General features: G+C 41.4%; 2 protein-coding genes across 2 annotated transcripts; one reads left to right on the forward strand and one right to left on the reverse strand.

The window, feature by feature from the left end:
* The first annotated feature begins 12,142 nt into the window (after positions 1–12,142).
* Positions 12,143–31,505, forward strand: MPHOSPH6 (M-phase phosphoprotein 6). The gene is made up of 5 exons (XM_070397997.1): positions 12,143–12,218; positions 17,008–17,120; positions 23,634–23,724; positions 30,078–30,172; positions 30,795–31,505. Exons 1-5 carry the CDS (start codon positions 12,168–12,170, stop codon positions 30,925–30,927), a joined length of 483 nt encoding a protein of 160 aa, XP_070254098.1. The 5' UTR covers positions 12,143–12,167; the 3' UTR covers positions 30,928–31,505.
* A 30,887-nt stretch (positions 31,506–62,392) lies between these two features.
* On the reverse strand, positions 62,393–119,954 carry HSD17B2 (hydroxysteroid 17-beta dehydrogenase 2). The gene is made up of 5 exons (XM_070398506.1): positions 119,636–119,954; positions 86,855–87,067; positions 79,269–79,454; positions 69,988–70,125; positions 62,393–62,836 (listed from the first exon to the last, which is right to left on the reverse strand). Exons 1-5 carry the CDS (start codon positions 119,895–119,897, stop codon positions 62,475–62,477), a joined length of 1,161 nt encoding a protein of 386 aa, XP_070254607.1. The 5' UTR covers positions 119,898–119,954; the 3' UTR covers positions 62,393–62,474.
* Positions 119,955–121,896: the final 1,942 nt, after the last annotated feature.

Below are 121,896 nucleotides of genomic sequence, written 5' to 3' on the forward strand. Positions count from 1 at the left end.
TCTCTGATCATCTGAGCTGGGTGCTCTAGGATTATCCCTTGTACACATTATGAGGGCCCTCCTATTGTAATTGAATCTTGATTGCTATTAGCTCATTCATGCATGGGATCAACCCTCAGGCTGGCTGACAATGAGGCTCAACCCCTGTCAGGATGCAAGATGCTATGCAGGGGCTGTTCACACGAAGCGGAATTCACCTCACTAGGGTTTGGTGCCTGCGATATTTCCCTGTGGATATACTGCTTGTGAAGCTTATTGGATCTTGTTCTGTTGTCTGAAGCTGGCCACTGTGTTTATTGGTTTGGGGCCTCTTCTAAGGGTCTCTGATGTAGGCCAATGTCATACACTGTCTGTGACAGGCCCTGGGCAACCTATTTGGAGCTATCAGTGATCCATAGCTTGTGGCTCCCTCTGTTGGCCCTGGATGCATGTAGAACGGCAAGAGCTATACATTTGCAGAAGAATTAATATTAAATGTATTTCTCCAACTCTGTGAACTACCCATTAGAGTGACCTACCATTCAGCTTGTCTGAAGGGCAAAATTTTAAATCTAAATCATTTAAGTTTCAAGTCTTATTTTAATAATATAAGAACTGGACAGTATCTTCCTGTGGTCTATAAAGTAGTTTGTAACTTGCTGTACTTTTTCACTGTGCCTAAATGGTCTAAGTTCTGGAAGACTGTCTCATCAGCAGTATTTTCTCAGGCCAATCTGTAAATCTCCTATGACCCCCTGATGGGATAGCTAGAGCAAAGGAGTACAAAGGATAGAAAACTTCAAACCACTCATCTTCTTCAATAATCACTTGAATAATTTCAGCAAATTTTTGTAAGGATTGATTTTCCTTTGGCTTAGACACAGTTTTCCTTTAGGTACACAGTAATATCTCACTTATCTCCAGTAGTTAACAAGTATAATAATGTTTTAAATAAAAATAATTTATCTGGGGCTGGATGAAAGGGTTAACACACACACACACACACACACACACACACACACTCACACACAAGCTCATACACACAGACAACAGTATGGTGATTACCAGAGGGAAAGGGGAAAGAGGCTTAGGGGGAGGTAGAAGAGAGTGTAGGGGGGTAAATAGTAATGGAAGGAAACTTGACTTGGGGTGGTGAGCACACAATACAATGTCTAGATAATGTATTGGAGAATTGTGCACCTGAAACCTATATATTTTTATTAACCAATGTCAACACAATAAATTGAATAAATTTATGCATCATATTATAGTATTTATAGATATTGTATATGTAGGTATGCTGTTTTATAGACTAATTTCCTTTCCCATTGTATTCTTTTTAATGCTAAATAATAAATTAAATTTGTTACTCCTGAACTAAAAAATGATTTTAAAAAGTACATATAAATTTGCTACAGTATACAAGAACTAATCCATAACAACTTTTTTTAAAAGTTAGTTATAGTTTGTTTATATCTACAATTTCAAATGTATTCCATATACTTGTAATTTTGCTGTTCTATATTTATGGGATAAATTCAGACCTTCATGACATTTTGCACCAAGAAAGAATGGTTAGATAATTGGAGAACTATAGAGAAAGCCCCTAATAACAAGAACCATCTACCTATTTTTAAATGTTTCTCAAATCAGAAAAACATGAAGTTCTTTAGAAGTTATTTCTCCCCTTAGTTTTTCACTCCAGTCAGATTTCTAGGGGAAAATGAGAAAAATTACTACTCTATCTTGCCTATCCCATTGAGTTTATAGTAAAGTAAAATAGTTAAGAGTAATATGGAATTAATCAACAGCAGAGTCAAGCAAATATGAACTGAAATAACAAAATTCATTCTGTAACAGTGAGATCTTCAGAACCAAGGGAAGTGAAATCATCAATGAAGTGATTAAAGCCTGGGCACAGGAGTCTCAGCACCTGTTCCAAGCCTGGTCAGCTTCTTCCAAACCTCTGGCAATCTATCTACTCTAGATCATGTTTCTTCTCCTGTAAAAGGTGAATACCTACCTCAAAGGGTTATGGTAAGAAATAAGTAATCTGATTGAGAGCACTTGTCAAAGTGCCTAGCACATACATAATCCGCACTCTATGCATGCTAGCCGCTACTCTAACAGAGGAATAATATTGTCCAACTGAGAATGTCCTTCCTTTCACATATTGACATAATTTATTTAAGTTCTTCCTTTCATGAATTCTTTTTTGAAAATTTAATTCCAAATATGTATATATTTTTTAAATAAAAAATACTGAATAATAGAGCAAAAGTCATAGTCCTTTCCCCATCCCCATTACCAACTACAGTGGGGCCTTGCCTTACGAGTTTTTCAAGATATGAGCCATCTCTCAGCCAATTTTTTGCTTTGAGTTGCGAGCTAAAAGTTGGGTTATGAGCCAGCTTCAGATACCCCACTGCTAGTTGGCACAGCAAACATCACAGTGAACGCCACAACATCAGCCCAGCATTCAATTCATTGTAATGGTGAAAACTGATTTGACATACGAGTAATTTGAGTTACGAGCTCTGTCACAGAACGAATTAAACTCGTAAGTCAAGGCCTCACTGTATGATTATTCTTACTTTAAAAGTAACAACTGTTCTTGTTTTGGAATATATGTTTCTAATCCTTTTGCATGTTTAAACAAAAATAGACGTAGTTATTTATAATTTTTAAAATAGAAATTGAGCCATGTTATAAAAATTATTATATTACTTGCTCTTTCACTTAACAACATATCCCGGATATCTTTCAGTTTGTGTTAGTATATGTAGATTTATACAATTGGCATACATTTATTGTTAAACTTTAAATAAAAAGACAAATAAGTTAAAGGATAAAAATAAGGACATAAAGTGTTCTTTCATTGTTTAACTCTTGTTGTTGTTAATCCTCACCTGAGGATATTTTGGTTTTTAGAGAGAATGGAAGGGAGGAGAGGAGAGAGAGAGAAACATCAATGTGAGAGAGACACATCAACTGGTTGCCCCTCACATGCCCCCAAGCAGGGCTGGGATCGATCTTGCCAACAGAGGTACATGCCCTTGACCGAATCAAACCCAGGACCCTTCAGTCTGCAGACTGACACTCTATCCACTGAGCCAAACTGGTCAGGGCTCATTGTTTCACTTTTAAATGTGATGAAAGTATTGTGATTATGTTTTTTTTTTAACTCCTTACCATTTAGAGATATCTACTGAAATACAAATAAATTATATGATGACTATGACTGGCTTCAAAATATTGGAAGAAGGATGGAGAGAAGAAAAATGTAGGGAGAGAGGGGACATAAATAAAATAAGATTCGCCATAAATTGATAATTAAGCTAGTTGATGAATACATGGGTGATACTTAAAATATCCTCTATTTTTGAAATTTTCTGTAATAAACAAATGTTTCCTAGTCTTAAAATTTATCTACTAAATATCAAACAGCTATACATTTAAATTACAGCAATTAATTTCTGATTAGATAATTTAATCAATGACACTATCATTCCTAACACCTATCCCCTAGTTAGCACAAACAAACAAAAACCTTGGCTCCCTTGCAGTTTGAATGTTGTCATAAAAGTCCAAATAAAATAACCAGCCTGGAGAAGCAATGCTCACTAATATTATAAGAGGTATTCATCAGCCACTATAAATTATAAACTATTATAATTGTTGCTTTTTAGAGTTAATGAAGAAGTGTTTTCCTTGTCTTCTTATATTAGAATTATTGCAGCTGGATGATAAAAGAAAAAGTTTTTAGCCTATGTACTGTCAAGAAATCAAGAGTATGTGCTCTGTTCAACCAGAAAAAAGGACACACACAATCTGGGGTACACTCACCAAAACTCTGCCTTGCTGAAGCTAAGAAAAGGCTTTTGTTATGCTACTGGAGCAGAATAATATTCTGTCTTTAGTCTTTGTTTTGCTCTATGCACTCCTCAATAGTTCCAATAAGGCAGCCAATATTCTAATATTCTATAAGACATTGAGCAGAAGCTGCTTGGATTCTACAGGTCTTCCTGACTCTTGTTAAAATCTATACTTACTAAAGAGCAATATCCATGTGGACTGGAGGCAAATGGGAAAGCTAGAGTACCTTTTAGGGCAGCACAAGGGAAGAAGAAACATTTCCTCAATATTGGGAAGAGGTCAGAATTCAGAAAATCTTATGAGACACAGAATCTTGCAAAACAAGGGACAGTCTGTGCAGTGCACCTGAAGAGGTTGAACACTTGGCCCCAATCCTTTCAAAGATTCCTGAAGAGCAAGCATGGACTAGAAGTTTGGAGGAGCAGAATATAAAAGAATCAACCTGGCTCTACAAAGGCCATCTCCATATTACCCAGTGAGATCCAATGATCAATGACTAGAGGGACCTTTACTTATGCTTCGCACCAGTTAGAATCCTGAATCTTGGCACAACATTTGGGACAAGAGAACACTAATAAATATTTAGATTTAATTCCTGCCAGCCCAGAAGTATGATGAGATCTTAGATTTGGATTTAAGTGGGTTTAAAGAAAATACAGATGTGCAATTGTTTTTGCAGATCTGGGGGTATATTAATTCACATAGACTACTCCATTTTAAAAAGCCACCATGCTGATAAAAGTGGCTATAAAAGCAACCTGCAACCATGCTGTAATAATAACCATTCTTTCATATCTGCACAGTTTTATACATTTGGTAAAGTATTTTTACATACATTATTTCATTTGATCCTTACAGTGTTAAAAGGGTTCAGTGGCTCTCTCTCTGTCTCTCTCTCTCTCTCTTTCTTGTTAGAAACAAGAGGAAAAATTTATTCAACACTTCATTTAAAAACTTCTATGCAAAGTTGTAATTTTTAAGATGAATTTCACAGAACGCAATGCCAACAATAAGTTAACTTCTTAAGGGATTGCAATTTAGGCTGCCACCCAATCTTGGTAGTAAGTCATGGACAAATCTCATGAAATACAGAAAAACAATAAATCAAAAAAACACCTGTAGAAATGTTTAAGAAAAGAAATTATCACACTTTGCAATGCCTTTTTACTGTTAGAAAGTTACCTTTCTTAAAACAACAACATATATAAAGTTTATTTAAAGAGTATTCTTTTAGCGCTTTTAAAACCAAAGGATTTCAGAGGTTGCCCTCTGAGGAATGGGAGTTGGAATGAAGTAGGTGAGACTTTCATTTTCTACTTTGTACATTTCTATATTTTTGTATTGGTTACAATGATTGGAAAAGTTAATCATTTTTAATCAAAGGAATCTAATTAGATTCTTTTCCTTTTTATCACAAAACATCATTACTAGTTGCCTTGTTTTATACCTTACAGGGATTCAAAAAGAGAACTTCATTTCTTTCCTATAGTTGTTCACTTTTGTCATGAAAATCCCTGTCCTGGGTTGTCCATGCCCTCTAGACCAGAAATTTCCAAGTATGGCAAGAACACCAGACAAGGATTCAGAACCAGCATCAGAATTAAGAATTCACTCTCAATCAACCTATACCCCCTGGCAAGAGGGCTGAATGCACCCATTGATTTTTCAGTATATTCACAGCAAACAAGTAGTTATTTAGAGCAGGATTTTGTTACTGTTTTAAAGTTATAACAGAAAAAATTTCTCCAAAAGGCAAAAGCATTTTGATGTCTGCAAAACTTACTACAAATTATAAATAACAGAAGAATAACAATTAACTGTCCTATTAAAAAAATAATGGGACCTGGCCAGAGTGGCTCAGTTGGTTAGGCATAGTCCAGTGCACCACAAGGTTTTGGGTAGATCCCTGGTAGGGGGCATGCAGGAGGCAGCAACTGATTGATGTTCTACTCTCACATTGATGTTTCTCTCTCACTCCCTCATCCTTCCTCTTTCTCTCTAAAAAAAAATGTCAATAAAAAATTTTTTTTAAATAATTGGCTTTTTCTTTTTATACTGGTGTGACTCGTATTCTTAGAGTAGTAGAAGAATATACAACAGGAAGAGCCACTAATCTGGCTTGGTTCAAAGTCCCACAGCCCCCTTTTTACTACTAGCTTTGACTTCTACAACCTGACCTCTTCTTTTTTATAAGTAAGAACTTGTGGTAGGAAAGAGAAGACTGTTTAGTCTCTTCCAGCCCTCTGATTTATGACTTTCTCCCTGCTTTGTTTTGTTTTTCCTTCCTCCATTTCCCTATTTCACCTTCAGCCAAAGTGATCTCAAAGAAGACACAATTCTAATTGTACAATTGTTAAATGATGTCATTTTCTACTCAACGTAGTTCAATAGTTTCACAGAAATTTTCAAAATCTTACCAACTTTAAGATCTGGCCCTACCTTGCCTCTCCAAATTTTTCACTTACACAATAGGCATTATTCAAACTCCTTTCCATCTGACTGAAACACTCCTTCATTCCTCTTGCCCCTTTCCCTTTTTGGTCTGGAATACTCTTAAGTATCTTGCCAACTCTGTTTAGATGTCACTTCCCCAAGAAAGGCTCTCCAATCTTCTCAAATCCAGATTAGGAGCTATATCCTTGTGACATACAGGGAGGGTGGGGAGTAGTAGTTTCCCCAATACCTATTAAGGATTGGGAACATGAGATTATCAAAAATATGTGTTAAAGAATGAAAAAGGCAGGAGACATAAAAAATAGGAATCTATGGAAGTCAGACAGTCATAAAATAGTAAGATTTAGCCATTAAATTCAGGAATAGGCTCATGACAATGGAAAAGAATGAATGAGTGGGACACAATAAATATGAATTCTGAGTTGATGTAATTTGATATACTATATAATTAGGAGATTCATCTAGCTCAGTAGTTTTCTAATTGTGGCTGACCCTCAAAATCATCCAGAAATCAGAAATTTTTTTTAAGTGTTCTAATTTCCTCTGGTCATAGCCACTGACTGATGTTCAGGAATTACCTGGATGTTCTATAAAGGCCACTTCCCAGCACTAATGCTCAATTTAAGATAGCCACAAGATAACCACAAACAAATAGTTGATAAGCAACTAAAGGTACAAGCAGAAAGGATGTATTACACTAGATTTTTAAGCTAACTGACCTAGAGTCCCAATTTACACATAACAGGCAACCAATAAGTACTCGTTTATTAAATGAAAATAGGGGAGCCTGACCAGCATGGTTCAGTGGTTGAGCCAGTCAGGGCTCATGCCCAGGTTGTGGGTTCAATCCCCAGTGTGGGGCATGCAGGAGGCAGCTGATCAATGATTTCCTCTCATCATTGATGTTTCTATTTCTCTCTCCCTCTCCCTTCCTCTTTGAAATCAATAATAATATTTTTTAAAAAAAAATAAAATGAAATAGGGATCAAGAGGAGGGAGAACATTTTTATGAGAAAGGGTAGACTGGATGTTGGATATGAGTTTTTCAACTGACATTCTACCATTTGTCCTTCAAGGCTATGTCAACATAATGTTCTACTTTCCTGCCTTAGATATTTGTCCTTGGCATTGCTGTTTTGGCTATAAGGATTATAGCCAATTTCTCCTTAAAAAATTACCTTCTCTTATTTTGTATACTCCTACAGGGACTATAAATCAGATCTTGTCCTCTCTTAACTAACGCTCTATGAGACTCTCTTCTAGATTTTGAAAACTTGAGTAGAATGTCCCCAAAACAGAGAAATCAGTTCGTGTTCTTCATTCTTGCAGTGGCACTAAATTCCTGCTTCCTAGATTCCTGGGCTACTCTAGTTTCTGTCCTATTAACTTGGCTTTATTCTTAGACCAGCATTACTTCCATAAACTACCCAGCATCCTTCTAATAAATCTCCATTATGTTTAATAACTCTTTATCAATTTCTGGTATTTGCCAAACAAACAAAATAACAGAAACTTATACAGATGGTAGGGGAAGGAGGGACGAAGGGAGGGAAATACAAGACAGATATGTAATTTTAAATTTTCTAGCAGCCTCATTAAAAAAAAACTGATAGAATTAATTTTTAAATATATTTTTATTGATTTCAGGGAGGAAGGGAGAGAGAAATAAAACATCAATGATGAAAGAGAATCATTGACTGGCTGCCTCCTACACGCCTCACACTGGGGATAGAGCCTGCAACCAGGGCATATCCAGACCAGGAATGAAACCGTGACCTCCAGTTCCATACGTCAATGCTCAACCACTGAGCCATGCTGGCCACACTGATGGAATTAATTTTAATGCTAGGTTTTATTTAAGCCAATACACACAAACTATAACATGTACTCAATATAAAAAAATTAAGATATTTTACTTCGCCCTGTTTTGGCTCAGTGGATACAGTGTCAGCCTAGGGACTGAAGGGTCCAGCGTTTGATTCCGATCAAGGGCACATGCCCTGGGTTGTGGGCCCAATCCCTAATAGGGGGTGTGCAGGAGGCAGCCGATCAATGATTCTCTCTCATCAATGTTTCTCTCTCTCTTTCTCTCTCTCTCCCTCCCTCCCTTCCTCTCTGAAATCAATAAAAATACATTTTAAAAATATATATTTCAATTTTATTTTTGTTCCAAATCTTTGAAATGTGATATGTATTTTACACTTATAGCCCTTCTCAACTCAAATGCTAAATTTTCAGTTTTAAGTAAAATGTAGTCCTTCCAAAATAATAAAATGTACATAAGAGGAAAATATTTTACATTGCTAAGGTTTAAATTTAACTAAAATTAAACATTCAGTTCCTCAGTTACATTGGCCACATTTCAAGTACTTGGTAGCAACATGTGACTACTGTAATCAGGTGCATATGGTGGGGAAAATATAATTAACTAATAATAATACAAGAGTAAACTTTTGCAACTCACAATTGTAAATCTACTTTTGCTCTACCCCGTATAATTGGCTATACTAGTAAGAGTGAAGAGACTCAGGAGCCCTTTTCTTGATAGATCTAGTATTTGGAAGGAATTAGAGGTTTTCACACTTCTAATAAATTTCATTATGAAAAGATTCAGAATTATATGAAGACCTATAGAAATATCTCTCCCCCAAAATAATGTTTCCTTGCCTGTGTAACTAAAACAGGTTAACACATTATTGAGTTTGAGATCTATCCTCTATATCCTAAAATTTAGTGATATAGAGATCAGAGTTATCTTCCCTGTCAGGGAATTTAATGTACAGTTAAAAAAAACTTCTCATTTATTATATTTAGATGGGTGGGAAGAGATTTTGAAGATTAGCTTTACTTATAAATAGTTCCACTGTCAAATAAAAATGTAGAATTTTGAGTGGCAGGTTGAAGAATTTGACCTTCATACCTCAGATAATAAGTTATCGTACATTTTGGAGTAGAAGAGTACATAATGAAGTCTATGCTTCCAGAAAGCAAATCAGAATCCATTGTTTAAGTAGACTGGTAACAACAGAGGTCTGTAGAGAAAATGTGGAGCTTCTAGCATCCTTAGCTGGTACATACTCTTATTTCTGTCAGGAATTATTTTCCTCTTACATTGACAAGACAGGAGCTTACCCTTCAAAATCTAGTTCAAAGTCAGCTGTTTCCTGGAAGCAGTTGTCAGACTGAGTCACTTCACCTCTGATCCCACAGAACTTCTTTCCAAATCCTAAACACAAGTCAAATCATAGAGAAACTAGAGTAGTGGTTGTAGTGGAGGAGGGGATGGAGAATTATTGTTTAATTGGTGCATTTTCCATTTTACAAGATGAAGAGTTCCGTGGATGCATGGAGTGATGGTAGCACAGAACTAAATGATTAAAGTGCCTTTCCCCAGCCTAACTCTTTCCCTTTCAGGTCACAACTTAGATGTCCTTCCCTTTTCCAGGCCAAAAGGGTTTAGGTACATTTGCTATACCCTCTTATGAACTCCATACTTTTCTGATAGGGCTTTCATTCCAATTACAATCTATAGCAAATTATGTGGTATATTAGTTTGCTAGGGCTTCCATAACAAAATGGTACAGACTGGGTAGCTTAAACAACAAAACTTTATTTTTTCACAGTTCTGGAGGCTGGAAGTTCAAGATCAAGGTATAGGCAGGTTTAGTTTCTCCTGAGGCTTCTCCTTGGCTTTCAGAAGGCTGCCTTCTTCCTGTGTCCTCACATGGCCATTCCTCCGCGCATGTGCATTCCTGATGTCACCCTGTGTGTCCAAATTTCCTCTTCATATAAAGACACCAGTCAGACTGAATTAGGACCTACCATAAAGGTCTCATTTTAACTTATCACCACTTTAAAGGCCCCATTTCCAAATACAGTCATATTCTGAGACGAAATTCTTTTTTTTTTTTATTGCTTAAAGTATTACAAAGGGTATTACATGTGTCCTTTTTTTTTTCCCCGCCCTTGACAATCCCCTGGCCTCCCCTACCCCCCAGTGTCTTATGTCCATTGGTTATGCTTATATGCATGCATACAAGTCCTTCGGTTGATCTCTTACCCCCCTCCCTCCTGCCCCCCAACCCTCCCCGGCCTTCCCGCTGCAGTTTGACAATCTGTTTGAGGCAGCTCTGCTTCTGTATCTATTATTGTTCATAAGTTTATAATGGTCTTTATTATCCATGAATGAGTGAGATCATGTGGTATTTTTCCTTCATTGACTGGCTTATTTCACTTAGCATAATGCTCTCCAGTTCCATCCATGCCGTTGCAAATGGTAGAAATTCTAATGAACTTTGGAGGAACACATTTTAACCCTCTTACCTCTGTTGTTCCCACTTGATAAACTGACATCTCTTTTCTTGTTCTCATTTCAGGATATCTGGAGTTGCTATTCCCTCTTTTTAGAATACTCTACTTCCAATTTTTCATACAACAGGTTTTACTCAACTTTCCAGCCTGAGCACTATCATCTGGCAAGAACCATCCCAGACCACCTTATTTAAATTAACCCTAAAAGTCCCTCTCTCACGTCACTTTTTTTTCTTCCATGGCACTCACCAGAATGCCAGCTCCGGGAAAAGGAGGTTATGTGTTTTTCTCAAACTATTGTAGCCCAGATATCAGCCCAGTGTCTTGTGACACTGGACTAATGAACTCATGGGCCAATGAATTTTATAACCACTTACCACAGTATAATGACTTTATTTAATCCACTGAGAAAACCTGCCCAGGAGGGGTCACATTTTTATGAAACTTTTTGAATCTCAGCTCCAACACTTACTAACCGTGAGATCTCTGGCAAGTCACTTAACCTCTGTGGGCCTCAGGTTCCCCAACTGTACGACAATTCCTTCTTCAGAGTTCTTCTGAAGATTAAATAACATAAGGCACGTATGCTACCCAGCACAAGACTTTGGCCTATCGCACACACTATCAATTGAAATGCTAATGGGCTGGATGTTTTCCAAAGTGCGGCACCTGTGGATAGTGTGAAACTGTCTTTAGGGGGCACAGACCGTTGAAGCTATTATCGTTTCAATTCTTTGGATTAAAATAAGGCCTTCTTTCCTCATATGTCTTTACTATCTCCTGCTTTTCTTTTTAACGGAAATAGCATGTAGGTTCAAGGACACACAACAGTTAATACGTGAATTCAACATTGTTTTCTATTGCATTTCTGAAGCCAGGCTGCCCGGGTTTACACCCACCTCCCTCAGTCTGACTTCGGCCCAGTTAAGGAACCTCTCTATTCCTCAACTTACTCCAATGCAACGCGGGGACAAGGACAGTACCACCTCCACAGGGTGTCGTGAATATAAAATGAACTATTACGCGTAAAGCGGTGCAGGACATAGGAAGCCCGCCATCCACGTTAGAAACATGTGAAAGAAACGGTCCAGGCGGGAAGGTTTGGCAACAGTCTCAAAGGTCTCACCAGGACAACTGAGTCAGCGACGCGCGGCAGGACCGGGCCTGTGAGGCGGGGCGGCACTCGCCACCGCCAGACCTGCGGCTCGGCCGGGCGCGGGGTCTGAGGGGCCGGCCGAAGCCCCCGAGGGACCAGAGCTCGGGCCTCCTCCGGCTTCGGCCTCTTTGGGTCTCCCTCCCGTTGTTGAGAGACTCGTCCCTGCGTGGGCGGTCGCGCCCTTACCCTGAGTTTCCTCCACAGGTAAGCTCTCCCCCGAGGCGGACGTGAAGAGCCCGGGAGTGTTCCGGCGCGAGAAACAGGGGCGGGGCCCCGGGGCGGGGCCCCGGGGCGGGGCTGCGCACGCTACGTAAGACGCCGCCGTTGTGCGTCGTAGTGCGCATGCGCGGTGGGCTGCGTAGCGGAGATCCGGACCCTGGCGGGAGCCAGCATGGCGTCTGAGCGTAAAACTAAGTTGTCCAAGAATTTGCTGCGCATGAAGGTACGGGGCGCGGGGGAGCCAGTTTGGGAGGGCAGGGCCACCGGGGCCTCCTGGCCTGGCCGAGGCCGGGGCAAAGGGCGTACAGGGGCCCCAGAGGGCCTCCAGCTCTCGCGTTCATTCATTCACTTAGCGCCTGCTGTGTTAGGCCCTGGGAACTGGATTAGAAATCCGGCTGGTTCTCTCCTAAAGCCAGCTGTTGAATAGGAGAGACAGAGACGTAAAAGTGGACACAGCGTAATAAGAGCAGTGATGCCGGGAGCGCCGGCCAGGAACTTCGGGCTTCTTCGGGCAGCGGTGCTTTAGTAGAGACTGAGGGGTAGGTGGGAGGGTAGGGGCATAGCAACATAAACTGAGGCAAGAGAGCGTTCAGAAGTCTGAGAGGCAAAACCCAAAAATTCTATGCTGCGTTTGAAGAACTAAAGATAATTCTGTATGTCTGGAAGGCAAGTAGCAAGAAATGGGCCTGAAAAAGTAGGCAGGTCACAGCAGGGAATTTTAGGCCAGGCTAAGGATATTTTTCTTTATCTTGTGAGCATTGGGAAGCTGTTGAGTTCAGGGAACAGTATCATTAGCTGTGCCTCTTATTCTGTCCTATGGGTAATATTTAGTGAAAGAAAGGCCCAACGGGGTCCAAAATTGCAGTCAGAAAGACCACCCATAAGTTCTGATGATCTGGGTGAGTGTTGCAGTGGTGGTGCTATGGAATTATAACAGTTGAGGTGAAAGTGAGTTATGTCAAGCAAAATTTACTTTTATATTTCAGATTTAACCAAATAAGATAAAAATGGACAAAAACAAGGGTAGTTAAAATGAATACAGGAATTAAAACGGGAAACAACCAATCCTTAAAACTTAAATAATAATAGCAAACATTTTAGTTCTTGCTATGTGCCAGACACTGTTCTAAGTGCTTTGTATATAGGAACCCAATAATTCCACATAATCCCTTGAGGTGGGTTAGTATCCCTCTCTAACAGTGGAGGCAACTGAAACGGAGAAGTAAGTAACTTGCCCAAAGTTACTTACTGCTAATAAACAGTGTAGACAAGACTCAAATTCAGAATTCTGTCCCTAGACCCCATTTGCTATCAATTACTACTGGTTGCTGAACACTTACAGATGTAAACTGTTAAATGTTATGATTAGAGGGGTGCGAAATTTTCAGGAAGAGGAAGCAAGGCGTAAATAACGTTCTGAAAGATTGAAGAGTAAATATTGCATGTGCAAAATGTGAATTGAATTGAGCTAGGGTGTAACTAGGGATGAATAGAGTGATTGAAAGTGAAGGGTAAGTCAGCATAATTTATAGTTTCTAAAGCATTTCTTCCATGCATATTAGCAAAATTTGAATCTTTACTGAACAGAGTTTTCTCTTGGTTTATGATTTTCAATCATGTAGATTTCAAGGAAGTGGAGTGGATTGACAAAGCAAGCACTGAAAAGATTTTAGAAGTTTAACTCTTGGAATAAGTCAAATGAAGATGTGCTGGGTAATTAAGGACCAGACCAAAGATCTGACTTGAAAGTTAGGAATGAAGAAATTAACTCTAAAAAATCATCTACCCTTTACCTGAGTGGTTGAGAGAGACTCAACTAGACATTGGAAGCAAAGAAGAGGTTCTCTATTTGGGTTCCAACTTCTGTCATTGTTAAGAAAGAACTCATTGGCAGGATAGCAGAAGACACTATATATACAGATAGAGTGGAATGTCTTATGAGAAGGACTGAAGCAGCTGCCTGAGGTTATTGTATTCAGTGTAGCTGTTCATCAAGAGCTAAATATAGAGCAAGAATGACAGGGTAGAGAATTTAACAGAGACTCATTTATTTTCCATTGTACTTGAAGTCTGACTTGGGTCATCTATTGGGAACTGGAGGTCGATCCTGATGGGAAGTAGAAAGTGAAGGATGTAGGTAGAAGGTCTGTGACTATGATGGAAATATAGAGAAGGTACTTACTTGTGATAACTCTTTTGGACTCAAGACAGGAGTTAGTGAACTTTTTCTGTAAATGAATAGGTAAATACTTGAAGTTTGTGGGCCAGTCTGTCTAACCAACTTGGCCCTTGTACCTCAGAACCAAATGAGTATGGCTTTGCTCCAGTAAAACTTTATTTACAAAAACAGAAGTTTAGCCTAAGGATGATATTTTGTGATACCTGTTCCAAGCCCTTGTTGTGAGTAAAACTAAATCAGTAGCTTTAGAGTATGTTCTTAGGTGCTGTGGAGAAAGAATTGAACTGCTGCCTAAGTCTGGAGTTGCTTCATTCATACTCACAGGGTTTTCTATCCTTTCCATATGTATGGAAAAATGTGTGTGTGTGTTTTGGTACATATGAATATGGCTATTTCTATACCATAAAGAATATCTACTTAAAAATAGGAAGTAAAAGGGCAGTTGGACAGGATTTGTGAGTTTTACCATGAATATGAGTAATGGGATAAGACATCTATGTTTAAAGAGAACCAACTAAGAAAGGAAATCTGGAAAAATAAGACAAGTCTAGAATCAGTTCCATTCAGAAAACCTTTATTGAACTCTTTTCTGTGTACCAGTTGCAGCCTACGTACCAATAATGCAAAATGAACAAGAGATGTGGTCTGCATTCACAATCTTAATCTTTCAGGAGACATCTATCTATATATATAAAAGTCTAAGCAACCATTTGGTAGCTGTGACACGCATTGACCACCAGGGGGCAGATGCTCAACACACAAGCATGGAAACATGGAACAGACTGATGAATCTCCGAGGGAAGGGCCGAGGAAGGGTAGTAAGAGATTAACCAAGATCTTATATGCATACTAGAGGCCTGGTGCATGGATTTGTGCACCAGTGGGGTCCCTCGGCCTGGCCTGCGGGGATCAAGCCAAAACCGGCAGTCCGACATCCCCCCAAGGGTCCCGGATTGCTAGAGGGTGCAGGCCAGGCCGAGGGACCACACTGGGCCTCTAATGAACAATAAGCCAGTATTTATAAAGCTGTATTAGAAGCAAGGAATGTTTATCAAAGGACACGTGCTCTGGACCTTCACAAGTAAGTATGTTGCCAGGCAGAAGATAGAAGCATAATGTTGAATAGCAAAGGCAGAAGAACTGGGAAGTACAGGGTTTGCTTCCCAGAAACTGCTGGTTCTTTCCTGGAATGAGGCTATAAGCACAGGTAAAAGGATGAGGACAGATGAACGAACAGTGCAAAGCCAGGACATTGATGGTGGTACAATCCACACAGTTTACCCAGATTTCACCATTTTACTTGCACTCAAGTGTGTGTGTGTGTGTGTGTGTGTGTGTGTGTGTGTGTGAACTTTCCATACAATTTATTGTATGTAGATTTATCTAACTGCCATCACATTTAAGATACAAAGCTTTTCCATCATCACCTTTGTGTCATCCCTAACCCCTGGCCATCATTAATCTATTATTCATTATTATTATTTTGTTATTTCAAGGATGTTATATAAATGGAATTATACAATATATAATCTTTGAGATTGGCCTTTTTCACTCAGCATAATTCACTTGAGACCCAGTTAAGTTGTTGAGTGTTATGAATAGTTCCTTCCTTTTTATTGCTAAGTCGAATTCCATGTTGTGGATGTCGTATGGTTTATTTTAGCCATTCACCTATTGAAGAGTATTTTGATTGTTTACAGTTCTTGGCTAGTACAAATAGAGCTACTGTGATTATTTATGTGTAAGTTTTTTGAGTAAACTAAGTTTTCATTTCTCTGGGATAAATGTCCAAGAAGACAATTACTGGGTCATATGGTAAATTCATGTTTAGTTGGATAAGGAACTATGTATTTTCCACAGAGGAGGTAATTTTCTCACATCCTCATCAGAATTTGCTGTTATTTATTTGTGGATGTTTTTCAAGTCATTTCATTTAGTAGTCATTGGTAAAGCCCTGATGCCTAAAAATGTTTATGTGTTTGAAAGAGCTGGAGTTGAGGGAAGCACAATATAGGATAAAGGAAAGAAATAGAGCCTGGATAAAGGAAAGAAATAGGGGTAATGGAAATCAGTATAATCCTAGACCTAACTGCTGGATGATTTCTAAATTTATTTTTTCCTGTTATTAATATTTCATCATTTTGCTGTGATTAACTTCTTGGTTTGCCTATCCCCTGGAAATAGCGCTATTGTTTGTACTAGGGAGAGACTAGAGCAGGACTGCTATTTTCTCTACTGGCCTATTTTGAGTTGAGCTTCTACAGATCTATCTTCTATCTATATAAATAAAAGCCTAAGCCACTGGTCGACCAGTCGCTATGATGTACACTAACCACCAAGTGGCAGATACTCAAGGCAGGAGCTGCTCCCTTGTGGTCAGTGCGCTCCCACAGCAGGAGCACCGCTCAGCTGACCGAGGGGTGCCATTCACAGGGCTCACTGCTGGCCACCACAGCCTGGAGACTGCAGTGGAGCGCCAGTGAGCCTACCAAGCAGTGTCAGGCACAGTGGGGCCAGGATGAGCAGGAGCAGCTGGTGGCGTTGTACTGCCAATTTCGGCTTGATCCCCGCAGGCCATACCAAGAGACCCCACCAGTGCATGAATCGGTGCACTGGGCCTCCTGTTGTAAAATAAAGAGCAGCCATATAGTTGATCAGCATTTCAGAGGATAGATACAAGTGAAGAGCAGGTTTTATGGAGTCCTCAATCATGAGGTGGGATTTCTGCAGAAATGGGGAAGAACAAGTGAAAGAATAAAGTTATTTGAGGTTTTTTTTTAACTCTAAGTTGGGAACATTAGTTGCTGGCACTGATTTTGTTTTGACTTGACAGTTCATGCAAAGGGGATTGGACTCGGAAACTAAGAAACAACTAGAAGAGCAAGAAAAGAAAATCATTAGTGAAGAGCATTGGTACTTGGATTTACCAGAGCTTAAAGAGAAAGAGTAAGTTTTATTAGAAATTACATTAATGGCACTTTGGGCATTCAGAGTGAAATCTCTATAAATGTAACTCATCATTCCAGTGACACAAAGCCCATGAAATAGCATCAATTCAGTTTCTTGAAATAGCCTTACAAGTAATTTTCTAAAATCGTTAAACCTATAAGAGGTCTACTTGAATTTTTATACATTTTGACTGACCCTTGGCTATCACTTATAATATTATCCTTTTTTTTTAGCATTGCATGAAGGAATCTAGTCCATATCTCTGATAGTAACTGGGGACCTTTTATGGGATTCTATAATGTACTTGCTACATATTAAGTTCCAAAGATTAGGTGTGTACTTCTGGGCTCTCTAGTTTTATTTCAGTTTAACAGAATTTTTCATTAGACTGAGCTTCTTAAACACAGGTCAAGACATTTTTGTTTTGTTTCTTTTCTCTTTTTAAAAAAAAATAGTTTTTATGTATTTCAGAGAGAGGAAGGGAGAGAGAAAGATAGAAACATCAATGATGAGAGAGAATCATGAGTCACCTGCCTCCTATACACTCCTTACTGAAGTTTGATGAACCTGCAACTCGGGTATGAGTCCTGACCAGGAATTGAACTGTAACCTCCTGGTTCATAGGTCAATGCTCAACCACTGACCCACACTGGCTGGGCTTTTAAAAAATATTTTACTATTAATACCAATTATCTTAACATTCATTGAGTCTGTAATGTGTGCTAGGAACAGGGCTAAGCACTTTACATCTCTTTTTTTTGTTTTGTTTTGTATTTTTGTGGGTTTGTGGGGGTTTTTTTTAATCCTCACCCAAGGCTATTTTTCCCATTGATTTTTAGAAAGAGGAAGGGAGGGTGAGAGAGAAAAAGTTAAAAACATCGATGTGAGAGAGATGCATCAATCAGTTACCTCCCCCACGTGCCCCAACCTGGGCTGGGTATTGAACCTGCAACCCAAGTACATGCCCTTGATCAGGAATCAAGCCTGAGAGAGACCCTTCAGTGTTCGGGCTGGTGCTGTAACCATTGAGCCATACACATCTTTTAATTATTTAATCCTCATAGCAACTTGAGAGCTGGCTACTATATTTTATCCATTTTATAGTTGAGGAAACTGAAGCTTAAGAGAAAATAACTTGCTCAGTGTCACCAAGCTAGTCATTGCTAAAGCTGAGATAACACACTAGACCAGTGGTCGGCAAACTCATTAGTCAACAGAGACAAATATCAACAGAAAAACGATTGAAATTTCTTTTGAGAGCCAAATTTTTTAAACTTAAACTATATAGGTAGGTAACATTGTTATTAACTTAATTAGGGTACTCCTAAGCTGGCCTTTGCTAAAAACATCTTCAGTCTGAGGGGTCGCGACCTCAACAAACGTACCCCCACTTCTTCAAAATAGACTCGCCCAGGCCGAAAACCGACTTCTGCGCATGGGCCACGAAGTTTCGATCGCACGTGGTATTTTGTGGAAGAGCCACACTCAAGGGGCCAAAGAGCCGCATGTGGCTCGAGAGCCTCAGTTTGCCGACCGCTGCACTAGACCATTGGTCTTCCACTGTAAACTTGTTTGGTGATTGATAAATAATTTTGAATGAAGGAGTGATGGATCCACATTATCCATTAATTTATGTAAATTTTTCTGGAAGCTACTTATCATTTCTTCTTGATGCTTATCTTACCTTAATAAGCTCTGTGCTAAGATGGTTTTACTTAAACTTTGTGAAAGAACTAAAGATACTGCTTATTATCTTCAGGCATGTTTATGTTTTTCCTTTTTGTACCTTATTCTTTGTTTTTAACATGTTACACTCCCTTGTTCATTTGGGTGATTGTCTCTGGATCTTTTAGAAGGTTAGATGCTCCTCTCTCCAAAGATAAAAAGTATGTCCGACCAGGAGGGATCGGAGAAAGCTACTTTGTTTTCTCTGCTTGCTTCTCTGTGTACTTGCTTTTTTTTTTTATTATTGCTTATCAGAGGAAGGAAGATGTTAAGGAGGTAGGGGAAGATAATGCCAGAGATGGTATGGATTTAGAAGCAGGGAGTGTAGAAAAGGGCCTTTACTGACTGGTAAGGAGCTATAATTTCATTTTATGCCTTGACTACACTTGCACAAAGTATCCCAGATATCCCAGGAGGATTTCCATCTTGTTTTCAGTATCCCCTGCCTCAACACAGTATATTATTCCCAGAAAAATGACCTTTAGATTTCTTTCCTAGGAGTTAAATGTCTCAGTTCATTTGAGCTACTGTAACAAAATACTACAGGTTGGGTAGCTTATACATAACAGAAATTTATTTCTTACAGTTTTAGAGGCTAGAGATCAAGATCAGGAGAATGTGTGCCTAAATTTAGATTCCCTCAGGGAGAGGCGGTCCTGCAGGAAGTGAGGTGCTAACTGGACTATAATGGTGGAACCTAAAGAACAGTGGTTCTCAATGTTTTGGACTCAAGGTTTATTTACATTTTTAAAAAATTATTTAGAACCCATAAAAAACTTCTTAAAGACAGGTCAAGACAACTAGAAGAGGAAGAAAAGAAAATCATTAGTGAAGAGCACTGGTACTCTTCATGTTCATATTTATATAAGAAATTAAAACATTTTTAAAATATTTATTTAAAAAACAAATGCATTACATGTTAACATAAATAACACATTTTTGCATGCAAAAGAACTTTTCCAAGACAAAAAAAAATATTAGGGAGAAAAATGGCATTGTTTTACGTTTTTGCAAATCTCTTTAATGTCCAGCATTATAGAAGACAGCTGGATTCTTCTCTAACTCCTGCATTCAGCTTGTTATTGGATGTTGTTTTGATTGAAGTACATAAAGAAAGTCCACCCCGTACTTGATGATGTAGTTAAGGATAGAGGGGTGTTGTAATACCTTTTTCAGATAATTCTTTGATACTACTCCAAAACTCAATAAGTAGTAGTTTCTTAGATATTAACTGCAGTGAGGAACCTGAAAACATCTTTGTCATAATCATTGGTCTATCTTATATTTTTAATAGATCTTTTGTCAATGCATAATTTCATAACATCATGCATTTCTCATTTGGAATATATTAGCTTAATGAATTATATAGATTTTTCCAAATAACTCATTTCATTGTACAGTATCAAAAATTACATCATTAATATTACTGTGGGATTCATCAGAAAAGGCTTTTTAAGTATTGGGCAGTAGCATAACTTTGGAAGTGTTCCTCCTCTTCTCATTTCTTAGTTTGTGTAAAATTGATATTATTTCTCCCTTAAGTGTTTGATAACATTCACCAGTGAAGCCATTTGGACCTGGAGTTTTCTCTTTGAGAATATTTTTTAATATGAAATCATTTTCTTTAATAGGTATAGGACTATCCTGATTTTTCACTTTAGTTTTTTTTGTGTGTGTTTTTTTTCTAAAATTTTTATTTGGTAATGTTTTCATTTCCATTTTTTAATTCACATTATTTGTATCTTTCTTCCATTCATATTTCCCTTTAAATTCTTGACCATATTTATAATAGCTATTTTAATGTTTTTTTATTAATTCAATCATTTTTCTTTTTTTATTGACTTGTTTTCTGTTAATGGGTCAAATTTTTCTGCTTCCTTACATGTCTAGTGCTTTTTTTTTTTAGTCCTCACTCAACGATATTTTTTTTCATTCGTTTTTAAAGAGAGGAAGGGCTGGGGGGAGATTGATTGATGTTAGAGAGAAACATCAGTCAGTTGCCTCCCATATGAGCCCCAACTGGGAATCGGACCCACAGCCTTTTGGTGTATGGGACAGTGCTCCAACCAAATGAGCCACCCAGCCAGGGCTCTAGTAATTTTTGTGGGCTATACATTATGTTATATTGCTGAGTACCCATCCTTAATAAAGGGTTGAAATTTGTTACATTAGGCAGTTAATTTACATACTGACCAGCTTGATCCCTGTTTTTGTTAGAGTAGGTTTTATAGCCTTTACTCTAGGGCTAGCTTAGTAGTACTCTAAGGTGTGACCTTTCTATTCATTGTCACAGGGTATTCAACTTGGTCTCTTCATTTTTGGTACAAAAGTCAAACATTTCCATCCTCTGTGCCAAGTCTCATATTTGTTCAACATACAATTCCAGGGTAAATTTTCTTTCCCAGGTGTGGTAAACTGAAAAATGGTCTCTCAGATAATATCCAGGCCTTCATCCCTGGAACCTGTATTACCTTATATCCCCAAATTGACTTTACTAATGTGATTAAGTTAAAGATCTTTAGATGGGGAGATTATTGTGGATTATCTTGGTGAGATCTAAATGCAGTTAATTATATCCTTATAAAAGGGAGACAGAGAGATTTCATACACACAGAGGAGAAGACATTGTGACCATGGAGGCACAGAGTGAAGTGATGCAATCACAAATCAATGAATACTGGATGCCAACATAAGCTGGAAAGGCAAGGAATGAGTTCTTTTCTCCCTCCCTTTAGAACAGGGAAGGGGTATGTCCAGCCAAGGCCGTATAAGGCCCACAAAATCATTTGGTCTGGCCCTGCCAAGGCATTAGGAGTGAGTTAATTAAATGTTTGACCAAATATAGCAGGCTGACTTTTAAGTTGATAATTGTGTATGGCCCATGAATCCTCCTATATAATAAAAGTCTAATATGCAAATTGTCCCCTCTACCGGAGTTTGACCAGGGGGTGGGGCCAGCCGGCCTACTTCCTGCAGCCCCTCCCCCTGGCCAGCCTTGCCCTCCCCACCCCAATTGGGGGTGGGCCGGCCCACCAACCTCCACGGTCCGTCCCCCCAGCCGGCCACAGCCCTTCCCCTCAGGTGGCCCAGCCCAGCCTGATTGGGGCAGGTGGGCCAGACCCCAACCATGCACGAATTTGTGCACCAGGCCTCTAGTAATGTTATAAATATCCAAATGGCCCTTGGCAGAAAAAGTTCCCCACCCCTGCTCTAGAGGGAGGGCAGCCCTGCTGACACCTTGGTTTTAGTCCAATGAAATTGATTTCAGACTTCCAGCATTATAAGAGCATAAATTCCTATTGCTTTAACCCACCAATTAATTTGTTACAGCAGCCCTAGGAAACTAATGCACAGGTAATTGTTCTCCTGGAAATCGTTATTTTTCCCTTGACACTGTGGACTCACCCTGCACATGTGCAGCCTGGTATTCAGCCAAAGATTCAAGGTGACCCAATATGTAGGTCCTGAATTCCTTTGTGTATCTCCCTTGCTTTGGTGTCTTGACCCATGAATTTTAGCCACCTCTGGAACCCAAACTTTTAAATTGTCTCTTCAGTGCATTGAGACTGGGTGCTCTTAGAGATTCCTCCAGTCAGAAGATGGGCATTCGTGGAGCTCACTTCATTTGGTTTTCTTTTCTCATGCATCACATCCCTGTGCTTTGACTTGTTCACTGTTTCCTATTTTGTCCCATTTTAAAGTTGCCTGCAGTAGGAGGGCTAGTTAGGTACCAGTTACTCCCTTATGTTCAGGAGTGGAATAACCTGCTCCCTTTTTATCCAATATATACTATTAATCCTTTATTATCTGGCACCACTCTAGAATGTAACGTCCATGAGAGCAGAGGCTCTCTTCTTCATGGCTATCTCCCCAGCTTCTAGAACTGCCTGACACACAATTTGGTGTAATAAGTGTTTGCCAATTGAGTGAATGAATGAATGAATGAATGTTGACAAGAAGCAGGGCTGACTTTCCACCAAAGAAGCCATAAAGGCCAGGTATTTGTTTTACTAGCATGCTTTATGGTGGACATCAGAACTATAGTCAGATATGCTCACCTAGGATTGGGATCATGAACTGGTGACTCAGGAGAATACATTTTGGAGACTGAAACATCCACACCTGCACCCTGTTACCAGGGCAGTGGCCTGTCTGGTGCCCTCTGTAGTGTCAAGTACTATTTAGCCCTCTGAGCAGCAGCGTCATTTTTATTAGGATAGTTTTGTAGCGTGATTTTGGTTTTAGGTCAACTACCTATCTACCCTTGTTTCTGCCCATTTTCTAGTTCTCATCCAGCTTTCCCAGTGATTCTGTGAGATACCCAGTATTTTTACAGTAAATTCCTTCTATGCTTAAATCATCCAACGTTAGTCATGTTTGTAGCTAAGAGTTCTGACTAATAAACTCTTTTAAAACTGCCCAGGAATCTGATTTCACAGTATTTAATAAGAACTAGCTGAGTGGTGTAAACATCAAGGATATTTTGCTTTAAGTATGGAAAATCCATGTTTATTATAATAGGTCTCTACCTTGTGCATTTATGTAAATCAGATGTAGTGTTCAAAAGAGGCTATGACTCCAGCCAGCAGTTCCTGCCTCCTAATGTGTTTGCCGGACACATTCATCAGTTTTTATTTCTAACCCTAGATTAGAAATCTTATTGTATTTTTATTTGATTCTACTGAGAACTGTAAGATTGATTTTTCACTTGAAATCTTGACTTATATTTGCTTTGCTTTGTTATAAGTAGACATGCTATTAATACAGGTTTATTTTCCCGTTTAGGAGTTTCATAATAGAAGAGCAGAGTTTCTTGCTATGTGAAGATCTTCTCTATGGAAGAATGTCATTCAGAGGATTTAATCCTGAGGTTGAGGTATTAATATAATTACTTTAAATTTAAAATTTTTCCAATTGAATTCTTTCTGCTAATAATTGGGTTTAGGTTTTCCCCCCCAGGTACCATTTCTCCTTATTATATGGAAAATAACAAATCTTGAAATACTGCCATAGCTATTTAAAGAAATTGCAGGCATTGCAGTCTAGTTTTATGGTGGAATTGAGTAGATAATTTAATATAGCAGTATAAGTTCTTAACAGTGCCACTGTAAGTGCTAGAATTTCAGCTCAGGTCTTTTATAGTAACATCAGGATTTTATTCATATGATGCTATTATTAAAAATTATTCTCTGGCATCTATAAATGAATCTTTGCTACTGGAAAAAAGTGTTACTTAAAAATTGAGTAATTTGACTTTTTAATGGACAGGTTTTGATCCAAACTTGTAAATAGATTTTTAAAAGAATCCTTTGGTAAGTTGGTTTGAAAAGTAAAATAGTCGCCTTATAACTGCTCTGTTCATTTGAATTTTCCTGCCTCGGGTTTTTAAAGAAGCACAGGCCTTCACTTAACAAATATCAGAATTCTGGTTGTATATTAAAAGCCATCCTATCAGATACTTGACCAACCAAATGAAGGTCTGTGATATAAAGCTTTAGTTTTATGACACTTAAAGCCAGGGTTTCTCAGCCCTGGCACTGTATGATGTATTGAGCCAGATTGTTCTTTGTGGTGGGGACTGTCCTGTGCATTGTAGGATGTTTAACAGCATCCCTGGTCTGTATTCTCCACTCCCTAGACGCCAGTAGTGTACACACACACACCAATTGTAACAACCAAAAATGTCTCCAGACATTGCCAGAGGTCCCCTGGCGAGCAGAGTCTCCCTGGTTGAAAACCACTTCCCTAAGGATGCCTATAGACAACCACAGCTAACCAAGTTAATTGCCAAAGTTTATTTTTAAAGATTCTAGTTTAATTTTCTCCCCCTCCTCTTCCTTTTTAAAGGGTATGATAATTAAGCTGTTAAATTTACTTTATACAAAATCAACACTAAAAGTGTTTGTTTTTCCTATATGCTTTCCTTGCTTTGGCCTGCTTACAGCTTTAGATTGGGAAAAGAAAATGGGCAGTGGAACAAAGGAGGGGGAAAAGCAGATAATGAGTGTGTTAAACTCAAAGACTGGGGCTGTGGGTGGACAGGCACTCCAAAGTATGTCTGGTATGTGGGAAAAGGAGTTGATTCGGCCTCAGAATTTAATGGGACTCTGTACCATTGGGTACATTCTCTCTGGGGGAAAGTTTTGAACTGTTTGGTTTGTACATCTGAGCTGTCATAAAATGTGAGAAAAGTTTGATATACTTGTTTATGAAAAGAATGATACCAACTTGAGAGCACTTTATTATAAGCAGGATGTATTTAGAACACGTGTTTAATATTGTATGTGTTTCTAGTAACACCTGCCATAGAGTTTATTTTGTCAGTACTTATTTATTCTGTGCCTGTGGTGCATCAGCCCTCTAGAAGCACTGGAAATGCAGCAGGGAACCCAAGTGTATGCCCTCACAGAGTTTGTATTCCCAAAATTATTTTATGTTTAGTCCTTTCAATGTTGGAAAAGCTAATTGAGACTAGTTTCTCGTCTGCTTTCCCTTCCTTGTTCTACCTTTGCTATAAAGAAAGTATTATACAGTAAAAATAAAATCTTTCAGAGGGTAACTGTCAAGTAATGGTTAATGTGAGATAAAAAGATGGAGAGAGGCCCATGACACATGGACATCATAGGGGATACATTATCCACCTTCGTGTTTGGAGGTGAGGAAGGTCCTCCCCATTATACCAAGGCCCACTATCCAGTTCTTCCATCCAGCAATTTGCTGCCCCACAACCACCACCACCATTTAAAAAAAAAAAAAGCATTTAAAATTACTCTTGACTATAATACTTATTACATTTGGCTCAAAGGTGGGCATTTTGGAGGAAATCTGAAAGTTTACTTTTTCTTTCCCCTCCTCACTAGAATGTGTTAGCAGTGTGTCTGTTTTAATTTTAATTTTAATTTTTAATTACAATTGACATACAATATTATATTAGTTTCACGTGTCCACCCCCATGATTAGATATTTATATAACTATGAAGTGATCACCTCAATAAATCTAGTAACCATCTGACACCATACATAGTTATTAGAATACTAGAGGCCCAGTGCACAAAATTTGTGCACAGGTGTGATCCCTAGGCCTGGCCAGTGATCAAAGTATGAGCATCTGGCATGGAAGGGCAGATCCCAGCTGACCTCTGGGCCTTGGGCAGCACCTGGCGCCCCCCCCGCCCGGGCCCCCACCCAGCTTCCTTAGTGCCTGGGAGCCAGGCGGCCCCTGCCTCCTGCCACCACTGCTGGTCATCATTTGCAGGGCGATCAGCGGGGTGATTGGGCCCTGCTCCCACCCACCTTGGCCTGGCATCACCCACTCACCTGCTCTACCATCCTGCCATGGTCCCACTCTTGTCGGGGCCCATTGGGGCCGGCAGTGCCTCCATTGCCACCCGCTGCCAGCACCACATCGCTGATGCCTGCCATGTTCCACGCTGCCACCTGATGGTCAGTGCACATCATAGCAAACGGTCGAACTCCTGGTCAAGGGGACAATTTGCATATTAGGGTTTTATTATATAGGATTATTGACTACATTCCCTGTGCAGTATTTTACATCCCCATGATTATTCTGTAACTACCAATTTGTCCTTCTTAATCTCTTCACCTTTTTCACCTATCTCCCCAACCACCCTCCCATCTGCCAGTGGTCAGAATGTTTTCTACATCTATGCATCTATTTCTGTTATGCTTGTTTGTTTATTTTGTGTTTTAGATTCCACATATAAGTGAAGTCATCTGACATTTGTTTTTCTATCTGACTTTATTTTTGTCTTTCTGTCTCTAGGTCCATCTATGTTTTTATAGATGGCAAGGTTTTATTCTTTTTTTTATGGTTCAGTCATATTCCATTATATATATGCACCACTTCTTTATCCATTCATCTATTGATAGACACTTAGGTTGCTGCCATATCTTGGCTATTTATATATATATAAAACCCTAATATGCAAATAGACCAAATGGCAGAACAACCAAACATCCAGTCACTGATGTGCGCTGACCATCAGGGGGCGCGGGCAGAACATGGTGGGTGTCAGCAGTAGGCAGCAGAGCGTGGAACATGGTGGGCATCGGCCATGGCGGGATGGTAGAGCAGGTGAGCAGGGGCGCCAGACCAAGGCAGGACTCCAGTCGCTGTCATTGGGTCATGTCTCTGCTGGTTACTGAAAATTCTTTGTTCCCGCACGCCACGGTCCCTCCCAGCACTTGCACCTGCTGCCGGCGCCGCCCCTGTCACACCCACTGCCGACACTGAAGCCGCCACCCATAACCACTGCTGGCGCTGGCCCCACTCACACCGCTGCTTGCACCATCAGCATGTGGAAGTGGTGGCGGCTGGAGCGGGACTGCCAGGGGACTGGGGGCTGCAACGGAAGGGGCTGGGTGGGGACGCAAAGGATGGGCCGAGACCCACCCCTGTGCCCACCTCAGCGCCCACCTCAGCCTTCCTTTCAAGGTGCACAAATTTGTGCACTGGGCCCCTAGTTGTAAATAATGCTGCAGTGAACATGGATATATATGTCTTTTCAATTTAGTGTTTTCAGTTTCTTCATATAAATACCCAGAAGTGGAATTGCTGGTCTTCCTTTGTCTCTTATTATAACCTTTGTTTTAAAGTCTATTTTGCTGGTATAAGTATTGCTTCTCCAGATTTTTTGTTTGTTTCCATTTTCATAAACTATCTTTTTCTATCCCTTTTAGTTTGTGTGTGTCTTTTGGTCTGAAGTTAGTCTCTTATAGACAGCATATGTAACAGTCTTGTTTTCTTATTTATTCAGCCACCTTATATCTTTTGATTGGAGGATTTAAACCATTTGCATTTAGTGTAATTATTGATCGATATGTAGTATTTATTGCCATTTTATTTATATTTTTATCTTTTGTCTTCTTTTTCTTATAATACTGTTTTGGTAGTGACAAACTTTTTTAGCTTTTGTCTAGGAAGCTCTTTACCTGTCCTTTAATTCTAAATGATAGCTTTTCTGGGTAGAGTAATTTTGGTTGTAGGTCCTTGGTTTTCATCACTTTGAATATTTTGTGGCAGTCCCTTCTGGCCTGCACAGTTTCTGTTGAGAAATCAGCTGACTGTCTTATGGGAGCTTTCTTGTAGGTAACTAACTGCTTTTCTCTGGCTGCTTTTAAGATTCTCTCTTTGTCTTTAACCTTTGACATTTTAATTATGGTGTGTCTTGGTTTGGGCCTCTTTGGGTTCATATTGTTTGGGACTTCCCATGCTTCCTGGACTTGTATGTCTGACACCAGGTGAGGGAAGTTTTCTGTCATTATTTTTTTCAAATAGGTTTTCAATTCCTTGCTTGCTTCTCCTTCTGGCACCCCCATGATGTGAATGTTGGTACATTTCAAGTTATCCCCGAGGCTCCTTATACTATCCTCATTTTTTTGTATTCTTTTTGCTGTTCTGATGTCTGTTTTCTGCTTCCTTAACTTCCAAATAGCTGATTTGATCCTCTACTTCATCTCCTCTACTGTTGATTCCCTATAATGCATTCTTCATTTTAGTTATTGTACTCTTCATTTCTGACTGGTTCTTTTTTGTTTTCTTTCTCCATTTTTATGTGTCCTATCTCTTTGTTGAAGTTGTCACTAAGTTCATCTACTCTTCCCAAAGTTCATTGATTATCCTTATAACCAGTGTTTTAAACTCTGCATCTGGTAAATTGCTTGACTCCATTTTGTGTAGTTCTGTTTCTGGAGTTTTGTTCTGTTCTTTTATTAGGGACATGGTTCTTTGTCTCCTAATTTTATCTGTATCCCTGTGTTTGTTTCTATGTATTAGGTAGATCTGCTACATCTCCCAGTCTTGATAGCCTTATGTAGTGGGTGTCCTCTAGGGCCCAGTGGTGTAGCCTCCCCAATCACCTGAGCTGGGCACTCCAACTGTGCCCCCTATGTGGGCTATGTGAACCCTGTTGTAGTTGAACATTGACTGCTATTGGCATGTCAATGGTAGGAGTTTACCCCCAGGTCAGTCATCTTCGAGGACTGGCCGAGACCAGCATGGAGGATCTGCTATATAGGGATTGACCCCACAAAGCAGGTCTTGCTTCAGCGGGTCTCTGGTGCCCACTGAGTTCGCCTCTTGAGTGTGTTACTCATGGAGGTGGTTGGGTTGTAAACTGGCATGGTCTGAAAGCTGTCCAGTGGGTGTGCTGGCTCTGCGGCCTCTCAGGAAGTACAGGCCAAGGCTAGCAACTGCCTGTGTCCTGCCTTGGACCACAGTATGAACTGCAGAACAATTTGCAGATGGCTGCTACATGTGTGGGCTTGGAGGAGCCCAGGAGGGGCCAAGCTTCGAGCCTAGGCTGGCTGCTACTAGTGCTGGGCCTGGGGCCACTTAGCAAGAAATACAGATGCTACTTGTTTCAGAGATTTTAAGAAAGTCCACAGCATGAGCCAAGACAGGCTATTTGTATGGAAAAGCTGCTGGAAATGGCTTGTGTGGGCCCACAAGTTGGATGAGGCAGGGAGAACAGTGTTTTAGCCAGGTTGATGTGAAGACTCAGATACTGTGCCCACTTGCCAGCTTTGTTGAGGGGAGGGCTCAGCAAAGGAACAGTGGCCTCTGCCAGCACTCCGGTCTGGGAGAAAGCTCTTACGCTGATGCCAGACATTCATTTTCTCCCTGTATGTCCCTGGAGCTTTTCAAGTTGCTGCCCTAGAGCTGGAGCTCAGGGCAAGTGAGTCTGAGTAAGTCCATGTGCAGGCCCTTTAAGGAGAACACCTGGAACTCTAGTGGCCTCTGTGTCATCAGCCACAATTTCCCCTGGTTTTTACAGCCAGAAGTTATGAGGACTACTTTTCCGAGCACTGGAACCCTGGGGCTGGCAGGACTGGTGTGAGGCTGGGGCCCTTTGCTCATCAGGTGGGACCTCTGCAGCTGAGATATCTCTCCCCATTTTTTTAACCACCACACATTGGTGTAGCAGTGTGTCTGCTATAGATATGAGTAACTAATAATAAGATTTATGATCTAAAATACAATTTAATTAACAAGTCTAATCTAGTGGGGCTTTCTCTTACTGTTCTTAATTCAGAGCAGACTTGTGTTAGTACAGTGTGGAATAAAGTAGTAGAGAAAACTGCTTATGAATTTTTGTTAGTCCTGTAGAGTCTGACCTCTGCTTCTCTACCTTCAAATAAATACATTGGACACAAGTTCCTTTCACAAGCCTTTTTCAGCCCTGTTGGCCATGTTGGTGTATTTTTCAGAAATTAATGCTTCAGATGAATGCTAAGAACAAAGCAGAAGAAGTTGAAGATGAAACAGTGGAGCTTGATGTGTCAGATGAAGAAATGGCTAGAAGGTAACCATTACCTTGGGACAACTTTGTGACCTGTGCCCAGCATTCACTGGCTCTCACATGTGTACTTCTCTTACCCCAGCAGGAAAATGACTGTTTCTACTTTCTCTGACATGACCTGAGGTGGATTCATACTGTCACAGGCTGGCAGTTGAGGGCTCATTTCCAGTGCTGTTTCCAATGCATATTTGAATATACATCTCAATTTACTTAGGATAATACAAAAAGAAAAAATAGGGGAGAATTTAATCATTCTTAGAGAAGTTTATACGTTTTTAAATCAGGTGGTTTATTTTAATCATAGTTTTGATTTTTCTTATTCTTTGTTGCATTTTATTTTCTTTTTTTATTGATATTTAGAGGAAAGGAGAGAGATAGAGAAATAGAAACATCAATAATGACAGAAAAACACTGATTGGCTGCCTACTATACCCTTCCCCCCTACTGGGGATGCAACCCATGCTTGTGCCCTGACCAGGAATCGATCCGATGGCCTCTTGGTTCAAGGGTCGACACTCAACCACTGTGAGCCACACCTGCCAGGCCTTTGTTGCATTCTTGATAAGACTTGATTCCTGCCTTTTTTTATTTGGAATTAAATTTGTGCTATTTATCATCTTCACAGATATGAGACCTTGGTGGGGACAATTGGAAAAAAGTTTGCCAAGAAAAGAGACCGTGCCAATTATGAAGAAGATGAAAATGGAGACATAAAACCAATTAAAGCAAAGAAGATGTTCTTAAAGCCCCAAGATTAAAATGTATGCCTTAAGATATGGCTCAGAGATGCCTTGTGAGAGTTAACATATTTTGGAACTGATTTCATTGGTTTCTCTATAGTTATTAATATTGTAATGTTTATTTGTAAAGAAATGTATAATTTTGGAAACATGCTGTTTTTGAAACAGATGTATGATGGATGTTATACATCCTTTGCTTAATATGGTATTCATCAAGAGTGGATTTTTAGCCCTTGATCTTCAAATGTACAAAGGCAATGTTTGCTTCCTAAAATTTTTTTTACCCCAGATTATTTTTAAATATATCTTTTCAATTGCTGACCTTAAATTGACACAGAACTTAATAATCGTGTTTAAATTGTCCTTGTGTTTGCATTTTACTTTAAATTATTAATGTTAAGTCATTTCATACATTTTGGAATCAAATGTCGTGCGAATTTATTCTACGTAAATTCATCAAGAACAAGCATGCCTCTCTAGCCTAAAATATTTGCATGCAACCAAATCAGTCAGTTTGTGGAATTAAGCGGTTTTGTTTAAAGTTTTTAATTAATAAGAAAAAATAATGTTCTGTAATAAACATCTGTTTTCATATATTTTTCTGTTATCTTATACTTTCAAATAATAATTTTAATTAAATTCAGTATTGGAACTTTAAAAAAACGAGCCACTAATTTAGAAGATGGTGGTATAATTAGATTGAACTGTAGAAATTTACTTCTATGAGTCAAAACCATCAATTTTTTATAATATAGCTCAGTAGAATTTGCCACCCCCCAGATTATCTCCTAGTCTGAACCTTATTCTCAGTAGTAAGTAGAGAAGCCCATGGAATTTAGTGTATGTATGTGTGTGTCTCTGTCTGCCTGGAGATATGTATGTAGGACTTCATTTCATTTTTTCCCTAGCAATACACCTTCCAGCTCTCTTCATCCTGGGGCAGAAACCAGAAGTTCTCGGTGCTTTGCCAGCACCACAATCCATTAACTTATGGAATGTCTTATTCACCCTTGTTCTGTACAGCATTACTTTTGATAACTGAACCCATTTCATAAAAAATTAGTGGGGCAATGGGTTTGTGCCTCTGGAATTCACTGCTCTTTGCCCATACCCCACATACAGGAGCAGCAGGTATAATAGAATGGTGGAATGGTCTACTTAAGACTCAGTTATGGCCCAAAGTGGGACACAAAACTCCATCTTACAAATTCCGTGCTTTGAATCAGTGACCACTTAATGGGGCTGTTGATCTCATTAGAATAAATGGTCTGGAATTAAGCAGAGGTAGAGAAAGTGGCACCTCTCACTGTTCCTCCCAGTAACACATTCACAAATGTTTTGCTTCCTATCTCCTCAGTGTTGAGTTCTGGAGGTCTGAGTTTGCAAGGGAGAAGTGCTCCCACCAGGGAACACGAGTATTCAGACAGAAATTGAAACAATCTGGTCATTTTGCCACTAAACCAGTAGGCAAAGGCGTTTCCTCTCCTGGCTGGTACAGGAGAACAAGGGCATTTGTGCTGTTTCTACATGGTAGGTGACGGAGAATGACACGTGGAACCCAGGGGCATCTTGTAGCACTTCAATGTCCACTGACAAACTTGAATGGAAAACAACCACCTCAGAGGCAGGAATGATGTAGACCCTTTAGACAATGAAGTCTTGGGTTACCTTATGAGGTATTAACCCAACAGATCCTGGCTGAGGGGAGAGGAAAATGAATATGAAGAGGGAGAATGAAGATTATTAACTACAGCCTTGTGATGAATTCATTATAAGTTACTGAGCAGTTATGCATATTTTTTTCCTTGCTATGTGTGTACTAATTTTTTCTCACTTCTCTTACCATATATGGGATTTAGAGGGTTAACTTTGCTAATAAAGAGTTGTTTTTCTTGTAGGAAGTTTAATCATGTTTAGAAGTGCATGCATGTGGATGTAGAAAAGCCCAAGGAGACAGACTATAGTAGACATTAACTTGTTTCTCAGACTCAAGCTCACCCTTCTATATAGCTTTTGGTGCTGGTCTGGGACACTCAGCAAACCCCATTTCTTCTTTGCCAGCTGGCTGGCTTCTTATTGGATGAGTCAATGGAAGCCCAGAGGGAGATGACAAGTCTAGAGGAGGAAGGAGGAGCATAATCCTTTCTGTCTGCTTCTTCCTCTGCTTTCCCCTAAACACCTCTTCCCTCCAGCGGAGGCTGGTGTTTCAGTTACAGTCATTGATACCAACTACTCAGCGCTTAGATTTCTGCCCAGTACTCTGGCCCATAGGACACCTCCATTCAACTCAGACACGTGTTAATCTTACCAGGGGTGTTGAGCTTCAACTCTAGGGTATCTTCGGGCTTCTAAAATTGAGCAATTTCAGCCCCTTTCCTAAGAGTGACAGCTTCCTGCATGATACCTTAAATGTCCTCTTTTTCCTTTTTTTAGATCTTTAATACCCAATTAACAATTCTTTACATTGAATTTCCTCTGTTGAAATAAGGGTGGCTTTTATCTCCTGACTAGATTTTTTCCAAAGCTGTGAAATCATGGGTTTAATAGTCTTGAAATACTTCTTTTTTTAATCTGTATTCAAGTTTACAGCTATGAAAGTAAAAATGTTCAGCTACTTACAACTGCCTGGAAGTGTTCTCATGTGACCTGTAGTTAGTTTACCACATTTGGTAAACACTGCCCCAGCACAATAACATCCATTGACTTGGTTGTTGTTTCATTCATGTTCATCTCCTTAGTTGTCAAGCTACTACTGTTCTCTGAGGTAGAGACTGTATCTTTTTTATTTGCTCCTGTACCTAGCAAGGAATGTGACCCATATTAATGCTTTTAGTAAATGTTTCTTCAGTGAATGAATAAAGGAATGAATGACAGATGGTTTGGAAATCACCTAGCCTACAAAGCCTATTTGAACCACAGTGCTGCCCAACAGGCGAGGCTCAGCTGTTGAGCATCAACCTATGAACCAGGAGGTCACGGTTGGTCAAGGCACATGCCCAGGTTGTGGGCTCAATCCCCAGTAGAGGGCATGCAGGAGGCAGCAATCAATGATTCTTATCATTTATGTTTCTATCCCTCTCCCTTCCTCTCTGAAATCAAAAATATATTAAAAAAATAAAAAACACAGTACTGTGGAAATAAAGACTAACCAAATGGGAAAAAAAAAAGAAAAGAATATTAAGTACATGCTACAGAGCAGGGGACTCAGCCACCATCATTTGTGTTTTGGCAGATTCAAAATCAGGCAGAGGAATGGGAAAGCCTTATTGTGGGGGAAAGAAAAGGGGAAGGCTTCAGGTTTGCCTTGATTGGAGGCTGTTGGCATGACGAAGCTGTAGGTGGCTAATAGAAGCAGGATATGCTAAGTGATTGGTTAGATATGCATATTTGACTTTCTGGTTGGTCCTAAGTTAGAAATGGGGACAAAAATTAGGGAACTTATCAGTTATTAATAAATCTTTATCTTTTGGAGCTGATTGTTATAGAAGTTATTGTTTAGCATCGTAGATTGTCACTAGAGATATACCATCTGGCTTTCTGCAAGGCTGGAGTTTAGATAAGGGGTTGGTTTCTTGGGCAGGTTGCTGCAGGTTATGGGTCAAAGTTCTATTTTTATAGATAGCCTAGCCATTGTCCATTTGTATATTCAGTCTCTCGGTGCTTAAGTTTATTTCTAATCATACTATAAAATACAACTGTTTGATCATGATTCTGTGGAAATACGCACTCAATTTAAGAAGTGCCACCAGTGGAATTAGGGATGTTTGTGGCTCTAACCATTGGCAGAGTTGTCTATGCTGGAGGCAGACACTTCAGCATTTAGTGCCCCAGGAACGATGTCACCAAATCAGGCAACTGAAAACTTTTGTTATTCCAGATCTTTTGGAGGAAAACTTAGCCAATACCATTGACTGATGGATATAGAATTCAATTCAAAAGATAATCATTTCACTTAACGATTCGCTAGAATTCATGTAAGTTGATTAACTTTATCAAAGAGAAGATGTAGCTATAATAGTAGTCTCAAGAAAATCCCTAGAGAACTTTCACTTTGTAATATGTATTTTATGAAGATATCCATTTCCCCTGAAACAGTTGCCTAATGAAATGTGTTGTCAAATGAAACACATTTTCCCAATCCCGGCCTCAGAGAACACACAGGCACCATGTCATTTAGTCCAAGGTATGTTGGAGCTTCTAAAAGAGTCTGTGGCCTGACATGCCTTCTTCCTGTAGGAATATCCTTACATGAGTACTTTATTAATAAAGTATTTGGTGGTTCTGTAAGTGCTTGTAAACTATAAGCATCTCACTACACATAAGTTCTCATTTTAATTTTAATCATCATGAAATCATTAATCCATAAATGTACGTACCTGTTTAGCTCTGTTTGGACAAAGAAATCATTTGCACAGAAAGGATACCACTTTCCAAACCAACACCTCAATTTTATATCCTAGAGTTTCCTCAACATATTTTGCTTGTTTTCTGTCTGAAGCTGTATTTTCACTTGCCCCAAGAAAAAAATATGCCCTGGGTTTCAGATACTCATTTTACAGCAAGAGCCCTGGACTTGTTTGTACAGTCACACTGTTCTCCGTACAGTATATTTATTCTGGATGGTATCGCTTGCTAAAATCTCTTCCATCAGCATTGGGTGTGAGAAAACCCTGCCTTCTCATGATTAGCAGGGGCAATCCTATGCTATTGCAAAATTGCAACAGGATCAAACAAGACCATTCAGATAACGAAGATGACAATCTGACAAATATTGGCAGGCCATGATTTCCAATGACTTCTCTCCCACGCACAGCAGGCTCTCACACCCACGTCCCTTTCTCTGACCTCTGCCCTGATCATTGTCCCAGAGTCTCCTCCCTCATACAACACCCGTGTCAAATGGATTCCATCCTTGACCCTGACACTTCTCTGTTCCCATCTTGGATTCTCATTTGACCTCAAGGGGATGTCACAGTCGAAAAGGAGGATAACATAGGATCAAGTCTGCAGTTCAAATCATAGACCAGATTCTAGTCAACAGTAACAGAAAACCTAGATCAGGAGTGTGCAGCACAAACCTACACTTAACCCTCAGAGATTCTATCAGGTATTTATTCAAGAAGGGAGCTGATAAAGATGGGACTAAGATGTTAGCTGGAGAAAAATAAAACAAGGTGGAAGCAGCTGCTCTGCTAGATAATTCCCCAAAAGAGTAACTACTGTGATATGTGAAGGACATCTGTCTTTTTGTTTTGTTTTTGTTTTTGTTTAGGGGAGAGAGAGAGAGAAACGTTGATTTGTTGTTCCACTTATTTATGTATTCATTGGTTGATTCTTGTATGTACACTGATGGGGGATTGAACCCACAACCTTGGCATATTGAGAGGATGCTCTAACCAACTGAGCTACCAGGCCAGGGCCAAGGAGATCTATCATTAAATGTCAGCCATGTACTGGGAAGATTGCTGACATTATTCATTTGACTCTGCCAGGCACTGAATTATGGGCTGGAGGTGTAAAGTATTCTATTTACCCACGAAGAAACTGAGGCACAGAGTCATTCAATAACTTGCCTAATGCCAAAACCAGTTTGGCTCAGTGGATAGAGCGTCGGACTGCGGACTGAAAGGTCCCAGGTTCGATTCCGGTCAAGGGCATGTACCTGGGTTGCAGGCACATCCCCAGTAGGAGATGTGCAGGAGGCAGCTGATCGATGTTTCTAACTCTCTATCTCTCTCCCTTCCTCTCTGTAAAAAATCAATAAAATATATTTAAAAAAATAAAAATAAAAAAAAATAACTTGCCTAATGTCACATAGCTGTTAAGTGATGGAGCCAGGATCTGAACCCAGATTCACTGACCTCAAGTCACATGCCCTTTCTCTTATATCACACTGTAGAGAGAAGCAAAAGAATAGAATTGGGAAACAGGAATAAAATAGCGTAGGTCCATAAGATTCTAATATGTTCCAAACAGAATCTTTCAAAATCATATTGTATTGCCTGACATTTTTAATATGCCTTTTTTATAGATTGGCTTCTTACAGATGAAATGAATTAAATTCACATTAGCAATCACTTTTTGACAAATGGTTAACATTATAAATAGGATATTCTCAATATTAATGATTCCATATTAAGAAAGATTATACACGCAAATCTATGGTAACAAAAAACATTGGGAAAACAATTATTTGATGAGTGCTCACTCATCACAAATTCATTTAGGTCATGTTCTATAAAATATCCAATATGAAAGCAAGGATAATGCCTCAGTCTTTTTTTTTTCTTTTTTTCTTTTTTTTTTTTGGCTGGTTCCAACCCAAGTTCCTCATTTAGAGCACTATAAAAAGAAGATGCTTAAAATAATAATGAATAGAATGAAAATTATTTTCCTATTTACCCAACCTCACATAAATGTTTTTTGTGACTCTCTTCTGTGAATTTGTTTAATAAATATTGGACTTCTTAAAGAGTTGGCATACGTCACTATTTCCCAAGATAATTTTATCTGTGAGCATGTATTCACAAACTCAAAATCTTCAGTTGTTCAAAGCTCAAGAGTAAGGAGTACAATATTAGTATTTTCTCCAGGAAGTCAGAATTATGAAATCCTTAGTCTGGGGTGTACTTCTTCCTTCTGATTTAACCCAGGCACCCAAGTGGAAGATGCAAAGCATTTAAGGCTAGTTCTTCCAGGAAATTACCTCAGGACCTGCTGTATCTGGTAAAACTGTCTGGAAACTATCCAAGCAGAACATTAAAAGAGACAAATGACTTCTGGCTGTCTATGGTAAAATACAAACCAGATATAGAGACATACTACTGAAAGAACAACTTTGTTTTGTAGCAGAATTGTGAGGGCCCAGCATGGTCTTTATGGCAAGCAAAGAGTTCTCAAAGTAAAAAAATGCAAAGATCAAGTCTGAAAAGTTACTAATAAAATTTGGTCTCAGGTTTCAAGGTAAATCCTCCACGTCTGGGATGCAGCTCTAAAATCATTTTCCCATTTTGAGATGTCAGAAAGACATCTTTGTTATAAGAGATCCTCTATACCCTCTTTGTAATATAGGAGTCCAAGAATCTGAAGGGCACTGTCATTGAGTTTGGGGATGTTTTTTATGCAGCAAAATATAATGAAATACCAACTTGAAACATTTGTCAATCCTACGCGTACAAATTGTGGCATCTCCATGTTTCTTTCATTTGCATTTTTCTGGCTAATAGTGAGTTTGAGAAGCTCTTTTTGAGCCCTTGTGAGTCCCCTGTAAATTGGATGACACAGTTTGGAAGGGGGAAAAGATTTCTCTGAATTAGCCAGAGAAATCAGCTATATGAGATAAACTACAGTGCAGATATTGCTGGAGAGAAATTTCCAGGGTAGAAAATAATCCCAAAATGCTCGTTTGGTGAACTAGTAATGGGGTACAATATCAATACCCCATTGAACAAGTAATGGGGTACAATATTAATACCCCATTCAGGAGATTTATTCAACAGATTATGGCCTCTATCCCCTTGAATTCAGGAATATTGGCATCTGGATTTTTAGAAATTACAATCCAAATGGCCAAATGTACCATTGGGATTGCTTCTACCATCTGTAGCAAAAGTGGCAAAGCTGTTATAGCCTTCAGCAGGAATTGAGCAGGAAACCACTGGGTCAGAAGTCTCGCTGGTTAAAAGAAAGTGAAGCTGAAACTGCTCATGTTGAGGCAGAGACAGCTGGATGATGAGAGAGGGTTTCAAAACACCCTCCAGCTCCCATGGATTGGCAGTTAGCAATTTTCAAATCAGGGATTGGATGTTTCCAATGTTTACTAGTATACCTGGGAGAGAAGAAGAAAACAAAGAAATACCTGAAGACTCTCTAAGTTTCCTTCTCAAAAATGGAGAGATGACAAAAAAAAACAAGGCCACTAAATACATGCCACTGAGTTCAAAAGTGTGAGGAAGCTAAGAAAAGCACTCTCATGAATGTGAATTATGCACATTGCAAGCTGACTGGCTTTAATACATAAAGTGTTAGAATTAGTACCATCTTGTTCCAAAATTTATAATTCATATTAAATCAACTCAATATAAAAATTCTAATATAAGCTCACTCTTCACTTCCGTGATGAAGAATAAATACTTACATTTTTTAAAAGAGAAAGGCATAGGGGAGGAAAAATGGAAAACTCTTTTTTCACTTAACTTCCCTGAAAAGGGGCCAAGGAAGAGATTAGCTTCAAATTGAAGGTTTAAAAAGTAACCCCTTTAAAAGGTCAGGACCGCCCTGGCCAGTGTGGTTTAGTTGGTTGGAACATCACCCTCGTGTAATAAAGGGTCAGCGGTTCGATTCCTTCAGGGCACATGCCCAGGTTGTGGGTTTGAGCCTTGACCAATTTCTCTCTCTCTCTCTCTCTCTCTCTCACTCTCTCTCTCTCTCTCTCTCATTACTGAAAAACATATTCTCAGGTGAGGATTAAAATCTATAATAATAAAAGCATAATATGCTAATTAGACCGGACGTGCTTCCACACGACCTTCTGGACAAAGCCACAGAAATGGGGCGGGGGGGGGGGGGGATAGAAGAGGGGCAGGTACCGAGCCCCTTGCACGAATTTCATGCATCCGGCCTCTAGTAAATAAATAAGTAAATAAAAGGTTGGGACCAAATCTTCACCACATAGGTCTCTCTCTTTTATTTTGACACTGTCAACTGGAAAATGAATTGTTGTTAGTCAGTATTGAGGTATAATTTACGTGTGATAAAATGCACCCATTTGAAGTCTACAGTTTGAATTTTGACAAATGTATTCACCTGGGTAACCATTACTACAATCCAGACATGGAATCCATCTATCCTAGAAATTCCCTCCTGCCTCTCTATACTCAATTCCAACCCCGTCTAAGGCAATCACATTACACTAGTTTGGCCTGTTCTACAATTTAATATAAATGGCATCTTACAGTATTATATTTTGTCCCCAGCTTCTTTTGCACAATATAATGTTTTGAGACTTATCCATGTTGTTGCATGTTTTAGTAGTTTGATTCTTTTGATTGTTGGCTAGTTCTCCATTCTGTGAATATACTAAAAATTTTTTTATTCATTCATCTGTTGATAATCTGTGGCTATCTCCAAATTTATTCTATTATAAATAAAGGTGTTGTAAATATTTGTGTATAAGTGTTTGTGAAAATACATTTTCATTTATCTTGGATTAATACCCAGAAGTGCAATTGCTGGATCCTATGGTGTGTGCTTCTTTTTATAAGAAACAAACTGTTTTTCCAAAGGGAGAGACCATTTTACACTCCCATCTTCAACATATGAGTAAGTCAGTGAGTGAGATACAAGACGCTTTAATAAGCCAATTAATTAGGAGTCGTTTATTGCTCGCGGCCCAGAGGGAGGTGTCTCTTCCAAATCTCTGAGCCCCACATACAGGAAGCTTTTCATATTTATACCTTTCGGGCTTCTTTGTCTGCAGATTTTACAAAGGGCTCTCTGTGAGTTATTGTTACAGACAGTTTGTAATCTTTGATACATAAAGAACAAACATTTGGCATAAGAATATGGGAATTATTATCAGCATTAGTCCATTACGTTAGATGGCTAGCTTGCAAGATCAGACAGTTAAGTTTTTATCTTTTTCTATTATTCAAACTAAAATAGTTATTTCATAGAATAAGAGACTGTCTAAAAATGACAGTTTACAGAACAAGGGACTATCTAACAATAGCAAAGAATTCAAACAGCAGTTTTATACAAGATGGAGGTTATTATGCTTCAAGAGTTCTGTTTGCTCCTCATCCTTATCAGCACCTGGTATTGTCCATCATCCTGATGTCAGCTATTTTTTTGTTGTTGTGTTTTTTCCCATATGATGCAAATGGAAGATGTGTGTTTTTATGTAACTCATTCTGTGGTGCTCTTTGATTTTTTAAAATTAAATCTCGAATTTAATTTTAAAATTAAAAGAGGCTGGACAGCCCACCAAGGAACAAGTACAAAGCATTATGCACAATGATAAACTTGGTCAGCAGAGGTGATGGCAAAGGATTTCAAGTGGGGCTTCTCAGGGAATCAAAATGCATGTTTGTGCTTGAATTTGAAGATCCATAACTAGATGAGAGGGAAAGTTGCCTTAGAAGGGTGGCTAGGAAGTAGGAGCAGGTGGCTCTGGGGTGAAAGGCTTTGGCTTTTTCAGGAGAGCGGAAACCAAACTACATGAAGGCTGCCCTGAAACTGGGATTAGCCAACTCAGCAGGCCAGGGAGAGTCCCAAGGGAGTGGTAGGGAGTGTGGCAAAGCAGAGAGAAGCAACCTCTATGTAGCTTCACCAGGGGGCAGAACAGACTCAGGTGAGTTTTTGAAAGAAACTCCAAATCTAAAACATAAGTGCAATTTTCCGCTGTTTTAAATGTTGGCAAGTAATTCTACATGCCTCAAACACTGGATAGAGCCAAGCCTGCTGACCTCTGTTTTCAACTTTTGCCCTAAACAGACCTGGTTTGGCAAAACAGTCACAGGACATGTTCCCCTTTTCCTGAGGGCGCCCAGAATCACCCTCCCCACCTTGTCAGGGCCAGACCTGCCCTGCTTTGCAACCCATGTCCCCTTCTGACAAACAAAAACCCCTTATAAGCTCCTGCACATCCACGCCCCTGAGTTAAGAATCATCGTATCTTCTGAATGTTGCCAAAGCCAAGATTTGTTGAACTTTGCTTCCTGAAGTCTGTCTGATAAAAATGTTTGTTTTGTGCTGGTTTGTCAAACAGGAAATGGTCATTTTAAAATCTGCATGCATCTCAGATGGCTTTACTCTTGGCCTTGTGTTTGAGGTGTGCTCTGTCCCCGCCCCCATGGGGATCAGGGCTGAGATTCCAACCAAATCCAGGCATCCTGGCTGACACGCCTGCACCCCCATCGCAGCCCCCTCCAGGGGTCCCTGCACTCATTCCCTGGGGCGGCCAAAACAAAGCACCCACATATCCATTTCCAATCCATCTGTCTTTCCTTCTCTTGCCATATTAACACTTGTTAGGACTTCCAGTTCAAGGTTAAATGCGAGTGGTGAGAGTGAACATCCTTGCTTTATATTCAGTCTTATAGACATTTCTTCTGAAATAGCCAGGACATATCAGCAATGAGGAATAAACCAGAGAACAAGTCTTTTCAGAAAGAAATTTCAAGGGGGGGAAAAAGGTCATCCCAGAATGCTGGGTTGGTTGCTACACCATTCCTGCCCAGGATTGTGTTTGTGTTGTGCAGGATATCCAAAGAGGAGTTCACCAATAGAGTATGGCCTTTTCCCCTTGATTCTGGGGAAGTTGATTCTAGGGTTTTTAGAAATTATCATCCAAAGTTGCCAAATTTACAAGTCTGAGGTTGCTTCTAGTGTGACCTGAGCACCAACGGTCTCCAGCACAGAAATCAGAAACCTATTTGGTTAAAAGTAAGACTGAAAACTTCTCTCCTGGTGGTAGAGGCAGAAACACCTGGGTGTTAACAGTGGAGATAACAGAGGGCTTGAAAAACACCCTCCAGCCATCCATTGACTGGCAGACAGCAACTTGGAAATCAGAAATTGAATAATTTCCAAGTTTTATACATCGCAGCTGGAGAGCAAAATTGAGGGAAAACATGAAGTCTTTTTCTTTTCTTTTTTTCCCTAATCCTCACTGGAAGATATTTTTTCCATTGATTTTTAGCAAGGGAGGCAGGGAGGAAAAAGGGGGACGGGGGGGTAGGGGGGGAGGAGAGAGAGAGAGAAGACACATTGATCATTTGCCTCTCGCACATGACCTGACTGGGGTAAGGGATTGAACCTGCAACCCAGGTATGTGCCCTTGATCGGGATTTGAACCCTGACAGTTCAGTGTGCAGGCCAACTTTCTAACCACTGAGTCACACTGGCCAAAGCTGAAATTTCTTTTTTCATTTTTATTTTTTGAATATATTTTTATTGATTCAGAGAGAAAGAGAGAGGAGAGATAAAAACATCAATGATGAGAGAGAATCATTGATCGGCTGCCTCCTGCACACCCCTCACTGGGGATCGAGCCCACAATCTGGGCATGTGCCCTGACCAGGGATTAAAATGTGATCTCCTGGTTCATAGATTGACGCTCAACCACTGAGCTGCACCAGCTGAGCTGAAGTCTCGTTTTTTTTAGTCATAAGATCTTTACTAATTGAAATATTTTTATCAAAGGTGCATGATATTTTGGTATATAGTTTACCAAAATATTATAATTTCATTAGATATGATACAGACATAGATGAGGATAGATACATTTCAGACATAACCTAACATTGATATATTTAGTGACCCAGGAACTCTTTTAGAATGAAAAGTATATCTTTGAAGCCAATAAGATAAATACAATTCACTCAGTCACAGATATTTCAATATATAATATTTCTGGGTACAAGTATGTAATATTTCAGGGTCAAGTAGTTTCCCAAACATTGCCTTTTAATAAGTTTGAAAATAAAAGAAAATAAAAAGAAAGGAAAAGAAAGATTTGTTGGATATTTCCCAGACCATTCAGGGCTGAAAACATTACCACATAATTCTCTAGGAACTTCTAGACTGAGGATGGGATGATGGAGAGAATGTGAGTGGCTTGTAATACTAGTGCCTTCAAGTATATCACACAGAGAGGCCTGCCGAATGTGACAGCTCAGCAGAAAGCTATGGCCCTAGATCATATATACAAAGTTTTTCAATAGCATCCTTGTGCAAACATATCACATTTGTCAGTGGAATTCCTAGAACAGGAATGTGCTTATTTTTATAAAGCTTTTGAATGATGTTACCAAATTGACATCCATAATGTTTTTATCAGTATACTTCAAGTCTACCGTATGAATGTTTGATTTTACTTACAAAAAAAGAATCACTATTGCCTTCTTTTTTTTTTTTTTAAGTTTCAAAGGGCATTGTTACTTTGTTTGCTGTAGGAATTGTGAATGGCTCTGAAATCACCCATGAAATGGTTACTTGTTGAGCCCATGTGTAAAACTTTCACATTAAACAAAGTATAGAAGTCTTTTTAACTTCTCCTCATAAATAATCAGAGATCCAGAGGTCTGTTTTTTAAAAACATTAAATAGATTCCAGTGGTTTCAAATACAAAAGGAAGCAATAATCAGAAAGAAAAAAAAAACTTTCTTTGAGTATGAATTATCTAGGTTGGAACATATTGATTTAAAATTTAAAGAGTGAGAATTTGTACTGTATTCAAAAATTCTAATTTATTCTAAATTATTCTCAGTTCAAAGAATCTAATGTAGTCTAGCTTACTCTATTTTATTGCTGAAAAATAAACAAAAAATGAAGAAAGGAAAATGTAGGGAGGAAGGCAGGAAGAAAGGGTAAAGGAAGACAGGGAGAGAATAAGGGAGGGAAAGAAGTGGAGAGGAGGGAAGGAGTAAATAAGGGGAGAAAAAGGAGGAAAGGGAATAGGGAGCCATCAAGAGAAAAAAGAGGTCTCGTTCCTTCTATTCTCTCTCTGACCCACAGAATCACAAGAACTACTACGAGGTTGTACGCTCTAAGGTTTGGGGCAGTTTGTTGTCTGGGAGAGTAGCAGAACTGAGAAATGAGCTCACAGGGTCTCTATGCTCCTAATTACTCCAACTAGGCTGCTTCAAGATCCTATGGATTTCGTCTTGAAAAGAACATCGGGTTGTTCTGGAAACTGGGCCCAGGACCTGAGAATAACATAGATAAGCTTGACTCACCACCTCAGTAAATCTCCTATAACAAAGTTGGACCCTGGTCAGGAGGGAGTGGAAAGGGGACATCTGGGTGTGTAACCGGACAACTAAGGGATCTGGGCTGCCTTATGAAGGAGCAGCAGGTCATCCACAAAAGTCTGCTCTGCAGCCCACCATAAGCCAGCTGCTTGTACTGGGTAGACGGACAAGATGACGTGGGAAAGTAGGAATTCCAGGTATGGGAAAGTGGGCATGGAATAATCATTACAGGTTACAAGTCATTCGGGCTGTGGGGGAGTCACAGAGCAGGTGCCTCCAGGTGCCCTGGGCGCCAGAATACAGGTAAGATAGGGGCTGAGGGTTGTAAAGAGCAGGTGCCTCCAGGACTAGAGGCCACAAGGTTGTAAATCTTTTCGTAATGATAGGCAGTTCTCAGAAGGAGGATGGGCTGCATTCCAATGTTAGCTCCCATGTCCCAACGCGTATGTATCTCTCCCAGGAAGGTTAGATTGTGCTTTCTCTAATCAGAACAGGACCATCATGGTTAACAGAGCATGTCTAATATGTCTTCAAATTGTAGCTGGTCCCCAATGGTATATTTCTGCCCCTAACAGATGTACTTGAGAACACGCTGATTTTCGACTTAAAATGTTAGAATTTATGCTGTCTTTATTTAGACTTGATTTATGCTAAATCACTCTTAGTTCAAAGAAACTAATGTAGCCTAGCTCACTCTTTATTTTCTTGTTAAAGAATAAACTGAGCCCTAACTGGTTTGGCTCTGTGGATAGAGTGTCAGCCTGTGGACTAAAGGATCCCGGGTTTGATTCCGTTCGGTCAAGGGCATGTACCTTGGTTGCGGGCTCAATCCCCGATAGGGGTTGTGCAAGAGGCAGCTGATTGATGATTCTCTCTCATTGATGTTTCTAACTCTCTATCCCTCTCCCTTCCTCTCTGTAAAAAAACAATAAAAATATATATTTTTAAAAAAGAATAAACTGAAAAATAAAGAAAGGAGGACAGGAAATGGTGCCCCTGGCTCCTTTGAACCTGCAGAACTTATCTATTCATGTTTACTAAAAACCATCTTTGTCTAGACTCTTTCCCTGCCCTATCCTTACTTCTTCACACTCCTACAGGCTTCCCTTGCGAGCATCCCTAAATAAATCACTTGCACAGGAATCCCATCTCAGGCTTGGCTTTTACAGAAACTAATGCTCACGGATCCAGGAATGAAGAGGTCAAAGAAGGAAAGGGGAGCACCCTCACTTCTAAAGACCCACTTGGAGTATGTGTGCTTCCTGTCCTTCAACTTCCGGCTTTCTTGGTCTAGAAGTTCTGGTTCCCAGATAGAAGACTTCTACTAGGGATCACAGTAAGTTTCCACTAAACCTAGAGTTACAGCTGCTGATCTTTTCAAGCTCATCTTTTCAAGCTCATCCTGCCTCTGGAGCAGAAGGCAAAGGAAAGAGTTACTGTACCAGCATGAGAAATCCACACGGATAATGCCATGAGAAGATAAGGCTGCTGCTGCAGAACAAGGGCAGGGAGGAGTATGTATGGCACTCTGGGAATTCGCTGGGGCTCCTCCTGGTACCTCCATGTCCAGGGAAAATAATAAATGGTGTCTTGCATGAACCACCGCCTAACAAGGGCTTGGTAACAAGAGTCTCACAATGTTCAGAGATGAAGCTCTGAGTTACTTCACTGGATAATCAACCTAGACAACCAGAAGTGCTGCCAAGTAAAGGGGAGTCTAGAATTGGTGTGAGAAAAGAGAAATAATGCATATTCATTGAATAATCGGACCCCAGTGCAGCAGCAGGGTCTTTAACTTGTCTCACTAATCCTACTACTATAAGTTTTCATTTTTGACATTGTGACTGGCCGCCACCTTGAAGAAGTACTGACAGGTAGTCTGAGTAGTGTAAAGGGCAGATTATAGTACATGCTATTGGTGCCCTGCCCATTTCCCTTAAGTCTTACCAGTCAGTAAGACCAACTCCCAACTACATCTCTATGCCAAAGCATCTTTCCAAATGTGTGGGTGAGCATTCTGACTGGGCACAGCACACTGGAAGTGCCAGGGACTTAACTTCTTCTGGGAGCAGCCCTCAATCAATCAGTGATCAGAATGGATATCAAAACACCCCATCACCACTCAGGAGTGACTATTTGGAGTTGTGTGACACTATTTTGCAGAATTTTGCAGAAATTTAGCTCCAGTTGCCCTCAGTGCTGACTTGCTGGATAAGGCAGCTTCTTGGTGGCTTTCCTTTCTCTTTATTATCCTCCAAGTTTTTCCTGCACCTCCAAAATAATCTGCTTGCACATGGATCCTCAAATCATGCTTCCGGGGAACTCAAATTCAGATAGAAACTTGGATGCAGGCATTTAAACAATGTTTATTGATAATGTAAGAACAGATAGACAGGCAGACAGATAAAAGATAGATGATTGATAGATAGATAGATAGATAGATAGATAGATAGATAGATAGATAGTTAGATAGAATCATGGATGGATGGATGGATGGATAGATGGATAGTTAATACATAAAATCAAGAAAAGACTTATTGGAAAGGAGAAGAATGACAGACATTTTATCTGGAAAGTTTGTATTTATTAAATTTTCTTTCCGAATGTTTAAAACTTACAAATCGCTTTAATTTCTTTCAAAGATTTTTAATGTGAAAAATTTTAAACCTATACAAAAGTAGATAGAATAGTATCAGAAATTCCTATGTAGCCATTTTCCATCCTCCATCAATTATTTATTTATAGCCATATTGTTACATTTGTACTTTCACCCATTTGCCTCATTTTATATTATTTTTAATCAAATCCCATATATCATACCACTTGATCTGGAATATTTTAGTGTATATGTCTAAAAGATAAGGGTTTTTAAAATAACTATTACCACATGTAAAGTAATTAACAATTTCTTAAATCATGAAATATTCAATCAGTATTAAATTTTCCAATTATCTAACAAATTTCATATTTATTTTATAGTTTGTGGATTTAATTGAGATTCAAATAAGGTCTCTACATTGTGATTAGTTGATATTTAAATTCCTTTTAATCTATAGGTTCCCTACTCCATCTCCCTCTTTTTCTTGCAATGCATTTGTTTAATAATTACTTAATATATTTTAATTTAACAAAACATAGCTAAATCTAAGGAAAATTATATTTTTGTTTCCTATGAGTCATGCAATTTATAACCCATGGTTAAGCCAGTGCATTGACAAGATTTCTTCTTTTCTTCAGACTACTGTTGGAAACTTTTATTTATAACTAGAGGCCCGGTGCATGGATTCGTGCACCAGTGGGGTCCCTTGGCCTGGCCTGTGGGAATTGGGCCAAAACCAGCTCTTTGACATCCCCTGAGGACTGTTCTTGGGTTATGCACCCCGGAATCGGGCTCCTCCTCTTTGGTTCTGGGTGTGTCACCAAAGAACCACAGCTGCCAAGTCACTGCAGCTTGGCAGCTCCTGCATTGAGCATCTGCCCCCTGGTGGTCAGTGCTCATCATAGCTACTGGCCAGTCGGCCGGTCAGCTAGTCACTTAGGCTTTTATATATATAGACTAGAGGCCCAGTGCACAAAAATTTGTGTACTCGGGGGGGTGGGGGGTGGGGAGTGGGGAGGGGGGTCCCCCAGCCCGGCCTGTGCCCTCTCGCAGTCTGGGACCCCTCAGGAGATAACGCCCTGCTGGCTTAGGCCTGCTCCCGGGTGGCAGAGGGCAGGCTCAATCCCTAAGTGCAGCCCCTGGTCAGGCTCAGAGCAGGGCCAATTGGGGAGTTGGGGCGCCACCCCGTCATGCACAAAGCAGGGTGGATCAGGAGGTTGCGATGCCACCCTCAGTCACGCTCAGGGTAGGGCCAATAGGGGGGTTGGGGCACCGCCCCGTCACACACAGAGCAGGGCGGATCGGGGGTTGGGGCGCTGCACCCTGCCACACTCAGGGCAGGGCCAATGGGGAGGTTATGGCTCTACCCTGTCACACACAGAGCAAGGCCCGTGGAGGGGGGTTGGGGCGCTGCCCCCTGTCACTCACAGAGCAGGGCCCATCAGGGGGGTTGGGGCTCCGTACCCTGTCACACACAGAGCAGGGTTGATCAGGGGGTTGAGGAGCTCCCCACTGTCACACACAGAGCAGGGCCGATAGGGGAGTTGGGGCACCGCCCCCTGTCACACACAGAGCAGGGCAGATCAGGGGGTTGGGGCACTGTACCCTGTCACACTCAGGGCAGGGCCGATGGGGAGGTTATGGCTCTACCCTATCACATACAGAGCAATGCCCATGGAGGGGGGTTGGGGCACCACCCTCTATCACCCACAGAGCAGGGCCGATCAGGGGGTTGGGGCGCTGCCACTGTCACACTCGGGGCAGGGCCGATGGAGAGGTTATGGCTCTACCCTGTCACACACAGAGCAGGGCCTATGTGGGGGCGGGGGTTGGTGCGCCGCACCGTCACACACAGAGCTGCAGGGCAATCAGGGGATTGGGGAGCTCCCCCCTATCAGGCACAGAGCAGGGCTGATCAGGGGGTTGGGGCACCTTCCCCTGTCATGAACAGAGCAGGGTGGATAGGGAGGTTGTGGCCCCGCCCCCTGTCACTCACAGAGCTGCAGGGCGATCAGGGGGTTTGGGCGCTGCCCCCTGTCACTCTGATCCCGGTGCCGGGAGCCTCACTGCTCCACTGATCCCAGTGCTGGGAGGCATATTACCCTTTTACTATATAGAATAGAGGCTTGGTGCATGGGTAGGGGCTGGCTGGTTTGCCCTGAAGGGTGTCCTGGATCAGGGTGGAGGTCCCCACTGGGGTGCCTGGCCAGTCTGGGTGAGGGGCTGAGGGCTGTTTTCTGGAAGCGGGTGACTGAAGCTCCCAACCGCTCCTTGTTTTCTTTTTTTTTTTTTTTTATTCTGGGCCAGCTTTAGCTCTGAGGTCTCGGCTGCTGAAAACATCGATACAATGTTGCTTTTCAGTCCGGCTGGTTTCTGGGGTTTTGTTTAGCTTCTTATTTGCAACATAGTATATAGTTGCTTAGACTTGCAGCTGAGAGGCCAGCAAGTTAGGCGGGGAACGTTGGAGTCCGCAGTCACTGAAGCAAGCAAGCCTCCCTGTTCACTTCAGTGCATGGCTGCTGGACACCATCTTGGCTGACAGTTACTTTGTATAAGGATATGCTGATTAGCCAATGGGAAGGGTAGCGGTCGTACGCCAATTACCATGTTTTTCTTTTATTAGTGTAGATGTGGGAAGCATTCTCAAAATGTAAATGCTTGAGGCTGTGGAAATAGACATATGTATATGAAAGTAAAATCAGGGGCTCTCAGAAGCCAGATAACTAAAGAGAATGGGAAAACCAGCAATAAATGCCAAACTACTTTGCAAATCTGGAAATTGATCATGTCACTTCATTTAAAATGTTTGTATGGTTTTCCATTTTATTGAGAATAAACTCCAAATTCTTATCCTGGTCCCATGTGATTTGGACTTGACTTTGCATCTTACCTTATGAGCTCTCCCAATTCCTTAAGACACTACAATCACAGGGCCTTCTCTCCAAAACTTTCACCACAGTAGGTTTATACATGTGTTGTTTTTGCAACCTGGGTAGTGCTGTTCCTGAATCTAAATGTGTCTGCTCAAGATCGAGGACTAACACAGATGCAGACTACTCCCCAAGTTTAAAAACATATAGCCAAAGCTAAAAACAAGAAACAAAATGTCCCAGCAGCCACCAGGGGAACTTAGCCACAGTAATACACAGAAATCAAAACTGTGGCCTGGAAACATAAATGGTACAGCCACTTTGGCAGTTTCTTATGAAATTAAACATACTTTTCTCATGTGATCCACCAACCACACTCCTTAGTATTTACCCAAAGGAGTTGAAAACTTATGTTCACATAAAATCCTGCACATGGATGTTTACAGCAGCTTTATTCATAATTGCCAAAACTTGGAAGCAAGCAAGATGTTCTTCAGTAGGTGAATGGATAAACTGTGGTACATTCAGACAGTGGAATATTATTCAGCACTAAATCAAATGAGCTATCACGCTTTGAAAAGACATGGAAGAAACCTAAATGCATATTACTAAGTGAAAGAAGCCAATATGAAAAGGCTACATATTATGTGAGTCCAATTATATGACATTCTGGAAAAGATAACACGATGGAGACAGTAAATAGATCAGTGGTTTCCAGGGGTTGTGGGGCAGGGGATTGGAGAAGAAGGAAGACTAGATGGAACACAGGGGATTTTTAGGGCAGTGAAAATACTCTGTATGAACTGCAATGATGGCATTATACATTTGTCCAAACCCATAGAATATATAAAACCGAGAGTGAACACTAAAGTAACCTATGGACTTTGGGTGATGTGCCAATGTAAGTTCATCAATTGTACCAAACCTATTGCCATGGTGTGGAATGTTAATAGCTGGGTAGATTGTATGCTTATGGGGACAAAAGGTATATGGGAAATCTCTATACTTTCCTCCCAATTTTGCTGTGAACCTAAAGCTTCTATTAAAAAAAGTCGTAAAAAAAAAAACCTGTGTGGTGCACGTGTGACTCTAGACAAGATAAATCTTTTGAGAACTAGATCTTGAACTCATGTTTAGAAATGGAATCACACTTGATGATAAATAGTTCATTTGAGTATAGAATTTTAGATTGAAATTTGTTTGCACAAACCCAGAGATCAAGAGTTATTATTGCTCCTAGAAAGAAGTACTAACTTAGAAAAATAAAGACAATATTGTGTCATAAGATGAGAATTAGTGAGGTCAGAAATCAGCAAAAATTGGTTGGAAAATCTAAACATGAATTGATTGTACATTGTGTAGTTATTTAGAAATTTTAAATATTCATTTATTATAAATAGTCTGTCAAGTTTTAAAATAATACAAGAAAAAAGAACATGGAAGATGGGAAGGAAGCATTTTGCGGGAAGTTAAATTGTGCTAAGGTCCTCATCTTATTCAAGAGGAGACTAGAAATACAAATTTATATAGATAATATTACTTAAAATATAACATTAAGTGCACATGTTAAAAATTTGAGTAACCATCAAAGGAACTGAAATAGAATATGGCCAAGTTAAAACTAGGAAGTAAAACAAACAAATAAACTTAAGTCGTCCAATAAGAGACAGAAAAAGAGAAATAAACAAGAAGCATATGGCATTGACATAACATAGACAGATAGATACATGGAATAGAAGACTGTCCAAAAATAGACCCATACCTATATAGTCAATAATTTTTTAAAGACATTTTTATTGATTTCAGACAGGAAGGGAGAGGGAGAGAGAGATAAAAACATCAATGATGAGAGAGAATCATTGATCGCTGCCTCCTGCATGCCCCACACTAGGGACTGAGCCCACAACCCAGGTATGTGCCCTGACCAGGAATCAAGCTGTGACCTCTTGGTTCATAGACTGATGCTCAACCACTGAGCCACACCAGCCAGCAGGGGGGAAAACTTAGTCTGGGGAAGACAACTTAGCCTGGGGAAGACAGGAAGGGATACTGGCTTTGGCTGGATTCAGAATTCCTACAGCATTCAGGACTTTGAGGTCCTGGAAGGCAAAGGCAAAGTGGCCCTGTTTTACAGGCTTCTCTGAGTAGGTCTGAAAAAAAGGCAGCTTAAGGACATGAGCCAATTTTCAATGAGGTCAGTTATCAATGATCAGTGAGCTAAATGTTTTATGAAAATCATCCATAGCCCTGCCCGGCAAGTTGCATCCATTCATTCAGCTTGGACCAGAGATGCCCTCACTCCCTCTCAGGTCTATGCCACCTGGCCTGTGCCCAGGTGTTTCAAAACTAATGACCAGCTCTAGCTGGTTTTGTTCAGTGGATAGAGCAGCGGCCCGCGGACTGAAGGGTACTGTATTCGATTCTGGTTAAGGGCACATACCTCAGTTGCAGGCTCAATCTCTGGCCCTGGTTGGGACATGTCCAGGAGGCAAGCAATTGATGTTTCTCTCTCTATGTATCTCCTTTTCCCTTCTACTCTCTTTAAAAATCAATGGAAAGCCCTAGCTGGTTTTGCTCAGTGGATAGAGCATCACCCTGCAGACTGAAGGAGCCTGGGTTCAATTCCGGTCAAGGGCACATGCCTGGGTTGCAGGCTCGATCACCAGTAGCATGAGGTAGCTGATCAATGATTCTCTCTCATCATTGATGTTTCTCTCTCTCTCTCCCTCACCCTTCCTCTCTGAAATCAATAAAAATATATTTAAAAAATAAAATTAAAATTAAAATCAATGAAAAAATATCCTCAGGTGAAGATTAACAAAAACAAGCAGATTTAAAAAGAAGAAAAAAAACACACCCAATGACCAGATTAAACAAATTCTGCAGTTTGTCAGCTCAGACCAAAACACAAATTCCTTTTGTGATCCAGGGCCTGTGGACCTGGGTGCTGTGCCCCTACATTGGGGCTGACTTTCTGATCAGGCCAGGGAGAACCATGCACTCCTATACATATTAGATGGGGATTGAAGTTGCTTCTGAATAGTCTAGGAAGAGTTAGAGCCCGTTGAACACCCTGGAATGTCAAGCAATTATTCGCCTTCTTACACTGCCAGGTCATAAGGGTTTCTTCCCTTACTGGGTTCTTTTAGAACAGTGGTTCTCAACCTTCTGGCCCTTTAAATACAGTTCCTCATGTTGTGACCCAACCATAAAATTATTTTCGTTGCTACTTCATAACTGTAATGTTGCTACTGTTATGAATCGTAATGTAAATATCTGATACGCAGGATGGTCTTAGGCGACCCCTGTGAAAGGGTCGTTTGACCACCAAAAGGGTCAAACCGCTGTTGAGAACCGCTGTTTTAGAAGAACCAGTGCTGGTTGGCTTAGTAGTTGGAGCCCTAATGAAACAGCTAACATCAGGAACCCCTTGGATAGGTGTACTAATATAAAGAGCTCTCTGTACACTCAGACTTAATAGCACTGATCATGTTTATATCAAACAACTTTATTTAGTTAGTTGATGCCTGTTAATCTTCCCCATTATGCTGTCAATTCCCAGGAGAGCAGGGATCCATTGGTTTTGTCCCCTTATGTACCCCTAATATCTAGCACTATGTCTGGTGCAAAAACCTGTTGAGTGGGAGAAAGAGTTGGAGAAATGAAAGAGAAAACCTGAGGTTTGGTGTTGAAATACGGCTCCTTTGAACAGTGTGACTGGGCGGGCAAAGTAGCCAGCCATGACCTGGCTTAGCATTTATACCTTCAGAGCAGATCAGAGAAGGCACAGTGGCCAGGAATCATAGAGCAAAAACATTCAGGCTCCAGTCCAGTTGTGCAGGATATATAATATATGAATTGCTTCCTCTCTTAAACTCTACTTTGTTGCTATACCAACTTATGTTTGGCTTGTACTTGCATGGTATATCTTTTTTGTCTTGTTTCCTTCAATCTTGGGGTGTTTCTCTTGTTGACACTCTCTCATAATGTCTTCGTAGAGACTGACCCTCAGAAGTCTGAGGTAAGGCTTGGAATATTCCCGCCACTACACAGTAACTCATTTCACTCTTATGTAACAATGAAGCAGAAGTCACAGGACACCAAGACACATGTCACATATCCTACTTTCCTTTTGCTGCATACAAATCACAATGCCAGGTGTTACCGGCTCAGTTTATAGCCTCTGCCTCCTTGTGCTTTCCTTATGCTTTTCCTCAATTGTCTATTCACAGCTGTCCTGACAGGGAAAATGTTCTGTCCCTTCTTATCATTTCACATAGGACAGAAATGAAGACCCATGATGACACTGAATTAGCGTTCTTCTACCTTATTTGAAATATTGGTGAGCTATCTTTTCCCCAATTTTGCATAGAAATATAAATGTCTAGTGTAATTTTCAAGGAGGAAATTCTGTTGACAATCTGAAAGCTGTGTAATTATGAGAAATAACATTTCAACAAAGGGCATTGGCACACTGCCTAAGTCTTCTCTCTCACTACAGATAGACATGCCTTTATGTGAAGAGGCACATAGGGCTTAGTATAGCTCACTTAAGAAACTGGTATGGAGTAGTATACCACAAGGCCAGGCCCCATGATCCTTCTAAGAGAGAGGTTCTCCGATGATTTCCAAAAGACTTTGATAAAGCTTGGCACATAATGGATGCCTGGAAATGAATGAAAGATGATTGCTTCTACTCCTGGGTTCTAATCTTCCAGTTTCTCTTGATTCCAACAGGTCCATGTACTGGATGGAGGGACCATACACTCTATAAGGTCACTAAAAGCACCCAACATAACTAAGAACAAATCTCTCATCCCCTTGCAAGCTCCTCACCCATTTAACATACAACTCTCTACATCCTATACAATCAAAACAACCCACTGGAGTAAGCTAAAGGGCTCTGTCCAATCCTGACTTGGGAAAAACAAGCGAACATCCACCTAGAATGAAAAATAGAGCTTTTCTTCCCACTTTCTTTGGCCTTTTACTTTCCTTCCATGAGAGATGTCTTTCCTCATGGCTAAGCCAGAGCTTTGGCTGAGTCATTGCAATAGCCTCAGCCAGTCATGGGAGAAGCAATCTAGAACAGCGGTTCTCAACCTGTGGGTCGAGACCCCTTTGGGGGTCGAACAGCCCTTTCACAGGGGTCGCCTAAGACCATCGGAAAACACATATATAATTACATATTGTTTTTGTGATTAATTACTATGCTTTAATTATGTTCAATTTGTAACAATGAAAACACATCCTGCATATCAGATATTTACATTACAATTCTTAACAGTAGCAAAATTACAGTTATGAAGTAGCAACAAAAATAATTTTATGGTTGGGGGTCACCACAACATGAGGAACTGTATTAAAGGGTCACGGCATTAGAAAGGTTGAGAACCACTGTTCTAGAACTTCTAAACCAAGCCACGGTCATCATTGAGGGCTGGATGACTAATCACTTTCCACCCTTGCATCAGTTCTCATTAATTGGCATTGGCTATGTGGAGCACAGTGCAGAAAAATCATCTGAGGCCTTTTCTAGGTTTGATAGAAAAAGATTTCTGATTGCTTAGAAATTTGTACCTTGGTTTTTGTTATGAAAACATCATCTAAAACTTGGAAATAAGGCAAAAAAAATGCCTGTAGTCTTTTTAGTATCCAGAGCACTGTCTAAAAGACTACCTCAGGACTACTTAACTCTAAGGAAATGGGACTTTGTTCAACTTACAACTTAAAAGGACCCAGTAGATATTAATTTGGAGAAAATGTATAAGGTTCAAGTGATTTTTATCAATTCTGATCAGTAGAGAATAGAGACCCAAAGAATACAGAGTATTGCTTTGTAGAACCTTGACCAGTTTTGTACCTAATTTTAGCCTTCTTTTATTATAAGAGCACTGTATTTTCCATATCAGTTTCTATATCCTCTCTGAAGCCAGCTTTGCCATCTCAATGAGTTAAAGAAAACTTTGATGCATGCTCATTTTGTATTTGCATGCCATTTCAGTATCTTCTGAAAATTATTCCTTGACATGTGAAAGGAGAGGTAAGTGAAGTGAAAGTCATGTGATTTAGGTTCCAGGCCTAGAGTCCAGAGGACGAGAGGGGTTTGAGGATGTTGTCTACACAGGCTTACATTCTGCAGCTCATCCCAGGCTCTTCATCTACCAGGGAGCCAGCTCTGTCAGTAGAGATGTTCATATGTGTTATTAGTAGCCTGCGGGGCCACCCAGTTCTCTAGTGATGAGAAAGGTCATGCTGCCTTTCAACACCAGAGGAAATTTTAGTGATCTAATGAAATCCCACCAACATTATGTAAAGAAGTGATATATCACTTCAAGTCCAACGCAAAGAAGTCAGCTTGAATAAAACGTTATGTAGTCCCAAACCCTCCACATCCCAACATCTTTCCTAATGCCCTGTTCTAGCTCCTGTCCCATCATTTCCACAGCACCCTATAATTATCAATATGGAACAATAATAACCAATGCTTATTGTGTGCCTACTACTTACCAGGTGAGTTCTAAGTACTTAATATAGCGTAAGTTATTTAATATGATAACCACTCTAGGAAAGAGGCACCATTAATTACCATCTTTTCCATTTACAGATGAAGGTGCCGAGGCACTAGGCGTAAGTAACTTCCCCAGCTCTCATATCTCATCAATGGCAGAACTGAGATTTCAACTCTGGAAGAATTCATGCTCTTAACCACTGCACAATTGCTCCTTTCATGAATTAGAAGTTAAACTCAGCTTAAAAAGCTCAATTCTTGGGATGATGGAAAAGTTCTGGAAATGGAGAGTGGTGATGGTTGTACAACTTTGTGAATGTACGTAATGCTACTGACTTGTACCCTTAAAAATGGGCAAAATAGTAAATTTGATGTTATGTATATTTGAACCCAATAAAAAAAAATAACTTTGTTCTACTACCTACTAGCTATGCAACTTCGGGTAAGTCAACTGCTAAGCCTGATTTCTAATCTAAAAATGGAGATGATGAGCCCCGGCCAGGCAGCTCAGTTGGTTAGAGCATTGTCCCCAATACGCCAAGATTGCAGGTTTAACCCCTTGGTCAGGGCACATAAAAGAATCAACCAATGAATGCATAAACAAGTAGAACAACAAATTGATGTTACTCTTTCTCTCTCTCCCTAAAATAAATTTTTAAAAAATTTTTAAAATATATTTCATTGATTTTTTTACAGAGAGGAAGGTAGAGGGATAGAGAGTTAGAAACATTGATGAGAGAGAAACATTGATCAGCTGCCTCCTGCACACCTCCCACTGGGGATGTGCCCGCAACCAAGGTACATGCCCTGGACTGGAATCGAACCTGGGACCCTTCAGTCCACAGGCCGACGCTCTATCCACTGAGCCAAACCGGTTAGGGCTAAAAAGTATTTTTAGTAAAACAAAATTAAAATGGAGATGATGATAGTACCTATGCATGAGGTTGCTGTAAGGCTTGAATTGGTTAATCCAAGTAAATTGCTCAGCAGAGTTTCTGGCGGCACATAGGAAGCCATAAATTATTGTTAGATTAAATAAAAGGCAATGGAAATCATTATCAGGAAAAGTAAGAGGTACAAACTTTATTGTTTGCCCGTGAAAGACTCCCTGTGCTCTCATAGGAGGGAGGGGCATTAGGCAATCAGCAGTGGTAGTCTCCACTTGGGTCAGAGTGTTCTGTAAGTCCTGGCTGCAAAGATTTAGGGCCATGTTGGCCTTCCCACCATTGGAACTCAACCTAGAAAGGACATACCAAAGTGACCTCGTTTCCACAGAAAGTGTGCTCAAATACAAAAAAAAGAAAACAATGATCATTCCAACATATATGGGTCCCTAGTTCAATGCCAGGCATTATTACTAAACTCTTTGCATTACTATCCCATCTTGTCCTCACAACTTTATGAGATTAGCATGACCATTGCCCCTGTTTTTAGAGTAGAAAGGAAAAAAAAACCCTTAAGATGCAGAGAAGTTAAAAATCTTGCTTATGGTCACCCAATTGTTGAACAGCAGACTCAGGATTTGAACCTAAGGCTACACATCTTAGTCAGTTCCAGCTAGAATAACGAAATACTTTAGACTGGATGGTTTAAACAGTAAACATTTATTTCTCACAGTGCTTGAGTTTTGGAAGTCCAAGATCAAGGTCCTGGCAGATCTGGTGTCTGGTGAGGGGCTGTTTCCTGGTTTGCAGGTGGCCATCTTCTTGTATCCTCACATGGCAGAGAGAAAAGCATTCTCTCTCTCCTTTTGCTTCTTGTAGGGGCTCTAATCTCATCACAAGGGCTCCACTCTCATGACCTAATCACTTCCTGAAGGTGCCACCTCCTAATACCATCACACTGAGGGTTAAAATTTCAACATATGAATTTTGGGGGACACATTCAGTTCATAACACTGTGTAATTCCAAAAATGCCCATATTATACCACCTTGCTGCCCTGCCACCAGGAGTGTGACATTTTTGGAGCAATATTAGCCAGAATTCCAAACACAAAACAAAACACTATGCAGGCGAGGGGAGAGCAATCCTTTGGTCTTAAAGCAGGAAGAGACTAGTAGAGTCCACCCAGTTCTTTTTATAGCCCTCTCTGAAAAGTGTTTCCTTACATGACTTTTTCTCTTTCATTTCTCTTAATCCCTCCAGGTCAAATCTTAGTCTCATCCTTTGAATGATAGCCCACAGCCTTCACTCTGGGGGAGGCCATTTCAGGATCTGGGATTATGAAGATGTTTTTCAGTGGAAACCAAAAAGAAGAGATGGACATCCAGGACCTGCCTGGGGCCCCATCCTACTGTGTCCCTATAGGTGGGGCAGAGTCCTAGACAGAGCAAAGAGGAGGAGAGAGCTACTGGGATGGTGCAGAGGGGAAGTGTACACAGCATCCCTCTCTGTAGAGGGTGCATCCTTCTTGGAGCCATTTACACTAAGGACCCATGAATATGTGGGGATGTGTTTCAGGAGTGGGTTTGTGTGTTGTGGTAATGATGATGATATAAATTAGAATGTTGTGGTTGCAAGCAACAGAAACTGAGTTCTGGCTGTCTTTGAACAAAATGTGAGTTATTCGAATATACATATAATATTTATATTAGAGGCCCGATGCACGAAATTCATGCAAGGGGCTTGACCCTAGCAGCCCCGGCTGCCTCGTGACCCAGGCCCTACCCCGCCCCCCTCCACTGGTCGTTCCAGAAAGTCGTTCCAGAAGGTCATTCCGCCATCTGGTGTGATTACATATTAACTCTTTATTATATAGGATATATGATTCACATAATCAAGGCAAGGCTACAAGATCAGGCTTGAAAAATTGGGTTGTTGGGACCAAGTGTCTCCAAGAAAGAGGAAATACAACAACTACTATTCTATTCATGGGAGACTGCCACCAGTATTCTTCATATCCTTCAGTTGACATTCCATATCCTAGGAAGGTCATACATTTGTTTGTGATGCCCAAATTCTAGAGACTAAAATACTGAAAGAGGCAGGATTTAGACCTCTGGCTTCTGTAGTTAGAGGAAAAGCACTGCTTTCCACCAAGATCTCTCACACTCTGGGGAATGACTTCCACATAGGAAGGTAAGTGGATACTGAACACAGCCCCCCAAACCTGCCTACCAAACCCAGCATTACAATGCCAGTGCCATGTATTGGCCTACCCCTCTTCTGATTTTTCATTTCTGTTTTGCTATTCCCCATGGGTACTCGAGATAAAATTGTGAGTTTTGTGTTCCTCAATGACAATTTCTTGCACAAATATTTGTCTTGCCTAAAAATCATACCTAAATTAAAAAAAAAAATGGCACGTTTCGAGTTAATACCTTCTCTATGTAGAATCAGTTCATCTTGGGTGATCAGGAGAGAGAGCACAGGGCAATGCGAAAGACAGAGGTTCCATTACATCCAGCAGTGAATAATTACCTATTGTCAAAATAGGAGGAAGAACAGAAAGTGAAGCTAAACAAAACTATCTCTGTGGTAAAATCCCCTGGGCAATTACCTGCTGACCAGAATACGCTCACACAGATAGAATAACCTGAGAAGAACAAATAGCTTAGGATAAAGCCTTCAATTTGCTTATTGATCTTCCTGTTTTTCATGGCTGGGATTCTCTCTTTAGTCATTTCCATGTTTTGCAATGTGGTAGAAGTTTTTTTGATGATTCAAGACTAAGTATTTTATCATGCTTCAGCCGTGGGCAAACTACAGCCCGCGGGCCGGATCCGGCCCGTTTGAAATGAATAAAACTAAAAAAAAAAAAAAAAAAGACCGTACCCTTTTATGTAATGATGTTTACTTTGAATTTATATTAGTTCACACAAACACTCCATCCATGCTTTTGTTCCGGCCCTCTGGTCCAGTTAAGAACCCATTGTGGCCCTCGAGTCAAAAAGTTTGCCCACCCCTGTAGATGATATTCTCGCCAAGCATGATTCCAAAAATCTAGAATTGCCAGAGATCAGCTGAAATATTTGGTTTCCACCCTGAGCTCATTAAGGATTTTGTTTCACCTTGTTTCAGAAGAGCCATGCTTACAGGCTTTGGAGATAAAGTCCCCAAAGAAATTGCAATTGAAAAAAAAATGTTTTTCTATAAAAGAGGGTTAGTGAATAATAACATCACCCACCTTCCCACCTTAATATCCTTTTTTCCTTTGGTCTCTTACTTTCTCCCCTAGGACATTGCTGTCTTGCCTATTTTTTTTTCTGTCAAGCATTTATTTTATTCCTTATTCTTCATTGAACCCTTCCCTAGAGTGTGTATTTTTCAGGAATTAACTCTATTGCAAAAGATTGAAGCCCAATTTAAAATAGTTTAAAGAAAAGGTATTGGCTCACACAGTAAAAGGGATTTTGCTGATGTGATTAAATTAAAGATTTTAAGATGGGGAAATTATCCTGATTACCTGGATAATTTAAATAAACCCTAAATGCTCTCTTATATCCATTTTAAGAGTAGAATTGGCGCTTTCCGCTATTACCTGAGTCCTGATCTATCACCCCAGGGAGAGCTTGCCAATCCTGCACTTTCCCGGGGTAGAAAGGCTGCAGTGGGGTTAAGGATAAGGCTCCTTGGGCCTACCTTCTCCCATGCCTCTACATTTATGTTTCCGGCACCTTTCCTTCCTCAGAAAAGCATGGACATACTTCTTGTATAAAACATTCCGTCTGACTGGGAGTAACCTTAACTCCTCTGCTAGCAAGCATATGTGTTAAAAGATCAATACAGAGTCTTTTTTCTTTAGACTCAGTATGGCACATCTTCTCAATCTAAGTTCTGTACTATCCACCTTCTTACCCTACTTATCCTCTATAGGGGGGTCTGCAGCATCCTGGTGGAGTCCTATCCATCCTGAGTGTGGGGGTTCTCAATGGGGAGAGGGGCTTACCTAGGGGAACCCTGTTCGGCCTATTCGGGCGTCAGATGCCTGGCTGAGGCCACAGAGAAAGATCCATATGCTGGGGTCCAGCCCCAGCGGGCGAGGGGTTCCCAAAGGTGTGGATGGAGTCGGCGAAGAATGTTTACACGGAGACAGCGTTCAGATGATCAGCATAGCTCTCTTTAGTCTCGGTGGATCATCCCTGTGCCAGGCTGAGGCCACAGAGCAAGATCCAGAGGCAAGCTGAGCCTTTATTTTATAGTCAGAGGTAAACAAGGTAGTGGTTACCATAGTTACACTGTTCTTGTGAGTTTCACTTGTTTTGACCATAGTTACACTGTTCTTGTGAGTTTCACGTGTTTGGGCCACTTCCTGCACCTCTGTGAGCCCATTAGCTTCCCAAATAAGATCTAGGGAGCCTCATAAGGGCAAGACTAATTATGCTAAGAGGACTGTGCCCTCTAAGCTGGGACTTGTTTGTGACTTTGCCAACAGGTCAGTCGGAGGCTTAACCCTATAGCCACGCCCCACACCCGCCCCCTTTTTAAAAAAATCATCATGTCTCTTCACTTCCTTCTCTTCTGGCAGACTGTGTAGTCCAATCTGGATTTCAATTCTAGCTCTGCCTTTTGATAGCTGTATGACAATGAACTAGGAACTTAACCTTCCTGATCCTTAATTTTCTTACCCATTACATAGGGGTGAAGATACCTACCTCGGTTCTCTGATGAGAACTAGATGAGAGAATATCTGGAATGTATCTGGTGCAGAGTTGGCACTCAATCAGTACTCTTCATGGTGGTCCTTTCTACCCTCCAGCCTTCTCACCAGTACATTGGTCCCATTCACCCAACAGAGTTCACAGGAAATGCAAGATAGGAAACCACAACTTTAATGGGAAACTCTGGCTTCTCTTTCACTCCAGGATGACAACATTTTTCACATATTTGCCTACATGGCCTTATTCTTCCAGTTAGGCATGCTTAGTATTCTAGGTGTACCATTATTCAAGTAATTAAATTTTTTGTTAAAATAATCAAATATGCCAGTGGGGCTAAAAGAAACTAAGCATAACCACAAGTAAGCCCCTGACCCCGGTGTGTAAAAGGTGAAGGGGCTCTTAGCAGAGATGGCGTGCTGGATGTCCTGGAGCACAGGGGACACGTCAGAGCTGGCGTAAGTAGAGACTGCGTTGAAAACATTCTTTTGCGCAAGGATATAGTCCTGGCCGTATTCCTCCCGCACGTCAGGGGTGAGGTGGTCCAGGATGTCTTTCTCCAGCTTGATCTGCATTTCACTCGTGCCTGTGATATCTGAGATGCCAGAGGAAAGGGAGGCTCAGATGCTGCAGGACTAGAACAGGTATGGCCCCTAAGGGCAAGCGGGCCCTTGTGAATTGGCTTCTGTTGAGAAGGACCAGCATTCCCAAACACCTTTTCAAATATGTAATTTATAATATTTATTATATAATTTTTTTACAGAAAACTGCACAGATGACAGGGTTTTCACAAACTGAATAGCCTGTATAACCAGCAACCAGATCAAGTAAAGGACAAACCGCCCTATCTGGTTTGGCTGAAGAGTCCCGTATCCAATTCCAGTCAAGGGCACATGCCTGGGTTTCGGGCTCCATCCCCGTAGGAGGCATGCAGGAGGCAGCCAATCAATGATTCTCTCTCATCATTGATGTTTCAATCTCTCTCTCCCTCTCTCTTTCTCTCTCTGAAATAAATAAATATATTAATAAAAAAGAGAAAAGGACAAACCACCCTCAAGCCCCCACTCTTAGCCCTCTTCCCAAGAGCCACTGTCCCAATGAACAGAATAGAGTGCCTGGCTTTGGACATTATATAAGTGGAATCAATTATATAAGGAGAGGTTCATCCATGATACTATGTGGTCATTCTCATAGCTGCATAATTTTCCATTGTATATACATGCCATAAATTGCTTATATCCATTATATTGTGATGGGTATCTGAGCTGTTTTCAATTTGAAGCGCTTAGAAATTGTGCTGTCACAAACAGTTCAGTACATACCTTTTCCTGAGTATTATATACAACCTACACTATAATGTACAGACCTGGCCGGTTAGCTAAGTGGTTAGAGCATCAGCTTGCAGACCAAATGGTCTCAGGTTCGATTCCCGGGGCAATTACCTCTATTGCAGGTTCCCCAGCCCTGGCAGGGACCCATTGGGGAGGCAACCAATCAATTTGTTTCTCTCTCTCTCTCCCCCCCCCTCCTCCCTCTCTTTTATCCGCTCTTCCACTCTCTCTAGAAATCAATGGAAAAAATTTCAAGTGAGGATTTTTTTTTTAAAAGAAAAAATATATAATGTACACACTATAGTATGTATTACATATAAAATGTGTATATAGCTCTGGCCAGTTTGACTCAGTGGTTGGAGCACTGGCCGGTGGACTTAAGGGTTGCAGGTTCAATTCCTGGCCAAGGGCAGGTACCTCATTTGCAGGTTTGATCCCTGGCCCCTGTCAGGGCTCATGTGGGAGGCAACCAATTGATGTGTCTCTCTCATGGGGATGTTTCTCTTTCTCTCCCTAAGGGTCAATGGAAAAAATAGCCTTGGGTAAGGAGGTTTATATACATGCTTATAAAGTTAAACTCCTGAGGCAACCTATAATTTTTGTGTATCTTTCTACATTTCCCCCTTGTTCATACAAACATCTTCTATACTAATAAAAGGGTAGTATGCTAATTAGACCGGATGTATTCCGGGTGACCGTCCGGAAGTCCTTCCGGACAAAGCGGGTCAGGGAAGAAGTGCCCGGTGGCCCTGGGCGAAGCCTCCACCATGGACCTGTCCCGGGACCTGCCCGAGCAGAGCGCTTGCTGGCTGCCTGTAGGTGAGGGGCCGCCGTGCCAGCCAGAAGGGGCAGGCGGGCGGGCTGGTGGCGGCCTGGAGGCCGCTGCACCTGAGGTTCGGCGGGAGGAGAGGGCAGGCAAGCGCGCTGGCCTCGAGCCCGGCCCCCGGTGTGGGCACTGCATCCCCGGAGCCCTGGGCCATGTTCGCTGCTTAGGAAGAAAGGGCTCTGCTCCAGGTGCGGCCCAGACCGCGGGCGAAGAAGCCACTCGGCTGATCAGCCTCCGCCATGGACCTGTTCGGGGACCTGCAGGAGCCGCGCCCTCGCCGGCTGCCGGTAAGTGAGGGGCCGCCCTGCCAGCGAGGAGAAGGGGGAAGGCGGGCGGCCTGGAGGGAGGCCGCGGGCCTGAGGTGGTCGGCGGCGGGAGGAGAGGGCGGCAAGGGCGCTGGCCTCGCCCGGCCCCACCGTGCGCACTGCAGCCCCGGAGCCCTGGAGCGCTCCGCCATGTCCGCTGTGCAGGAAGAAAGGGCTCTGCTCGAGGCGCGGCCTTTGCGTGCGGCCCCCACGCCCGCAGCCCAGCTTCGGGCCGCTCCGCGTCAGCCGGGCGCAGAGCCTGAGCAGGTGGTGCGGCCTCGGGGCCTGAGCCCGCAGCCCTCCGGCCTGAGTCTGAATCGCTCTTCCCTGGAGCGACGTTTTTTCCCCCGCGTGTGTGTACAAGTCAGGGTTTTGTTTTGGTTTGTTTTTACCCCAGAGACTGAAGGAATCGCCAGCGTTATCTTTCGTGTTTTTGAATCATCTTCTGTGCTTCTCTGATCTTTTGGTTGATAGTAGTTTCCCGAGTCCCGGGAAGTCTCCCTCTCCCCAGAGTCAGGAGCACCACCCCAGGTCCACCCGTGCCTTTGTTATTGCTGTGTGTCCGGGTTTTAATTGGACAAATACCCAGTGGTCCCGGGCGCCGGCTTAGCAAAATCTTGCAGGAGGAGAATTCTGTCTGGGTTTCCCCAAATTCCCTCAGCCCCTACTCACCCCTCTGTAAAGGCGCAGAACAAGTGAGGCCCCTTAAATAAAAATCAGAGTCTCCAGCAACTGATCCGGTGGGCCTCTCTCATCACAGTCATTTGGACTGGATGGCATTTGAGTATTTATCTAGGCACCATGACAGAGAAACACAAGCTCCAGTCGTGATCTCTGCCCTTAAGTAATTCACAATCTTATTAGAGCGAGTGGATGATGAAAGCGCTGTAGTGACATCAGAATATAAGGCAACAATACAGAGAGGGACAGAGGCAATTGCTAGGGTGATTTTCCAACAATTAGTACAGAGTATGTGCTATGAATTAAATTAAAAAACATATGTGTGGAAGTAGCTGCTTCATGAGTATGGCATCCTTTCCTATTTTAAAGGAAGCTGAGTTCCATGTGAACTGTGTACTGTGCTATGATATTTGAGGCACAGAACACGGGAGGCCCTAAGTGTACTATGCTTTGATATTTGAGACATTCTTTATTGTTCAATGTGATTTATTTCTGTATGCCCAGTTTTGTAATAGTTAAATTACTAGAATAATACATCTTGCTATAAAATATTACTAGAAGATCAAATGATCATTTATTGTTATTTTCTATAATTGAACACCATCTCTGCTATGCTAAAGTGATAGGTATTATAGAAATATTCAGATATGGAGACCTGCAGGCTTGATTACAAGTGAGGTTTACTATCACAGTCCAAATTTATTGCTTTTAAAAAAAGCAGGGAGCCAACTAGAAACTGAACGAAATATAAGCCCTTGAAGGGCAAATGTAAATTGGATAAGCTTCGCTGTTACAAGAGTGAATTCAGAGGCAAGAAAGAATTCAGAGGCAAGAATGAGAAGCAGATTGCATCCACTCTAAGTTGGTGCTAAAGAAAAAGAATGGTATACTATGAAAATACTTAATACAGATTGTAAAGAGATTTGTTCGAAGAGGATTTCCTAGAGTAGGTGGTATTTCAGTTAATTTTTTTAAATGTGAAGAGGTTAGCTAGATAACAAAAAGGTGTAGGGGTCCCGGATTGGAGAGGGTGCAGGCTGGGCTGAGGGACCACACCCCCCCCCCCCCCCCCCCCCCGCCCGAGCACCTTGTGCATGAATTTCATTTCGTGCATCGGGCCTCTAGTATATATGTAAAAGGCTTTGAGTGAATTCTGTTTTACCAGGAATAAACAAAAAACAAAAAGGAATTTGTTTTCATGTTTGTTTGCTTGCTTTTGCTTAGTAATAAATCACAAATCTGCCTTCTGATCAATGGCTATAGATTGAAACCAGAGCAGCAGAATTTTCCACATCTCGATCAAAGTCCTTCCTAGGTTTCACCATTTTAGGCGGCTCTGCCATAAATTGCCTTGCATATTATATCCTTTTGTATTTCAGCTTTTACTTCTGTAGATTACAGTCCCCAAAGTGTGGTCCCCGGTCAAAAGGCACATGTATTTTGAATTTTAATTGCTATTGCTAGACATTTTTCCAGAAAGATTGCAGCAATTCATGCTCCCTCCTGCAAAGTATGTGATTGCCCGGGGATTGCTGTGGGGATGAGCCTTTGTTTTCGAGCTTGGTTGACTCCCCAGTACCAGGACTGTGTGGGGAGCCTCACTCTGAAATGTAAGCCAGTGAAATCCAATTACACTCATGGGAATGTAAACGGGGTTTCAATTGCTCATTTCTTTTTATGAAGGCACATGCAGTATTTAAAGAAATGATTACCCTGACAATTATTCTGGAGGTTTCTGAGTCATGAAAAACATGTTTGAGTGAACTATTGTTCCTCCAGCTACGTCCCCCCAGTCTCTGCTTTCACAGGCTAGGGCAGCGGTTCTCAACCTGTGGGTCGCGACCCCTTTGGGGGTCAAACGACCCTTTCACAGGGGTCGCCTAAGACCATCCTGCATATCAGATATTGATCCTAACAGTAGCAACATTACAGTTATGAAGTAGCAACGAAAATAATTTTATGGTTGGGTCACAACATGAGGAACTGTATTTAAAGGGCCAGAAGGTTGAGAACCACTGGTAGGGGATTCCTTTCCCTTTCTACTTTCTTTTTAAATACCTCATGGACTTTCTAACCACTCTTGTGGGTACTCTATTTTGATTCCCCAAAGCTCTCTTTATTGGTGTCAAAGCCACCAGCCCTTTATCAATCTTCATCTGCCACTTTTGACACCCACTCACCCATCCCCTGCCACTTTGGGCTACACACAATGAAATTGTTAAAACTATCTGGATCCAAAACCCATCTCTGCCTCATATTGCCTCATATCAGCTCTGTGGCTTGGGAAATTCCTTAAATTCTCTGAGTCTCAGTTTTCTCCCTATAAAATGTGATCATTACAATGCTTGCTTCATAGAATTAAGTGAAATTGTGCATGCCAACTGCTTAAAACCGGCTAAGCATGCAATATGTTTTAGCTGTTTTTATTGCAGGACACTAAAAAAATTTGGTGTGTCTCCTTGAATGTCTTCAGAAGCTCCTTGTGTCCCAAGATTCTTATTCTTGCCCTGTCCCCTCCTTCAAGCATTATTCTTCACCTTGAGTCCTCAGCCCTCCATTGTCTAGCCTCCTGCCTTCAGAGAGCCCATCAAATAACAGCTTTAAACTGAGGGCAGTCCAGTAGGAAAGAAAGAATCCAGCACTACACCTAAGGATCTGGTTTCAAATTCCCCACCTTCATGGTGTGCCACACACCCATACTGGGTGTATATTACCCACCTCACTTCAGTGTCCTCACCTGGAGAATTAGGTCAATTAAACCTGTCCCTCAGAACTATGATGCAGACTAAGACATACAAGACTTATATGGGGCCGAACCGGTTTGGCTCAGTGGATAGAGCATCGGCCTGCGGACTCAGGGGTCCCGGGTTCGATTCCGGTCAAGGGCATGTACCTTGGTTTCGGGCACGTCCCCACTGGGGGGCGAGCAGGAGGCAGCTGATCTATCTCATCAATGTTTCTGGCTCTCTATCCCTCTCCCTTCTTCTCTGTAGAAAATCAATAAAATATATTTTTTAAAAAAAGACTTATATGGGAAGGGTGAGGCTATAAATTGAAACAATATTTTAGAAAACAGTTTGGTATTATCCAGTAAAGATGAAGATAATTAAACTCTATGATCTGGTCATTCCACTCCTGGGTATGTGTCGTAGGAAAAAATCATGTACACATACACCACAGTATATGTGACAGAAGGTTCATGGAAGAATTCTTCATAATTGTCCAAAGTGACCCAAATATCCCATCAACTATAGAAAAATTGTGGCATATTCACAGGATACTATATAGCAATGAAAATGAATGAACCACAGCTACACACAACTTGGATGAATTGTGGAAACAACATTGAGTGAAAGAAGCCAGACACAATAGAATATAAACATGCTGATTCCTTTCAAAGTTCCGGAATGAGTATAGCCAAACTTTGTTATTTGGGGATGCATGTATGGATATATCATTGTAAAGAAAAACAACAACAAAAATTCAAAAAGTAAGAGAGTGGGCATGTTTTGGGAATGGGAGAAGGGTATGACCGGAGAGGATCATATAGGGGCTTCTGGGGGCTGGAAATGTTTTATTTTTTTATCTGGGTGTTAAGGACATGAGTTTTTATAATAAATTGTTAAACTATGTGTGTATGATATATTTATCAATTAAAAAATGAATAAGATCAACAACATCAGGAAAGAATATGTAGAACGTGGCTACTTTCTGAGAAGAACAGCTCCCCCAAAATGTTAGCCATAACAATTTCGGGGAATCCTTGAAACTGTAGCTTAACTGGAGGTTTTCTCTCTGTGTTGGAAGTTTCCTTTGTCTGTGTCACCAAACCTTCGTCCCTCCTGTCAGGTTCAAAGTCAAATTTCATCATTTACCCCTTACACTTGCTGTCAGTCAACTTTCTTCTCTTGGTGTCATGTCTTCTATACCAGTCTCTCAGACTGTCGCATTTGGCATTATCTTTGACCCATTCATTTCTCCTCTCCACCCAGGGAGTCCCCAGCGTGGAAAATCCTTTCAATCCTTATCTTTCCTTCATTCATACAGCCCTGATCTACTCTTTCACTGTGGGTGGCCCAGGCCTCTTTCTCTCCCATCTCCCTCCCAAAAGAGGCCTTTCACTCAGTCATGATCCTCCTGGTTAACATTAAAACCTTTGGGTTTGTTCTTTAGTAATTTAGCAATCCTTCCCATTTTATGGTCTTTTATTAGACGGGCTTTTTAAAGATTAAATGTTTGATGCCTCAGAACTAAGCACTGAGCCACGGCGGTGGTCTGCATCTGCCCAGAGTTCAGAAATTCTGGAAGGAGAGAGGGGAGGATGGCCATCTCCTCCCAGGGTAGAAAACAAGTGGGTCAGAGGGGAGGAGGTGGTGTTTATAAAATATGACATCAAAACATAATTCCTTCGTGGAAGAATGCAGGGGAGCAACCATAGATTGGAAAAAAGAACCTAGCACTTGCCCCTCTATTCTTAAAAGAGGCCCATCCATCCCAACCCCTCTTTAGTTGACTTCTGAGGCATTCAGTCTGAGCAGAACAGAGGACCTTTAGCATCCTTCCCAGGACGAACATTGCAAGTCTCTTAGGCTCAGATACCTACTTGTTTTGAAGCCTCCAGGCTGGATGCTAGAGACTTTAACTTCCCATTTGGAAAGCTCTTGTCTCATGACTGCCGAAAACATGGTCAGAGCTGCCTTGGATGAGCCATAGGCCGCCATCTTGAACAGTGGGACCCCTCCTATGGAAATAATGGAAGGAAAAAATAAACAAGGCTGATGTTTTCATTTTATGATCCACTAAGTGTTATCTGCCATGGGACCGGGGAGGGAGTAGAAAGGGGAAGAAGGAAGTTTTGGGGGATGATGGACATGCTCACTATCTTGATTGTGTGGTGATGGTTTCCTGAGTACATACATATGTCTAAATTTATCAAATTGTGTACTTTAAATATGAGCAGTTTATTGTATATCAATTATATCTCAATTTTAAATTTTTTTTAAAGCAACCACCTTGCTTCAAGAGACCATAGACATTTTCAGCAAATGCCAGAGATGACTTCATGGGTATTTTGCTCTGCCTGTAATCCTTAGGACATTTATACAACTAGCTAGGGTTGGGAGGAGGATCTTACCTTTCCATGCTTCCCAGTTTCACCAGTTTTCCAAGCCTTGGTAATTCTCACCAAACCAAACATGAGACTAGTTTTGCACATGTGCTTGTCTTTGTTCTCTTAGCTTTAGAATTTTGCAAGTGATTTCTTTCAGTTGGACATACTTTATCCATGGAAGAACATCGTCTTATCCCTGAGCTGTCTTGCCTGAATCCTACCTCTATCCAAAAGTTAGTTTTTAGCAGGAGCATTTGAGACTACAAAATATGTCGCATGCCCATATCTAACATTTATTAAGGATCATTTATTAAGGGATACTTAAGTCATTCATTCCCTTAAGTCTGTAGTTGGTAGAACAAACTCTTGTTTCTAAATAGGCTTTTAGCTCCTTCCTAGGCCCCCACAAAACACTGAGCTCATTTCTTCATATAGGGAAAGCATGACTGCAATGACTGTGAACTGGTTTCTTTAATGGCAGTCTTAGTAAAGACATTGGCCATTCCCAGTCACTTAATGAAACCATACTTTGAATTAAACTATCTAGCCTTAATCTGAAAATATTCACACAATGCACTTTAAAATATGAGATGGTAAAATGTATGAAACCAAATATACACATGAGTATAAGTAAAACTGGAAAAAAAATGAATAAAATTAGCGGATATGCTGGTTATAATATTGCACTACTAGAGGCCCAGTGCATGAAATTCATGCACTGGAGGTGGGGGGGTGGTTCCTCAACCTGGCCTGCACCCTCTCGCAGTCTGGGATGGGGAGCAGACCCAAGCCAGCAGTCAGACATCCCTCTCATAGTCCGGGACCCCTCACTCCTTACCGCCCACCTGCTCGCTGCTCCTTCCCACTCAGCTCGCTGCTCCTTAGAGCTGCCGTGGAGGTGGGAGAGGCCTCCGCTACTACCGCTGTACTTGCCAGCTGTGAGCCCGGCTTCTGGCTGAGCACACTGACCACCAGGGGGCAGCTCCTGCATTGAGCGTCTGCCCCCTGGTGGTCAGTGTGCATCATAGTGACCAGTTGTCTGGTCGTTCCACCATAATGGTCACTTAGGCTTTTATTATATAGATAATTTTGCAAAATTTTACCATTAGAGCAGTGGTTCTCAACCTTCTGGCCCTTTAAATACAGTTCCTCATGCTGTGACCCAACCATAAAATTATTTTCATTGCTACTTCATAACTGTAATGTTGCTACTGTTATGAATTGTAATGTAAATATCTGATATGCAGGATGGTCTTAGGTGACCCCTGTGAAAGAGTCGTTCAACCGCCAAAGGGGTCGCGAACCACAGGTTGAGAACCACTGCATTAGAGGAACCTGGGTAAATGGTACATAAGATTTCTTATACTCTTCCTTACAACTTAAGTAAATGTACAATGATCTCAATGAAAAAAAAAAAAGAGCATAGTGTCTGCACCCCCATGTTCATTGCAGCATTATTTACAATAGCGAAGACATGGAAACAACCAAACTATTCATCAACAGATAAGTGGATAAAGAAAATGTGGTTTAATATATGCAAAGGAATATTATGTAGTCATTAAACAAAAAGGAAATCCTGTCATTTGCAACAACATGAATGAACCTTGAGGGTTTTGAGTACATTATACTAAGTTACATAAGTCAGGCAGAGAAAGACAAATACTGTATGACCTCACTCATATGTGGAATCTAAAAAAACCAAACTCATAGATACAGAGAACAAATTGATGGTTTCCAGAGGTGGGTAGTGGGAGGTGGGCAAAATGGGTGAAGGTGGTCAAGAGGTATAAACTTCCAGTTATAACATACATAAAATTTGGGAATGTAATATACAGAATGTCCTTACTAACATCATTGAAAGGTCTGCAACTTTAAGGAAAAGAGGTATAATGAAACTAATTTTACTATAGGCTAATTGACATGAACATGAGTTAAGTCCCTACAGCATCTTATCACCATTATAATGAAACTAGTTGAATGGAACAACATTATTCAAGGGCCTGCTGTACTGCATGGTAACCATAGTTAATACTGTATTGTATACTTAAAGGGTGCTGAAAATAAAGCTTTAAAATGTTCTCATCACAAGAAAAAAATTTATAATTGTGTGAGGTGATGGTTGCTAGCTAATCTAATTGTGGTAATCATTTTATAATATATACATATATCAAATAATTATGTTGTACACTTTAATACAATGTTACATGTGAATTATACCTCAATAAAATGTGGGGTTGGGGTGGGGAAGAGCATAGGCATTGAAGTAGAAAAACCTAGAATAATGAATGTTAATTATCATTATTTTTCTTACATTATTATTAAAACTTTGGTCTGGCTCATATAATTTCCTTTTGGGAAATACAGGCATATCTCAGCGATATTGTGGGTTTGATTCCAGAACCCCACAATAAGGCAAGTATTTCAGTAAAAGGGGTCATATTTTTTGCTGGCAGAGAGTATTGCTTTAAATTTGTAAAAAACACATCTGGCCCTGCTGGTGTGGCTCAGTTGGTTGGGCATCATTCCACACACCAGAAGATTGCTAGTTCAATTCCTGATCAGGGCACATACCTGAGTTTTGGGTTTAATCCCCAGCTGGCTCTCTCTCTCTCTCTCTCTCTCTCTGTCTCCCTTCCTCCATTCCTCTCTCTATGCGTGTCCTCAGGTGAGGATTAAAAAATAAATTTGTTTGCAGCCTTGGAAGATGTTTCTAAAGCTCTAGCTTTGTTACCAGACCCCATTACCAGATGGGTCTAGGCCAGGAGCAGGTCTGCCTAGCAGGGGTTCTCAAACTACGGCCCGCGGGCCACATGCAAATACAAATATTGTATTTGTTCCCATTTTGTTTTTTTACTTCAAAATAAGATATGTGCAGTGTGCATAGGAATTTGTTCATAGTTTTTTTTAAACTATAGTCCGGCCCTCCAACGGTCTGAGGGACTGTGAACTGGACCCCTGTTTAAAAAGTTTGAGGACCCCTGGGCCCTAGGGCCTACCAGTAGTGTGTGGGTTATTGACTATGCAGGAAAGAATACCATTCCAGGTGATTTTTGAAAGTGTATTTATTAAAGCTGGAGACAGCGAAACAAAGGCAGGACTTAAGGTAGAATAAGCAACACGAGAGAGAAAGTCAGAGAAAAGGTTCAGAGGTAAGCCTGGGTTGAGCTGCCACTGCCAACTGCTCCCCTGGTTGCAAGTCTTGTAACATACATAAAATTTGGGAATGTAATATACAGAATGTCCTTACTAACATCATTGAAAGGTCTGCAACTTTAAGGAAAAGAGGTATAATGAAACTAATTTTACTATAGGCTAATTGACATGAACATGAGTTAAGTCCCTACAGTATCTTATCACCATTATAATGAAACTAGTTGAATGGAACAACATTATTCAAGGGCCTGCTGTACTGCATGGTAACCTTAGAGTTTAGGAGAAAATAAGCAAAGATACAAGGCATGGGCATGCTCTAGCAAGAGCACATTGTGGATCCTTTGTCTTGAGGCTTTTTTATCTTTCCTTGGTGACTGGAATCCTAGGGGAGGTCTCATAAGAGGGTCTTTTTTTCTTCTTTATTTTCTTTCCCATCACCATTTATCCCCTCTATTCCCTCTTCCACTTCCACCCACCCCTCAGGAGAGGGTCTTAACTGAATATTCATTAGCTTTTCTGATGTGTCCTTCAATATGTTGATTCATCGAGACAAGTGTATAAAGGAACCAGGGTTATTTTCTGGTTAGTTTTATTTGTAAAGAACGTTATTGAAGAGGGACTGGGACCGTGGCTGATCTGCCTTGGAACAGTCTGGAAAGTGTAAACCATTTGCTCCTAAGTGTCCTTGGTTAGGGAAGATAAAACCTTGTGATTGATTAGCTGGCTGTAAATTGCTCAAATTGTTTGGCCTTGTCTAATTCTTTTGGCTCAGTTTCCCTTATTCCACTTGTCAAGGAATTTCCCTAGCTTCTTATTCTCAGCTTGTCCAAGGAGGCTTATCTTATCTTTTAAAATTTCAAATGAGCCAGGTCTTCATTTTTTGGCCTCCCATGCCAAACTTCAATGCAAAATTTTAGTTTTATTTACCAAAATGTTAGGAGACCTTATGACCTTTGTACATCCAAAGATCTACCTGGGAGCTAGGTAATTCTCCCTCCTTAAGCATGTCTGAAAGGGAGTATTTTTTTTTTACTTTTTGTTTGGAAATAATTACAGATTCATAGGAAGTTGCAAAGAAAATGTACCTGATAGTCCTGTTTACCCCTAACCCAGCTTCCTCTAATGATAGTGTCTTGCATAACTATAGTATGATATCAAAACCATGTAACTGACATTGGTACAATGCACAGAGCTTATTCAGTTTTCACCATTTATCTCTGTGCTCATTTATGTCTGTGTTTATAGTTCTGTGCAATTTGTTGTTGTTAATCCTCACTCGAGGATATTTTTTCCATTGATTTTTTTAGTTTTTAGAAAGTGAGGGAGAGGTAGAGAGAGAGAGAGAGAGAGAGAGAAACAGAAACATAGATCAATTACCTCCCATATGGGCCCTGACCAGGAATTGAACCTCCAACCTTTTGATGCACTGGACAATGCTCCAACCAACTGAGCCATCCCTCCAGGGCAGTGTTCTGTTTTTTTTTTATTATAGCCATTCTAGTGGGTGTGAAATGTAACCTCATTGTAGTTTTGATTTCCTGTTTTTAAGTAGCCCTCCTGGTGATTCTAATGCAAAAGCTGCCTAAGGACAGTAGCATTTACTTAGGAACTATTATACAGTGTCCCCCAAAATGTATACACACTTGAACAGCTGATAGCTCAGTTTTGAAAATGAAATGTTATTTTAATAAACACTGCCTTTATAATTATTCAAAGTGTGTGTATACATTTTTGGGGGACGCTCCATAGAAATGTAGAATCTTAGCCCTACCCTCTTCAGATCTACCAGTCAAAATCTTCATTTTAACAAAGATCCCCAGGTGATCACTACACACATGCATATTTGAGAAGCTTTGATGTAAGAGACAGGCAACCCTATATTGCTAACACCTCCTAATCATTCTTTAAGCACTAAAAGTTAGGGTCTGTGATTTTTTTGCCCCGTTTACCTGGTATGTCCTTGTTTGATAGTCTGGAAAAGTGAGAGGAACACAGAATTTATAGTAAAACAAACAGACCAGGTTCCAATTCTGACTCCAGCATTTACCCGCTGGATAATCCCAGACTAGAGTGTACTTGAAATAGAAAAGGAATTAATACAGCCGTGGGCAAACTACGGCCCGCAGGCCGGATTCAGCCCGTTTGAAATGAATAAAACTAAAAAAAAAAAAAGACCGTACCCTTTTATGTAATGATGTTTACTTTGAATTTATATTAGTTCACACAAACACTCCATCCATGCTTTTGTTCTGGCCCTCGGTCCAGTTTAAGAACCCATTGTGGCCCTGGAGTCAAAAAGTTTGCCCACCCCTGAATTAATACCTGCATCCTGCAAACCTTGGGATTAAGTGACTTTGGGACCTCAAGGGTCTAATACAATTTAGCGCAGAGGTAGTTTACTCAATTTTGTTCTCTCTTCCTCTTGCCCTACACTAGCCCTGGCTTTTGTATGAGAGTTTCAGCAAAGCAACCCTCAGCTTTGGCTTCCTCTCACATCACCGAGCAGCTGAGGGACTGGCTGAATGATTGCCAGATCACTGATTTCCTTAAAGTAGCCAGCTCAGCAAGAAAAAATCCACGAATGACCCCACAATCAACTTCTCTGCACTAACTAAGACCAGGCTCAAAGCTGGAACCTTGAACTCTGCCCGATACCTATAATATATAGACGTGTAACAATCTCTAAGGCTATTTATTTTGGTGTAATTTTCATACATTTTAACCAGTAAATATGCTAAGTAAGCACTCAGAATCCATAATGCATTTATATCTACAGCCAAGATCAGAGGTTCTCAACTGGGGGTGATTTTTCGTGACCCCCTCCTACCAGTGGGCATGTGGCAATCTCTGAAGATTTGTCAGTGCTGAGGGTGGCTGCTACTTACATCTAGTGCAGTGGTTCTCAACCTTCTTAATGCCGCAACCCTTTAATACAGTTCCTCATGTTGTGGTGACCCCCAATTTCATTGTTACAAATTGAACATAATTAAAGCATAGTGATTAATTACAAAAACAATATGTAATTATATATGTGTTTTCCGATAGTCTTAGGCGACCCCTGTAAAAGTGTTGTTCGACCCCCAAAGGAGTCGTGACCCACAGGTTGAGAACCGCTGATCTAGTGGGTTACCACCTCCTACAATGCATCATATAGCCTTCCCCCGGGGAAAATTAGCCTCTCCCCAAATCAATAATGCTGAGGTTGTGAAACACTGCCCTAGACTCCTAAACTCAGGTGCTGGGTCACACTCATTAATAGGTAATAAAATGGATACATAAACAAATGAGGTGACCTACCCTAGATCATCCAGCTAATAATAGAGGAGCAGGATTCAAACCACAACTGGCTCAAAAGCCCTGAGGCCCGAGTTGTTTTATAAGGCTTGTTTTCAAACATTCTTGTTCAAGTCCAGCTTACAACTGCATGTACATACACAAGTTTTACTCTGCAATTTCTTAAGAAGCAAACAGGCCAGAAAAAGCTTTTATTTAAATTAATTAATTTATTTATGTATTTATTTATTTATTATTTTTCTTTTTAAATCCTTACCCGATGATATTTTTCCATTGATTTCAGAGACAGTGTAAGAGAGAGGGAAAGACAGAGAGAAACATCGATGTGAGAGAAACTCATTGATTGGTTGCCTCCTGCATGTGCCCTGATTATGGCTCCCGCCGGGGAGGAGTCTGCAATTGAGGTACATGCCCTTGATCAGAATCAAACCCTGGACCCTTCAGTCCACAGGCTGACACTCTATCTACCAAGCCAAACTGGCTGGGGCCAGAAAAAGCTTTTAGACCTCTCAAACATAAAGATTTTTCAAGTGCCCTTTGTACAATCAGTCTAACAATTATCTCCCAATTCCTTTCTTCCTTGGTTAAATATTTAGCTAATTGCTTTGCCAGGATTTGGGTCAAAGAGCTATTTATTTATGTGGTAAGGATGGTAAACATGATTATAAGAGATAAAATTCTACCAGAGAAGGCATGGTCAAGTCTAAAAGTAGTAAGTTGTTAGGGCTAATGTGTGACAGGGAACAGCAGGACGAACAGCAACTCATTGTCACTGTTAGGGGTGGTGATGCAGCAGCTGGCAGGATAAAAAGCCACAGATGCACATACAGCCGGCCTCTTCCCCATTGTCATGGTGGATGGCTTTTGGGTCTCTAACTCACTACATGCCAGGTATGGCTGATGCTTAAACACCCGTCATTTCATCTCATCTCACCATAACCCTAAGAAGAAGCAATTAATCGCCCCATGGTAAAATGAGGAAGCTGCAGCTCAGGCGTTCAGGACTTTGTCCTAGGTCACTCAGGTGTCAGTGGTAAAGATAGGTTCACAACCTGGACAGTTTCTCTCCACTTTGCTTGGCTGGCTTCCTCTCCCTTTTGAAACTGATTCTAACTGTATAGTTACATGACCTCTCTCTCTTTCTGTTTCAAGGTCCTTCCTGTAGGAATGGGAAATGTGGGAGGGAAGGGTATATTCATAATGTGGTTGACTTTTCAGAAAAGAATTTAAAGAAGCAACGTTTCTTCCCTGCCCCAATTCTTATAAGACTGAAGCGGGAGTGTCAGAGTCAAGGAGTAACTGGAAGATGGAGGAAGGGGCCATGAGCCAAGGAATGCAGGAGGCTTCTAGAAGCTAGAAAAGTCAATGTAATTGATTCTCCCTTAGAGACTCCAGAAGGAATGCAGCCCTGCTGACACCTTGATTCTAGCCCAGTGAGACCTCTCACCTTCAGAACTGTAAGAGAAATTTGTATTAGTTAGCCATTAAATTTGTGGTTATCTGTCATAGCAACAGTAGTAAAGTAATACACTTTGGTTGATGGTGCATCTGTGCTTTCTCCATGCCTTCTATCCCCACCCCATCCTCCAAAAATAAAAATAAAAATAAAACAACTGTGGGGACTGACCTTAATATCCATCATGGGCTTCCATAGTGGGGCTCACTCTGCCCCAGGCCTTCCAAGCACTCCTAGATAACATCTTTTATCACACTTATGTGATCTCACACAAAGGGCATTGTTTATGAAAGTGAGATTATTAAAGTTGATTCAAGTTGTGGACTATCTGTTCTTGGACAAGGAGAGAAATGAGTCATCAAATGTCTCACTCTGACCCAATTGTATGGGAGATTTCAAAATGAAGAGAATGATCTTATGGAAAACACTAGTAGGCAGCCCACTGAGAATGGTGACTCTGAAGTACCAACAGAATGAAGACATTTGCCTACTCATCTTACAGGGAACAAAAGAGGATGCTGAGTTCAGGGAGGATTGAAAGTAGGTTACCTGTAGTACTGACATTAACTGTATACAGAATTTTCTGTTCAGATCTAGGAAGCTTGTGCATTGGCTGTGCCGATGTGAAAATATGCAACAACCTTAAATTCCTATTAATGAGTAGATGAGTTAGAAGGTACGTTAGAGCTTGTACATAAAAAGGTTTTAAAGGAGATAAAGGTTTCATTGTTTTAAGGTCAACAGTAAACATACAGTTTGACTGATCATGACCCAGCCCTGCATGAGCATGTCCTGCTTTCTTGTTAGCCCACAAAGAATGCAGCGAGCCGCATCTTGCACTGCACAACCTTGTGGGGAAAGGCCAACTCACCTGCCATGCTGCTGATGTTCACCAGCCTCCCCTTGGATTTCCTAAGAAGAGGCAAAAATGCCTTCGTGACTTCCACAGCCCCGAAGAAGTTCACGTCCATGCATCGTTTGTAGTGGATCATAGGAATGAGCTCTCCATCAGCGGGTAAGCCAAGGATCCCAGCATTGTTGACCACAGCCCACAGTCCTGAGAACAGAAAGGAACAGCATTGAGGTTGGGCCAGACTAGAGAGCAGGACAGTTTTTAACACTTTAAGTTCTAGAGTCAAAAGGGCCTCTTTGAGATTAAGGACAGATCACTGACACTCTCCAAACTCAGTCTCTTTCAATACCTACAACCACCTGCCCTGAGGGGTTGGTTATGTGGGGAGTAAATTTGTGAAATACCAAGCAGTATTTTTGGAGGCATTTTCTTTTGCTTCAGAGCACTTTCCTACATCCATGCAGCTCGATAAGAGTCTACCTCATGCTTCTCTCTCCAAGGAATGTGTAGAGACAGTATGGTATCTTTAGGACAATGCAGGATGGCATAAGAGCCTGTCTGCCCTTTTCCTTAGACAAGAAGATCTCCTCGTCCCAGGAAACAGGGAAACTAGAGAACAAGTGCCAAGAGCTAAGAAGACTGCAAAGACCCTGAGCCCTATTTTCCCCAACCAGCCTGATTCCCTTGATAAGAATCACCAGAAGGCCCTAGCCGGTTTGGCTTAGTGCCGTGGTTGGCAAACCGAGGCTCGAGAGTCACATGCGGCTCTTTGGTCCCTTCAGTGTGGCTCTTCCACAAAATGCCACGTGCGGGCGCACATGTACAGTGCGATTGAAACTTCATGGCCCATGCACAGAAGTCGGTATTTTGTGGAAGAGCCACACTGAAGGGGCCAAAGAGCCGCATGTGGCTCACGAGCCGAGGTTTGCCGAGCCGCAGTTTGCTGACCACTGGAGGATAGAGCATCAGCCCTCAGACTGAAAGGTCTCAGGTTCAATTTCGGTCAAGGGCATGTACCTCCGTTGCAGGCTCGATCCCTGGCCCCAACCCAGGGCTAGTATGGGAGGCAACCAATCAATGTGTCTCTTACATTGATTCTTTCTCTATCTCTCCCCCTCTGCCGGAAGTCAGTCCATCCTTGCTGCTTGACACAGTCGCTGCAGGGAAGAAACATCTGCACAGCATATGTTTCAAGGGACCTGGTGTATATGGCATACTGTTCTTAATATGTTTGCTCCCCTTCTTAGCACTATGTGTTTTAACCAAGGTCACCTCTCCGAGAAAGGTTGTTTCCCCAGGTAGGGATTTTTCCCTGGAGTTAGGGAGGGGATAAAACCCCTTAACTAAGTGCCAGGCGGGTAATTAATCACTTTAACTATGAACAATCATGCTTAAGCTACATAATCTTTACTTAGGATAATCTCCTTCAGTTACTTCCTTGTAGCTTAATAGAACAATAGAGTAGTGATCTTGGAATGGAGATAACAAACACCCTAACCTTTGGAATAGAATGGATAGGATTAAAATCAACTGGTATAAATACAGATGTAACAGGAGAATAAAGAAGAACCTGGCTGGAGAACCTGGCTAGAACCTGGCTAGGCTGTTGATCAACTGAACGCTGTCTCCATGTCCTTCCTTCTTCACCGACTCCATCCACACCTTTGGGAACCCCTGGACCTGCTGGGGCTGGACCCCAACACCCCTCCCTTCCACTCTCTCTGAAAATCAATGGAGAAAATATCCTCCAGTGAGGATTAACGACACACACACACACACACACACACCCCGAAACAAGAAGAAAAGAAAAAGAATCACTAGAATGGCTTATTCAAATATATTGCTGCCCCCCCCCCCCTCAAGAGAATCTGATTTGGGATGTCTGGAGACCTGAGAATCTGCATTTCCAACAAGTTCCCAGGCAACGCTGATGCTCTCCTGGACCACTTGGAGAACCACTGTCCACAACTAGTGGTTTTCAACCTTCACTGCACATTAGGCTCACCTGGGAGGCTTTTTAAAGCCCCAGTGTCCAGGCCACATCCCAACCAACTAGAACAGGACTCTTGGATGAGGGAGAGAGGGGACCTTTGAAATAATAGTTTAAAATTTTTCCCAGGTGATTCCAGTACACAAGCTTGGGAACCATTGCCATAAATAATAGGAGAGAGGTAACTGAAAAACTCCAGATGTTTTGAGGGATGAGGGATCTGAAGCAGAGGTGAGTGACCTGGGTCCTCTTTATCTGAGAGAAAAAGAGGTGGCAGGACCTAACGTATGTTTAGCTTGATGGACCTGAAACAGAATCTCTGAGTTCCCTAAGCCTTAGCATGCTTTAGAACAGTGGTTCTCAAGGTGTGGTCCAGCATCAGCAGCATCTTATCAACTGGGCATTTGTAGAAATGCCATTCTGGAACCCCACCTCAGACCTGCTGGATCAGAAACTGCCTATCAGAAATTGTTGAATCTGATACAACCTGCCTTCCAGGCGATCCTGCAGCATGCTCAAGTGAGAGAACCTGCGTTATGTACAGGAGACGAATGAGCCTCAATGCTGGCAGAGTGCAGAAATAGCAGGAGGCACCAACCCTAGCATCTAGGAAGTTGGTACATGAGGACTGGATGGAGCATAGGACATCTCCACGGAGGCCAACATGAAGAATTGACAATCCAAGATGAAATGTCCCATGCCCAGGAATGTAGGTGCTACTACCCCAGGGAAATGAGATGAAGTTGAAAATGACAGAAATGTTTTTTGCCACATATCAGAAAGATGGCTCAAAATAGAAATGAGTTGAGGTATAGAAAATAAAGTTACATGTCTGCACACTTGAGTTGGTGACATTTCACACATCATCATGTTAGGAAAATCCAGAGAGAAGGTGCCTGGCATGTAGTAAGAGCTCAACAGCTATTAGGATGGTGAGGGGTGATGAGAATGCCTCCACTAGCATCCTCTCACTCAGTGAGGGTTTTAATTCATTCAGCTTGTGGCACACCTTTAACCAGTCAACATGCAGACTCACCTTGAGAATGCCCTTGAACAGGGTTCGGCAAACTTTTTATATAAAAGGCTAGACAGTAAATATTTTAGTGTTACAGGTCCTACTGTCTCAACTCTGCCATGATCAAGTGAGAAAATCCAGATTATACGTAAATGAGTGGGCATGGCTGGGTGCCAATAAAACTTGATGTATAGACATTGATATTTGAATTCCATATAATTTATGTGTTGAAAAAATTCTTCCGATTTCTTTTAACTATTTATAAATGTTAAAAAAATCCTTAGCTCACAGACTATACAAAAACAGGTGGCAGAGCTACATAATAGACTTTAAATGACAAAGTTAAAGAGATAGAAAACAGATGGGTTATTGTCAGAGATTAAGGATGAGACTATGGCTCTAAAAGGGTTTAAGCATGAGAGAGCCTGGTATTGATGAAACAGTTCTGTATCTTGATTGTGGTGATTTTAGCACAAGCCTACACACTATTATATTGCAGAACTACACACACACACACACACACACACACACACACACACACTTGCATGTATGGAATCTGAATACACTCTATGGATTATATTAATGCCAACTTCCTAATTTTGCTATTGTACTATAGTTATGCAAGATGTTGCTACTGAGAGAGGCTTGGCAGACAGTGCTTAGTATCTCCCTGCACATTTTTTTTGCAACTTCCTGTGAATCTACAATTATTTCTAAATAAAATGCTAAACAAAACAACAACAACAAAAAAACAGGTAGAGCCATAGTTTGACAACTCCTGTCATAGAATTCTAAGCTGGCCATTATGCCCTTTATACCTATAGGGCTTTAAAATAACTAATATTCATTAATAATTAGCCATATGCTAACACTAAGTTAATAATATGTTGTGTAGGAACACAGCACAGCTGCTGGCCCTCATCCAAGAGAAGCAGTTTCCTGGTTTATAGGTTCCAAAGGGTTCTTTAGCAAACATCCTTCTTTCTGATTTTAAACTCGCCTGTTTCACTGCTCCTTGTTCTCTTTGATTTGAGAGGCTGAAGTTGAGAGAGACCTCGAGGAGAGCAGGCAATGGTGTATTGGTAGTTCTGTCTCAGAAGAGGATTGCCCTCTAGAATGCTGGCTCCCAAACACCAGGGGCTCATACCTGGTAAAACGCACTCACCACACCCCTTCATCCCTGGACACTGGCATGGTATTTCTCCCTACTTTATTGTTCAATGTGGTCAGTACTGCTCCTCTGGCCTCACTAGAGGCCTCTGTATTGAATATCTCCTTGAATAAGACATCATGAAATCAAACTCATGAGAGGAACAAACTCAACCTGGTAAGATAGCAAAAGACCAGGGCAGGAAAAAGTACCTTTCTATAAAATGATAGCACATTGCTAAGCTTGCTGAAAATGGATTCCTGATAACCAACAATCTATTTTTCTCTCATCCTCTCATTTCTTAGATGTTTGTTGAATATTTACTATATGACTGGGACTGTCCTTAATAGTGAATGAATGGAAACTAAGACCCCTAACTGAATGCTTTCCTCATGTCAGGGACTCTTCTAAGTGTTGTCTTTGTAATAACTACCAGAGGCCTGATGCATGAAATTCGTGCAAGGAGCTCAGCCCTCACAGCCCTGGCTTAGCCCAGAAGGTCATCCAGAAGGTTGTTCGGTGGTCCAGTCTAATTAGCATGTTACACTTTTATTATTATAGATTACTTCAAATATACAATGAGACAGATAACATTACTCTCTTTGTGCTGTGAAGAGAATATAAGCAGGAAGTGTTTGAGGCTTCCATAGAAAGCCCTATATTAAAACCAACACAGAAGAAAGCAAAGCTAAGAGACTGGATCCTGATGACATTGCTTAAGTTCCTGGATTCAGACATCCTTGAAGCCAACTGGTCTTCTCAGTCACATGGGCAAATACATTCCTTTTATGCTTCAGCAATTTTTAAAAATATTTTTATTGATTTCAGAGAGGAAGGAAGAGGGAGAGAGATAGGAACAGATGAGAATCATTGATTGGCTGCCTCCTGCACGCCCCCTACTGGGGATTGAGCCCACAACCTAGGCATGTGCCCTTGACTGGAATCAAACCTGGGACCCTTCAGTCTGCAGGCTGATGCTCTACCCACTGAGCCAAACCGGTCAGGGCTGCTTCAGAAACTTTGAATTGGGTTGTGTCACTTGCATCTCAAAGAATCCTAATGAAAACATGGTTCTGGCTCTCAAGGAACCTAGTGGTGAGGAGTGGTAGATGGACAGATACTTAAAATAATGCAGTGATATGAATGTCTGCAAAGTATAATGAGTGAGTGTCCAGATGAGGAAGTGAATGATGTAGCCTGGATTACCAGAAAGGTCATGCAAGAGATATTATATTTGAGCCAGGTCTTCTGTGGAAGTAGAGTCTGCACTTGGATAAAGGCAAGAGCCTTAGACAAAGGAAGTGGAGGCCAGCAGAGAATTTTGGCAAGAGGAAGCAGAATATGCAAAGATACAAACTAGCACATTCTAGTCTGGAAACGATTCAGAATTAAGAGTTTGTCAGGGGCCACTATCCTGAAAGGCCTTCAAATACTTGTTAAGGTATTTAGATTTTATTTGGAGAACCACTGAACTATGTAATGAGACATAGCAAAACACCTACCACAGAGCTGGCTCATGGGAGGAACCCAAGACATGAAAACTCTGTATGTCAAGGGGTTTTGGGGGAATAGATGACATTGTAAGATGTGCACATTATAAAGATTACCGTCCATTTGGAAAGTAATGGGAAAGGTAAAGGGGGTCATTGTGGGAGCCCAGGTGGGAGATGAAGGCCTTCGCTAAGCCATAGCTGCCTAGAGATGGTAGGAAGGTCTGGGATGATAAAGATCTAGGACAGTGATGGCGAACCTATGACAAGCGTGTCAGAGGTGACACGCGAACTCATTTTTTTGGTTGATTTTTCTTTGTTTAATGTCATTTAAATATGTAAAATAAATATCAAAAATATAAATCTTTGTTTTACTATGGTTGCAGATATCAAAAAATTTCTGTATGTGACACGGCACCAGAGTTAAGTTAGGGTTTTTCAAAATGCTGACACGCCGAGCTCAAAAGGTTCGCCATCACTGATCTAGGAGGTATAATTGACAGGGCTCCAGACCAATAGGATGCAGGAATCACAGGTAGCCACAGGTTTAAGAGACACGCCCCCCCAGGTTGCTGGCATGAATGCTAACACCTGAGCCAAGTGGTGCAGAGGGTAAATTGATTTGCAGACTGGCAGCAGAGGTCAGATTTTGACAAATCAAGTTGGGGTGTCTGATAGGTAATTTTATATACATGTAGTTTTGGACATTGAAAAGAGGGCTAGGTTGGCAATACAGATTTGGAAGTTACTTAAATCACAGTTGCTTAAATCTCAGTGTTTCTCAACTCAGGCAGAATATTAGCATCACCTGGGGAGCTTTAAGATCTACTGATACCTAGGACCCCACATAGGATCTTCTTTACCGCTGACATTCTCCGTAAAAGGATAGCAACATTGCCAGCCTCATGGGTGAAGGATTAGCTGAGTTATTGTGGGTAGATACTGATGTGGTTGGTTGGGGTAGGGGTTCCCAGGCTGGGTGGATATCCCGAGTGTTAGACCGGTGCCTCAGAAGGGCCTCACGCTTGGTTGAATTCCCTGCTGGGACCATCTTAAAGTCTTAATCGTTTTTTAAACTAAAAAGGCCTCACATAATTTTCATTTTGCACCGGGCCCCCCATCGTATGTAGCCCATCCTGGGACCAAACTTGGATATTTTCAAACACTCCCCGGTGCAAAGTCCTGGTGTAGGGAAACAACAGTCTAGCCCCAAAAATGTGAAGTGGGAAGTTTGGGATAGATCCTCAGTAACATTCACATTTATGGACAGAGTTAAGGGGTAGAAGAAAAGGCTCAGATAGAAGCAGAAAGAATGATCAGTGAACTATGAGGGCAGTAGGAGTCTGGTGACACCAAAGCCAAGGCAGAGGAGGGTGATCGCCACATTTAAACACTGCAGAGTAGTTAAGAGCTTGGAGTTCAGGATAATGATGACTAGCTTGGCCAGACCAGGGCAGCAGAGTTCCAAAGAGTTTGGCCATGAACGAAGGGATCAAGAAAGGGCAGTGGCTAAGGAAGGACCGTGATTACAAAGCTTTTAAAAAATCTAATACATGTTAATATTGGTGTAAGGAGAGAAATGAGGAAGGGGTGGGAGGTGGTGATTGATGGGAGAGTGACTGAGCAGATGTTGGAGGAACCAGGATAAAGAATTCTGTAAGGGCACTTATGTAATACACTTTGTAATACTTTTAGCGAAAAATAAAAAAAAATAAAAATAAAAATAAAAAAAGAATTCTGTAAGTACTGTGAAGACAGACCATGCCTGACTCATTCCTAACGTCTGCATGTCTACGAGAGGCCCCCTGCACGTGGCAGGTGCTCTGTAGTGGTGCCTTCAGATGCGGTCAGCAGCCAGAATGGAACTAGAGGGCAGCAGTAATTAGAGGCTGGGACCCGTGTTGGGCATTTGCCAGGAGGTGGAGGGCAATGCAGGGCATGGGTGGCTGAAGGCAGTACCTCTGTTCTGCACCTTCTGCACCACTTTGCTGTAGGCGTCTTTTATCTGCTGCGAGTCGGTGACATCCAGCTGGAGCACAGAGAAGCGCGTGGAGCAGGTTCTTCGCAGTTCCTCTGCCCCTGATCCATTTTCATCCAGAACTCCAGCAAACACTGTGAAGCCCAGCTGGTCCAGATACTTGCACAAAGCATGACCAATCCCAGAATCGCCACCTGCAAGGGGTCAAAGCAAGACAAAGTGGCTCCGGAGAAAATATTTAATAAGAAAACACACCACATGCTATTTGCAATGGTCCATATTCTCTGGACAGAGTGGGTCTTGAGGAATTTTCTTTATCTAAGTGGGAAATGGGCAGAGAAGCCAAAAGAGACAATTTTTTTCTGTATATAAAAAAGGAAATGAGGGAGAATTTGGGGTAGGAGAAAAGCTGATGGGAGGATGACCAGGAGTAGCTGGTGGCAAAAGAACTTAGGAGGGAACAAAGCCTCTCTTTACTAAATCTGGTTTTGTTTTTTATTTGAAAGTGAATTAATAAAGCCAAAGTTGACAGGAGGCCATCTGCTCCATTTGCTTGTACTTATTAATGAGGAAGGATAGCATAGAGGCCTGAGTGTGAGCTTGGCCCCTCCCATCCCTACCTGTACAACCTAGGTCAGGTTATTTTACCTTTCCATGACTAACTTCCTCATCTGTAAAATGGGCTTAATAATGATACCTACATCAGTTAATATTTGTGATGTGCTTAACAGTGCCTGTTTCAAGTAATTACTGTATAGGTCTTTTTTTTTTTTTTTAACAAAACTGTGCCATCCTTCCTGATTTTCAGGCCTTTACATGCACAATACTGGTTGATGGGGATTTTGCCTCAACCAACAGTTAGCTAAACATCCGGATTAAGATTCAGACTCCTTGATTCTGCCTCTTCCATGTCCGAGCCTTGGGAAATGTTATATATATAGCCCTTTGGAACCTCCACATCCTTATCTGGGAAGTGGGGTTATAATAGTATCTCCCTCCTGGGCTGAGCTTGAAAGTCAACGAGACAAAGGGTATTTTTGCACAAGGTCCAACATGTCACGTGTGGCTGTTATCAGTATAGTGGCTCTAACCCAGACATGATTTCTGATTTACAGTGTTAGAGATAAGGCTGTGCTAGCCCTGGTGTCGCAAGGCTGTGAGTTTGTGCAGGGTCAGAGGGCCTTGGCAAAGTATGTGGCTGGGGAGCCACTCCCTGCCCGATAGGATAACCCTTGAGCATTCCAGAAATCCAAAAACAAGGCTGGCGCCTCTGTGAAAAGGCAAAGTGTTTCATCAGAGTTACTCAATATGTAGTAGCCTCTGAAAATAATCATGTCTAATCATACCAACTGAATGCTCCCAGCTTCCAGCCAGCCTCACACATATTAACTCGTGGAATCTTCCGAACTGGGAGGAAACTGAGACACCAGAGAATTAAGTCATGCAGTTGGGACATGGCAGAGGTTGGCACCCAGGCAGGGTTTGAGATATAAACATTTCAGGCATAAACTATTCACTTCTTCCTGAGCACAAGGCTTAGCATAGAAGGTGGTCAATAAAAGGTATGTGTTGACTACATTAAGAGGGCACTGAAATGTGACTTCCTTAAGAACAGAGAGAGTCCTAGTTCACTGGTGTTGAAAGTACCTGACTCAAAGTAAGTGTTCAGCAAACTGCTGAGTCGGATGCCTGATAGGGGAAATGCTGGGGTTGGTTTTAAGCTATGCCCTTTGAGATCATTCTATCTCTGGTGGCCTGAAAATCTATCAAGTTGGAGAAAGCAATTAGGACTAGAGTCTCATTCATGCAAGATTGGAGTGAATTTAAAGTAGTGATTCATTCAAAATTATGTGCAAAATGGAAACAAAGACTTAATAATTGTATAGTTTCAAAGCTGGCGGGTTAATCAATAAGTGGATTTATGCCTTTGCCACATCAGCGTGCCGTATTAGCTGGTGAACAGAAATATGTCTCCTCATTTGCTGGGTCAAATATTTAATTAGGTGAGTTGTGAATAATTAGAGCTCAGGAGTGCTTCAGGGCTAGGTCCCTTGAATGAAACACACCCACCCTGCAAAAATAAGATTGTTATGTGCAATTTTGGACACAAGCTGGAAGCTACATTCAGAAAAAGAGATAAAGTGGGGAGGGGAGGTATGCAAACCTATAAATGGTCTAGTCATTATTAAAACATCATGTAAGTAAAAAAAAACAACTATATGATCAGCAATGAGATAAATAGAAGAAGAAATTGTCCATAAGCTTATCAATCTAGTATAACTTTTAAAATCTTCATGTTTTTCTTCTATTCTTTTTCTATACTCTGTTCTTTGACAACTAATTTTTAAGCTAATATATAAACCAATTTTGCAGGTTCCACATAGTCCTCAAAACCATAAAATTCTCCTCACTAAAATGCAGTATAAAGAAATGGTGAGAGCCTGGATTCTGGAGCCAAGACACCTGAGTTCAAATCCTCACTCTGCCATTTAACAGTTGTGTCTTTGGACAATCAGTAAACCTCTCCGTATCTCAGTTTCTTCATCTATAACGTAGAGTGATACTAGGATCTGCCTCGTATGGTTGTTAGAGAATGCAATGATTTGATATATTAAAGTAACAGGGCCTTGTTCCTGGCAGTTACTACCCAGGTATTTATTAGGTTTTTATTTAACTTTCTAAACATTCTTTCATTGGTTACTTCTAGTTCCTGCAATCAGAAGGGTCTCAGTTCAGTTTGTATCTCAGAAGGTCATCACAGCTGTTCTAACTACAATGATGGACTAGCCCAGGACCATGGCTCTGCTTTCTGCCAGTGATCCCCTCTTCCCCAGACCCTGTCCCTAAATTCCTCTAAGTCTTCACTTTGGGAATGCGGCCTTCAACCAATACAGCTTAAAGCAGATCTTCACAGCAGGTGGGCATCTTCTGAGGTACCAAGGCCCTTTCTCATAGTGGAATTTCACTTCAGATAGTGGAATGGACAAATACAAATTGAGGACCTACTATGTATTAATAAGAGGACATAGTCTGAATATGTGTTTTGCATGACCCACACCGTGTACGTTGTAAAATTTAAGTACTTCAAATGGGGTGATTTCACCTGAAAATCCAGGTCATTTCTTTTTCTTGATTAACCAGGAGATGGGCCAACTCTAGGCCTACATTCCTACAAAGAATCCATGAGCTGAAGCTGAGGATCCCAGTGGCTGCCCCTTGCATAGGCCATTCTCTCAGAACAAAACTCATGCTCCATTGTTTGCACCCACAATTTCATTGCCAGCACTCCTCACTAATATGATCTGCCCCACCCCTGTAGCCTTTGAGCCCAAGACCCTTGACTTACTTTCCCATTTGCACATGTCCTCTGGCTCAAAAGTTGTTTACCTGGAAAGCTGTGGAAAACTAAGTAGAAAAGGACTTTCCTCTCCCTTATTTAAGACTGAAGCAATCCATCAGAATTGTCACTCTCCGGTTGACACTGCCTGTTCTCTATAAAATAGATTAAGTTATGATAAAACTAGAGGCCCAATGCACAGATTTGTGCACCAGTGGGGTCCCTCGGCATAGCCTGTGGGGATGGGGCCGAAACTGGCAGTCCAACGCTGCCTGCTTCTCCCGCCTGCCGCTCCTGCTCATCTTGACCCCGCTGCACCTGCTGCTGCTCCACTGCTGTCTCAGGGCTGCAGCGGCCAGCCGTGAGCCCTGCTTCTGGCACCCGTCAGTCAGCTGAACGGCACTCTACTGTGGGAGTGCACTGACCACCAGGGGGCAGCTCCTGCATTGAGCATTTGGCCCCTGGTGGTCAGTGCACATCATAGTGACCAGTCCACTGGTCGTTTGGTCACTTAGGCTTTTATATATATAGACTAGAGGCCTGATGCACAAAATTCATGCACAAAGAGGCCTTCGCAGCCGTGGCTGCCTCAGCCCTCGAGGCAGCCCCAGCTTCATCCAGAAGGTTGTCCAGATAGTCATCTCGCTATTCAGCCATTTGGTTGATTTGCATATTATGCTTTCATTATTATAGATCAGCGGTTCTCAACCTGTGGGTCATGACCCCTTTGGGTGTCAAACGACCCTTTCACAGGGGTCGCCTAAGACCATTAGAAAACACATATATAATTACATACTGTTTTTGTGATTAATCACTATGCTTTAATTATGTTCAATTTGTAGCAATGAAATTGGGGGTCACCACAACATGAGGAACTGTGTTAAAGGGTCGCGGCATTAGGAAGGTTGAGAACCACTGTTATAGATGGTAGATAGATTATATAAAACTCTAGCACACTTAAGACTTCTCCAATGGTTGTACAAAGCTTAAGTGTACAACCTTAATCTCCTAATTCAGGAAGAGCAAGATCTTTCTTGTCAATTTTTAAGTAGGTATCAATACTTTTTCCTGGAATATAACCTTTGTGAATCTTTCTCCAACACTACTGTTATTACTAAATTAAGATAGGCAACTGAGATACTGAGATATTAAATACTTGTTCAAAGATTCGTAGATGGGATGTTCTAGGATCAGCTCTCAAAACCAGATTTGCTCTTTCTAAAGCATGTTTTTTACTGCTATGATTCACTGTCTCTTTGAGCACCTGAGCTGATGGAAAGGAGATGGACAAATTGGGGACACCAAGGATGGGAGCTCTCTGCTGGAGAAGGGTCCCCATCACTGGCGCCAGTTCCCTTCATAGAGGATGGACTTCCATCCTCTATGAAACAGCACAAACTAATTGCAACTGCTCTTCCAGAAGGAGGAATGAAATGAATGGATTTGTTCTTACTGGTGCACAACGAAACAACTCCTAGACTTGCTGCAAAGCAACCAATCAAAGCAGCCCTGCTGGGTTTGAACAATGGCTGGATTCCCAGACCACAGCCCATTCCTGATGACTCTCCTGAATTCCACCTGCTACCACCCAGCTCAAGCACAATTCATCACCAATTGCCCTCAATTGCTTCCTCCTGTATTTCCTTATTCTCTTAAATGGCATATCTACTTCCAACACCTTCTTTCCCAGTCCTCACCTCCATTCAGTACCCACACTCTCCATCCCAAGATTTGACATCTAGCTCTTTATCTCCTTTTCTGAACCTCATGACATTAAAAGTCAGCTCACCTCAACTCAGCCTGCCATCAGATTGCCAACAAATTGGGGATATGCATTCTCAGAGGAAGCAGAAAATGACATCATAATTATCCAGAATTCCATATTACATCTGTTGAGAGTATTCCAGGTAAGAAACATTGGAAATGACTCTCAATACTAACATCCCATAATCAGTGCTGATGGGAAGAGTGTGCAGTCAGCTGAGAAGGCCAGAATTTCACAAATCCTCAGCCAAGAGGTCATTAGAAAGAGGTGAGTTAAGTATTCAGAAACCTCCCTTTGGGCAGAACTTAAGAGACTCAGCCCCATTTCCTCTATGGGTGTCTTTGCAGATACTTGGAATACTTTTTAAAAATCTATTAAATGCCCATCCCCTCAAAAAGAAACAAAATGGTAAGAGTCTATCCATTAGTTGGTATCCATGACCATAAGAAAAGGTGGTGCTCTGGCTTTCCCTAATGCCACTTTTTAAAAAAATATATATATTTTATTGATTTTTTACAGAGAGGAAGGGAGAGGGATAGAGAGTTAGAAACATCGATGAGAGAGAAACATCAATCAGCTGCCTCCTGCACACCTGCTACTAGGGATGTGCCCACAACCAAGGTAAATGCCCCTGACCGGAATCGAACCTGGGACCTTTCAGTCCGAAGGCTGACGCTCTATCCACTGAGCCCCTAATGCCACTTTTAACTACTGACACTTCTTCCTGTCTCTCTTCACATTCATTTATTCATTCATTTATTCATCCATTCATGTATTCGTCCATTCATTCAGGGATCACTGTGTTAGGTCCCAGAAATATCACCAGTGCCCAAACCTGCCCTCAGAGTCTTGTTTGGTTTGTCTGGATGGAGCCAAGTATTGGCAACAATTTTCAAAGCTCTCCAGGTGATTTCATTGTGTGGCCAGGGTTGAGAAACACTGATCTAAGGCAAGGATCTCAACCAGGGGTGACTTTGCCCCACAGGATATTTGGCAATGTTTGGAGATATTTTTGGTTGTCACAACTCTGAGAGTGTTATTGGCATCTAAGGTGTAGATACCAGGGACGTTGCCAAACACCCTACAGTGTACAGGGGAGCCCCCACCACAAAAAATCATCCCATCCCAAATGGCAATAGGCCTGAGGTTGAGGAACCCTGGCCTATGGTAAAGACAGATATTTTAAAAACATTATAATAGTGAAGAATGTTATAAATAGAAAAATTCTTCGAACTAAGGGCCATAATTTCTTTACAGAGCACTCAAGTTCCATCCTTTAGTGAACACTCCATGGAGAAGAATATGAGCAGGAACTAGGTCATTTCCAACAGAGCATGGACTTTATTGGGTTGTCTAGCTTAATGTCTATCCCCTGTGCCTAAAACAGTTCTGGGTAGTTGCTCAGTAAATTCTTGTCCAATGACAAAATGTTCAGCTGATTAAATGAAAGTCTCATAGTCCAGGCACCACCATGTTTCTCATCACCTTGCACTACACTGATCTCCTGGACTCACTGTTCCCCTTCCCTGAGCTGCTGGCCCTACCCTGCCATCTACCTGGTCTACAGTGCCTCATTCTGCATCTCAAGGGTCTTTCAAAGTCTACTTTTTCTCTGTTCCACAGCCTCAGAGCTTTTCATTGACCAGAGATGAAACTTCAAGTTCTTAAGTCTGGTATCAAAGGCTGCATGATCAGATTCTAATCTCCATTGCCAGATGTATCTTCCACTGTCCTACTACTTGTCTACTGAATGCCACTCATCACGATACCTGAAGTTTCTTTCGTGCTTCCTTACCCACATCTTTGGTCACTCAGATTTTCTACCTAGAATGCTCTCTCATATTCCTTTTGCCATTCCTCACCATTGTAACTATTTTTTTTTTTTTTTTTTGGTTAGTCCTAATTCAAGCATATTTTTTCCATTGATTTTTTTTAGAGAGAGTGGAAGGGAGGGAGGAGAAGGAGAGAAAGAGAGAAACATTGATGTGTGAGAAACATGTCGATAAGGTTGCCTCTTGAATGCACCTCGGTGCTGAGGTTCAAACCGGCAACCCAGATACGTGCCTTTGACCGGGAATCCATGCCTTTGACCAGTCAATATGCAGGCTGATACTCTAACCCAGTGGTTCTCAACCTGTGGGTCGAGACCTCTTTGGGGCTCGAACAACCCTTTCAAAGGGGTTGCCTAAGACCATCGGAAAGCACATTATAATCACATACTGTTTTTGTGATTAATCACTATGCTTTAATTATGTTCAATTTGTAACAACGAAAATACATCCTGCATATCAGATACTTACATTACGATTCATAACAGTAGCAAAATTACAGTTATGAAGTAGCAACGAAAATAATTTTATGGTTGGGGATCACCACAACATGAGGAACTTTATTAAAGGGTCGCGGCATTAGGAAGGTTGAGAACCACTGCTCTAACCACTCCTCACCGGCCAGGGCCATTTTAATATTTTAAAAAAAATTTTCCACAAAAGAACAGAGGACTCTATAATGGACTATGTACCCATCTTCCATCTACAAGAATTATCAACATATTTTTTCTTCTATTTCCTCCACACACTTTTTCTTTTTTTTAATTTTAAAGCAAATCCCACAGTTAATTGTATGTTATCCATAAATCTGTAAATATGCCAGTATACAACAATAAGAAATAAGAACTTTTTAAGCCAACTATATTGTCATTATAAACCTGACAAGATGAATAATTCTTCTTTAATGTCATCTAATACCGAGGAGGCATTCAAATTTCCCAGTTTATTTCAGAAATGTCTTCTTACAGTTAGTTTGACTCAAGGTATAAACAAGTTTTATACCTCACATTTGGTTTCCATGTCTCTTAAGACTCATTTATCACATAAAAGTCTATTCTCTCCCTTTTTATGCCACTTATTTGTTGAAGATGCTAAGGCATCTGTCCTTCAGATTATCCCACATCCTGAATTTGGCAGATGGCTTCCTTGTGCTGCCAACTTGCTCCTCTGTCCTCTGTATTTCCAGTAAAGTTGGATCTAGAGGCTTAGTTAGATTTAGGTTCTCTCTTTATCTCAAGGAAGCCTGGTAGGCAGCGCTGGATGCCTCCTGTTGCACGATGCCAGGAGATATAAGGCTGAGTCATGTTCCACTTCAGTGATGTCAGTCAATCAGCTATTAAATATAACGTGCTCCATCAATGTTTCGCACGAGATTTAACCTACATTAATGACATGATTGTTGCCTCCATTCATATTTCATTCAAGATTCAAAAATAATGATTTTTCTACTTCTACAATTTATTCTGCATTTATTAGCTAAAACTGTGAAGAGACAAAATTTAAACTGCATTCATTAGCCTTATTAGTAATACTATAGTTGTTGTAGCCCTCGCCTGTTTGCTCAGTGGTTAGAGCTTTGGTCCGAGGACTGAAGGGTCGTGGGGTTGATTCTGGTCAAGGACATATACCTCAGACAGGACATATGTGGGAGACAATCAATGTGTCTCTCTTACATCAATGTTTCTCTGTCTCTCCCCCTCCCTTCTACTCTCTCTAAAAATCAATGGGAAAAATATCCTCGGGTAAGGATTAACAACAACAAAAAATATTATTGTTGTTGTAAATATTATTATTTTGAACTGTCATATGTATATCAAGAATAAGGCAAATGTTAACAACATTGGGGACCAAGATTTTTCAGCCTAAAGGAAAAGAGGTACAAGTCTAAAGTTGAAGAAGTAAAAGTCCTGTTGTCTTGAATTTAAATTCAAGGTATCAATATGAATTCATGACTTACTTTCCTCCTAAACATCACATATTCCCTAGTTCTGTCCCCTGAAAAGGCCTAGAAGCAGTGATAATGCCCAAAATTCTTAAGTTGAAACCCTAATCCTGAGGTGATGGCATTAGGAACTGGGACCTTCAGGAGGTGATTAGATCATGAGGGTGGGGCCTCATAAATGGGATTAGTGGCCTTCAGCGGCCATAAAGGTCTTCTCTCTTTCTGCCCTGAGGATACAAGGAGAAATTGGCATTAAGCAACCTGGAAGGGCTCTCACCAGAAATGGACTGTGCTGGTACCAGAACTGTGAGAAATACATTTGCTATTTATAAGCTGCCCAGCTTATAGCACTTTGAGCCAAGACAACTTTTCAGGTTTCAGTGGTGTAATAATCAGCTTCAAAAATTCCTGCATATTCAATAATTCACTCTGTAGAGCCTGTACAACACAACTTCAGCACACTACTGGAAACATACAGCAGTTTGAGGAAACATGCAGTTATCAGGGACCTAGAAAAGACGGACCTCAGGAAGGAAAAAAAACTAATCTGGTGCCTAGAATGTGCCACGTGGTTCATATCCAAGGTATCAGTACTAAATTCGTTCCTACCTCAGGACCTTTGCGCATATAATACTTCATCTTTTCTTTGCCTTCCCAGCTCATTCTCATGTCACCACCTCAGCGAGACCTTCCTAACTATTATATTTAAAGTAGATGTCCCTGTCTCCCATGGTCGCCATCGCTGTGATGTACCACCCAGACACTTTTCAAGGAAGGATTTGCCCCATACGCTAGGAGTGCTGTCAGCAGACATCTTTCAGAAGTCAGCTCCTTCAGGGATTGTCTCAGCTTTAGAGAGCCACCGCCCCCAAATGCGACCCACATCCAATAATTGATCAATGCAGGAGCACAAAGGTCTGACTGTTTCAGCCCAACTTGGGAAGAAATCAGAAGGGTCATTCCAGTCCTAGAGCTCCCCACGGGATTGACCATCCTGCTCTCTTTTTTCCCTTCCACGGGTGCATACCACAGGGCACTCCTTAATAAGCACCTTGCATGCTCAACTCTGACTCAGAATCTGTTTCCCACTGGACACAATCTGCAACATTCCCCATCCCAAATCTCATACCTAATTATTCTTTATCTCAGCCTTTTGGTTGTTTCTTCAACCCAAAAAGTATTGTATTTGTTGAACAAATTGCTTTTTACTTATTTTTCTAGTAGAATATAATGGTTTATGCATAACACTGTTTTGTTCTTGTATTTTCTATGCTCTCATAATGCTTGACTTATAACAGGTATTCAATAAATTTTTAAATAAATTAAAATTCTCAAAATATAGGCAATGTTGCACAGATGGGCCACAAACAGATAAAATTCGGATCCTTTTTTAATGACCACATTTATCCATTCATTTTTTACATGCACCTAACTTATTAAAAGTTTTTCAAACTTTATGAAACTAGAGTACACAGATGACTATTTCATTCAGCATTCTATTGAGATCTGGTTCCCATGAAAATGTGCATTTCCCTTAGGGCACATGACAGTCAACACAGAGCTGATGTGGAAATGGGTGGAGTAGGTATGTGCTAACAAACTTTGCCCTATATAAGGGAACTAAGTCCCAAAAGTTTAAGAGCGTGGTGCTAATTATATGTGATACTTCACTTCATGCCAGTGGTCTCAAGGTAAAGTGAGTGTTTTTTTTAAAAAAAATAGATTTTTAATTTTCTAGAACAGTTTTAGATTCTCAGAAAAAGTATAGTTTCCATATGCCCAATACAGTTTTCCATTATTAACATCTTACATTAGTATGCTACACTTCTTACAAGTGATGAACCAAGATTGCTACATAGTTATTAACCAAATTCCATATTTGATTCAGACTTCCTTATTTTCCACTTAACATGCTTTTTTTGTTAAGCACGTTACAATACCACATTACATTTAGTAATCATGTCTCCTTGGGCTTCTCTTAGCTGTGACAGTTTCTCGGAATTTTCCTTGTTTTTGATACCTTTGATGGTAAAAGAGTACTGTTCAGGTATACTGTAGGATGCCCCTTTGTTGGGATTTGTCGGATGTTTTTCTTACTATTAGACTGGTAGACTGGGGTTATGTGTTTGGGGGAGGAAATCACAGAGGTGAGGTAAATGTCATTTCCATCACATTATATTAAGAGTACATATTAAGAGTACTACATCCTGTCAACATGATTAATGACTGTTGACGTTGCCCTTCACCTGGATGAAGTGATGCTGTCAGGTTTCTCCACGGTAAAGGTCTTCTCCTCCACTCCCCCTGCCATACCATACTCCTTGGAAGGAAATCTCTGCATAGCTCACACTTGAGGAGTGAGGAGTTATCTTCTCCTCCTTTAAATGGAGTATCTACGTAAATTATTTGGAATTCCTCTGCATGGGAACTCAGTCTCTTCTCCCTTGTTTATTCATTTATTCAATCATTGGCTTATATCATTATGGACTCATAAATATTAATTTTATATTTTGGGTTATAATCCAATCCTACTTTATTTTATTGCTCAAATTGTTTCAGCTTTGGCCATTTGGAGCTCTTTCAGTTGGCTCCTATAAAAGCAAGTACACCTTTTTATTTTCATTTTGCAAGTGAAAGAATATAAAGTTTCAAAGAATATAAAGTTTCCACTGTCACTCAATGAACAAGAGAAGAAGTGTAATTAGAATCATAAGATTCTAAAGCACACATTTGGGTGTGTGTGTTTTTTCCTATTCACCAAGTTCTATCTGAATATAGTCAATCTTTGTAAATCAACAACTAATGTATATTTCGTCTGATGGTTATTTAAGGCAATAATAGTTTTGAGACTATCAGTCTGCTATGTACATTCCTCCATTATTTTTTATTTATTATAGTATACACCACAGAGTAAATCCACTCATGCAGCCAGCACTCAGACCAAGAAACATCAGCTCAGCAGAAATCTCCCTTGTGCCTCCTTCCAATCACCCCCACCCACAGGTTATCACCAGCCTGACTTCTAACAGATGGGTCAGTTGTGCCTGATTTTTACTTTAAATAAATAAAATCATACAGTTGTGCTTTTTTGAGGCTGGATTCTTTTGATCACTCATGTTTTCATGTGTTTTGTTAGTGGACATTTTTTTAAAAAGTTTAAACCATATATTTTACAGGAAGGTTTACAAGCAAAGTAGCACTTGTAAAAACATGTTCAGCAACTACATAAAAAAAAAAACAAAAACCCGCACTGCTATATAAAAAGTAAATTTACTTAAGATTAACATAACACAAAGACAGGGAAACCTCCCAGAAATGTAAATTGTCTCGTTATCCTAAAGTGGCTTAGTTCTTCCTCCCTATTATCTGTAGTTTCATCTACAAAGGGTGCCTTAATAATGCCTCTGTGAGTCTTTTCCACAGGAAAGGTGGTTTCTGACTGACAGGATGTCATTCTTGCCAACACATAGCCAAACACTCGGTTGCTTCTAACATACAATGGTGCAAGACGCTACCTGTCAAATTTGACTAAAGTACTGCCCAGAAATCCAAGAGAGCGCTGACTTACAGAAGTGCTCTATTTTCTGTTTCATGAATAATCACTGCCTAGTGATGGTTAATCTGATCTAGCTCCTTTGAACAGTGATGGCAAACACCGGACACTCCTGTCACCACACACTTCTGATGTCATCGTGAACATTGTTCAATCACAGCATTCTCTCCCTTAGAACCTACCTGCCCCAACACTTCTAACGAAAAAGAGATGGCACAAGGGAGGAAACCATCCCACTCAACCACAAAACATTGTTATTTTCTGATTGGATCCAGGTTTCCACTGCATTGTTTTCTAGTTCGACTCGGGCTTCTCATTTCTACTCCTCCCCTAACTATCATTCCCCCACTCATGAACCTACTCTGGCTCTCACCTGTCTGATAGGTAATGGATGAAGTGCCCTACCTGGGTTTCAACAGCCTCTATTATTTGTTCACACCCAGCCACGCCCAACTTCAGGATCTGCTTTTCATTCCAGTCAGGCTGGTTTCTTCCTTATCTCACACATGTCCTGCCTCCTGTGTCTTCCTACCTGTTCTTCTAGTAATCATATATTTATCCATTCTTTCATTCTTTCAACAGCTATCTATTAACCAACTACTACAGTGATGGCGAACCTATGACACGCGTGTCAGAGGTGACACGCGAACTCATTTTTTTGGTTGATTTTTCTTTGTTAAATGGCATTTAAATATATAAAATAAATATCAAAAATATAAGTCTTTGTTTTACTATGGTTGCAAATATCAAAAAATTTCTATATGTGACACGGCACCAGAGTTAAGTTAGGGTTTTTCAAAATGCTGACACGCGGAGCTCAAAAGGTTCGCCATCACTGAACTACTATATACTATGCACTCCTCTAGATCATGGTGAAATAGCAGTACATAGAACCATCCAAGTCTCTGTCCATGGAGTTTACATTATAGAGGGAGATTAGATACATTCAAAGAACAAACAAATGCATATAGTGTCAAGTGGTGATGAGATGGAATAATGATGGGGAGGAGGATTCCATATCCTTTATGGAGGTCAGGGATGGCAACCCTGAGCAGGGAGCAGCTGAATAGATATCCCAGGGAAGTTTGCACCAGGCAAAGAGAAGAGCAGGTGCAAAGGCTCTCAGACAGATAGATAATTGTTAGAGGAAGAACAAGGAGGCCATTTTTGACCAGAGCAGAGTAAGTGAGGAAGAGAATAATAGGAGGCAAATCAGAGCAGTAATTCAAGGCTAGTTCATTTGAGGCCTTTAAGCCAGCGGTTTTCAACTGGGGAGATTTTGTCCCCCAGGAGACCTCTTACAAGATATAGAGATACTTTTGGTTGTCACAAGTTGGATGGTGCTACTGGCATCTAGTGTATAGCGTCTAAAATTGCTGCTTAACATCCTACAATGCACAGAACAGCCCCACAACAAGGAACTATTCGGTCCTAATGTCAACAGTGCCAAGGTTGAGAAACCCTGCTTGAAACCATAGTGAAGACTGTGCCTTTTATTCTAAGCGTAATGAGATATCATTAGAAAGTCTAAGGGGGTCCATGGGGGAAAAGGGGTGATATATGTAATACTTTCAACAATAAAGATTTCTTTTTTTAAAAAAGAAAGAAAGTTTGAACACAGCCCAGCTGGTGTGGCTCAGTGATTGAGCATTGACCTATGAACCAGGAGGTCATGGTTTGATTCCGATCAGGGCACATGCCCACGATGCAGGCTTGATCCCCAGTAGTGGGTGGGCAGTAGGCATCTGATCAATGATTCTCATCATTGATGTTTCCATCTCTCCCTCTCCCTTCCTCTCAAAATAATATATACTAGTATATAGAGAGAGAGAGAAAGAGGGAGAGAGAGAAATTTTGAACACAGTGACATGAACTGACTTAGATTATTTTTAAATATTTTTTTTATTGATTTCAGAGAGGAAGGTAGAGGGAGATAGAGATAGAACATCCATGATGAGAGAGAATCATGGATTGGCTGCCTCCTGCACACCCCCTACTGGAGATTGAGCCTGCAACCCAGGCATGTGCCCTGGCCGAGAATAGAATCTGGGACCCTTCAGTCCGCAGGCTGACGCTCTATCCACTAAGACATACCGGCTAGGGCCTGACTTAGATTTCAAAAGAATCACTTTAGATACTGTGTGGTAACTCATAAGTTGGATAATGAGAGTGATATAAAAGGCTACCATTTATTGAGCACATATTATAGTAGAGACATTGTACCAAACACCTTACCTAAGATATCTTGGTATTTTTCTTCATTGTTCCTACCACCACCTAACATTGTATTACAGGTTGGTCTATTGATTTCTAAATATTTGTCTCCCTCACTAGGATATAAACTCAACGAGAGCAAAAACATTGCTTTGTTTCCTGTTGAATCTCTAGCATCTAGGACAGTGTCTGGTGTATACTAGGTACTCTGTATTTGTTGAATAAATAAATGGGTCCTAGGGTCAATATGTTTATCCCCATTTCACAGACCAGAGGACTGAGTTTCATTATTTGTTCCCTGACATAGTTATGAGCAAATCTGTATTTTGTGGCCATTCCCAGGAGGACAATGTCCAAGTTTGATGACAGTCCTCAGAAAGGACAGTTCCCAGTGTATAATATTCTAGGTGAGTTGTATAAGTAGCTATTGCTACTCTTCACTAATTTTTGACACCTGTATTTACATATTCATTCATTCATTCATTCATTCACTCACCGGGGTTTTACTGAGCTCATATTATGTGTTAGGCAGTGTGTTAGGTACTTGAGATATACTGGTGAGGAAGATAGATGTGATCCCCATCTGACTCAGTTCAGTCTGCTATAACAAAATTCCACAAACTGAGTGGCTTAAATTACAGAAATCCATTCTCCCACAGTTGTGGAGGCCAGAAATCAGAGACCAGGGTGCCACCATTATTGGGTTCTGGTGAGAGCTATCTTTTTGTTGTTGTTGTTGTTAATTCTCACCAGAGGATATTTTTTCCATTGCTTTTCAGAGAGAGTAGAAGGGAGGGAAGGGAGGAAGCAGAGAGAGAGGGAAACATTGATGTGTGAGAGACACATTGGCTGATTGCCTCCTGCATGCGTCATGGCCAAGGGGCGGGAGTGAACCCAAAACCCAGGTACACACTCTTGACCAGGAATTGAATCCACAACCCTTTGGTACATGGGCCAACACTCTAGCCATTGAGAAACATTGGCCAGGGCTGGAGAGCTCACTGCAGGCCTTCTCATGGTGTCCTCACATGGCAGAGAGAGGGAGGGAGACAGCTCTCTGGTATCTCTTCAATAAGGACATTGATCCCATCCTGAGGGCCCCACCTGTGACTTTATCTAAACCTAATCATCTTACAAAAGCCCTGTCTCAAATGCCATCACGTTTGGGGTTAGGGCTTCAACCTATTAATCTAGACTCTAGAGGGAGCACAATTTAGTCCATAGCACTGTCCTCACAAAGTTTATAGGCTAGTATGTGACACAGATAGTACATGCGTGATATAAATAGAAAATTATGGATATGGTAAGGAACTAAAATGAGTGCTCTGATAAATAATTGAGGTGGAAGGGAGGGACTGCCTTGAGAAATCAAATCATGGACAAATCATCAAAAAGGTAATACAGCCCAGCTGGTGTGGCTCAATGGCTGAGCATCGAGCCATGCACCAAGACATGGGGTTCAATTCCCAGTCCTGGCACATGCTGGGTTGCTGGCTCAATCCCTAGTGGGGAACCTGCAGCAGGCAGCTGATCAATGTTGATGTTTCTCTCTCATCGACATTTCTATCTCTCCCTCTCCCTTTCTTTCTTCCTAAAATCAATAAAAACATTTTTTTTTAATTAGTACAATGAAAAATTCCTCACTAATAATTTTTATACTGATTATATGTCAAAATAATGGCATTTTGGACAAATTGCATTAAATTAATTAGTCAAATGAATTTTACCTGTTTTGTTTTTACTTTTTAAAGTGTGACTACCAGCAAAATTTAAATTATTTACTAGTATGTGGCTCACATTAGATGTTGGACAACACTGCTATTTACTATTCCCTCCTGCTAAAAACACTAATGGGGAAGGAGAAAGGGTAACACCCCAAAGAGATGAAGTGGCATGGGATTGGGGGGGATGAAAAGCAACATGTCTGGACTTGGAAAGTGAAGTTGGCAGAAATGACTGATATTTTCAGAATAGGGCAGTCTACTAATGGTTACAGGTTTCTTTTTGGGGTGATCAAAATTTGGAATTAGATAAAGGTGACAGTTGCATAACCTTATGAATATACTAAAAACCACTGAATTGTAAGCTTTAAAGGGTAAATTTCATGATATGAGAAGTATATTTCAATGAAAAGTAACACACAAAGATGAATAGGGCAGTCTAAAATCTACAGCATCTGCTATAATAGAAGACCCCTGAATATTTTCCGGAAAACTTACTGCTTTCAGCTGATCTATATGCATAGCTTGTAGGGGCAAGGGGAAGGTTGAGGGTGAGTAACTAAGAAAAAGCGGGGGGGCTCTTATATGTTTTGACTAAAAGTAGGTGGACAAGAGTTCACCTTCACTAGAAATCAGACCTGGAGAAAGAGGAGCTTGGGAACTGACAAACATGTGTAGGGCATGGATAGACCTCTTACAAGGCATATAACAGGGACTCAGGCATATGGTATCTTGAGCTAATGGGGCAGGGTGACTCTTCTCTGATATCTGAATCATTTTGATTATCAGGAACAACTGATTAATTAAAATCAAAATGTGAACTTCTATCTATGAGGTCTGGGTTAGAACCTCCCTTGCATAATCCAAAGGGAATACCCTGCCCATCAGGCATTCTCCATGTCTAGCCTGGTGTTGGTTCCCCAGCAGCAACCTGAGGTGGGGCTTCCTCTCCGGAGGCAACAGCACATCAGGTCCTTTTCTTTGTGCCCAGTGTCAGAGTTGAATTAGAACATCTTTAGAAACCAGCTCCAACCAAAGTACCCCGCTCATTAACTCACTCAGCTTCTCTCTGCCCCATCCTGGGCTGGGTGCTGGGAGTAGAGTACTCTTTGTTAGAACGATTTTGAAGTCATGAAGATTCCTTTTTCTGGTGAAGGAGGAAGCAGGGAGCAGTTTTGCTCACACTCGGTTCCCTGGGGCTATGGGACATTGGGACAATATCATCATCAGATTTATTATTTGCCAAGTCCAGAGAAGGAGGAGGAAACAGAGAGGTAAGAGGACCGTGGCACACTTCCTGTTTTCTGCAAGAAGCCAGAATTCCCACCTGAACGTAGGCTCACCACAAGCGAAGGGGAGGGGTGAGCACAGCTTCCCCAGTCCCATAACGCACCAAGGAGGGACCTGGATTGGTCATTTATCTCCCAGGGACTGGCCCCACAAGAATCATCTCAGCTGACCAGCCAAGGTCACATTGCACAGAGGTCACTGGCTGAGCATCTATGATTGGCACCAAGTAAGGCACTGCAGGTACAGTGTTGATTCCTGTCCTTGGTGAGGGAGAGCTCTGATGGAGACCTGCACCAGGTGTCAAGGGCACGGCTACAGGAGAGAGCAGGGAGGATTACACAGCTAATCACACACTCAAGAATGTTGCAGGTGACTAAATTAGGCTCTGAGAAGTTAATTAAGCTGCCCCAGGTCACAGAAAGCTAGAAAGCCAGAACTCACTGACTTCAAAGGCCATGCCCTTTCTGCTGTGCTAGATCACTTCTCACCCTGGAGGACAGTATGCACGCCCCACAGGCCCTAGTTCCATGCAGCATGCATGTATTTGTTCAATGCATGTTCATTGAGTATCTCCTGCATGCCAGCAGCTGTGTCAGAACTGAGTGAAATAGTCCAAGTAGTCTAGGGTGGAAGGGGCCACAGATACTTATCAGATAAATAAATGTATATTTAATTTCAAGGTGAGAAACATGCTATGAAAGTAACAAATGAGATAAGGAGATTGACAATAATAGCTGAAGATATAAAGCCTGGAAACCAGGGAACATCTGCTCAAGAAGGTAATATTTCAACTAGTAGTATTTCAACTGTCCAGTGATGTTGCCACCACAGCACATTTGACAATGTCTGACATTTTGGGGTTATCACACCTGGGGGATGGGGGGATGCTGTCAGCATTTAGTGAGTAGAGGCCCTGTTTGACAATGCACAGAACAGCCCCAACAACAAAGAATTTTTTGGTCTGAAATGTTAATGGTGTCAAGACTGAGAAATCCTGGTTAAGACTAAGATATGAAGGTGAAGAAGAAACCGGTCCTGTTAAGGGGCTCCACCCCTCTTCAAGCATTCCAGGTAAAAGGAACAGCATGTGCTAAGGCAGTGGTTCTCAACTTTGGCTGCACATTAGAATCACCTGGGAATCTTTTTAAAATCCTGAGTTCTGGGCCTCATCCTCCAGAAATTCTGGGTTTTTTTGTTATGGGGTGGGGCCACAACATTAGTAACAAAGAAACAGAATTTCCGGAGGATGAGGCCCAGAAATCAGGATTTTAAAAAGGTTCTCAGGTGATTCTAATGTGCAGCCAAGGTTGAGAACCACTGTGAAACACCAACACCCAAGTCACATGTCTTAGATCAGGTGAACTTGAGATCTGGGAGTGGACACCTAAGCATCAATATGTTTTGAAAGGCGCTCAGGTGATTCTAATGCACAGTGATGGTTGACATCCACCAGACTCTAGGTGCTGCCCCAAGGTAGGGACCTCTGTGTGCATGGTGGCCCACAGTGGGCTGAGAAGCCTCACCTTTGTGCATTACCAAAGGCACTCTCGTTCCTCTTCATTTAACATTCTGTCTCTGCTTTTTCAGGGGTTGGCTGAATTCTGTCTGTCAAAACAATGAGCTGCTCCTAGTCTTGGGTGTTCTTGTGTTACCTGCAGTTCCAGACCTTTTGTTCTGAAACTCGCTTGTTTATCGCAATATCAGTCTCCTGGGGAAGCCCCAGGGCTCCTGTCTCTTCTATCCCTTTAGGGATAGAATATTTGCAATCTCCTTTGTGAACTTTGTTTCCAAACAACTCCCAGCATCCTCTGCCTCCGTGTACTCAAAGTGGAAGAAAAATACATTCAGACCTGTGTATTCTTTAAGATCCAGCTCAATTCCTACTTCCTTTTATTATTATTGGGCTCCCATCATGTAACTGGCACTTGGCTATATCATGATCAATGAGAATGATATGGCCCCTGAGGTAGGGAGCTCAAACTCTAGGGCAGGGTGTCTCAACCTCAGCACTATTGACATTTGAGATGAGGTAATTATTTGAGGGGCTATCCTGTGCACTGAAGGGTGCTTAGCAGCATCCATGGCTTCTGTGCACGAGATGCTAGCAGCCTGTTTCTATGGCCCCAATTAGGACAACCAAAAATATCTGGCTGGTGTGGCTCAGTTGGTTGGAGCATTGTCCTGTGCACTGAGGGGTGGCTGGTTCAATTCCTAGTCAGGACACATACCCAGGTGGCGGGTTCGATTCCCAGCCTAGGGTACATGTGGGAGACAACTGATTGATGTTTCTCACATGGATATTTCTCTCTTTCTCTCCCTCTGTGTGTGTGTATCTTTAGGCATTGCTAAAATGTCCCCTGGGAGGCAAAATTGCTCCCAGTCATGAACCACTGCTTTAAGAGGAAGGAGACATTAAACAAATACTCATAAAGGATGATAAAGGTGATGAAAGAGGCGTAAAAAAGAGAGATCTAATTTAACTTGGCAGGAACAAAGAAATAAGAGCTCATAATGGGGACTGCCTGTTCCAGCCCAGAAAATAGCTGGTATTATTTCCATCATGATACTCTCTCTGATTACTGTAATGTCTTTTGTCTTCTCCAATATCTTACAGCAGCATTCACCAATTGTGTACTATTCAGCCAGGCATAGTGTTAAGCATTTGGCATGCCTTATTTCATTTTATCCTCATAACTACCCCTATAACCATAACTGGCACCCCAAACCATTGAAGATTCGCTATATAAGTAAATTGCCTTTTTAATCAATAGCTTTGCATATTAGGCTTGTAAAATAACTAGAACGAAAGCTGAGCCACGCATGGCTTCTACTTTTTCTTTATCCCTTGGACAATAGGCTCTTACTTCATCAATTACCACATACTTTTGGTCCTGACAATGCCTTCAGCTTTAATTTCACCTCATTCATTGCAGTCTGGTTTGTACTGCTCAGCCCAAGATGGCACACAATGTTAAATCTGAATCAACATCTCAAAGGAATGTCAAGTAACTAAAAATGGTCCAGAGGACACTGAGCAGAATGATAAAAATTCTGGAAACCAGGTCACGAGAGGGATGAGAATGTTTAGTTCAAAGCACATTTATATGATGCAGTCTTTTCATTTTTCAAGGGCCATCTTACAAAAGAGTGCTTTCTTTATATTAGGTGACTTCCAAGGGCAGAATTAATGCATCGATAATTGTCAGGGAGGCCTATTTGGGCCTAATATAAGGAAGGAATTTACAACTATTAACATTGTATAAAAGTGGAATGATTTCCCTGAAGAGGTAGTGAGCTTTGCATCATTGGTGTTATTTTTAAAAACCCACTAGATAAAATGGATAATCCTGGAAAGGGTGTTCAGGCATTGGGTTGCAATAAAGTTCATCAATGACTATGTAGACCCCAAAGTGGCAGAAGGAGATGTTCTTTCCCCCTCACCACTTTCCCCCCCAATATCACAACTGACCTGTAACAAGTGGAGTGGGCCAGGGGAGATCCGTTGTATGAGGCCAGGCCCTGCCTGGGGAACAGGATGAAGTGAAACCCTAACCCCTGCACCATTGTCCCAGCGATGTTCCCCTAAGATGACTTTCTGGTTATTTCTGTGTGAACACAAACTTCTTAAGGCTCATTATCAAAGCTTCTCTCAAACTTTAAGTGGAAAAAGGTGTGGGTGTTGAGTGGGAGAATTCTGAGGAAGTAATCCCCTCCATATTCCAGGGCTTATTATAATTATGCTCAATATCCTCTTTCCAGAGTTGAGGGCTTTTTAAGCAACCTCATCTTTTGACTCTCTGGCTGCCACCCCCATGCTGCTCTGTTTGGCTAGGAATGGAAGGTACCATCTAAGATGGCCCTTTATGTGTGTTATTTCATTCCATCCTGGCAACATTCCCAGTGAGATCTATATAATGATTATGTCCATTTTACAGAGAAGGAACCTGAGGTTCCGATAGGTTAATTGCCCTAGGTTAGAAAGCTAGTAAGTGGCAAGGCAGGAGCTGGTAGCCTGATTAGTCATTGTCTTTACTGTGTGGTCTTAATCCCTGCACCTTCCTTCCCACCCTGAATGACAGAAGCCAGACCTGCACTTAGATGCACATATGTTACAGCTTTGTTTCCAGAGAGGAACAGAGCTTTTTTTGTCTTTTTTTAAATATATTTTATTGATTTTTCACAGAGAGGAAGGGAGAGGGATAGAGAGTTAGAAACATCGATGAGAGAGAAACATCGATCAGCTGCCTCCTGCACATCTCCCACTGGGGATGTGCCCCCAACCCAGGTACATGCCCTTGACCGGAATCGAACCAGGGACCTTTCATTCCGCAGGCCGACGCTCTATCCACTGAGCCAAACCGGTTTCGGCGAGTTTTGGTTTTGTTTCTAATCCCCTTCTTGATGCCCAGGTTTGGTTTGACTCTGAAGGTCACGAGACCTCAGTAGACATGAATCTTTAGAAATAGGTTTAATTGAAACCCAGATCCCTTTTCAGTGTTTCAGTTGACCCATAAAAGTGGAATTTGGGTTCTGTTTGATCTAAGACAGTGTTGGGCACTGCCTCAGATTAAAATGAATCTGGCCCAGTCCCTGGACCTTGAGTCCTCTGTACATAAAGGGCACTCAACCCAATGTTCCTAATGCTGCTGTTCTTGAGTTTTAGGATTGTTTTTCAGTGGACACATCTCTTCTCAATGCCCTGTTTATGGCACTAGGTCCATGGGAGCTGGCAATTCTGAACACAGAGGAAGGATCTCATGATTTGGGCAGCGTGCAAGGGGGCCAGGGAGCACCAGTGTTGCATAGAGTGAATCCTAGGTTAAAGAGGAGATGCCACGTTGCGATGATAGTGGGTGGGATGGAAGCCCCAAGGGTCCCTGGGTCATCCAAGCCAGAGATGTTCCCCATTCCACTCTATCGCTGCACTAGACTTCCTCGTGCTTCCTGCTTAGCTTGCCCCCATCTTGTCCTCTTTGGCACCTGGGTTTACTCTCCTTCCCAGGCATCAGCTTATCTCCGTTTGGTTCAGTACAACTGAACCATCTATCTATTAACCTGATGTCTGTGGCCTTGCTCAAAACCACTGCCTGTACCATGTCCTACCATATATACATATATTGACACCCTATGATCTAATCTGATCCCAAACTCTGAGGGCCCAGCATTGAACCCCAAAATTGGGAAGGCAGGGGATGGGGTGAAGGCGCAGCATCTAGGAAGGGTTCATCCTTAGGAGCATGAACAGGGGATTAAAAACTCCATGGGGTTTAGATACTGATATAAACAAATGGACATGGAAGCTTCAGTCATGAGGGTGTAGACAGGATAATCTTTGATCAATTTTTGAGATTAGAACTTGTTTGTACCAGGGACCCTTCTGAAAACCTCAAGTTTTACCTTCTCAGCAGGTCTTGATCTGTCTTAAAGGTAGTAATATATCTTAGTACAGTGCCTGGATAGCATACAACTTTGAATAGTTAATAGGTGTCCAGAACTTTCCTAGAAACTTGGGGGATATAAGGGAAGTATATAACACAAGGACCTTTGCACACAAGAAATTTGGACTTTATATGGGTGAGTGACTATAGTAGGGATTTATATATAGGGGAGTGGGATTGGTTAGCTTTATATTTTAGTAAAGTACTTGTCTGGCTACCAAATGAGGATGAAGAAATGAGAGTCAAGGGTAACAACCAAGACCCTATTACAATAGTCCAAATGAGAAACAAGGAAGCTTTGAACAAAGGGAGTAGCTTCAGTAATAAAAAGGAGGAGAGAATCCTGGCTGGTGTTGCTCTGTGGTTAGAGTGTCAGCCCACACACAGAAGGGTCTGCGGTTCAATTTGCAGTCAAGGACATGTACCTGGGTTGCAGGTTTGATCGCTGCCCTGGTTGGGACAGGTGCAGGAGGCAACCAATGGATGTTTCTCTCTCACATTTATGTTTCTCTCTCTCTCTCTCTCTCTCTCTCTCTCTCTCTCTCTCTCCCTCCCTCCCTCCCTCCCTTCCTTCCTCCCTCCTTCCCCTCTTTCTAAAAATCAGTGGGGAAAAATATTCTCAGGTGAGGATTAACAAAAAAAAAAAAAAAAAAAGAAGGAGGGGAGAGGTTCAAAGGTAGGGAAAGGTCACTGAGTTATGAATAAATGACTGGTTGGATGAGGCAATAAAGAAGAGAGTCAAGAACTCTCAAGCTTGCGATCTGGACTAACTGAGCGGAGGATTCAAAGATGGCTGTGGCATCTCTGACTTGGGCAGATGAGGTGGACGGTATTAGTGTCATCAACAAGGTAGAGAGCACTGGACCAATGGCAGAATTTAAGGGAAAGTTAGAGAGTGCAGTCTGGGACATGTGGACCCTGGGACATCCAGGAAGCAGTGGGTAGGTGGTCCAGAGTGCAGGCAACAAGTCTGGGCGAGGCATTAGAAATTGATCATCACCAGAACACAGGAGGCAGGAGATGCCATACCTGGAAACAAGAGTGCTGCACAAGAGTGTGAGAAATGTAAACATATCCTAAAGGAAAACACAGAGGATTGGGGCAGAGTGGGGGGAGAGATAGGGAATACTGGCATCAGGAGGGTAGACAGCAGATCAACCAATGAAGAAATCATCAGTAAGGGATAAAAAGAACCTGTAGAAAGTGGCTGGCGTAAAGAAGTGGAAGGAGGGATGAGAAAGAAATAGAATAGACAGAATTGGGGGGAAAGGTGAGAACCAGGAAAGTTAAGAAAAGAAAGAGGATTAGGAGGAAGGATAACCTTGTCTTCGAAATTCCAAGTTTAAAGTTTCATCCTGAAATCCCAGAAATATGAGTCAGAGGTCAAAAGAGTATCAGGTATACAAAACTTCAGATCTGCTGGTCCTCATGCAGATACCTCAGGAGTAGGAGGCATTTAAATGGTAGAGAATGTGGCAAAATAAGGGGGCTAAGAACAGAGCCACCTTGGGGATGGGTAGGAAGAAGAACCTGGATAATCAAGAGACAAAGAAGTGGGAGAAACACGTGGAAATGCAATCTCCTGAAAGGCAAAGGAGGCCATGTCAGGAAGGAAAATACGGTCAGCAGTGCCGAGGTGGCAGTCACACTCTGGTGGCTAGGAGGGTGCAGTGACCCCTGGGAGAGCAGTTGCAGCTGCCTGCTGGGAGCAGAGGATGTTCTGTTTGTGCCACATTCTGGGTAAGCAGAAGCACACTTAGAACCAAGTCATCACAAAGCCCTGTGCAGAGCAAGCCAACAATTTAGTCACGACAGAACAATGGGCCTGGACAGCTCAGCCAAGTCACTCTGCCCTTTCTACATAGGTGGCCTTAGCAAAAAGAACCAGCAGAAATAAGTACCTAAGGAAGTGGGCAGATTGGGACAATGACCACTGAGTTTTGTCCAGCCAGTGACGAAAAATGGGGGAGAACACGTCAGTGGCTTGGTTCATTTACTCAGGGCTCACGCATTCATTAATGCTATTTTGGGACTACTGTGCTCAGAGCCTGTGAAGAGGGACATGGTCATAAAAAAGACCTGGTCCCTGCCTTCAAATAGTGTACAATATATAGGGGGCGTCCTTCATTCCATGAGAATTTTCCCAACCAAAAAACTGAAACTCACAGACACAGACGACAGTATGGCAGTTACTAGAAGGACAGTGGGAAGAGGGGTAGTAAAAGGTAAAGGGGACCACATATATGGTGACGGAAGATGATTTGACTTTGGGTGGTAGGCACACAATGCAATATACAGATCATGTATCATAGAAATGTATACTTGAAACCTATATAACCAATATCACCCCGATAAATTTAATTTTAAAAAATACCCCATCTAAAATGCCTAATAAAATCACCATTCAAACTTTTACAAAATTACCCGGGTTAACAACACCTTTTTATGATTCTCTGCGAAGAACTAAGGTAAAGCTTAAACTGAATGAAAAAAAAAAGAGGATATGTACTCATTTAAAAAAATTCTGATAGACTAGATTATAGGCTTACTATGGACTGTATTGATTATTTATTATATACTTCAAGGACCTCTTCCCTTGCAACATTAACCATCACTTTGCTGCTTATGTTTCTCCAGTCTTTTTCTCCAAATTAACCAATGTCTCCTTCTTTATTTCCACCTGCCCATGACTTTCCACTGGCACTGCCCCCTTACTGCCCTCAAAATCAAACCTGAAGTGAAACTCACCATATGGCATAACTCAGATCATCATTCCTGCCCCTGTCCACAGCACTTCTATTTTATCTCCTCTCACCTACATCTCATCCAATCGCCAAGTTCTGTATCAGCAAAGTCTATGCACATAATACAGGGTAGGGCAAAAGTAGGTCTACAGTTGTTTACATGGAAAATAATGTAATAATTAATAAATAAAATACAAGAATAAATTATATTTTGCATACTCACAACTGTAAAACTACTTTTGCTTCACTCTGTATATGTTCAACATGTACTTGCCCATTGCACGAACACATTTTATATCCTGGACACCTTTATAGGCTACCAGTAACCATGGATATGACACTAATAATTACAGTGGTTAAGAACATGCCTTTGGGTGGCAGATGGGTCTGATTTGGGTTTAGTCCCATCTCTCCTACTTACTAGTTCAGTGACTTTAGACACATAGTTTCTTTTTTAAAAAAGTATATATTTATTGATTTAAGAGAGGAAGGAAGGGGGAGAAAGAGATAGAAACATCAATGATGAGAGAGAATCATTGATTGGCACTCCTGCATGCCCCCTACTGGGGATGGAGCCCGAAACCTGGGCATGTGCCTTGACCAGGAATTGAACCATGACCTCCTGGTTCATAGGTCGATGCTCAACCACTGAGCCACGTTGGTTGGGCAGACACATAGTTTCTTCATTCACAAGTATGCAACTTCTTAGGGTTGTGAGAGTCAAATATAAAATGTATGTAATAGAGATGTTATTTCTCTCATCCCGTAGTCCACTGTAAATGTTCATCCATTTCAATAATCTAACGTAAAACTCAAAGTACACCAGCCCTAGCCAGTTTGGCTCAGTGGATAGAGTGTCAGCCCCTCGGACTGAAAGGTGCCAGGTTTGATTCCGGTCAAGGGCACATACTACAATTGCAGGCTTGGGGTGCATGCCAGAAGCAACTAATCCATGTGTCTCTCTCATATCGATGTTTCTCTCTGTGTTTCTCCCCCTCCCTTCCACTCTCTCTCTCTCAAAAAAATAAAAAATTAAAAAATCCAAGGGACACCAAATCACAAGCTGATGTCAACAGTATTAATTTTAGTACCTTATTTAGACTTTTAATAAGCTTCAGTAGGAGTCACCACCCACCTAGGACCCTTTGTTTGCAACATAAAAAAAGGACCTTCATGTGGAATCTTACTGAACAACATAAACTGATGAACAAAATAGATCCAGAGACATAAAAGCATAGAACAGACTGCAGAATCTCAGAGGGAAGGTGAGGGAGTGTGGGTGGGTGGGAAGAGATCAACCAAAGAATTTGTATGCAGCCGTAACCGGTTTGGCTCAGTGGATAGAGCGTCGGCCTGCGGACTCAAGGGTCCCAGGTTCGATTCCGGCCAAGGGCATGTACCTTGGTTGCGGGCACATCCCCAGTGGGGAGTATGCAGGAGGCAGCTGGTCGATGTTTCTCTCTCATCGATGTTTCTAACTCTCTATCCCTCTCCCTTTCTCTCTGTGAAAAATCAATAAAATATATATTAAAAAAAGAATTTGTATGCATCAGACAATAGGGTGGTGAAGGCCTGGGGTGAGGGGCGGTGGTGGGGCTAGAAGGGGTCAATACGGAAAAAGGGGGACATGTAATACTTTTAATAATAAAGACTTAATTTTTTTAAAAAGGACCTCCATCATTGCACCCAGTTTTGAAAATTTCAATTAAAAATTATCCAACTCAACAAGTTTTAATGAGTGCTAGCTGTGTGCGTAGGAGTTGCTTGACCAATTATCCTGAAAGACCGTATTTCCCCTTGTTAATTCCTAAGGCGGTCCCTCTTTTGTCAAGCTTTCCCCAGCCCCCACACAGGAACAGTGCCCACCCTTGAGCTTCACCACACTTTGGGAATGCTCCTGGAGGTGCCCTCTGTACCCCATGGCTCGGCTATGGCCGAAACCCTCCCCTTGGACTGTGATGCCCTCCAAGTGTGTGCCCTGTTCACTGTCGATGCCAAAGCAGAAGTTAATACTCGTGGGTGAGAAAGAATGAAGGGACCAGGACGAAAGGGCAGAGGGTGGCAAATCAAAGTTCATCTTTGCATCTCCTACCAAGTGACCTCACTGCCTCCAGATCTGCTTCAATGATAAAGCCACGTGACCCTTGGGGGACTTCCCTTGATGCTGCACGTCACGTGGCCTCCTCCTCTTCCTGCTCATCTTCCCTACTCCAGGACCAATAATCCTTGGAAACTTTCCCAATAAATCTCTTTCATGCTATAGGGGGTCAGAACAGGCTTCCCCAAAATGCTTCCCCACTTTAGCACGTGAATTATTTTGAGCTGAAGGCAATCAAGATTCCGCAGGCTCACAAGAAACTGTTACCTCTCCCTTAAAGAATTTTCATTAGGGGCCTTGCCCATAATAAGAATTGTCACCAAAAATAATGTTTTATGACCTATCCACAGAACAGGGAAATTACTAATTACTGAACATCCACTATACTTATCGTCCTGGAATGACCCTCCTCCCCTCGGAAGCCTCCAAGGCACCCTACCTGACCCTTAGCTCAAAATGTCATATATACTTTATTTTAGGCTTCTGTCCCTGAACCTCCTATGTATGTGGGGTTCCCATATGTACAATGTAAATTTGTTTACTTTCTCTTGTAAATCTGTCTCATGTAGAGTTGATCATTAGGCCAGGCAAAGGAACGATGAGCAGTAGAGGGGGGTTTCTTCCCCACAACACAAATCCTCCTCTTGAACGCTGCCCCTGAAGAACCCAGCCTAAGGCAAGCCTGTCACACTTCAAAGTTTTTTCCACTGTATTGTGCCTGAGATGCTATTGCAATCATGTGGGCCTGCTCATCATTAATTTTAGAGTCATTTTATTTCACTTTAAAATATATTTTTATTCATTTCAGAGAGGAAGGGAGAGGGAGAGAGAGATAGAAACATCAATGATGAGAGAGAATCACTGATCGGCTGCCTCCTGCAGTCCCCACACTGGGGATTGAGCTCACATCCTGGGCTTATGGCCTGACCAGGAATCAAACCGTGACCTCCTGGTTCATAGGTTAATGCTCAACCACTGGTCTACACTGGTCGGGCCAATTTTAGAGTCATTTTAAAAATTAAATGGCCCCTATAGCTTCAGGTATCTTGAAGACAAATACGTGTTCAAACACGCTGTGCTTGCTTATTTCTTCTTTATACTATAATTACATGTTTCTGAGACAAAAGACCTTTGAATATCTTAGAAAAATGAAATAAAGAACTCAAAGAAAAGAAAGTTTTTTTTTTTTAACTTGTCCTCGTAATTGTCCTACAACTGGGTCCATAGATAAATGGACTTTATCTTTTTAATGTGATTCCTTTTAAAATAATTAGCTAGTCAGAGAGAGACAAATACGATATGATTTCACTTATATATGGAATCTAATGAGCAAAAAATACAAACAGACTCAGAGAATAGACTGACAGCCATCAGAGTGGAGGCAGGTTGGGGGGCTGGGTGAAAAAGATGAAGGGACTAAGCAAAAAAACCCCAAAACACCTTATACGCAGTGGTTCTCAACCTTCCTAATGCCGCGACCCTTTAATACAGTTCCTCATGTTGTGGTGACCCCCAATTTCATTGTTACAAATTGAACATAATTAAAGCATAGTGATTAATCACAAAAACATTATGTAATTATATATGTGTTTTCCGATAGTCTTAGGCGACCCCTGTGAAAGGGTCGTTCGACGCCCAAGGGGATCTCCACCCACAGGTTGAGAACCCCTGCTTTATAGACTCAAATAATAGTATGGTGATTACCAGAGGGAAAGGGAGGTGGGGGGAGGTAGAAGAAGTAAAAGGGGGACAAATGGTGAGGAAGAATTCTTGACTTTGGATGATGAACACACCAAACAATATACAGTGGTGCATTAGAGAATTGTACACCTGAAACCTATATAATTTTATTAACCAATGTCACCCCAATACATTCAATAAAATTATTTAAAAGAAAATATATATATATTATCATTTAAGTACTATAACTACATTAGAGAAATTTTAGGGAAAATATCTAGGGGAAAAAGCATTCAAGTACCCTAATCCAACCATTACAAATTATTTCCTTCCAGTGTTTGGTGGTGGTTGTGTGTGTGTGCTTTAATTCATATGACATGGTTGCAGTCTTGCTCAAACACCTGGATCTCCTGCATGTTTTTCTTTAGCCCAGTTTTCCATGGTATAACACAGTCCTGTGGTTGTCATTTTTAAATAGTACCCATTTTTCTACCTAGAGGATATACTATAATTTGTCACCATTTGTATTGCTTTTGCTATTTCTCTGTTGCAAATAAGACTGTGCTGGACAACTTTGTGAATCTGACAGTTTGGCATTTACCCTTTTTATGTATTTCAGATTATCCCTGTAAAAGAAATTTCCAAATCTTAAATTATCAAATAAAGAAACAATATTTATGTGCATTGACACATTTCTCCCAGTCACTAAAACGTTTACCAATTTGTAAGCCATCCTGAAATAAAGTGTATTCAAAGTTATGGTGACTTATTTTTTAATAAGTTCGGAGCTAACTAAACGAATTCATTTTAAATTTCTCCATTTAGTATAAAGATCTTGAAACTTTGAGAATTATATTAAACCTATGGTACTCCTCATGACAAAAACACTTCAAAGGGACGTTTCAATCCCCCTAAAACGAGTGGGGAATGTGGTGGCTCACGGGCAGTATAAAGCCCAAGAAATCATTTGATCTGGCCCTGCCAAAGCATTAGAGATGAGTTAATTAAATGTTTGATGAAATACAGCAGGCTGATTTTTAAGTTGAGAATTTTGTATGGCCCACAAATGACGTTATAAATATCCAAATGGCCCTTGGCAGAAAAAATGTTCCCCACCCCTGCCCTAAAATGTATGTACTTCCTTTACTAATTCTCCGTTTTCTAATTGTTAAGCATTTCATTGAGGGATTAGTCATTGGGCTTGAGCTGCCTAATTGAATCAGTCATTTTCCAAACCACTAAACACAAGTCAGGACATTTCAGTGTGCATTTTGTGAGCATTTGTGCTTGCCTACATCTGCAAAAGTAGAGGGTAAAGAACATTGACAAGATAATGAAGCGGAGAGAATTCCTGTTTTCTCTGTTACTTTGAAGTTTGCCTGAGGGTATCCTAAGGTTTAGAGTTCTTATTTATTCGCCTCGGAAGTGCTGCTCCCTGAAACTGATCTCCCCAGAATATCTGGACCTCCAGGAGGTCATGTCCCATTAGTGTCAACCACAGCATTGCTATTACTTTTTTAACAAGCTTAATTGCTGTCTTCTTTCACACAAGTGGAAAAGTACAACAAACAAATTCGACCTGGAATTATTCTGAAGACCCTGGGTACTTGCTACTGCGCACAGAATGGAAGGACAGCCCATCCAGGGATTGCTAGTGAAAATGTAGAAAACGCAGCCAGTTTTCTAGATGCATGATTCCAGGTGATACCGGACATTTGTGTAGGTAAACATCCCGTTGATCCACCGAGTTTTCTACCTTTGAATTGTCTGGGGTTTTTGTTTTGTTTTGTTTTGTTTTTGAAGAAACTTGTTTTCCGCCACACTTCAAATCTCCAAGTGCCAACTTGCGTTTCATGTTAAGGGAGAATTTCTTAAAAGACAATATAGACAAGCCACTTTAGAGTCTATTTCTCTGTGAATTGGGGAAAACCCCTATTTCAGTGGTTCTCAACCTCCTGGTCCTTTAAATTACAGTTCCTCATGTTGTGACCCAACCATAAAATTATTTTCGTTGCTACTTCATAACTGTAATGTTGCTACTGTTATGAATCGTAATGTAAATATCTGATATGCAGGATGGTCTTAGGCGACCCTTGTGAAAGGGTCGTTCGACCGCCAAAGGGGTCTCCACCCACAGGTTGAGAACCGCTCCTCTGCTTGCTTCCATCCACACGCTGTGTCTGCCTTCACCCCCAGCTGGTGTAGCCGCAGGGTGTGGGGTGATGACATCCCAGCAAATAATTCTGTAGCTAATGTTCATTCTTGGCAGGGTTTTTTCTGGGTTAGGATAATGCTGGGCAATCCCACTTAAAGCCCTATGCAAACTCAAACTTCACAACCAAACAAACCAGTTTTACAAACCGCAGGGATTTAATTCGGACTCACACTTGCAGCCGAAAAAGAAAAGACAAAAGAAGAAAAAAGCTGGCAGCCCAGCTAACAAGCAACTGCCTTCTGGACACACTGCCAGCTTAATCCAATTGAGAAACGTTAGCAGTCTAATGACAAGTATGAAGACAAACCCTTAGATGAGACAAGGTTCTTGACAGCAGCCCATCTAACTGCAAAGTTGCAAGCCTTGGTAAATCCATTCTATACTGGGGTGGGCAAAAGTAGGTTTACAGTTGTTTGTATGGGAAAAAAAAAACAGGCAGATTGTGATTATTACAATATCATTATTAACTCAAAAGAATGTCCCAATGCAACTGTAAACTTACTTTTGCCCACCCCTGTATTCAAAAGAAAATAAACAAAAAACAAAACAACACAGCAAAGCTAAGGAATAAAAGCCAAAGTCTAGAGCACAGCCAAACATTAATCTCAGAGCAAAATTCTGTTTAAGCCTAAAGAATCCTAGGGGACTTTCCTGGATACAATGAAACATGAAATACCATAGGTTTGCTGATTAATATTTATCCTGGGAAATTAACAAAATCATGGCTTAGATGCACTTCACCTTCCCCGACCCTCTATGGAGTATTCCTCCTGAAGAAAGCAAACCAAAAACAGTGTAGCGAAAACCACTTGGAGATGTATTTTATTTACTCCACACCAAACAATTTGTCTTTAAACCGAATCTGAAAATGTCTCTTTAAGGCAAAGCAAGTACCAGATTCTGCCCTGAGTGAGAATTGCAGTGTCACCCACTTACCTGTGATTAGCACAGCCTTTTGGTCCACAGGTAACAACTCTTGGCCAGATAAGTAATACAGGAGGAAGCATGACAGGGAGAACAGGATCAAACTCCAGAAGAGGGACAGGCTTAACAGGCAAGCCCCTCCCCAGAGGGCCGCCAGGCAGACCCCCTTTCCCCCCACCTGTCCTGGACTCTTGAGTTTGCAAAGAACTAGTCCCCCCAGGGCTGCCGTGACAGCTAGGCAGAGCCACGCCGTCTCAGAGGAGAAAGTGCTCATTCTCAGAGACTCCGCTGCACCTTTTTGCGCTCAGGACAAGTGGAGAAAGGCTGGCTGGAGGCAGCCTGGGTTATATGAACGGAGAGCCAAGAAGGGAGGGGGGGGGGGAGGGAGGGAAAGCCCTGACACATTTTGAATGAGCCTGGATTAATCATACTCATACAGACACGTATTTCCTCGTGGGTAATTTAAACCAGCATACAGTTGGATATAAATGCCAGAGCACTTGCTATTTGATTGCTCCCCCTACACCCACTGCGTGCATGACATCTACACGTTCACACCCACAACAAATACGCATTCGTTTTTTTAATGATCTCTGGAGAGATAGCTAGTTGGATAATTATTGACAAAATTCAGTCTGAATGGTGAATTACAAAACCTCTAGCTCCTAGAAAAATACGCTTCTTTAGGAGCCTGCGATGTGTCTGTCCAGCTCTTTTCCTGACGTGTGTGTGTGTGTGTGTGTGTGAGAGAGAGAGAGAGAGAGAGAGAGAGAGAGAGAGAGAGAGAATAAATCCAGACAACCAGTGAAGTTTGGAAAATGGACCCTGGAAGGGAAAGGTATCACTGATTTTGTCCATGTCCCTGCCATCTCCCACCTGAGTCAGGCTGAAGGGTGGACGGAGAGGGAATAAAAACTAGAAGAGATTCATGGCAGATGAAGGTGCTTTGATCATGCCAGAGGGGAGATATGCCTGGGCGAGATAATAACAATGATAATACAACTAATAATGGCCCATACATACTTATCAGTACGTATTTATGCCAGGGATCATATTTAGCTACTTATCCATCCATTCTTTTTTTAAAAAAAAAATATTTTTTTATTGATTTCAGGGAGGAAGGGAGAGGGAGAAAGAGATAGAAACATCAATGATGAGACAGAATCATTGATCGGCTGCCTCCTGCACGCCTCCTACTGGGGATTGAGCCTGCAACCCGGGCATGTGCCCTTGACAGGAATTGAACCTGGGACCCTTCAGTCCACAGGCTGATGCTCTATCTACTGAGCCAAACTGGCTAGGGCTTATCCATTCATTCTATTGAGACCCTATTCTCTGCAATGCTCTGTTTCAGGCATTGGCACTCAAACAGTCAATATGCTCAGTGTCTTTCAATGTAATATCCTCATGATGGTAGGTTCTATTATTGTAGTGACTTTACAGGTGAGAACACCAAGGCACAGAGAGGTTAAGAGACTTGCCCAAGATCACACAACATTGGAGTCCAGCAGCCTTGTTTTAGAAGTGTGTGCTCTTCCCTGCTCTCCTATACTGCCATCTTAGGTAAAAAATAAAAGATAGTCAGTCTGTAATGTACTAGTGCTTCCTTGCCTTAGCCTCATTCGAACCATAGGAAACACTTCCAGGTGGATATTATTACCCCCATTTTACAAAGAGGAAACCATGGCTGGGAGAGGATAAATAGTGGATCTGGGCTCATGACTTACAGGATGGAGAGCCAGCACTCGCAGCTGGGACACCTTACTCACCACCAGCAACAGTGCTGACTGCCCCAAGAGGGCGCTGAACACCTGAGCTTATGACGTGCCTTGTGTGTTCCAGGCATTGATATATCTGGAGAGACAAGAAAAATTCTCACTCTGAGGTCAGATTACATGTATTCAAATCCAATTTTAGCTCTGCTGAAATAGCGTATGTGGCAGAAGAGCCGAAATCAATAAAAAGCCACAGGAGCTGTCAAGAAGATAGTAAGACACATGCCCAACCCACCCCCTCCACACACACACACACACACTCTGAATTTATGGCTTAAAACCTTGCAGAGACCAGCTCAATTCAATATGGCAACTAATTTCACCTAATGGTAACCCCTAGCTTTATTGTGTGCTTATTATAATGCATTAGCATGCTAAACAACGCACCCGGAGCTGCCATGATCAGAAACGGAAAGCCCATAGGAGAGCACAAAATGACCCTTGAGCGTGTGGCTAAGTTGGCTGGGCGTCCTCCTGTGCACCAAAAAGTTGCTGGTT

The sequence above is a fragment of the Myotis yumanensis genome, unplaced genomic scaffold, assembly GCF_028538775.1.
Source record: "Myotis yumanensis isolate MYYU_CA2020_CCGP unplaced genomic scaffold, mMyoYum1.0.hap1 SCAF_18, whole genome shotgun sequence".
Classification (NCBI taxonomy): Eukaryota; Metazoa; Chordata; class Mammalia; order Chiroptera; family Vespertilionidae; genus Myotis; species Myotis yumanensis.

Bases quoted from the DNA above. Each gene is read 5' to 3' on its own strand.
- MPHOSPH6 (XM_070397997.1), top strand. From the start codon at position 12,168: ATGGCGTCTGAGCGTAAAACTAAGTTGTCCAAGAATTTGCTGCGCATG. The intron at 12,219-17,007 runs GTACGGGGCGCG...TTGACTTGACAG, and splicing joins AGAATTTGCTGCGCATGAAG to TTCATGCAAAGGGGATTGGA. The intron at 30,173-30,794 runs GTAACCATTACC...TCATCTTCACAG, and splicing joins GATGAAGAAATGGCTAGAAG to ATATGAGACCTTGGTGGGGA.
- HSD17B2 (XM_070398506.1), bottom strand. From the start codon at position 119,897: ATGAGCACTTTCTCCTCTGAGACGGCGTGGCTCTGCCTAGCTGTCACG. The intron at 79,455-86,854 runs GTACTGCCTTCA...TTCTGTTCTCAG, and splicing joins GCAGAAGGTGCAGAACAGAG to GACTGTGGGCTGTGGTCAAC. The intron at 62,837-69,987 runs GTAGGTATCTGA...CTGGCATCTCAG, and splicing joins GCCTGGAGGCTTCAAAACAA to ATATCACAGGCACGAGTGAA.